The following is a 144,179-nucleotide window of genomic DNA, read 5'->3' as shown; positions in this document are numbered from 1 at the left end:
AACATTACTGGGATGGTTCTATACCAGTTACCTAATAACATTACTGGGATGGTTCTATACTAGTTACCTAATAACATTACTGGGATGGTTCTACACTAGTTACTACCTAATAACATTACTGGGATGGTTCTATACCAGTTACCTAATAACATTACTGGGATGGTTCTATACTAGTGACCTAATAACATTACTGGGATGGTTCTATACTAGTTACTACCTAATAACATTACTGGGATGGTTCTATACAGTTACCTACTAATAACATTACTGGGATGGTCTATACTCGTTACTACCTAATAACATTACTGGGATGGTTTCTATACTAGTTACTACCTAATACATTACTGGGATGGTTCTATACTAGTTACCTAATAACATTACTGGGATGGTTCTATACTAGTTACACCTAATAACATACTGGATGGTTCTATACTAGTTACTACCTAGTAACATTACTGGGATGGTTCTATACTAGTTACCTAATAACATTACTGGGATGGTTCTATACTAGTTACTACCTAGTAACATTACTGGGATGGTTCTATACTAGTTACTACCTAGTAACATTACTGGGATGGTTCTATACTAGTTACCTAATAACATTACTGGGATGGTTCTATACTAGTTACTACCTAGTAACATTACTGGGATGGTTCTATACTAGTTACTACCTAGTAACATTACTGGGATGGTTCTATACTAGTTACTACTTAATAACATTACTGGGATGGTTCTATACTAGTTACCTAATAACATTACTGGGATGGTTCTATACTAGTTACTACCTAATAACATTACTGGGAGGGTTCTATACTAGTTACCTAATAACATTACTGGGATGGTTCTATACTAGTTACTACCTAATAACATTACTGGGATGGTTCTATACTAGTTACTACCTAATAACATTACTGGGATGGTTCTATACTAGTTACTACCTAATAACATTACTGGGATGGTTCTATACTAGTTACTACCTAATAACATTACTGGGATGGTTCTATACTAGTTACCTAATAACATTACTGGGATGGTTCTATACTAGTTACCTAATAACATTACTGGGATGGTTCTATACTAGTTACTACCTAATAACATTACTGGGATGGTTCTATACTAGTTACTACCTAATAACATTACTGGGATGGTTCTATACTAGTTACTACCTAATAACAATACTGGGATGGTTCTGTACTAGTTACCTAATAACATTACTGGGATGGTTCTATACTAGTTACTACCTAATAACATTACTGGGATGGTTCTGTACTAGTTACCTAATAACATTACTGGGATGGTTCTATACTAGTTACTACCTAATAACATTACTGGGATGGTTCTATACTAGTTACTACCTAATAACATTACTGGGATGGTTCTGTACTAGTTACCTAATAACATTACTGGGATGGTTCTATACTAGTTACCTAATAACATTACTGGGATGGTTCTATACTAGTTACTACCTAATAACATTACTGGGATGGTTCTATACTAGTTACTACCTAATAACATTACTGGGATGGTTCTGTACTAGTTACCTAATAACATTACTGGGATGGTTCTATACTAGTTACCTAATAACATTACTGGGATGGTTCTATACTAGTTACCTAATAACATTACTGGGATGGTTCTATACTAGTTACTACCTAATAACATTACTGGGATGGTTCTATACTAGTTACTACCTAATAACATTACTGGGATGGTTCTATACTAGTTACTACCTAATAACATTACTGGGATGGTTCTATACTAGTTACTACCTAATAACATTACTGGGATGGTTCTATACTAGTTACCTAATAACATTACTGGGATGGTTCTATACTAGTTACCTAATAACATTACTGGGATGGTTCTATACTAGTTACCTAATAACATTACTGGGATGGTTCTATACTAGTTACCTAATAACATTACTGGGATGGTTCTGTACTAGTTACCTAATAACATTACTGGGATGGTTCTGTACTAGTTACCTAATAACATTACTGGGATGGTTCTATGCTAGTTACTACCTAATAACATTACTGGGATGGTTCTATACTAGTTACCTAATAACATTACTGGGATGGTTCTATACTAGTTACTACCTAATAACATTACTGGGATGGTTCTATACTAGTTACTACCTAATAACATTACTGGGATGGTTCTATACTAGTTACTACCTAATAACATTCCTGGGATGGTTCTATACTAGTTACTACCTAATAACATTACTGTGATGGTTCTATACTAGTTACTACCTAATAACATTACTGGGATGGTTCTATACTAGTTACCTAATAACATTACTGGGATGGTTCTATACTAGTTACCTAATAACATTACTGGGATGGTTCTATACTAGTTACTACCTAATAACATTACTGGGATGGTTCTATACTAGTTACCTAATAACATTACTGGGATGGTTCTATACTAGTTACTACCTAATAACATTACTGGGATGGTTCTATACTAGTTACCTAATAACATTACTGGGATGGTTCTATACTAGTTACCTAATAACATTACTGGGATGGTTCTATACTAGTTACTACCTAATAACATTACTGGGATGGTTCTATACTAGTTACCTAATAACATTACTGGGATGGTTCTATACTAGTTACTACCTAATAACATTACTGGGATGGTTCTATACTAGTTACCTAATACATTACTGGGATGGTTCTATACTAGTTACCTAATAACATTACTGGGATGGTTCTATACTAGTTACCTAATAACATTACTGGGATGGTTCTATACTAGTTACCTAATAACATTACTGGGATGGTTCTATACTAGTTACCTAATAACATTACTGGGATGGTTCTATACTAGTTACCTAATAACATTACTGGGATGGTTCTATACTAGTTACTACCTAATAACATTACTGGGATGGTTCTATACTAGTTACCTAATAACATTACTGGGATGGTTCTATACTAGTTACCTAATAACATTACTGGGATGGTTCTATACTAGTTACCTAATAACATTACTGGGATGGTTCTATACTAGTTACCTAATAACATTACTGGGATGGTTCTATACTAGTTACCTAATAACATTACTGGGATGGCCCATTGGTTCTATGGCTATGAAGATGGTGTGTATGGATTGTAAAGTGTTATACTCAACTCTTCTGCATGACAATCATTATTGGTTATACATAAAATACCATGTAGTGAATATTACAATACAATCCTAATAACAGCTGTGTACATTTATTTTTCTTCTGTAGGATTTCAGTTTAGAAGAGCCGCAGACCGTCCAGGGGCTCAGGCAGGGATGCAGAAAGAATTGGACAAGAAGACTTATCCAACAAAGCAGGATCAATGAGTTAGCCTCACCTTATGTATTATTTGACATTTTTAGAAGCTTTAAAAAATGGTCTAATTGACTCAATAACCAAGTTTAGATTTCCTAATGAACCAGAAATGTCATAGTTATGTCTGGTTCTTTATAAAAGTTAGATGGCTAACTTATTGATCCTGCCTTGCAGTACACCCCTCTCAATATGAATATGTACATTATGGATAATTACTGTTAGAATAAGGATTGTTATTTTTTTTTCACATGTAGAAGTGACCATATATTCCCTTAAAGCCACACTCTGTAAGAAACATATGCAACTCAAATATAAACAATAGATGATTTGTTGAATGAGGTACACTCAGTCACACACATAGAAAACCCAGAGCCAGAGTTTGAAAAGCACCATTTAATCACAGAGAGCATACACATTGAAACTGTCGTGCACTCTTAAAACTGACATACTTCATTTTTCAATTCATATCTTTAGATAAAAAGACTAACACACACATGTATTGTTGAATAGGCTTTTAAAAAGGCCCAGTGCAGTCAAAAACATGTTTTTATAAATATTTCCACACTGAGCTGGAATAATACTGTGAAAATGATGATCATGTCCTTTTAGTGTAAGAGCTGTTTCAAAAGACCGCCTGATATTTCAGCCTGTTTTGGAAGGATGACATTTTGGCGTTCTTGATATCACCATCAGGCAGTAAATTAGTTATCAAATCAATAAGAAAACCCCTCTGTCAATAAGAGCTAGTTCAGTTGTTCCCTCTCCATTCAGTCCCATCAAAACTCTTGCTTGAGAAATTGGTCTTTGCTAAGAAGTTCTTTTTGTTTTGACCATTTTAATTGAAAACAATCACTGTAAGGTACCTAATTATTATCCAGAAATGATTTGATATTGAGATTTTTTTTAAATGGCTGCATTGGACCTTTAAAGCTAGTATGACAGTTGAACTAAGCTCATGAGGCATTTATATTATATTCTATTAATCAAGAATCAATGAGTATGTATCATTAATTTAGAAAAAAAAAGTATGCAGCAACTAAGGATTCCAGCATCGAACTAAGTTGATTTTATGTGACATGAACAAAAACACAAATTGTCAGTCAAAAACATAAGTCAGAACATAGATTCTTCATTCTCTCATGTGCTTTCAGGCACCATAACCGGGTAAACCTCTTTCCACACCGGGAACAGTGGTATGGCTTCTCTCCAGTGTGTGTCCTCTCGTGCTCTTTTAGGCTCCCTAACTGGGTAAAACTCTTTCCACAATGAGTGCACAATGGTTTTAAGCCTGTGTGTATTTTTTCATGCGCTTTCAAATGACAACGCTGGATAAATCTCTTTCCACACTGAGAGCATTTGAAAGGCCTCTCTACAGAGTGTGTTCTCTCATGTTTTTTCAGGTCCCATGGTGATAAAAACACATTTTCACACTGGGAGCATTGATACGGCTTCTCTACAGTGTGTGATCTTTTATGCCTTTTTAAGTTCCCTAAATGGGTAAAACTCTTTCCACACAGGGAGCAATAGTAAGGCTTCACTCCTGTGTGTGTCCTCTCATGCTCTTTCAGTTGCCCTGGCCAGCTAAAACTCTTTCCACAATGGGAACAGAGGTATGGCTTCTCCCCTGTGTGTGTTCTCTTATGTGATTTCAGGGCTCCTGATGAAACATATCTATTTTCACACTGGGAGCAGTGGTAGGGCTTCTCCCCTGTATGTGTCATTTCATGCATTTTCAGTTTCCTTAACTGGATAAAACCTTTTCCACACTGGGAGCAGTAATAACACTTCTCCCCTGTGTGCGTTCTCTTGTGTTCTTTCAGGTGGCTTAACCGGATAAAACTCTTTCCACACTGGGAGCAGTGATGAGGCTTTTCCCCTGTGTGTGTCCTTGCATGTTCTTTTAGGTTCCATAACCTTGTAAAACACTTTTCACACTGGGAACATTGGTAGGGCTTTTCTCCTGTGTGTGTAATCTCATGCTTTTTAAGTCTCCCTAACTTGGTAAAACTCTTTCCACATTGGGAAGAGTGGCGTCGTCTTGCTGGTTTAGATGTCTCTGGTTCTTCTGAAAGACACTTTTCGCTGTCAGAGTGAGAGTCTTGTCTCTCTCCTGCCAAAGACAAAGAGTATTTAGTTAAATACTAAACTGAAGACCTGAAACAAACTTGAATGATACCTAGGGTTAAATCCAGACTAGTTCTCTCAAAATCCTGAGTTCAGTTTGTAGAACATTTTAGAACATCCTGGTTGGGTTCTGGAATACGTGGCTATATTTGAAATTAACGGACTTCTTTTCAAATAATTGTCAACACTTAGCCCAATGTTAAGGTGTGAGAGGTTCACTGTAGCTGCGTAATCTGTCCGTTCACAATTCACCTGTGGGAAGGAACATAGCTGCTCTCAACACCAGACAACAGAAAGAGTTGGCCACTACTATCCAAGAGACTGTGCGTGAGGAAATTACCTCTGCCCTCGACTTGCAACTAAAACCGATAAATGAAATCTCTTGCAGTGCTCACTTCTAAAGTGGATACCTACTCAAAGTCTCGCAATGAACTCAAAATGGCATTGGTACTCAAGGGCACTGGATAACACGAATAAAGGCAAATCAGCTGGATGGGACGGTACTCCTCCTGAGGTCTATTTAAAAATGTTGGTATCAATTAGGTCCACTATTACCCAAAATGATTAATACAGCCTTTCACAATGGTTCATTTGGGAGAGATGTGAATAAAGCACAAATTTTCACTTTTATAATCCTAAAACAAAAATATAAATGGAACAATTTCATTTTTTTTTTACTAAGTTACAGTTCATATGAGGAAATCAATCAATTGAAATATCATTCATTAGGCCCTCATCTATAGATTTCATGACTTGGAATACAGATATGCGTCTGTTGGTCACAGATACCTAAAAAAATGGGCCTCACAATGGGATCTCGTCACGGTATTTCTGTGCATTCAAATTGCAATAGATAAAATGCAATTGTGTTCCTTGTCCATAGCTTATGCCTGCCCATACCATAACCCCACTGCCATCATGGGGCACTCTGTTCACAACTTTGACATCAGCAAACCGCTCGCCCACACTTCGCCATACACGTGGTCTGCGGTTGTGAGGCCAGTTGGACATATTGCCAAATTCTCTAAAACGACATATGGTAGAGAAATGAATATTAAATTCTCTGACATCAGCTCTGGTGGACATTCCTGCAGTCAGCATGCCAATTGCACACTCCCTCAAAACTTGAGACATCTATAGCATTGTGATGTGTGACAAAACTGCACATTTTAGAGGGGCCTTTTATTGTCCCCAGCACAAGGTGCACCGGTGTAAATATCATGCCGTTTAATCAGCTTCTTAAAATGCCACACCTGTCAGGTGGATGGATTATCTTGGCAAAGGAGAAATGCTCACTAACAGGGATGAAAATACATTTGTGCACAAAAGTTAAGAGAAATAAGCTTTTTGTGCGTATGGAACATTTCTGGGATCTTTTATTTCAGCTCATTAAACCAACACTTTACATGTTGTAAAGGTAAGGATGCTGCCCAGTGTTCTCTTTATCTTTGATAAAAACAGATATTAAACTGTTTTCCAAAATGTTGTCGTCCCATCTCGAGACTTACCCAAATTGGTCCATACCAACCAAAGTGGGTTTGTTTAAAAAGCGTTTATCCTCTGTTATTATTATTCCATATCTTAGATGCTTCATCAGAAACAACAGCTCCTCGGGCTGTATTATTTCTCCATGCATAAAAAAGCTTTTGATAGCCTAGAGATAAGTCCATTCTAGTCTGTCATGGAACATATGGGAATTGGTTAAAATGTAATTAATATGATTAAAATACTACATGACAATCCCTCGGCCATAGTTATAACAGAAAATGTCTGCTCTGTTCATTTCAGAATCACTTGAAGCAGCAGACAAGGTGATTATTATCCATGGAACCCTCTGGCCCACACAATTCGTAAATCGAAGGAAATAACACCAATTTCCCTCAAATCTACTGATCACTTCATCGCATATTATATGCAGACAATATTTTACTACAATGAGGGAAGAAAGTATTTGATCCCCTGCTGATTTTGTACGTTTGCCCACTGACAAAGAAATGATCAGCCTATAATTTTAATGGTAGGTTTATTTGAACAGTGAGAGACAGAATAACAACAAAAAAATCCAGAAAAACTTATGTCAAAAATGTTATAAATTGATTTGCATTTTACTGAGGGAAATAAGTATTTGACCCCTCTGCAAAACATGACTTAGTACTTGGTGGCAAAACCCTTGTTGGCAATCACAGAGGTCAGACGTTTCTTGTAGTTGGCAACCAGGTTTGCACACATCTCAGGAGGGATTTTTTTCCCACTCCTCTTTGCAGATCTTCTCCAAGTCATTAAGGTTTCGAGGCTGACGTTTGGCAACTCGAACCTTCAGCTCCCTCCACAGATTTTCTATGGGATTAAGGTGTGGAGACTGGCTAGGCCACTGCAGGACCTTAATGTGCTTCTACTTGAGCCACTCCTTTGTTGCCTCGGCCGTGTGTTCTGGGTCATTGTCATGCTGGAATACCCATCCACGACCCATTTTCAATGCCCTGGCTGAGGGAAGGAGGTTCTCACCCAAGATTTGACGGTACATGGCCCCGTCCATCGTCCCTTTGATGCGGTGAAGTTGTCCTGTCCCCTTAGCAGAAAAACACCCCCAAAGCATAATGTTTCCACCTCCATGTTTGACGGTGGGGATGGTGTTCTTGGGGTCATAGGCAGCATTCCTCCTCCTCCAAACACGGCGAGTTGAGTTGATGCCAAAGAGCTCCATTTTGGTCTCATCTGACCACAACACTTTCACCAGTTGTCCTCTGAATCATTCAGATGTTCATTGCCAAAACTTCAGACGGGCATGTATATGTGCTTTCTTGAGCAGGGGGACCTTGCGGGTGCTGCAGGATTTCAGTCCTTCACGGCGTAGTGTGTTACCAATTGTTTTCTTGGTGACTATGGTCCCAGCTGCCTTGAGATCATTGACAAGATCCTCCCGTGTAGTTCTGGGCTGATTCCTCACCGTTCTCATGATCATTGCAACTCCACGAGGTGAGATCTTGCATGGAGCCCCAGGCCGAGGGATTGACAGTTTGTGTTTCTTCCATTTGCGAATAATCGCACCAACTTTTGTCACCTTCTCACCAAGCTGCTTGGCGATGGTCTTGTAGCCCATTCCAGCCTTGTGTAGGTCTACAATCTTGTCTCTGACATCCTTGGAGAGCTCTTTGGTCTTGGCCATGGTGGAGAGTTTGGAATCTGATTGATTGATTGCTTCTGTGGACAGGTGTCTTTTATACAGGTAACAAGCTGAGATAAGGAGCACTCCCTTTAAGAGTGTGCTCCTAATCTCAGCTCGTTACCTGTATAAAAGACATCTGGGAGCCAGAAATCTTTCTGATTGAGAGGGGGTCAAATACTTATTTCCCTCATTAAAATGCTAATCAATTTATAACATTTTTGACATGCGTTTTTCTGGATTTTTTTGTTGTTATTCTGTCTCTCACTGTTCAAATAAACCTACCATTTAAAATTATAGACTGATCATTTCATTGTCAGTGGGCAAACGTACAAAATCAGCAGGGGATCAAATACTTTTTTCCTCACTGTATATCTAGACAATGTATCTCAAATCGCTCCCAAACGCATTGAAGATCATAGATAAATTCAGCTTCATCTCAAGTTATAAAATGAATCTAATCATATCAGCCCTATAGCCTCAAGAGACCCTGATGAAAGACTCTATTTATGGAATCCCCATCATTTCCCATTTTAAAGTATTTGGGAGTAGATTTATTTCCTTCCTTAGATAAAACCATTAACAGAACGTTCAAATCAATTCAACCCAACCTCTTCTAGGCACTAGCATTTCATCCCATCCTAAATTGGTTTTAGACATGATTATTATGCCCCTTGGTGATTGAAACATGGTGTCTCCTATTGCCCTGGAAGAGGTGGTCTCCACTGTTATATCCCTTAAACAATGTAATATGGTGTCTCCTATTGCCCTGGAAGAGGTGGTCTCCACTGTTATATCCCTTAAACAATGTAATATGGTGTCTCCTATTGCCCTGGAAGAGGTGGTCTCCACTGATATATCCCTTAAACAATGTAATATGGTGTCTCCCATTGCCCTGGAAGAGGTGGTCTCCACTGATATATCCCTTAAACAATGTAATATGGTGTCTCCTATTGCCCTGGAAGAGGTGGTCTCCACTGATATATCCCTTAAACAATGTAATATGGTGTCTCCTATTGCTCTGGAAGAGGTGGTCTCCACTGATATATCCCTTAAACAATGTAATATGGTGTCTCCTATTGCTCTGGAAGAGGTGGTCTCCACTGATATATCCCTTAAACAATGTAATATGGTGTCTCCTATTGCCCTGGAAGAGGTGGTCTCCACTGTTATATCCCTTAAACAATGTAATATGGTGTCTCCTATTGCCCTGGAAGAGGTGGTCTCTACTGTTATATCCCTTAAACAATGTAATATGGTGTCTCCTATTGCCCTGGAAGAGGTGGTCTCCACTGATATATCCCTGAAACAATGTAATATGGTGTCTCCTATTGCCCTGGAAGAGGTGGTCTCTACTGTTATATCCCTTAAACAATGTAAACTACTCTTTGGTCCTATTATTGCTCACACAATTTCTATTTGGCGCAAAATCCAAATGTGGAAACTGTACCCTTACCGATATCATGGACAGTAATGGTTTGAGAACATTCCAAGATTTGAAAGATACACATTACCAAGCAACTCTTTTTTTCTATATTTACAATTTAGGGCAGCATATGGAGTCCTTTGGGAAACCCAACTACCGAACTATCCAATGATGGGATTTATTAATAAGTCATTTCGGGAGCCCAGATAATTTATCTCTATAATACATAAACAACTTTTGGAAAGCTCAAATTCTGAGCTTGCCATTAAAAAAGTATTGTCCACAGATCTAATTTAATCCAAACAACCCTGGAACAGAATATGGAAAAATAGGACCTTGGCATCCCGTAATCCAAACCATTAATTTATACATTTTACATTTGTTCAGAATATATATAACACCAAGGAAACGTTTTACGTTGAAATCGTTCACTGTGCCCCCTATATCAGGTAAGCACATTCCTTCATATGATGTGGAAGTGCCCTGCAGTTAAATGCTTCTCAGGCAAAGTTACAAATGTATTTCAAAGTGCATGAATATAAATATTCAATGCTTTGCATCTATTATGTTACTTAACGATGATAGCTCCTTGAATCTCTCAATCAATCAGAGACGATTACTGCTGGCAGGCAGCACTGCTGCAAATTTTTTTTAGGTCTCTTAAGATGGCGAACACCTCACTCTCTCCCGATTTAACCAGTGGATACAGTTCCTGTTTCAAGTTATACAATTAGAAATATCTACAGCGAGAATGAATGGTGCTCCTCAAGGAACAGCTGAGGCCTGGACAAATATACTTGACTCTGTAAAGAACAATCTCAGGTAAAGCCCCACACATACAATCCAGTTATTTAGACTTTGGTACTTTCTTTGCTTTCAGGCCCATGGGGAGGGGGGTCTCTGGTAGTTTTGGGGGGATGTAAAGGGACTGATAAGCTGGGGGGGGCCTAGGCGGGGAGGGAAACATGGTTTCTGGCTGTGGAGGGAGGATGCGGGAAGGTGGGGACTGAGGGGGGTAATGGGTTGGTTATCTTTTTATGCAACTCTTTGATTGTTTTTGTATCTGTAACCCCGTCAGATTTTCTGTTTGTTTGTAACAAAATAAATGTTTGGTCACAAAAAAAAAGAAACAGTCATAATAATATTAATAATGTGGAGTTTCAACTCTAATCTTGTTCTCATGGAATGTCATGTTTACAGGCTGAGCAGAGCTCTATAATAATAGATTATGTCATGGTTACAGGCTGAGCAGAGCTCTATGATAATAGATAATGTCATGTTTACAGGCTGAGCAGAGCTCTATAATAATTGATAATGTCATGTTTACAGGCTGAGCAGAGCTCTATAATAATAGATAATGTCATGTTACAGGCTGAACAGAGCTCTATAATAATATATATTGATGACTACAGTATTTCAATCAATGTCATTGGATGCATTCGATCCATTGTTTACATTTTGGTAGTGGCCCACTGTTTAAGGATGTACACATCTTATATTGTAGCTTTAATAATTCCCACGGTAGAGTACATATTGAAGTATAGACTTCAGTAGAATGCCCCTTTATAACCACACATTGATTTGTGCCCCTGTTTTTAAGGTAGTACTCACTGGTGTTAATCAGATCTCCATTCTCACTGGTGTTAATCAGATCTCCATTCTCACTGGTGTTAATCAGATCTCCATTCTCACGGGTGTTAATCAGATCTCCATTCTTCTCTTCTTCCTCCTCCTTCACTGTGACAGTAATTTCATCCTCCTCCTCTTTCACTTTTTCAATTGCAGCCTCTTCTTTCACAGTAACATCCTCCTCTTTCACTCTGAACACGTCTTCCTCTTCTTCCACAGTAACATCCACCTCCTCTTTCACTGAAACGTCTTCCTCTTTCACTGTAACAGCCTCATCCTCTACTTCCCTTTTAACTGTGACATCCTCTTCTTCCTTCTCTTTCACGGGAGCTTCTTTCTCCGTCCAGCAGACCTTCTCTTCTTTAGCAGGTGGGGAGTAGGATAGTGAACTCATGGTCGGGAACGTTAGACTAGCCTAGTGCAAGGCTAACTAAAACAGCTAGCTAGCTAGCTGACAACGTAAATATTAAAGTAAATAGAGTGACAAGTAAATTCGCAGACAGTGTGTTTAAAACACTGAGGTTAATATATACACAAATTGTCTAAATATTAGCGGTTTTATGTTCGCTAGCAAACAACCGAGGTGGTTTAATCAGTAGCCTATTGTCGTTGTTGAAGAAGTGTCCCGTCCACTAGATTATACGTCACGCAAGGAGCCATCACCTGAAAGACTTTACATCGCCATCTGTTGACTGGAGTGGGTACCGCAGTTAAGGAAAATATTCACTACATTGTTTATATTGGCTAAAATATAAAATGAACTGATATGTTCTCTCTTACAGGTAATACTTTCCTACACACATATATAGAAGCTGAATATAAATAAATATAAAATATAAACAACGTGTAAAGTCTTGGTTCCGTGTTTCATGAGCTGAAATAAAAGATCAGAAATGTTCCATATACACAAAAACCTGATTTCTTGCAAATTAGTTTACATCCCTGTTAGTGAGCATTTCTCCTTTGTCAACAAAACGAAGGAGCTGATTGTGGACTTCAGGAGACAGCAGAGAGAGGGAGCACACCCCCATCCACATCAATGGGACCACAGTGGAGAAGGTGGAAAGCTTCAAGTTCCTCGGCTTACACATCACTGACAATCTGAAATGGTCCACCCACACAGACAGCGTGGCTGAAAAAGTTTGGCTTGGCTCTCAAGACCATCACAAACTTTTACATATGCACCATTGAGAGCATCCCGTTGCGTGGTATCACTGCCTGGTACGGCAACAGCACCGTTCGCAACCACAGGGCTCTCCAGAGGTCTGCCCAACGCATCACCGGGGGCAAACTACCTGCCCTCCAGGACACCTACACCACCCGATGTCACAGGAAGGCCAAAAAGACCAAGGCCATCAACCACCCGAACCACGGCCTGTTCACCCCGCTATCATCCAGAAGGCGAGGTCAGTACAGGTGCATCAAAGCTGGGACTGAGAGACTGAAAAACAGCTTCTATCTCAAGGCCATCAGACTGTTAAATAGCCATCACTAGCCGGCCTCCACCCAGTACCCTGTCCTGAACTTAGTCACTGTCACTAGCCGGCTACCACCCGGTTACTCATCCCTGCACCTTAGAGGCTGGTGCCCTATATACATAGAATCACTGGTCACTTTAATAATGTTTACATAATGCTTTACTCATTTCATATGTATATACTGTATATACTGTATTCTACTCAATGCCACTCTGACGTTGCTTGTCCTAATATTTATATATTTCTTAATTACATTATTTTACTTAAAAACGTGTGTGTATTGTTGTGAATTGTTAGATACTACTGTGCTGTTGGAGCTAGGAACACAAGCATTTCGCTACACCCGCAATAACATCTGCTAAATATGTGTATCTGACCAATCAAATTTGATTTAATTTGAAGATAACCAATCCAAAGAGTTACTGCTTTATATATATATATATATATATATATATATACAGTTGAAGTCGGAAGTTTACATACACTTAGGTTGGAGTCATTAAACTTGTTTTTCAACCACTTTACACATTTCTTGTTAAACTATAGTTTTGGCAAGTCGGTTAGGACATCTACTTTGTGCATGACACAAGTAACTTTTCCAACAATTGTTTACAGACAGATTATTTCACTTATAATTCACTGTATCACAATTACAGTGGGTCAGAAGTTTACATACACTAAGTTGACTGTGCCTTTAAACAGCTTGGAAAATTCCAGAAAATGATGTCATGGTTTTAGAAGCTTCTGATAGGCTAATTGACAACATTTGAGTCAATTGGAGGTGTACCTGTGGATGTATTTCATGGCCTACCTTTAACTCTGTGGCTCTTTGCATGGGAAAATCAAAAGAAATCAGCCAAGACCTCCGAAAACAAATTGTAGACCTCCACAAGTCTGGTTCATCCTTGGGAGCAATTTCCAAACGTCTGAAGGTACCACGTTCATCTGTACAAACAATATTACGCAAGTATAAACACCATGGGAACACGCAGCCGTCATACCGCTCAGGAAGGAGACGCGTTCTGTCTCCTAGAGATGAATGTACTTTGGTGCGAAAAGTGCAAATCAATCCCAGAACAACAGCAAAGGTCTTGTGAAGTTGCTGGAGGAAACAGGTACAAAAGTATCTATATCCACAGTAAAACGAGTCCTATATCGACATAACCTGAAAGGCCACTCAGCAAGGAAGAAGCCACTGCTCCAAAACCGCCATAAAAAAGCTAGACTACGGTTAGCAACTGCACATGGGGACAAAGATCGTACTTTATGGAGAAATGTCCTCTGGTCTGATGAAACAAAAATTTAACTGTTTGGCCATAATGACCCCCTTTGATGCCATGGAAACCATCAGCATTACCATACATTATATATCTGAGCTGTTCTCATACAGAATTTAAAACCCTCTGGTTTCTGGGAAGTTGGCATTTTACACAGAAAGGGGTGGTCTTAATGTAACTCCTGAAAGGTAATTTAATAATAATGATCTGGGGAAAGGGGAGGTTGATCTGAATGGAACTCCTGAAGGGTAATTTAATAATAATAATCTGGAGAAAGGGGAGGTTGATCTGAATGGCAATCTGGATCACCAATAAAGGAGGAGACAGTGGCGAGATCCTTCAGGTCATTTAACTTGACCTCTGTGGTCATATGACCATCTGGTGGGGAGGAGATACTGCTGTTTCACACAATCTCCTCACCAAGGCCGTCAGGCATGAGAACAGACCACAATCTCCTCACCAAGGCTGTCAGGCATGAGAACGGACCACAATCTCCTCACCAAGGCCGTCAGGCACGAGAACGGACCACAATCTCCTCACCAAGGCCGTCAGGCACGAGAACGGACCCCAATCTCCTCACCAAGGCCGTCAGGCATGAGAACGGACCACAATCTCCTCACCAAGGCCGTCAGGCACGAGAACGGACCACAATCTCCTCACCAAGGCCGTCAGGCACGAGAACAGACCACAATCTCCTCACCAAGGCCGTCAGGCACGAGAACAGACCACAATCTCCTCACCAAGGCCGTCAGGCATGGAAACAGAGCTATACAGTACTTCATCATAGTGGCATCCAACAGATGCAGATCAGGGACTGCAGCTGGTGGTGACGCGGAGGTCCTCATGGGACGGGCCATCACTGCATTATTATGGGAACGAGCACCTGCAACAGATGTAAATAGAGGAATCATTGCCATATTTGGTCCAGATAATGCTGAACTTTGGAATTGTGTTATCAATTCAACACAATAATGAGTTAATTTGAAGAAAAAAAAAGACAAGTCAGTTGAAATCGCACTGTGAATATATTCAACTTTTAGAATTGCATTGTGGGCATTCTTATATTTCACTGCACAGCCTTGACTATGGAATTGTGGATCAGTGAAATGGGGTATCTGCCTACGCAGTGACACCCACAGAACACAACTGTGAAGAGTGTACACAAATATTACCATTGTAGCTCATATTGCAGGACTTTCTGACTGTAGGAAATCACCTCCCCAGTCAGTCTAGTGTGCGTATTGGACATTCATATTGCCATGTTGATAAGAGAATTATCTAATAAAGGTAAATTAATCAATAAACCATGATGAATTATTACTCATACAGCATGGTTAATGAATAATCAATGTAATGATCAATGTAGGGATCGATTAGTCTGATTAGTTCCGGAAAGTCCAGGAACCACTGGAGAGGGAAAGAAATGTGTGTATGCAATTAGTATAGAGAGATAGAGAGACAGATGGTCAAGGGAGTAAAAGCTTCAAATAATTCCTAACCTTGAGGGAAAAGAACAGGCTGAGCTCTGGATAGTGATAAACAAGTGTGTGAAGTCTATGGGGGTTGCAGGTCACCAACAGTTTGTGTGTAAATGCATGTGCGTAAGAAAGCAAGAACTATATAATGACTGTTTTGTTATCCTGACCTCAGAACGTTCTCTGAATAAAGCTACAGAAACCTTTTGCAGAAAGCTGAGTCCTTGCCTAATTATTTTAACCCATTGTCTTACAAACCTTGGGCATTAGTCAAGGCGAATTGATTATTGATTATTATCATCAAAGATATCAAATTCCTTTAACACATGTGCAGCCTTACCTATGGAATTGTGAAGTGATTTCCCACAGTCAAAGTCCTGCAATAAGAGCTACGACGCTAATATTTGTGTAAACTCTTCACATTTCATGGACCTAAGATCCATAGATATCAGCCGACACTGAGATTAGGAGCACTCCCTTTAAGAGTGTGCTCCTAATCTCAGCTCGTTACCTGTATAAACGACACCTGGGAGCCAGAAATCTTTCTGATTGAGAGGGGGTCAAATAATTATTTCCCTCATTAAAATGCAAATCATTTTATAACATTTCTGACATGCGTTTTTCTGGATTTGTTTGTTGTTATTCTGTCTCTCACTGTTCAAATAAACCTAACGTTAAAATTATAGATTGATCATTTCTTTGTCAGTGGACAAATGTACAAAATCAGCAGGGGATCAAATACTTTTTTCCCCTCACTGTAAACAGTTAACTAGCATGAATAAATGTGAATAGCTAAACAGTTAACCAGATAGATAACTAGCCAGGCTACAATATATGTTTTGAATGAATTGGCTACCTAGTTAGTCTGTTCTCTCCTATTCCTGCTGCTGCAACGTGCTACTGTCTCTCTCCCCTTGAGGCCCACTCCACAGTGCACGTGCAGGTGATGCAGTCACACAGCATTAAAGCATTCTGATCCTGGTTGATATGGTGATTTGTATGTGATTAATAAAATATTTACAAACTATGCCTAAATAAATGGCTAACAGAAGTTATTAAATGAATTTCCATTGACTTTTTGAAAACTTTTTGAAAACTTTTCCAAAACTTTCCCTGGAAAACAACAACAACAACACACAAATCCATCCCCCCAAAAAAGCGTGGGAGCACTGTGGGTGTCATCAGATGTGAAAAATCTCTTTCCACACTTGCAGCAGTGGTAAGGCATCTGTTCCCTCGTGGTCTTTCAGGTTCCCTAACTAGGCAAATACCCTTCCACACTGGGAGGAAGATATATTTATCTTGTGTCTTGTCTGTATTGAGTTTATTCCATCGAGGAAGACGTTGGAAACAAGTGATTTTCACTAACGCGTTATCCCCTGGGTTGTACTCCTACTCAGTGCATCCTTTTTCCCCATTAAATCCATCAATAGTTGTTAATGGATGCATTTTCAGGTGTACTAACCGTTTTTTTCCCACTGGGAGCATTGGAAATGCTTATCTCCTGTGTGTATTCTTATGTGTTTTTAGTGTGCTTAACCTGGTAAAACCCTTTCCACACTGAGAGCATTGGAATGGTTTTTCTCCTGTGTGTGTTGTCGTGTGATCTTTCAGATGTGATGACTGGATGAATCTCTTTCCACACTGAGAGCATTGGAAAGGCCTCTGCCTCTCTCCTAAGTGGGTTCTTTCATGTGATTTCAGGTCCCTTAATGCGGAAAAAGTATTTTGACACTGGGAGCAGTGATATGGCTTCTCTCCATTGTGTGTCCTCTCATGTGTTTTCATGGACCCTAACTGGGTAAAAGTCTTTCCACACAGGGAGCAGTGGAAATGCTTCTCTCTTGTATGTGTCCTCTCGTGTTTTTTCAGGGCGCCTAACTGGGTAAAACTCTTTCTACACAGGGAGCAGTGGAAATTCTTTTCTCCAGTGTGTGTTCTCTCATGTGTTTTCAGGGCCCCTAACTGGGTAAAACTCTTTCCACACAGGGAGCAGTGGAAAGGCTTCTCTCCTGTGTGTATTCGCTCATGCGTTTTCAGGGACCCTATCCGGGTAAAACTCTTTCCACACAGGTTGCAGTGGAAATGCTTCTCTCCTGTGTGCGTCCTGTCATGTGTTTTCAGAGCAGCTAACTGGGTAAAACTCTTTCCACATAGGGAGCAGTGGAAAGGCTTCTCTCCTGTGTGTATTCTCTCATGCATTTTCAGGTTCCCTAACTGAGTAAAACTCTTTCCACACTGTGAGCAGTTGTAAGGCTTTTCTCCTGTGTGTACTCTTTCATGAACTTTTAGGCTCCTTAAATTAATAAAACTCTTTCCACAATGGGAGCAGTGGTGTGGTCTCGCTGGTTTGGCCATTTTTGGGTCTGGTTGCCCTGAAGTACTCTTTCCGCTGTCCGAGTGAGAGTCTGGTCTCGCTCCTGCCAAAGAGAAAAACAGTTTAATACTAAGCATGAATGTTTTTTGACTATACAGTGTTTGTTTACAATTACAAGCTTATATTTGGGGTTCTGAGGGGTATACTACGACACTAGAGAGATCTTGTCAGGGTTTTCTAAAGCTAGCCAGCTTCAGTTAGCTTCACATTCCAGCTCAGGCTTCATCCTATATTACAAAGGTGAATATTGATCCTGCAGCTGCCATGCACAAAGACCATAACACAAACAACTTTTAATGAATTATCTGAAAGCTGGTTAACATTTCCAATTGTTGTTAATTAGTCAACTTGTCTTTCTAAAGCCTGTCTAAAGACCGTTTCTAATCTCCCACTCTACTCTTGTATTAGAAAGGTACAGGTGGTGAAACCCCCCAAAAAACAGAATCACCTGGAGGCCGTAAGGACAACAATATGACAATGCCCCAGCCCTAACTGCATGAGTAGTCGGCCAGTAGTCATCTTCTTGTCCTTCGTTTGTTTGCCCACCACTTGTAGATCTTCTATCCCCCCGATATCCTTCAACCCTGATCTTCTTCTTCTCTCTCTGCATCAACAACTACCTGTCTACTCTAAACGTGTTGCAGAGAGTACAGAGGTTTCTAGTTGTTCTTAATGATTTCATCTTGGTAAAGGCCACTATGAATAATAACTGTAGTTTGAGTACTTTAATCAACTTAAATCTGAAGAAAAATAATAATTTATGCTCAGGTTGATTGAATATTAGGTGATAAAACACTCCATGTGTTTCAATGCAAACTGGGCTTAATAGGAGCATACTGGGCTTAATTGGAACAGCAATGATTTATGGTATAAAAAAATACAGAATAGCAAAATGTACTTAAAATATTTGGAAACCATTGGTCTGGGGTATAAATATACACTACATATTACAACGTTATGCTAAGTTAGTATTGATCATATTGAACAATATTTATTTATTTTGATTTCCATTTTGTATAGAGGGTGCTTTTGTGCTACTGTACCCTTTAAGCCCACCTGAGATACATGTCAAATTTACACACAATACCCCACAATGACAAAGCAAAAACAGGTTTTTAGAAATGATTGTACATTAATTTAAAAAATACAAAAAAATACAGAAATATCGTATTTACATAAGTATTCAGACCCTTTGCTATGAGACTTGATATTGAGCTCAGCTGCATCTTGTTTCCAAGGATCATCCTTGAGATGTTTCTATAACTTGATTGGAGTGCACCTGTGGTAAATTCAATTGATTGGACGTGATTTGGAAAGACACACACCTGTCTATATAAGGTCTCACAGTTGACATTGCATGTCAGAGCAAAAGCTGATGCATGAGGTCGAAGGAATTGTCCGTAGCACTCAGAGACAAGATTGTGTCAAAGCACAGATCTATGGAAGGGTAGCAAAACATTTCTTCATTCTGAAATGGAAGAGGTTAATAACCACTAAGACTCTTCCTAGAGCTGGCCACACTAAGCAATCGGGGGAGAAGGGCCTTGATCAGGGAGGTGACCAAGAACCCGATGGTCATTCTGACATGGGATGGGAGAACCTTCCAGAAGGACAACCATCTCTGCAGCACTACACCGATTAGGCCTTTATGGTAGAGTGGCCAGACGGAAGCCGCTCCTCAGTAAAAGGCACATGACAGCCCACTTGGAGTTTGCCAAAAGGCACCTAAAGACTCTTAGATGAGAAACAAGATTCTCTGGTCTGATGAAACTAAGATTGAACTCTTTGGCCTGAATGCCAAGCTTCACATCTGGAGGAAACCTGGCACTATCCGCACGGTGAAGCATGGTGGTGGAAGCATCATGCTGTGGGGATGTTTTTCAGCAGAAGGGACTGGGAGATTGAGGGAAAGATGAACGGAGCAAAGTTCAGAGAGACCCTTGACAAAAACCTGCTCCAGAGTGCTCAGGACCTCAGACTGGGGCGAAGGTTCACCTTCCAACAGGACAACGACCCTAAGCACACAGCCAAGACCACGCAGGAGTGGCTTTGGGACAATTCTCTGAATGTCCTTGAGTGGCCCAACCAGAGCCTGGACTTGAACCCGATCGAACATCTCTGAAGAGACCTGAAAATAGCTGTGCAGCAATGCTCCCCATCCAACCTGACAGAGCTTGAGAGGATCTGCAGAGAAGAATGGGAGAAACTCCCCAAATACAGGTGTGCCAAGCTTGTAGTGTCATACCCAAGAAGACTCGATGCTGTAATCGCTGCCAAAGGTGCTTCAACAAAGTACTGAGTAAAGGGTCTGAATACTTATGTAAATGTCATTTCCAGTTTCTTTTTTTAATACATTTACTAAAATAAAAATAACCGTTTTTGTTTTGTCATTATTGGGTATTGTGTGTAGATTGATGAAGGAAACAAATAATTTTATAAATTTTATAACAAGGCTGTAATAGTTAGTTGATCTAAGCTCATTGGGCATTTATCAGTTATATTCTCCAATAATCAATAGCTAGGCCTATATATTATTAATTAAAAAGTCCAAAAATGAATATACCAATGGCAGATTGCCCTTGAACAATATCTACAGTACTGAATAACCTATTCAAGTATAGCACTTCAGTAGAATGCCTCTTTAAAACGACATATTACTTCACAAAGCGCAGAGTTCGTGCCCGTTTAAGACAATACTCACTGGTGCTAATCCGATCTTCAGTCTCCTCTTCCTCTCCTTCCACTTCCTCCTCTTTTACTGAGATAGCCTCCTCTTTCACTCTAAAAGGTTCTTCCTCTTCTTTCATTATAATATCCTCTTCCTCCTTTTTCATTATCAAAGCTTCTACCTCCTCCTCTTCCACTGTGACAGCCTCTATCATTTCTTCCTCCTTCACTCCAATGGGTTCTTTCTCTTCTTTCACTGTATCATCCTCCTCTTTTAATATGATAGCCTCCTCTTCCACTCCAAAATGTTCTTTCTCTTCTTTCACTGTCACATCTTCCTTTTTCAATGTGATGCTGATAGACTCCTCTTCCTCCTGTTTTATTCTGAAAGCTTCTTCCTCTCCTTTCACTGAGATATTCTCTTTTTCTTTTACGACAATGTTCAGTTTGAGAGATTCTTTCTCCGTCCAACATATCGCCTCTTCTTTAGCTGGGGGCGAGTAGCTTAGAGAGCTCATGGTTGTGGATGCTAGTTAGCATTAGCGACTAGCCTAGTGCTAGGCTCAGTATCAATCTGAACAAGTTTGCAAATGTAACAAGTACATTACGTTAAAGTTAACCAGTAGATACCTCAACAGAATTGTTTTTAAACAATGAGATTAATATTCACAAAAATGGTCTAAAGAGCTTCAGTGTTTCGGTTGTATGTTGGCTAGCAAACTACCGAGGTGTTTTAAACAGTAGCCGTGTTGTGGTTCTTGAGCGTCCTGTCCACTAGATTATACGTCACGAAAGAAGCATCACCTGAAAGACTCACATCGCCATCTGCTGCCTGGAGTTTAATTAAGCAATTTGGCAGCGATTATGGCTTTGAGTCTTTCTGGGAAAATCTCTAAGAGCTCATTGTCCATTGTTTTTTTTATTTATTATTCAAGCTCTGTCAAATTGGTTGTTGATCATTGCTAATGAACCATTTCCATGTCTTGCCATAGATTTTCAAGTAGATTTATGTCAAAACTGTAATCGGCCAATCAGGAACACTCACTGTCTTCTTAGTAAGCAACCCTAGTGTAGATTTGGCCTTGTGTTTTAGGTTGTTGTCCTGTTGAAATGTGAATTCATCTCCCAGTATCAGGTGGAAAGCAGACTGAACCAGGTTATCCTCTAGGATTTTGCCTGTGTTTAGCTCCATTCTGTTAACTTTTTTATTCTGAAAACTCCCTAGTCCTTAACGCTTACAAGCATACCCATAACATGATGCAGCCACCACTATGATTGAAAATATGGAGAGTGGTACTCAGATTTGCCTCGAACATAACCCTTTGTATTCAGGACAAAAAGTGAATTGCTTTGCCACATGTTTTGCAGTATTGCTTTAGTGGCTTGTTGCAAATAGGCTGCGGATTTTGGAATATTTATAAATATTTGTATTCTGTACAGACTTCCTTCTTTTCACTCTACCAATTAGGTGAGTATTGTAGAGCAACTACAATGTTGTTGATCCATCCTCAGTTCTCCTATCACAGCTATAAAACAGTTACAGAGTTTAAAAGTCACCATTGGCCTCATGATGAAATCCCTGAGCAGTTTCCTTCCACTCTGGCAACGGAATTAGGAAGGACGCCTGTATTCTAGTGACTGGGTGTATTGATACACCATCCAAAGTGTAATTAATAACTTCACTATGCTCAAAGGGATATTCAATCTCAGATGTTAGATTTTTTTTCCTACCAATAGGTGTCCTTCTTTGTGAGGCATTGGTTGAATCTGTGTTTGAAATTCACCGCTTGACTGAGGGACCTTACAGATAATTGTATGTGTGGGGTACAGAGATGAGGTAGTCATTCACAACTCATGTTAAACACTATTATTGCACACAGAGTGAGTCCATGTAACTAATGTGACTTGTTAAGCACATTTAGACTCCTGAACTTATTTAGGCGTTTCTATAGGAAAGGGGTTGAATACTTATTGACTCAAGACATTTCAGATTTTACATTATTTTTAATTTTTGTTCGATTTTTTTTTAAATTACTGAATATCCGAAACATACAATATACTTGCAGTGAAGCCGCTCAACAACTACATCACACCAGTCATCCAACAGATTCCCATTCAGAGCGACACACAGATGCATCCAGGGTCAATGCCCTGCTCTAGGGCACGTTGACAGATCTACCACCAGGCCAAAAAACGTGAACCCAAACCCTCCAAGATCCCCCCACAGTTCCCCAATAGCTGTCCCCCCTCAACCATTCAAGACCCCTCCCACAGTCCCCCCCAAGAAGAAAAATACATGTAAAAAATACAATTAATTCTATTCCCCCCCCCCCCATGCACCAACAACCATAACAGCAATGCCAACTGTATGTGTTTGTGTGCATGTCTGGCACTATTACATGTATGTGTGTGTTCTTGTATGTGTTTGTTTGAATGAGAGTGTGTGTATATGCATGTGTATCAACACCTGCACGGCATCAGCCTCAGGCAAACTGGCATTAGCTGTAAAAACACTGCCCCTGTTTTATTTTGACTTTATTTTTGACTTTTTTCTTTGACCATCGTTCGACCTCCCGCACAACAACTCCCTCAGCTTCCCTTAGCCCATCCCAACCATCTCTGCTGGCCACCCTCTTCGGATTTCTACGCAACATATATCTTTCAACTATGCTGTGATGTTTAACGTACAATTTCAATCTATCTAATCGAATAGAATCCACAGATTGCGAGTTGAAGATAAATACTTTTACTAAGAGTATTAGTATGTTAGTAATTGACTGACCCGGTCTCTCCAGATCTCCTAACAGTACTATTTCTAGGGTCAATTTTAGATCAATGCTATGCATTTTCAGCCATTCCTGAACCTGAGACCAGAAACAGCCTACCAGAGGGCAATACCAAAATAAATGGTCTATTGATTCTGTATCCTCACAACAACATCTGCAGAGCTTCGATGATTTTATGCCACAAATATTCAACATTTTGTTGTTGGCAAGAATTCTATATAATAATTTTAGCTGAAAAGCATGAAGTCTTGAATCTTGCGTTGTTTTATATATCAGCCCATGGAATCGATACATCAAAAATCTCTTCCCAACTATTTTACAATCTGTATGGAACAGTTGTCAACATCCTGGTCCTTAAATGAAACTGGTATACTTTCCTATTTATGCTATTTTTATTCCTCCACCAGTTTTGAGCCTTTATATTGGGCAGACATACCAGTTCCCTACCTCCTCCAGCTGCCACCTGCCTCCTCCATTTTGAGGGTAATGCTGTAATCAATTGGTTGTACTCTTGGACTGAAAAGACCTTCCCGTACAATTCTGATAACTCCATGAAGGACATAACTGTACCATTCCAATTTACAATATAATTTAAGAACAAAATACCCTTTTCAAACATCTTTCTAATCTTCATTCTGTGGGAGAGGATGGGATGGTAAAGAGAACATCTGCCTAAAATAAGTAGCTGTGTTATAGTCTGTTAGCTGTGATATAGTCTCCTACCATAATGATATGATCATTTGTTGCGTGTAAATTCAATAAATTGGTATAAATGTTTTCGAAGAAGTATGGATCATCCTGATTTGGACCATAGATTAATGAGCCAAATCTCTTTTTCGTCCACTTTCATATTAAAAAAGATCCACCTTCCTTGCGAATCATTCCTGACTATTTGCATATTCAGATTGACATTTTTGTTCATTAATATCACACCTTTTGAATTTCTTTGTCCATGACAGAAAATTATTTCCCCACCCCATTCCTTTTTCCACACAACTTCATCTCAGGATGTAGAGTGAGTTTCCTGTAAACAGTATATGTTATATTCCTTTTCCTTTAGCCATGTAAAGCTTCTCATTCTTAATTCATTCATTGGATGTAACCCGCTGTGGGCGGTACTTGAAATGTTACATAATGTAAACAGCTTGAACCTGACATGACTGTCTCCCTTGTGCTTTCATGTCATTGTGTCAGAAGTCAAAAGTCAAAACGGCAGAAAAAGGGAGAAATAATTTAAAAGAAAGTGAATACTGAGCTTCGTTAGGTGGGGAAAATACTGACGAGAGTTAACGATGACAAAGTTCCCCCCACCAGAGGGGTTTCTATTCTAAAAGTCGAGTGAATGGTCTGAGTGGAAACAGCGTTTCATGCCATCATTAGCAACTAAGCTAACACGAGAGGACAGTGACGTGCAGATCAGCTCGTTGATATACGTCATGGGCAAAGAGGCAAAAAAAAATATCGGATTTCGGGGCGAGGATGATGAACCAACAATACGGGGAGTCCATTGAAGCTTTTATAAGGGGACTCTACGAACTGTCTAAGCACATATTTTGAGGGAACTAAGGAAGAATACATCCGTGACAAAATTGTCATAGCACAGAGATAAATCAGTAAGAAAATAGGGAATCTAACACTGACCAGAGCAAATTGAAATGGCAGGTAACCACCAGCTAATTTAGAGTCTGAACACAGAGCAGTCATGTGACAAGCAAGTGAAAGAGGTGAAGTTTTCTCACAGGGAAAAAGGCAAGAGGTTTTAAGAAAGGGACATTCAAACAAAAACAGGCACGGGGGCAATGATGATTAGAAGAGATGTAGTGAAGAGCACAGTCAGAAGAAATCCTGTCTAGCTAAAAATGATGAATTTCGGAAAATACAAAAGAAATGGGGCATTTTGCTTCTGTTTGCATACAAAAGTGAAGCAAGAAGTGACAGCTGTCCAGACAGCTAAGAACATTTTAAAGCAACAAGATTCCTTTGTGTGGTGTGCTCCAAATGGTGCCGCTTGTCAATAAAAATGGCTACATCCGCATCGGTGTGGGCCTACATCAGCTAAATGAGGAAATACGTACTGCTAACGTTGGATGACATCATTCAAGAGCTGACAGGTGCCAAAGTGTTTTCTGGCTGGGTTCTGTGGGTTCTGGCTTCCCCCTGGATGAAACTAGCAAGAAGCTAAAAACCTTCATAAAACTATTTTAAGGAGATACTGCTTTCACATGCTTCTCTTTTGGAATAAATCGGTGCACCTGCAATATTCCAAAAGAAGATAACGGGAGCTGTTGGGTGGCCTGGACGGAGTGAAATGCTACATGGACGACATTTTAGTTTACGGACGCTCAAAAGGAGGAGCACAACCCATAGGCTAGTAGAAGCCTTCAGAGTGATAAAAGCTTCAGGACTGAAGTTGAACAAGGAGAAATGCCGTCTAAAACCAAAGTGAGCTCACCATTGTCGGGCACCGGATCAGCAAGGTTTGTTTGTCAGCCCTGACCCAGAGACAGTAAGGGCAATGCAAGAACTGGTAAAACCCCAGAACGTTACAGAGGTGAAAACGGATACTAGGCAGGGTTAACTACCCATGCAGATACTTACCAAAAACAGTTCCACTGAGCTGCAGCCACTCAACAAACTTCTGAAGCAAGACGTCGTCTTGTCCTGGGGAAGAAGCCAAGACCATTTGAACAGTAAAAGGACATGTTAGTGTCAGCACTAGGGCTGCAAAATTCCAGGACCTTCCCCCAAAATTCCCTGGTTTTCCAGAAATCCTGGTTGGAGAATTCCAGATTTCCTGCTTATTCTGGGAAATCTCCAACCGGGACTTTGGGAAAACCAGGGAATTTATTGTAATTTTGCAACCTTAGTCATCACCAATACTAGGATGCTAAGATGTTTCGAGACCCACAGTAGTGAGCGCTGATGCCGGAAGTTATGACATTGGAAGAGTACTGTTACAAGAGCATGAAAGGAAAATTCTGCCTGTGGCCTTTTGCTCACGTACCCTCTCTTCTGCTGAGAGAAGGTTTGCCTAGATAGAGAAGGTGTGCTTGGCATCTGTTTGGGCTTGTGATAAGTTCTCACGTTACCTGTGCGGCCTGGAGACTTTAAAACTGCTAACGGACCACAAACCGTTTGGTGCCATTGTTTAACTACAAAAACCTGGATGGGGTCCCTGTGCGCTGCCAGTGATTGCTTATCAGAATGATGAGGTTCAGCCCCAAAGCTGAATATACCCCAGGCAAAACACTGCTCATTGCCAACACACTCTCAAGACAACCGTCGGTCCACCTAAAGAGCTCAGACCTGGAAGAAGTCGCAGCCTTCGTTGACGCAGTGAACCAGCACAGACCAGTTTCATCACATACGCTTCACCAGATTGCACACGCAAGTGGTGAAGATAAGGAAATACAGACAGCACTGAAGAAGTACACAAGGCACGGATGGCCAAAACACATCAAAACAATGCCCGAGACAGTCAAGACCTACTTTAGTGAGTAAGGGCTCCTAAGTGAATCACATGGACTACTGCTCACGGAGAGAGAATTGTGATTCCAGCGAGCTTCTCAGCAAGATCCACGAGGGTTAACAAGGGACCTCAAAGTGCAAAGAAGGTGCTCAATGCTCAGTGTGGTGGCCGGGACTCAGCACATAGAGGACAAAGTGAGTCAGTGCAAGCAGTGTCAGACTACCAAGCCAACACAACGCAAACAACCGTTGATGACCACCAAGTTGCCAGACAGAGATCTTGGTCAACGCGTCGCCTATGTGAGGTTGACAGACAGCAGTACCTGGTTGTCGTCGGTTACTTCTCAAGATTCATAAAAGTGGTACGCATGCCAGATGAAGCAGGTTGACGATGGTGTGGCCGGGAGAGCAGGCACGTGTCCTTCTTCTGCAGCTGGGGAAACCGGCAGCTCCTAGAGGGAGTGATTGGAACATGAAGAGCATGCTTTTCACATTTCGGAAATAGCTGAGGTCTCGGTGTCCGATAACACAAGGGCAGTTCACATCTTCCGAATTACAGTCCTTCAAGGAAGAGTTTTAACCACATGACCTCCAGCCCTCACTTCCCCCAAGCTAACGGAGAAGCTGAGAGACGTCCAGACGGCGAAGAACATTTTAAAGCAAGAAGATTCCTTTCTCGTTCTTCTCACCTACTGTTATAAGAATTTTATATCTTGATGATAATAATCAATAATCAATTCGCCTTGACTAATGCCCAAGGTTTGTAAGACAATGGGTTAAAATAATTAGGCAAGGACTCAGCTTTCTGCAAAAGGTTTCTGTAGCTTTTATTCAGAGAACGTTCTGAGGTCAGGATAACAAAACAGTCATTATATAGTCCTTGCTTAACTACGCACATGCATTTACACACAAACTGTTGGTGACATGCAACCCCCATAGACTTCACACACTTGTTTATCACTATCCAGAGCTCAGCCTGTTCTTTTCCCTCAAGGTTAGGAACTCTTTGAAGCTTTTACTCCCTTGACCATCTGTCTCCTGCTGTCCCTCCTAATGGCATACACACATTTCTTTCCCTCTCCAGTGGTTCCTGGACTTTCCGGAACTAATCAGACTAATCGATCCCTACATTGATCATTACATTGATTATTCATTAACCATGCTGTATGAATAATAATTCATCATGGTTTATTGATTCATTTACTTTTATTAGATAATTCTCTTATCACCTACAGAGCGACACCGATTGTAGCCCAGCACAGCTACTCATGGGGCATCAGTTACAGACAAAGCTTCCAACCTTTGCGAAAAACCTAGAACCTAGGTGGCCAGACTTGGAAGAAGATTGCCAAGCAAGACTCTGAGGCAAAAGCATCCTATAGGACCTACTACCACAGGTGTCACGGAGCCAGACCACTTGCCACCATTACAGCCAGGTGACTCCGTGCACGTGAAGCTCGACCAAGACAAAGGCTGCACAACTATGGCAACAGTGAAAGGTCAAGCTGAACAGCCCAGATCATACATTGTAGATACTGAGCGTGGCGAGTTCAGGATAAACCCGGAGACACCTCCAAGCTACTCCTGAGGACCGACACAATGGAAACCCTCCAAGGAGAATCTGATGTTCTAGTGGGCCGTCTGCAGAGACAGAGTTTTGAAGCGAACCACACTGGTTATCCTCCAACCAAACCAAAACAAAACTAGATCTACAGAGTCACCAAAAGTTACCACCTGGTATGGATGACCTGTGAAGAGACCCATCGGATAGCAGTAAAAATAAATAAAAGGAACACTGACAATTAAATGGACAATTGAAGAAAAGTTGAATGTTGGGACTTTAATTTGAGTTTGAAATGAATGCGCAGAAGTTAATGTTGTTGTTATTGAAACTATGAAGAGACTCACAGTTTTAGTTCAGCATCCTGACAAGTTAATAAGTTTCATTTGATGTTAAGAATGTCATTCATTGCCAAGAATGTGCAAAGCTGTCATCAAGGCAAAAGGGTGGCTACTTTGAAGAATCTAAAATATATTTTGATTTGTTTACCACGTTTTTGGTTATTACATGACTCCATATGTGTTATTTCATAGTTTTGATGTCTTCACTATTATTCTACAATGTAGAAGACAGTAAAAATAAAAAACCCTTGAATGAGTAGGTGTCCAAACTTTTGACTGGTACTGTATATAATGAACAGACTAGGTCTATACTGCTCCTACATGGTGTAACAATACATCATGTAGATGTATATAATGAACAGACTAGGTCTATACTGCTCCTACATGGTGTAACAATACATAGATGTAGGTGTATAAAATGAACATCCACACAGTTAAAAAAATATCCCATTTACTTTTATTCAGATAAATGTTGAAATAGTCAAATCATTTTTACAAATCAGCACCTGTGTTTTATCTGATGGAACAGTACTGATGGACACTGAGGTAGTAAATGTTTTTTCATGTCAACAATTATCAGAACAATGTCATTTAATTATCACCTTTAGCTTGATAACTACTACACAAATGAACTCGATGAAAACACAATGACTAAATTCAAGAGGTTAAAGGTCAGAATCAAGAAAAGCACATTAATGATTAATTACATTTTTAAATAACAATATCCAAATCATATAATGAACACTAAGGGTACAATCAATCAAAATTCATAATCAAAATCAAATACATGCAAAATATATTCTAATTTTAGATGTGAACATGTTTAGAGAAAAAAATTAACTAACAACAAAAGTAAGGCTATTTTTTTCTTACATACAATTTTATTTAATGTGGCATAAACCAAAGCACAAAAAGTTTGTCAAAACTATAAGTCAGAACACAGCCTCTATTCTCTTATGTGATTTCATGTCCTCTGACCGAGAAAATGTCTTTCCACACTGAAAACATTGGAAAGGATTCTATCCTGTGTGTGTTGCGTCATGCCTTTTCAGGTTCACTAACTGGGTAAAACTCTTTCCACATTGGGAGCATTGGAAAGGCTTCTCTCCTGTGTGTGTCATCTCATGCTTTTTCAGTGTCCCTAAAAAGGTAAAACTCTTTCCACACAAGGAGCAGTGGAAAGGCTTCTCTCCAGTGTGTATTCTCTCATGCATTTTCAAGTTCCCTAACCAGGCAAAACTTTTTCCACACTGAGAGCATTGGAAAGGCTTATCTCCTGTGTGTGTCCGCTCATGTGATTTCAGGTCCCCTAGCTGGATAAATCTCTTTCCACAGTCTGAGCAGTGGTATGGCTTCTCCCCTGTGTGTGTTCTCAAATGCATATTCAGATTCCCTAACCGGGTAAAACTCTTTCCACACTGAGAGCATTGGAAAGGCCTCTCTACAGTGTGTGTTCTCTCATGTGATTTCAGGTCCCCTGATGAGAAAAATTTACTTTCACATTGGGAGCATTGATATGGCTTCTCTCCAGTGTGTGTTCTTTCATGCACTTTTAGATGCCCTGAGTGTCCAAAACCCTTTCCACACTGGGAACAGTGAAAAGGCTTATTTCCTGTGTGTGTCATCTCATGCATTTTCAGGTTCCCTAAATGGGTAAAACGTTTTCCACAGAAGGAGCAGTGGAAAGGCTTCTCTCCTGTGTGTGTCATCTCATGCGTTTTCAAGTTTCCTAAACGGGTAAAACTTTTTCCACAATGAGAGCATTGGAATGGCTGTTCGCCTGTGTGTATTCTCTTGTGTTTTTTCAGATGTGATGACTGCATAAATCTTTTTCCACACTGAGAGCATTGGAAAGGCCTCTCTACTAAATGTGTTCTCTCATGTTTTTTCAGGTCCCCTGGTGAGAAAAAACCCTTTTGACACTGGGAGCATTGATACGGCTTCTCTCCAGTGTGTGTTCTTTCATGCACTTTTAAATGCCCTGAGTATCTAAAACCCTTTCCACACTGAGAGCATTGGAAAGGCTTCTCTCCTGTGTGTATTCTTTCATGCTCTTTCAGATGCGATGACTGGATAAATCTCTTTCCACACTGAGAGCATTGGAAAGGCCTCTCTAAAGACTGTGTGTGTGTTCTCTCATGTGACTTCAGGTCCCCTGGTGAGAAACATTTCTTTTCACACTGGGAGCATTGATATGGCTTCTCTCCAGTGTGTCTTCTTTCATGCACTTTTAGATGCCCTGACTGTCCAAAACCCTTTCCACACTGGGAGCAGTGATAAGGCTTCTCCCCTGTATGTGTTTTCATATGTTCGTTCAGGTGCCCTAACCGGATAAATCTCTTTCCACACTGGGAGCAGTGGTGTGCTCTTGCTGGTTTGGATGTCTCTGGGTCTGGTTCTTCGGAAGGACTCGTCCCGCTTTCAGAATGAGAGTCTGGTCTCTCTCCTGTCAAAGACAGAGTATTTGGTTAAACAGAGACACCTGAATGAAACCACATGATAAAACTGTCTTCCTATGAGGTTTAATCTAGACCAGATCTCAATAAAAGGGCATCACAGAGTGGCTGTAGCACTTTGAGGCTAATATAAACACTATTAAACATATTGTTGTAATGCATTTATTAGATCTACTGGATAAATAGACTAGTCAGTATAGGATACATGTATTAGACCTAATGGATAAATAGACTAGTCAGTATAGGATACATGTATTAGACCTAATGGATAAATAGACTAGTCAGTATAGGATACATGTATTAGACCTAATGGATAAATAGACGAGTCAGTAAAGGATACATTATTGTTATTTGGCAGGCTACTAGATCTAAAGGGGCAATCTGCACTTCAAACAACATCCTTCCACAAAGTGGGCACCCTGCCACAGTTTTGGTATAAAGCTGAGGGATGGGGGTTAGAGAAATGTAACCACTCAAATTCATTGACAGCGCTATGGATGCAAAATTATAGTTGTAACCATGTTGAGTGAATAAGTCTTTGTTTACAATTAGGCTTACATTGTTTACAAATAATGGAGTAAAACAAGCTTAGGGTAAGTGTACCTATTAAGCCCACTTCCAACTTTGGATTCAAATAAATAAATACTAATTATTAACATTTTCTGCTATTTCATGTTTCAACCAGTTAATGTGGTTGCTGTATCCATACCAGTTGTTTTATTCTAAGCCAATCAGATGTTTTATTATTAAGTTATTGACAGTTGTGTAAGGTTCTACTCGTTGACAATTTCAAAGCTGAACAAAAAAAATTGCCTGTGTTGAAGTGACACTCAAGATAAACACATTTTCCAGATATTTTTAGTACCTTGTCAGAAGAGTGATAATACTTAATGTAAAATGAAGAGATTAATGTGTTATATGCACATGATGGCATACTACTTCCTTTCACTTGGGAAATGACTATTTCCTGCTAATTGAACAGATGGGTTTTTCATGCTAGCAGTCGTACCACATGTCAGTCAATACAGTAGCAACTTGGTGAACCACAACAAGATAATAGATCTACTTCCTTCCCCTTCCATTTTTTTTTGTGGTAATGCTGAGAAAGCTTTTGCCTTGCTTGGACCAATTCGTTTCAACATTTACAATAATTATCATGATAGATTTTCGCTCTTCTCACTAACAGCTAAATGATTGCATCTTGTTATTATATTGATCTATTATGGCTCTAGCCATTAGTTTGGCGTTTCTGATTTATTCTACAATTCAAACATGGCGATTATCCCAAACTCCCGTTCCACCTACACCGGAAGACGTGGATGGAAATCTTCCCTTTCATATTGTGAACTTCGGCTATGAACAACTTTACCTGATACCACCTTTCCTACGGGAACAGCTGAGCCGCTCGGGGGAATGTACACAGGAAACGCTGCAGCGATGCTGAGACCAGGTGTCAACTCCAACAAGCTGCTTGTTACCTTCAGCCTGCTACTCTGTGGCGATGTACACCCCCCCCTGTCCTGGCCCAAACACCACAAAGCAAGCTAAACAACTATGCCCAAACTGTGGTAAGACAATAAGGAAGAATTCAAAAGCGGTGGCTTGTGACATTTGTTTACATAAAGTGTGGAGATATCAACCCCTTGTCATGTGATGAAGCTGTAAAGTCTCATAGTAACATTTTGCTTGTTTGCAATGTATGCTGGGTAAATGCGGTGCCAAACATCGGGATGCCGGACACAAGCAGGGATGATGAGTGTAATCAAGATGAGATAGTCGATGTATCAGTAGTGGGCACAGAAAATGACGTGTTTGACTGTTTCAATTGGAGAGGACTTCATTTTATCCATGTGAACGCACGGAGCCTGCTGCCGAAATTAGAGAAATTAAAACTCCTTGCTTCTTACACCCGGGCTGCAGTAGTTGCTGTGACTGAGACAGGGCTCGATGGGTCAATTGAGGACGATGAGGTTGAGCTACCGGGTTATATCTTTCATAAAATTGACCCGAAACCAAAACAGTGGCGGCGTGTGTTTTTTTTAAAACTAGGAATGATGTGCATTTTAACCCTCGTTCAGATCTGAAAATGGATGGTCTCGAGGTTGCATGGGTAGATATACTTCTTCCTAAATGTCGTCCTATACTTGTTGGTGTTTCTGCTATCGGCCTTCTAAGCAGAATCACTTCTATGATTTACTTGAATCGAATTGCTGTGATCACAATGTATTGGCTGATAGGGAATGTATACTGCTTGTCGATTTCAATACAAATGTGCAGTTACCACCTAGGAAAAGTACACTAGTAAATGCCCTGTATAACTTTAAATCAGTTATTTGGACTAAAACAACTGTTTGTTGAGCCAACCCGGGTGTGTACTGACAGTAAATCAACTGGATTTGATTATTGTATCAGATCAAGAGAACATCTGTCAGTCAGGAGTCTTAAATATTGGTTTTAGTGATCATATGGTAACCTACTGTACCTGTAAGACATCCAAAATGCTACTAGAGACAGGTAATAAATACATGACGGTACGGTCTATGAAACAATACTCAAAATAACGTTTTCTAGAGGTCCGTGGAATTTTGGATTGGTCTCATGTACTAAACTGTGACGATGTTGATTAAGCTTGGTATCTTTTTAAAGATCTGTTTCTGTCTGCACTCGACTCTCTGGCTCCGATTAAACAAATTCGAATCAAACAGTGGTCAGGGAAATGGATCACTTCCCGAGATCTTAGACCTCATAAGGAAAAGGGATCGCTACCTGGCCAGATTCAGAAGGACAAAATCTACAACAAGATTATGACAGTTATATTAACTGTAGAAACCAGGCAAGATAGAAAATGGATAAGGCCAAATCAAAAACACTATATAGATGCCGTTAATGACAACTTACATCAGCCTTGTAAACTGTGGAACTTTTTAAAGGACATTGGCTCAAAAACTCCCCATAAGGTAAAATCCTGTAGTATTGGCCTGGATATTGATGATGTTTTATGTTATGACCAGGCAAAGGTTGCAAATTATTTTTTTTACCACTATAGCCTCATCTCTGGTTAAGAAGTTACCCATCTGCTCTGAACACTATGGCCAGTCTTTCATTAACAACTTTTACCATAGCAAAGGTATCACAAATAATTTATTTGAGCTGTGCATGATAACAGAGGACAAAGTTAACAATCTACTACGCTTAATAAATCCTCTTAGCGCACGGATCCCGATTACGGGATGAAAATCGACAACATCCGGTGAAAGTTGGAGCGCACCAAATTGAAATTACAAAATCGTAATCTTTAATCAACTTGAGGGATACCTTCTTGAGCACCAAACTTCTTTATGTACTCCAATCTGGCTTTAGAACACCTCATTTGACTGATACTTGCCTTATTCACCTTTTTGACCTCATTAAGCAGGAAAGTGAGAAGGGGGATATACAGGTATGGTCATGTTAGACTTTCAGAAAGCTTTTGACACTTTGGACATTGATATTCTCCTGATGAAAATGAAAAGCATGGGTCTAAGTGATGTAGCAGTGAATTGGTTTAGATCTTATCTGACCAACAGAACACAAGTATGTAATGTTGGTGATGTTCTGTCAGAGGCCAAATAAACATCCTGTGGAGTACCGCAGGGATCCATTTTAGGGCCTCTCCTATTTCTTATATATGTTAATGATATGCCAGATACAGTAAAGGGCAAACTCCTGCTTTATGCTGATGATTCAGCCATACTGGTATCAGGGAAGGATACAGATTACATAGAGGAGACCCTGAGTAAGGAATTGCATTTTGTTAGAGATTGGTTGTCTGACAAATTGTCACTACATTTGGGAAAAACTGAATCGATATTGTTTGGAACAAAATGTAGATTGCTTAGGGCTGACAAGATAACAGTAAACTGTGCAGGCAAGGTGTTTGAATCTAAAACAAGTGTATCTTATCTTGGTGTGTCCCTAGATCAATCCCTTTCTGGAGACCTGATTGCTGCTAAAATTATTTCTAAAATGGCAAACAAATTGAAATGTTTATATTGTAACACTAAAGTTAAGAAACTGCTTGTCTCAACCTTGTCATTTTGATAATGCCTGCTCTGCTTGGTATAGTGGGCTATCAAAAAAGTAGAAAAAGAGAATGCAGGTCGTGCAAAATAATGTTATCAGGTACAGTTGAAGTCGGAAGTTTACATACACATTAGCCAAATACATTTAAACTCAGTTTTTCACAATTCCTGACATTTAATCCTAGTAAAAAAATCCTGGTCTTAGGTCAGTTAGGATCACCACTTTATTTTAAGAATGTGAAATGTCAGAATAATAGTAGAGAGAATGATTTATTTAAGCTTTTATTTGTTTCATCACATTCCCAGTGGGTCAGAAGTTTACATGCACTCAATTAGTATTTGGTAGCATTGCCTTTAAATTGTTTAACTTGGGTCAAATGTTTTGGGTAGCCTTCCACAAGCTCCCCACAATAAGTTGGGTGAATTTTGGTCCATTCCTCCTGACAGAGCTGGTGTAACTGAGTAAGGTTTGTAGGCCTCCTTGCTCGCACACGCTTTTTCAGTTCTGCCCACAAATTTTCTAAGGGATTGAGGTCAGGGCTTTGTGATGGCCACTCCAATACCTTGACTTTGTTGTCCTTAAGCCATTTTGCCACAACTTCGGAAGTATGCTTGTGGTGATTGTCCATTTGGAAGACCCATTTGCGACCAAGCTTTAACTTCCTGACCGAAGTCTTGAGATGTTGCTTCAATATATCCACATCATTTTCTTTCCTCATGATGCTATCTATTTTGTGAAGTGCATCAGTCCCTCCTGCAGCAAAGCACCCCCACAACATGATGCTGCCACCCCCGTGCTTCACGGTTGGGATGGTGTTCTTCGGCTTGCAAGCCTCCCCCTTTTTCCTCCAAACATAACGATGGTAATTATGACCAAACAGTTCTATTTTTGTTTCATCAGACCAGAGGACATTTCTCCAAAAAGTACAATATTTGTCCCCATGTGCAGTTGCAAACTGTAGTCTGGCTTTTTTATGGCGGTTTTGGAGCAGTGGCTTCTTCCTTGATGAAAGGCCTTTCGGGTTATGTCGATATAGGACTCGTTTTACTGTGGATATACATACTTTTGTACCCGTTTCCTCCAGCATCTTCACAATGTCCTTTGCTGTTGTTCTGGGATTGATTTGCACTTTTCGCACCAAAGTACGTTCATCTCTAGGACACAGAACGTGTCTCCTCCTTGAGCGGTATGACGGCTGCGTGGTCCCATGGTGTTTATACTTGCGTACTATTGTTTGTACAGATGAATGTGGTACCTTCAGGCGTTTGGAAATTGCTCCCAAGGATGAACCAGACTTGTGGAAGTCTTGGCTGATTTCTTTCGATTTTCCCATGATGTCAAGCAAAGAGGCACTGAGTTTGAAGGTAGGCCTTGAAATACATCTACAGGTGCACTTCCAATTGACTCAAATGTCAATTAGCCTATCAGAAGCTTCTAAAGCCATGACATAATTTTCTGAAAATGTCCAAACTGTTTGAAGGCAGAGTCAACTTAGTGTAAGTAAACTTCTGACCCACTGGAATTGTGATACAGTGAATTATAAGTGAAATAATCTGTCTGTAAACAATTGTTGGAACAATTACTTGTGTCATGCACAAAGTGGATGTCCTAACTGACTTAACAAAACTATAGTTTGTTAACAAGAAATTTGTGGAGTGGTTGAAAAACGAGTTTTATTGACTCCAACCTAAGTGTATGTAAACTTCCGACTTCAACTGTATATGCTGAATGTCCCCCCTAGGACCACATAATGTTATCAGGTATATGCTGAATGTCCCCCCTAGGACCCACATAATGTTATCAGGTATATGCTGAATGTCCCCCCTAGGACCACATAATGTTATCAGGTATATGCTGAATGTCCCCCCTAGGACCACATAATGTTATCAGGTATATGCTGAATGTCCCCCCTAGGACCCACATAATGTTATCAGGTATATGCTGAATGTCCCCCCTAGGACCCACATAATGTTATCAGGTATATGCTGAATGTCCCCCCTAGGACCACATAATGTTATCAGGTATATGCTGAATGTCCCCCCTAGGACCCACATAATGTTATCAGGTATATGCTGAATGTCCCCCCTAGGACCACATAATGTTATCAGGTATATGCTGAATGTCCCCCCTAGGACCACATAATGTTATCAGGTATATGCTGAATGTCCCCCCCAGGACCACATAATGTTATCAGGTATATGCTGAATGTCCCCCCCAGGACCACATAATGTTATCAGGTATATGCTGAATGTCCCCCCTAGGACCCACATAATGTTATCAGGTATATGCTGAATGTCCCCCCTAGGACCCACATAATGTTATCTGGTATATGCTGAATGTCCCCCCTAGGACCCACATAATGTTATCAGGTATATGCTGAATGTCCCCCCTAGGACCCACATAATGTTATCAGGTATATGCTGAATGTCCCCCCTAGGACCCACATAATGTTATCAGGTATATGCTGAATGTCCCCCCTAGGACCCACATAATGTTATCTGGTATATGCTGAATGTCCCCCCTAGGACCCACATAATGTTATCAGGTATATGCTGAATGTCCCCCCTAGGACCCACATAATGTTATCTGGTATATGCTGAATGTCCCCCCTAGGACCCACATAGGGGTACAGGAGTTCCGGGAGGTGGGCTTGTTGCCTTTGGAGTCTAGAGAGGACCAACTTACACTTAATCATATGTTTGACATCTTAAATGATCGTGCCCCAGATTACATGGAAAATAACATTGATATGGTCTATAACCAACACAGTCACAATACCAGAGCTAGTGTTATGTCTTGTAAAATCCCAAGAGTAAACAGTACTGCGAGGAGCACGTTTTTCCATACAGGCATTTGTCTATGGAATAGCCTTCCCTTGGAGATCAAGCAAATAAAAAGTTAAAATAGCAGGCAAAGTTTTTCACTTGGACAAGGTTGTCTAAGTAAGAGAAACCACTCCACTGCCCCTTGTGCCCCTACTGCTGGTCAGGTGTATTATTTGAAGGATCGGTATGATGTGCAATTAATAGATTGTTTTAATGTGAAATGAAGATGGTTGATTTTTAAGGTTAGGAAGAAGTAAAGTGAATAGTGCCACTTTTTAGGATGTCAATATAAATTAAATGTATTTATGGTTGTTTGTAATTTTGTCTTGTTTTTTAATTATTATATGTTATTGTTTTTACCATTTAGGACCACTTTGGAAATAGGCATTTTAATTAATACTTTCAAGTGCTATCCTCCGGGTCCACATTGTGCATTTTGTTGTATATGTCTATTGCCCAAAATAATTTCAATTCAATTACTATTTCTTGCCAATTGAACAGATGGGTTTTTCATGCTAGCAGTCGTACCACGTCAGTCCAATTTTTTTAATTTTTTTTATTTCACCTTTATTTAACTAGGCAAGAACAAATTCTTATTTACAATGACGGTCTACACAGGCCAAAACCGGACAACGCTGGGCCAATTGTACGCCGCCCTATGGGACTCCCAATCACAGCCGGTTGTGATACAGTCTGGATATAGATATACAGTAGCAACATAACTTGCTATTATACGTAAACCACAACAAGATAATAGATCTCAGGCTTTCACAGCTTAAATGGTTCTATGCATTTTGGCTTATTTTACTGTTAAATATACATAGATGCCTTTTTTGTAAATTTGACAATTATCTCAGGTGGGCTTAAAGGGTACAGTAGCACTCTCTATACAGAATGTAAATGAAAATAAATAAATCATTGCCATTCCTATTAAGCCCAGTTTGCACTGAAACACATGGAGAACAACAAACAGGATGACATTAGGAATGGTAGCTCGGAACGGCTGAAACAGGATGACATTAGGAATGGTAGCTCAGAACGGCTGAAACAGGATGACATTAGGAATGGTAGCTCGGAACGGCTGAAACAGGATGACATTAGGAATGGTAGCTCAGAACAAACAGGATGACATTAGGAATGGTAGCTCGGAACGGCTGAAACAGGATGACATTAGGAATGGTAGCTCGGTACGGCTGAAACAGGATGACATTAGGAATGGTAGCTCGGAACGGCTGAAACAGGATGACATTAGGAATGGTAGCTCGGAACAACAAACAGGATGACATTAGGAATGGTAGCTCGGAACGGCTGAAACAGGATGACATTAGGAATGGTAGCTCGGAACGGCTGAAACAGGATGACATTAGGAATGGTAGCTCGGAACGCCTGAAACAGGATGAGATTAGGAATGGTAGCTCGGAACGGCTGAAACAGGATAAGATTAGGAATGGTAGCTCGGAACGGCTGAAACAGGATGAGATTAGGAATGGTAGCTCGGAACAACAAAATGGATGACATTAGGAATGGTAGCTCGGAACAGCTGAAACAGGATGACATTAGGAATGGTAGCTCGGAACGGCTGAAACAGGATGACATTAGGAATGGTAGCTCGGAACAACAAACAGGATGACATTAGGAATGGTAGCTCGGAACGGCTGAAACAGGATGACATTAGGAATGGTAGCTCGGAACGGCTGAAACAGGATGACATTAGGAATGGTAGCTCGGAACGCCTGAAACAGGATGAGATTAGGAATGGTAGCTCGGAACGGCTGAAACAGGATAAGATTAGGAATGGTAGCTCGGAACGGCTGAAACAGGATGAGATTAGGAATGGTAGCTCGGAACAACAAAATGGATGACATTAGGAATGGTAGCTCGGAACAGCTGAAACAGGATGACATTAGGAATGGTAGCTCGGAACAACTGAAACAGGATGACATTAGGAATGGTAGCTCGGGAACGGCTGAAACAGGATGACATTAGGAATGGTAGCTCAGAACAACAAAATGGATGACATTAGGAATGGTAGCTGGGGTTAAAGCTCCCTCTAATGTTCCATGTACATAAACACAGCATGTTACCTGCCATTGCAATTTGACCAACCAATATGCAGACTGAATCCTACTGTAAACATAGGGTGGTATCTTTCCCCATGTGTTGAACTCTCCTCATTCTCACCGAGCCTAAACAAACTATATGAACCCTGAACCGGAACTATACTACACCAGAAAAATAAACATGTAAGGTTCCAAAAGGGGATTTCCCACTAGCTAACAAGCAGGCGATTTCAACTCTCCAAAGTAGACTCTTAAGTCTGCATAACCACTCTATAGCCTCGTCGTTTATACATATGAAAATCAATGGGGCGGCAGGCAGCCTAGTGGTTAGAGCGATGGACTAGTAACAGGAAGGTTGCAAGATTGAATCCCCGAGCTGACAAGATAAAAATCTGTCATTCTGCCCCTGAACAAGGCATTTAACCCACCGTTCCTAGGCCGTCATTGAAAATAAGAATTTGTTCTTAACTGACTTCCCTAGTTAAATAAAAAGGTAAAAAAAATAATAATAAAAAAAATAAAAAGAAGATTGGGGCTCCTCCACCAAGCCTGGGCACCAATATAGATTGACACAGATCTCAGTCTGAGCTATGGTGGCAGTTACTGTAGCAAGAAAAATAATACAAATGTTCCTGAACAAGAGCACCTGAGAACTCACATCACTGCTTCATGACCCACATCACTGCTTCATGACCCACATCAATGCTTCATGACCCACTTGAGAACTCGCATCACAGCTTCATGACTCACATCACTGCTTCATGACTCACTCGAGAACCCGCATCACTGCTTCATGACCCACTTGAGAACTCGCATCACTGCCTCATGACCCACTTGAGAACTCGCATCACTGCCTCATGACCCACTTGAACTTGCATCACTGCTTCATGACCCACTTGAACTTGCATCACTGCCTCATGACCCACTTGAACTCGCATCACTGCCTCATGACCCACTTGAACTCGCATCACTGCTTCATGACCAGGTTTGAATAAAAAAAGTTATCCAATGCTGCAAAGGAGCAGAGTAAAGTTATTTACCCGAGAGAGTCAATAAACGCAGCAGCCTCTTCAGGTGTGCAAAGCTTCTTAGGCGTTGACCATAATCTTCAATGTGGCCGGGTACAGCAGTGCGTAGTCCATCTTCATTCTCTTGAGTTGAGCCTTTACCTCATCAAATGCCTTGCGTCTTTGTACAACCGCTGCGGAGTAATCATTGAAGAATGAGACCCTTGGACCTTGGCGTTGAATATCGTCAGAACTGATGCATCTGGCTGCGTCCATGATGCGCTGCTTGTCGGTGAAGTTGTGGAACTTTCTAACCACTGGTCGTGGAAGTCATCAATGTTCGCAGGCCATTTTGCGCACCTGTTTCTCAATTGCCTTTATCTTAGTGTCCATTGATGTAGTTGAAGTTTCCACAGTAGCAATTCTTCCGCCTCATCAACATGCTTGACAACTTTCTGTAGTTCGGCTGAATGGCCAGCTACTGCTTCCAAGACCGTTCCTATCTTGATATCGATTACTTTAGTAATGTTATCAGTCATCTTTTGAATCACCAGGTCCATTGTGCTTGGATCCGCAATGGTATTAGCTTCGCTAACGTTAGTTAGCTCCTCCTACACGGGGTATTGGTTTTGGTCGAGTTCTTAGTAGTTCTGCTGGGCATGTTGTCGGAAACTTTTGAGAAATAGCCATCAAGACACATTGTAGGGTAACTTATTTCGGATTAGGGTTTTCTACCACTTTTTCAAGCTAAAAGATGAATATAAAGAAAGAAAATTAACAAATGCCAAGGGAGCTCTCTGAAACACAGTGTTTTCTTTACGGCACCATTTTGTCCTCCCCGTCCCAGGTGTAACTTTTGCAGGCAACTTTGACACCTTTTGGAAGCAGAAGAGGCTCTATAAGGAGGGTGGGATCCACCATAATCATTTGGATGCCTGGATCTTGTCCAAAATAAAGTGGTGATCCTAACTGACCTAAGACAGGGAATATTTACTAGGACTAAATGTCAGGAATTGTGAAAAACTGAGTTTAAATGTATTTGACTAAGGCGTATGTAAACTTCTGACTCCAACTGTATGTCATATTGAGGTGTCTAGCTATAAGTTAAACCTGATCAATCAACTGGATTGGGGGGGTGAGAAAGAACGAATGAAAGTGAGAGAGGTGGGAAGAGAGTGGAAGACAGAGAGATGGAGAGAGAGAGAGAGAGAGAGAAAGACAGCAGTGCAAATATACTTAGACTTGAGTATTTCAACAACTCTTCTCTTCCAACTTGTTAGGCAATCATATCTACCTACCTGGGAAAGGATGGCCAGCCACACAGGAGGGTGATTTTTACTACGGAGGAGAAGGAGGCCGTGCTGACCGAGATGCATGCTGGTAATTTCGGAGTGAAGCGCATGAATGCCAAAATCAACCTACGCTTCCTTCTGACAGGGAATTAACAAGGAGGTGGACAGCTGGGCAAGTGAAATAACCTTTTTGTTTATCAATCACATTCTATTATATCTGAAATTATTATGATTTCAATTCATGTCATATTAGAGAGCACACAATGTTTCAATTTGTCACTTTTTTTGCTTAAAGGTCAGTACACCCTGTCTAGCCTGCCAGACGTTTGAGAGGACGAAGACTGTGGTGCCGGAGTTGAAGCCCATCAAACTTGTTTCACCATGGCACATGATCGGTAAGTGTCCCAATTCAAATTGTACCCTGATAAGTTGTTTTCTAATGGTTTATTTTTATTTGACTACAGCAGAGCTCAATACTATAGAATGTGTGTGTGTGTGTCAGTATCCTTACAAATATGAACATCTGCATACTGTGTGACACAGATTCGGGTCAGAATAAAGTAATCTTCTCTCTAACAGTTTAAATGTTAGGGGTGGACCTCATCGGACCCTTCACTAAATCCAGGAATGGCAACCGCTGGTGTCTGACGGCGACCAATCACTTTACCAAGTGGGTGGAGGCAATACCCATTAAGGTCAGTACAGGAAGAGTATGTGCTGAACTCTAAATTCCCTTCTGTAACCCATTAAAAAGGGTGCTTGGAACCAAAAATAGATTTTTTTGTTTTGTATGATACCCATCATGGATGAGACTGGCGAGGCCACCTCCAAGGCGATGGTGGACATTTTCAACACCCACGGTTCTCCTGAGGTCATCTTGAGTGACAGAGGTCATGAACGTGGATGTTACAGGTTATATTCTGTCACCAATGGTTTGTTTTATTCATTTTTTTACAATTTGTTTTTTCATGGTACATAATCAGACATATTTCAATATCTTACATTGTCAATAGATATCCCTTTCCTACCCCCTCTTCCAGGTTTGGTGAATGGACCAACCAGACCCTGAAGACTGCCATGGGCAAGTCCCTTGATTGGTACCAGGAAGGTGGGAGAACAACCTGAAGGTCATTCTCTTTGAACACAACAGCAGCATCCAGGCCGAGTACGGACGAGAGCTGCAGCTGTTGACTGAGGTAAACAATGCAATTGTACATACACTTATTACATATACTGTAGTCTTTCAAATGTGTGACTGACTTAGTGTTGTTGTTGTTAGTCTTTTGCTATTTTTGTATAACGTACTTTCAGATCACTGAAACCCCACCGGATGTGGTGGAAGTTGTGGAACCAGAACACCTTCGAGTACTTTCTTCAGGCACGGACTGAGAAGAACATGGAGGATTTTCACCAGGTAAAAATGATTGCCCACTGTTAATTTATTTTATAACACTGCACTAATCCATCAAATTTTCTCACCAGTAAAGTGTAACCTGTGTGTTTGCTTGTTTACGTCTGTCTCCTACCCTGTTCCTTTTAACTCTGCTCCTGTTCTCCAGGACCTAGGGGTTCTGCCCAACACTCAGACATGGATCCACCTGATGTCCTCCATTACCAAACCACCCTCCAACTTTTCATTACATCATCTACAGCTACTGTTATTGTCATGTTGTCATTATCTGCTAAAAAAGTTTTCTTGCTGTCATACTGGGCACATACTATGTGAGATACACAGATGAACTAAAAACACTAGCACTGCAAACACTCAGAGCAAACAGAGCAGCAATGCCTGGACTTTGCTGTCTCCCTCTTCAAGTCCCCCTTCTGAGAACAAGTGACAGGCAGAATTCCACACTCCAGAATTGTAGTCTATGATTACCATATGAGTGCACCCAAAAATAATCTGTGAAAATAAATTAATGACACAACAATACCAAAAACTATCAAAGTTTATGTATTAAAATCTTAAATATTGCCAGGTTGGTTTTCACAGCTGTTTCACAAGGTGTTCATTAATGTAAGTTGTAAGGTATCCTTATTTGTTCCATATTATTCATTGTTGTATCCAGGGACCTACAATAGATGAGCTATGCGAGATCTATTTTTTTCTATCATAATAGAGGACTAGTGAAATTGTTATTTCAGTGTAGATGAGGGAAGTTCAGGTTAAAATGAAAACATGACCGCCAGACAAGCCAGTGTGTGAATTAAATGGATTTCCATATGAATGGAGTGGAAATTAGCTCACTTCCTGGTCTGTAGGGTAAGTAACTTTAATGTGTCAAGCAGATTACACGTTTCCTTTGCCATTTATGAAACGTAGCAACGTTTAAGACGTGGATTTCATGTTGAAATGTTAACAAGGTACCAATTTTTTTGAATGAATGAATGTTTTCATTTTATTAGCTAAACAAAACTTGTTTAAACAGCAAAATTGTAGCGGAAATCAGCCTTGTTTGCATAACGATGATGAAAAGAATGTCATTTAGGCTGTAATGATCTCCAAAATTCTAATCATTAGGTCATCACACCATTGATATAGCAACGGACGCTAATAGTTTATCGAATCCCATTGTGACGTAGAGGGGGACACTATTTGGCATGACAGGCCCTTAGGTTTATTACTGGTGATGGTTCTAGAACTCACCATTGGGCCCTTAGGTTTATTACTGATGATGGTTCTAGAACTCACCATTGGGCCCTTAGGTTTATTACTGGTGATGGTTCTAGAACTCACCATTGGGCCTTTAGGTTTATTACTGGTGATGGTTCTAGAACTCACCATTGGGCCTTTAGGTTAATTACTGGTGATGGTTCTAGAACTCACCATTGGGCCTTTAGGTTTATTACTGGTGATGGTTCTAGAACTCACCATTGGGCCCTTAGGTTTATTACTGGTGATGGTTCTAGAACTCACCATTGGGCCCTTAGGTTTATTACTGGTGATGGTTCTAGAACTCACCATTGGGCCTTTAGGTTTATTACTGGTGATGGTTCTAGAACTCACCATTGGGCCTTTAGGTTTATTACTGGTGATGGTTCTAGAACTCACCATTGGGCCTTTAGGTTTATTACTGGTGATGGTTCTAGAACTCACCATTGGGCCTTTAGGTTTATTACTGGTGATGGTTCTAGAACTCACCATTGGGCCTTTAGGTTTATTACTGGTGATGGTTCTAGAACTCACCATTGTGTTTCGTATCAAAAATTGGGTTGGGCCTCTTTGTATGTAAGGAGAGCATTTTCTTGTGTTTATCTACAAAGCACTCATGTAGAAACTTCCTATGTATCTATCATCATTAACTCAATTTAGACTAACAAATGACCAAACCTGGACTCAGGCTTAGATAACCCTGGAGGCTCCTTCGGTCTCAACAGAGTTGGGTAACACTGATTTTAGTTTTTTAGCACCCTTCATGTGGAACAACTTCCAGAGCTCTCTGAAATTAGATGTTCTTATCCACAGAGGGCCGGTGCGGTGGTTCTTATCCACAGAGGGCCGGTGCGGTGGTTCTTATCCACAGAGGGCCGGTGCGGTGGTTCTTATCCACAGAGGGCCGGTGCGGTGGTTCTTATCCACAGAGGGCCGGTGCGGTGGTTCTTATCCACAGAGGGCCGGTGCGGTGGTTCTTATCCACAGAGGGCCGGTGCGGTTGCAGATTTTTGTTCTAACCAATCAGTAACAACTAATCAAGTCTTGATTGGTTTATAATTTGAATCAGGTATGTACTGGTTGGCAAGAACAAAAGCCTGGTTTATAAGTTGAATCAGGTATGTACTGGTTGGCAAGAACAAAAGCCTGGTTTATAATTTGAATCAGGTATGTACTGGTTGGCAAGAACAAAAGCCTGGTTTATAATTTGAATCAGGTATGTACTGGTTGGCAAGAACAAAAGCCTGGTTTATAAGTTGAATCAGGTATGTACTGGTTGGCAAGAACAAAAGCCTGGTTTATAAGTTGAATCAGGTATGTACTGGTTGGCAAGAACAAAAGCCTGGTTTATAAGTTGAATCAGGTATGTACTGGTTGGCAAGAACAAAAGCCTGGTTTATAATTTGAATCAGGTATGTACTGGTTGGCAAGAACAAAAGCCTGGTTTATAAGTTGAATCAGGTATGTACTGGTTGGCAAGAACAAAAGCCTGGTTTATAAGTTGAATCAGGTATGTACTGGTTGGCAAGAACAAAAGCCTGGTTTATAAGTTGAATCAGGTATGTACTGGTTGGCAAGAACAAAAGCCTGGTTTATAAGTTGAATCAGGTATGTACTGGTTGGCAAGAACAAAAGCCTGGTTTATAAGTTGAATCAGGTATGTACTGGTTGGCAAGAACAAAAGCCTGGTTTATAAGTTGAATCAGGTATGTACTGGTTGGCAAGAACAAAAGCCTGGTTTATAATTTGAATCAGGTATGTACTGGTTGGCAAGAACAAAAGCCTGGTTTATAAGTTGAATCAGGTATGTACTGGTTGGCAAGAACAAAAGCCTGGTTTTTAAGTTGAATCAGGTATGTACTGGTTGGCAAGAACAAAAGCCTGGTTTATAATTTGAATCAGGTATGTACTGGTTGGCAAGAACAAAAGCCTGGTTTATAAGTTGAATCAGGTATGTACTGGTTGGCAAGAACAAAAGCCTGGTTTATAATTTGAATCAGGTATGTACTGGTTGGCAAGAACAAAAGCCTGGTTTATAATTTGAATCAGGTATGTACTGGTTGGCAAGAACAAAAGCCTGGTTTATAATTTGAATCAGGTATGTACTGGTTGGCAAGAACAAAAGCCTGGTCTCAAATTGATCTCTGCGGATATGATTGGACAGCCCTTGCTATGAGTGCTACTTCCATGATGAATAGTAATAAATAAATGATTTCAATAACTTCAGTGGTGGTGATTATCATTCAAGATAACATAACAAAATGTCTGTTTTTAACAGTTGGAAATGATTTCAAATGTATAATTTAATGGGTACATTCTGTACCTATTAATCCCAGTCCGGTCATTTCACATATTTTATTTATCAAACTAAACATGAACGATTCATCTTTAATTTTAGCTCCACTTTCTTTTAGGAACATTAGGGCTGTATACGTTAGAAATGTCTACATTTCGATTTGTGTGGGCTTAATGTACACTTAACCTATATTTTGGGTTCTGATGGGAACTATGACAGTTGAACTAAGCTCATAGGGCGTTTATAAATGAGGATATATTTAAACATTAAGGCCCGAGGGGGTGTGGTGTATGGCCAATATACCACGGCTATGGGCTGTTCTTAAGCAAGACGCAACGCGGAGTGCCTGGATACAGCCCTTATCCGTGGTATATTGGCCATGTACCACAAACCCCCGAGGTGCCTTATTGCCATTATGAACGGGTTACCAACTTAATTAGAGCAGTAAAATGTATGTTTTGTCATACCCATGGTATACCACAGCTTTCAGCAAATCAGCAATCAGGGCTCCAACCACCCTGTTTATAATCTCCAAGAAAGAATCGCTAGGCCTATATATCACTCATTTAAAAGTTTTAAAAATGCAAGGACCAATCACAGAATCCTTCAGTAAAGAACAACATTCATGTGTAGAACGTCAGTAGAATGCCCCTTAAAAACAACACAGTTCAACAACTGCAGAGTTCGTGCCCCTGTTTTTAAGACAGTACTCACTGGTGGTAATCTGATCTTCTGTCTCTTCCTCCTCCTCTCCTTCTTCCTCCTCATCATCCTCTTTCACTCCCAAAACGTCTTCCTCCTCCTCTTTTATTGAGATAGCCTCCTCTTCCTCTTTCACTCTAAAAGGTTCTTTCTCTTCTTTCACTGTAACATCCTCCTCATCTTCTTCTTTCAATGAGATAGCCTCCTCTTCCTCCTTTTTGATTCTGAAAGCTTCTACCTCCTCCTCTTCCACTGTGACAGCCTCTATCCCCTCTTCCTCTTTCATTCCAAAAGGTTCTTTCTCTTCTTTCACTGTAACATCCTCCTCCTCTTCTTCTTTCAATGTGATATCTTCCTCTTTTTTGATTCTGAAAGCTTCTACCTCCTCCTCTTCCACTATGACAGCCTCTATCCCCTCTTCTGGCCCAAAATTTTCTCTCTCTTCTTTCACTGTAATATCCTCTTCTTCCTCCTTTTTAATTCTGAAAGCGTCTTTCTCTCCCTTCACTGTAACATCCTCCTCTTCTTCTTTCACGACAATGTTCAGCCCCAGAGCTTCGGTCTCAGTGCAACATACCTCCTCTTCTTTAGCAGGGGTAGAGTAATTTAATGAGCTCATGGTCGGGGATATTAGCTAGCTAGTTAGCATTAGCGACTATCCTAGTGCTAGGCTCAGTATCAATCTTAACAGGTTTGCAAATGTATTAAGCAAATTGGGTTAAACTTATCCAGTACATACGTAAACAGACGTGTGTTTAAAACACTAAGATTAGCTAATGTTCACAAAAATGACCGTCAATGTTTCGGTTTAACGTTGGCTAGCAAGCTACTGAGGTGGTTGAAAGAATAGCTTTGTTGACCGCTGTGAGGCAGGCCAGAAGTCTGAGTACATCCGGGTTACAGATTTTTGGAATCCTTTAGGATAAGAGTCCCATCCTGTTTACTTTGAAAATGAATAATTAGGGCGAAAATGATGGAAAATGTGCACAATTATGGATATATTTTGTACTAGTTGTCATTAAAAGACTAATCAGTGTTGAGTTCGAGACTACCTAAAGCGAGACCGATTCAAGACCGGAGGGGGGTGGGTGGGGGGTAGGGGGGGGGGGAGAGTGGTCCGAGACCGAGACCAGAAAAATGTGAGTCCAATTCAGGACCATGATTGTAATTTTGTCAAATCGCCACCATAATAAGAATTCAAAATGTCCAGTGTTTCTGTGTTCATATTTCAGAAGAACGTTCATTCATTAGACGTTCAGAATGTTGAAAAAAATGCATTCTGAAGGCGAATAGAGCCGCTCTACAAATTATTACTAACCCAAACACAGTGGCGAACAATGAGGGCCTTTTCCGCTTTCAGGGAAAGGCTAAGGATTTATAAAATACAATTCAAAATAATTATTATATTATTATTTTCAATGATGTTCTGATTCTTCAGTTTTTTGTTAGAAAGGAAAGGGTTATCGCTGAAGAGAAAAAATATCCAATCAGGATTTTCTTTAGTGGTCTCTGGGGAGATAAATGTAGCTAGCTAAGTCAGCCATTGGCTAGGCCTGTGGTTCCCAAACTCCCTTCAAACATTCAACCTCCATCTGCGTACCCCCTCTAGCACCAGGGTCAGCGCACTATCAAATGTTGTTTTTTTGCCATCTTGTAAGCCTGCCACACACACACTATATGATACATTTATTAAACATAAGAATGAGTGTGAGTTTTTGTTTCAACCCGGCTCGTGGGAAGTGACAAAGAGCAGGACCAGAACACAAATAATAATAATCAATAATTTTGCTCTTTATTTAACCATCTTACATATAAAACCTTACTTGTTCATCGAAAATTGTGAATAACTCACCACAGGTTAATGAGAAGGGTGTGCTTGAAAGGATGCACATAACTCTGCAATGTTGGGTTGTATTGGAGTCTCAGTCTTAAATCATTTAAAATAAAATAAAATGTTATTAGTCACATGCGCCAAATACAACAGGTGTAGACCTTACAGTAAAATTGTTACTTAAGAGCCCCTAACCAACAATTCAGTTAAAAAATATATAATATTGATAAGAATAAGAGATAAAAGTAACAAGTAATTAAAAAGCAGCAGTAAAATAACAGTAGTGAGACCATATACAGGGGGTCCCGGTACAGAGTCAGTGTGCGGTGGCACCGGTTAGTTGAGGTAGTATGTACAGTGGGGGGAAAAAGTATTTGATCCCCTGCTGATTTTGTACGTTTGCCCACTTACAAAGAAATGATCAGTCTATAATTTTAATAGTAGGTTTATTTGAACAGTGAGAGACAGAATAACAACAACAAAAAATCCAGAAAAACGCATGTCAAAAATGTTATAAAATGATTTGCATTTTAATGAGGGAAATAAGTATTTGACCCCTCTGAAAAACATGACTTAGTACTTGGTGGCAAAACCCTTGTTGGCAATCACAGAGGTCAGACATTTCTTGTAGTTGGTCACCAGGTTTGCACACATCTCAGGAGGGATTTTGTCCCACTCCTCTTTGCAGATCTTCTCCAAGTCATTAATGTTTCGAGGCTGACGTTTGGCAACTCGAACCTTCAGCTCCCTCCACAGATTTTCTATGGGATTAAGGTCTGGAGACTGGCTAGGCCACTCCAGGACCTTAATGTGCTTCTTCTTGAGCCACTCCTTTGTTACCTTGGCCGTGTGTTTTGGGTCATTGTCATGCTGGAATACCCATCCACGATCCATTTTCAATGCCCTGGCTGAGGGAAGGAGGTTTTCACCCAAGATTTGACGGTACATGGCCCCGTCCATCGTCCTTTTGATGCGGTGAAGTTGTCCTGTCCCCTTAGCAGAAAAACACCCCCAAAGCATAATGTTTCCACCTCCATGTTTGACGGTGGAGATGGTGTTCTTGGGGTCATAGGCAGCATTCCTCCTCCTCCAAACACCGGGAGTTGAGTTGATGCCAAAGAGCTCCATTTTGGTCTCATCTGACCACAACACTTTCACCAGTTGTCCTCTGAATCATTCAGATGTTCATTGGCAAACTTCAGACGGGCATGTGTATGTATTCTTGAGCAGGGGGACCTTGTGGGCGCTGCAGGATTTCAGTCCTTTATGGCGTAGTGTGTTACCAATTGTTTTCTTGGTGACTATGGTCCCAGCTGCCTTGAGATCATTGACAAGGTCCTCTCGTGTAGTTCTGGGCTGATTCCTCACCGTTCTCATGATCATTGCAACTCCACAAGGTGAGATCTTGCATGGAGCCCCAGGCCGAGGGAGATTGACAGTTCTTTTGTGTTTCTTCCATTTGGAAATAATCACACCAAATGTTGTCACCTTCTCACCAAGCTGCTTGGCGATGGTCTTGTAGCCCATTCCAGCCTTGTGTAGGTCTACAATCTTGTCCCTGACATCCTTGGAGAGCTCTTTGGTCTTGGCCATGGTGGAGAGTTTGGAATCTGATTGATTGATTGCTTCTGTGGACAGGTGTCTTTTATACAGGTAACAAGCTGCGGTTAGGAGCACTCCCTTTAAGAGTGTGCTCCTATTCTCATCTTGTTACCTGTATAAAAGACACCTGGGAGCCAGAAATCTTTCTAATTGAGAGGGGGTCAAATTCTTATTTCCCTCATTAAAATGCAAATCAATTTATAACATTTTTGACATGCGTTTTTCTGGATATTTTTGTTGTTATTCTGTCTCTCACTGTTCTAATAAACCTACCATTTAAAATTATAGACTGATCATTTCTTTGTCAGTGGGCAAACGTAGAAAATCAGCAGGGGATCAAATACTTTTTTCCCCCACTGTATGTACCAGGAGCTGTGCCAGGCCCGCCACGTCTGTTGACTCATCCAGCTGTAATGCATAGATTTCACTGGCTTGTAATTGTTTCAGAACATCTCCTGCCATGTCACTGATGCGTCGTGAAACAGTGTTGTTTGATGAAGTCATTGTCTGTAGAGTTTTTTGGGGCCTTTTCCTCCAGCATTGACCCAGCCATATCTGCGGCAGCAGGAATAATTTTGTCCTCCACAACAGTATGGGTCTTGCCTGTCCTAGCCACTCTGTAGCTCACCATATAAAACGCTTCTAGCCCCTTCTTATTAATGGTATCTGTTGCTTCTTATTAATGTTATCTGTTGCATGTCTTACTACTCGAAAGTCATCTTAATTTTCACTCAAAAATCTCCTGTGGCTTATTTTTCAAACTGGGATGTTTTGTTTCTAAATGTCTACACAAAAGTGGTTTCATCCAAGTTGTGAGATAGTACTTTTGCTCATATAACAAACTGTGGCTGAGGAAAGACACTACTCCCAATATAAGTGAACCCCAAATCAATGTAGTACTCATCATATTTGTGCCTCTTTGATGGTCCAACGTCCCTGTCTGTTCGGTGCTTTCCCGGGTAAGTGAAAGTAGCTCTTCGGCTGCATCAGATTCACAACTGTCAGTGTCCATGCTAGCTAGGCTAACAACAAATGTAGAATTACTGATGCTAACATTGGATGTGCTCGTGGAAGCAGAACAACTTGTGTGGTCGACAGGTGCAGGTGTAGTACTGCTGGTAGTAGCAGTTTGGGAATACCTGGGCTAGGCCATCAGATGCTTGATAGAAGGCATCTGCCATTCAATAGTATTTGGGGAACATTTGGGAGGGACAGTGGAATCAACCAATCACATTGACTTGTAATGGGAGGGACAGTGGAATCATCCGATCACATTGACTTGTAATGGACGGGACAGTGGAATCAACCGATCACATTGACTTGTAATGGGAGGGACAGTGGAATCAACCAATCACATTAACTTGTGATGGGAGGGACAGTGGAATCAACCGATCATATTGACTTGTAATGGACGGGACAGTGGAATCAACCGATCACATTGACTTGTAATGGGAGGGACAGTGGAATCAACCAATCACATTGACTTGTAATGGGAGGGACAGTGGAATCAACCAATCACATTAACTTGTGATGGGAGGGACAGTGGAATCAACCAATCACATTAACTTGTAATGGGAGGGACAGTGGAATCAACCAATCACATTAACTTGTGATGGGAGGGACAGTGGAATCAACCGATCATATTGACTTGTAATGGACGGGACAGTGGAATCAACCGATCACATTGACTTGTAATGGGAGGGACAGTGGAATCAACCGATCACATTGACTTGTAATGGGCGGGACAGTGGAATCAACCAATCACATTAACTTGTGATGGGAGGGACAGTGGAATCAACCGATCACATTAACTTGTAATGGGCGGGACAGTGGAATCAACCAATCACATTAACTTGTAATGGGCGGGACAGTGGAATCAACCAATCACATTAACTTGTAATGGGCGGGACAGTGGAATCAACCAATCACATTGACTTGTAATGGGCGGGACAGTGGAATCAACCAATCACATTGACTTGTAATGGGTGGGACCGTTTTTACTAAGAACATATGGAAACTGCCTTCTCGAGACTACTAGGCAATAGAGAGCAGTAGTTTTTCCACAGGTCTAGCTAGCTAGCTTTTGTTGTAGGCTAGTTTGCAGCAGGTGTTATCTAAGAGGATGCTGTTGCTAATTTTGTTAGCTTGTCCCTTTTCAAGAATAACTTTCAACATGAAGTTAAGTTTCACATGAGCATCATCTGATGAGTGGAACTGTGTTTTTTATGGCAGCGTGCTCGCTGTTGTCAGACATCTCTTTTGAAAATAACTTCAGTGTGTGAAACATTGTTGCATTTAAACTTTAGGTCACTGGTTATTTTTGTGTGCTAAGCGTGAAGTGTTTTTTTTTTTGCAATGGGAAGTAATAGTTTTATTGTACATTTCTATTGGGAAATGCTTAGGCTAATTGTTGTTTCTGTATTCGTATGATTGGGACCTACTGGCTTATTATGTCAGAGTGAATGGACTGCTTATCCTTTAATAACATCATGCTGTGTGTGACTGCTGTCTTCCCATCGGCCCTATGCAGTGGTGTAGTGGCGCTTTAACATCATGCTGTGTGTGACTGCTGTCTTCCCATTGGCCCTATGCAGTGGTGTAGTGGTGCTTTAACATCACGCTGTGTGTGACTGCTGTCTTCCCATTGGCCCTATGCAGTGGTGTAGTGGTGCTTTAACATCACGCTGTGTGTGACTGCTGTCTTCCCATTGGCCCTATGCAGTGGTGTAGTGGTGCTTTAACATCATGCTGTGTGTGACTGCTGTCTTCCCATCGGCCCTATGCAGTGGTGTAGTGGCGCTTTAACATCATGCTGTGTGTGACTGCTGTCTTCCCATCGGCCCTATGCAGTGGTGTAGTGGCGCTTTAACATCATGCTGTGTGTGACTGCTGTCTTCCCATCGGCCCTATGCAGTGGTGTAGTGGCGCTTTAACATCATGCTGTGTGTGACTGCTGTCTTCCCATCGGCCCTATGCAGTGGTGTAGTGGCGCTTTAACATCATGCTGTGTGTGACTGCTATCTTCCCATCGGCCCTATGCAGTGGTGTAGTGGTGCTTTAACATCATGCTGTGTGTGACTGCTATCTTCCCATCGGCCCTATGCAGTGGTGTAGTGGCGCTTTAACATCATGCTGTGTGTGACTGCTGTCTTCCCATCGGCCCTATGCAGTGGTGTAGTGGTGCTTTAACATCATGCTGTGTGTGACTGCTGTCTTCCCATCGGCCCTATGCAGTGGTGTAGTGGCGCTTTAACATCACGCTGTGTGTGACTGCTGTCTTCCCATTGGCCCTATGCAGTGGTGTAGTGGCGCTTTAACATCATGCTGTGTGTGACTGCTGTCTTCCCATTGGCCCTATGCAGTGGTGTAGTGGTGCTTTAACATCACGCTGTGTGTGACTGCTGTCTTCCCATCGGCCCTATGCAGTGGTGTAGTGGCGCTTTAACATCACGCTGTGTGTGACTGCTGTCTTCCCATTGGCCCTATGCAGTGGTGTAGTGGTGCTTTAACATCATGCTGTGTGTGACTGCTGTCTTCCCATCGGCCCTATGCAGTGGTGTAGTGGTGCTTTAACATCATGCTGTGTGTGACTGCTGTCTTCCCATCGGCCCTATGCAGTGGTGTAGTGGTGCTTTAACATCACGCTGTGTGTGACTGCTGTCTTCCCATTGGCCCTATGCAGTGGTGTAGTGGCGCTTTAACATCATGCTGTGTGTGACTGCTGTCTTCCCATTGGCCCTATGCAGTGGTGTAGTGGTGCTTTAACATCATGCTGTGTGTGACTGCTGTCTTCCCATCGGCCCTATGCAGTGGTGTAGTGGCGCTTTAACATCATGCTGTGTGTGACTGCTGTCTTCCCATTGGCCCTATGCAGTGGTGTAGTGGTGCTTTAACATCATGCTGTGTGTGACTGCTGTCTTCCCATTGGCCCTATGCAGTGGTGTAGTGGTGCTTTAACATCACGCTGTGTGTGACTGCTGTCTTCCCATCGGCCCTATGCAGTGGGGTAGTGGCGCTTTAACATCACGCTGTGTGTGACTGCTGTCTTCCCATCGGCCCTATGCAGTGGTGTAGTGGCGCTTTAACATCATGCTGTGTGTGACTGCTGTCTTCCCATCGGCCCTATGCAGTGGTGTAGTGGTGCTTTAACATCACGCTGTGTGTGACTGCTGTCTTCCCATTGGCCCTATGCAGTGGTGTAGTGGTGCTTTAACATCATGCTGTGTGTGACTGCTGTCTTCCCATTGGCCCTATGCAGTGGTGTAGTGGAGCTTTAACATCACGCTGTGTGTGACTGCTGTCTTCCCATCGGCCCTATGCAGTGGTGTAGTGGCGCTTTAACATCACGCTGTGTGTGACTGCTGTCTTCCCATTGGCCCTATGCAGTGGTGTAGTGGTGCTTTAACATCATGCTGTGTGTGACTGCTGTCTTCCCATCGGCCCTATGCAGTGGTGTAGTGGTGCTTTAACATCATGCTGTGTGTGACTGCTGTCTTCCCATCGGCCCTATGCAGTGGTGTAGTGGTGCTTTAACATCACGCTGTGTGTGACTGCTGTCTTCCCATTGGCCCTATGCAGTGGTGTAGTGGCGCTTTAACATCACGCTGTGTGTGACTGCTGTCTTCCCATTGGCCCTATGCAGTGGTGTAGTGGTGCTTTAACATCATGCTGTGTGTGACTGCTGTCTTCCCATCGGCCCTATGCAGTGGTGTAGTGGCGCTTTAACATCATGCTGTGTGTGACTGCTGTCTTCCCATTGGCCCTATGCAGTGGTGTAGTGGCGCTTTAACATCATGCTGTGTGTGACTGCTGTCTTCCCATTGGCCCTATGCAGTGGTGTAGTGGTGCTTTAACATCATGCTGTGTGTGACTGCTGTCTTCCCATTGGCCCTATGCAGTGGTGTAGTGGCGCTTTAACATCATGCTGTGTGTGACTGCTGTCTTCCCATCGGCCCTATGCAGTGGTGTAGTGGCGCTTTAACATCATGCTGTGTGTGACTGCTGTCTTCCCATCGGCCCTATGCAGTGGTGTAGTGGCGCTTTAACATCATGCTGTGTGTGACTGCTGTCTTCCCATCGGCCCTATGCAGTGGTGTAGTGGCGCTTTAACATCATGCTGTGTGTGACTGCTATCTTCCCATCGGCCCTATGCAGTGGTGTAGTGGTGCTTTAACATCATGCTGTGTGTGACTGCTATCTTCCCATCGGCCCTATGCAGTGGTGTAGTGGCGCTTTAACATCATGCTGTGTGTGACTGCTGTCTTCCCATCGGCCCTATGCAGTGGTGTAGTGGTGCTTTAACATCATGCTGTGTGTGACTGCTGTCTTCCCATCGGCCCTATGCAGTGGTGTAGTGGCGCTTTAACATCACGCTGTGTGTGACTGCTGTCTTCCCATTGGCCCTATGCAGTGGTGTAGTGGCGCTTTAACATCATGCTGTGTGTGACTGCTGTCTTCCCATTGGCCCTATGCAGTGGTGTAGTGGTGCTTTAACATCACGCTGTGTGTGACTGCTGTCTTCCCATCGGCCCTATGCAGTGGTGTAGTGGCGCTTTAACATCACGCTGTGTGTGACTGCTGTCTTCCCATTGGCCCTATGCAGTGGTGTAGTGGTGCTTTAACATCATGCTGTGTGTGACTGCTGTCTTCCCATCGGCCCTATGCAGTGGTGTAGTGGTGCTTTAACATCATGCTGTGTGTGACTGCTGTCTTCCCATCGGCCCTATGCAGTGGTGTAGTGGTGCTTTAACATCACGCTGTGTGTGACTGCTGTCTTCCCATTGGCCCTATGCAGTGGTGTAGTGGCGCTTTAACATCATGCTGTGTGTGACTGCTGTCTTCCCATTGGCCCTATGCAGTGGTGTAGTGGTGCTTTAACATCATGCTGTGTGTGACTGCTGTCTTCCCATCGGCCCTATGCAGTGGTGTAGTGGCGCTTTAACATCATGCTGTGTGTGACTGCTGTCTTCCCATTGGCCCTATGCAGTGGTGTAGTGGTGCTTTAACATCATGCTGTGTGTGACTGCTGTCTTCCCATTGGCCCTATGCAGTGGTGTAGTGGTGCTTTAACATCACGCTGTGTGTGACTGCTGTCTTCCCATTGGCCCTATGCAGTGGTGTAGTGGTGCTTTAACATCACGCTGTGTGTGACTGCTGTCTTCCCATCGGCCCTATGCAGTGGGGTAGTGGTGCTTTAACATCACGCTGTGTGTGACTGCTGTCTTCCCATCGGCCCTATGCAGTGGTGTAGTGGCGCTTTAACATCATGCTGTGTGTGACTGCTGTCTTCCCATCGGCCCTATGCAGTGGTGTAGTGGTGCTTTAACATCACGCTGTGTGTGACTGCTGTCTTCCCATTGGCCCTATGCAGTGGTGTAGTGGTGCTTTAACATCATGCTGTGTGTGACTGCTGTCTTCCCATTGGCCCTATGCAGTGGTGTAGTGGTGCTTTAACATCACGCTGTGTGTGACTGCTGTCTTCCCATCGGCCCTATGCAGTGGTGTAGTGGCGCTTTAACATCACGCTGTGTGTGACTGCTGTCTTCCCATTGGCCCTATGCAGTGGTGTAGTGGTGCTTTAACATCATGCTGTGTGTGACTGCTGTCTTCCCATCGGCCCTATGCAGTGGTGTAGTGGTGCTTTAACATCATGCTGTGTGTGACTGCTGTCTTCCCATCGGCCCTATGCAGTGGTGTAGTGGTGCTTTAACATCACGCTGTGTGTGACTGCTGTCTTCCCATTGGCCCTATGCAGTGGTGTAGTGGCGCTTTAACATCATGCTGTGTGTGACTGCTGTCTTCCCATTGGCCCTATGCAGTGGTGTAGTGGTGCTTTAACATCATGCTGTGTGTGACTGCTGTCTTCCCATCGGCCCTATGCAGTGGTGTAGTGGCGCTTTAACATCATGCTGTGTGTGACTGCTGTCTTCCCATTGGCCCTATGCAGTGGTGTAGTGGTGCTTTAACATCATGCTGTGTGTGACTGCTGTCTTCCCATTGGCCCTATGCAGTGGTGTAGTGGTGCTTTAACATCATGCTGTGTGTGACTGCTGTCTTCCCATTGGCCCTATGCAGTGGTGTAGTGGTGCTTTAACATCACGCTGTGTGTGACTGCTGTCTTCCCATTGGCCCTATGCAGTGGTGTAGTGGTGCTTTAACATCACGCTGTGTGTGACTGCTGTCTTCCCATCGGCCCTATGCAGTGGGGTAGTGGCGCTTTAACATCACGCTGTGTGTGACTGCTGTCTTCCCATCGGCCCTATGCAGTGGTGTAGTGGCGCTTTAACATCATGCTGTGTGTGACTGCTGTCTTCCCATCGGCCCTATGCAGTGGTGTAGTGGTGCTTTAACATCACGCTGTGTGTGACTGCTGTCTTCCCATTGGCCCTATGCAGTGGTGTAGTGGTGCTTTAACATCACGCTGTGTGTGACTGCTGTCTTCCCATTGGCCCTATGCAGTGGGGTAGTGGTGCTTGAAGAAGTGTCTGTGTGAAGGAAAGGGGCCCTGTGGGAAAATGTTGTTTTCCTACAGATTTACTATACAATTTTCCCCCAAAAAAATAAATTGAAATTGACCAAAGTATTTGGTCTCCACAGAACCTTTGTTTTTGATTCAGAACTTAATATATCCATTTAAATCAGAAAATAAACAGACATTTTGACAAAATTATTGATACCCTAGATGTAATATTTGGTAGCACAGCCTAACTGCAATCAAGCACTTCCTATAACCATCGATGAGCTTCCTGCTCCTCGGTCCTGGCAGTTTGGCCCACTCCTCTTGTGCAAACTGCTCCAGTTGTCCCAGATTTTAAGTGCGCCTTCTACCAACTGCTGTATTCAGATCTCTCCAGCAGTTTTCAATGTGATTTAGATCTGGACTCACTGCTGGACACTTCAGAACAGTCCATTGTTTTGTCTTCAACCGTTCCTGGGTGCTTTTTGAAGTGTGTTTGGGGTCATTGTCCTGCTGGAAGACCCATGACCTTTGACGGAGACCCAGCTTTCTGACACTGGTTTCTCCTGATTCCATGATACCATGCACACGTTCAAGCCACCCAGTGTCAGAGGCAGTAAAGAAACCCCCAAACATCACTGAACCTCCTCCATGTTTGACCGTATTTTCTGTAAACACAGAGATGGTATGCTTTACCAAAAAGCTCTAACTTGCTCTCATCTGTCCACAGGACATTCTCACAGGTATATAAAATCGAGCACACAGCTATGCAATCTCCATAGACAAACATTGGCAGTAGAATGGCCTTCCTGAAGAGCTCAGTGAGTTTCTACGTGACACCGTCATACGATGCCACCTTTCCAACAAGTCAGTTTGTCAAATTTCTGCCCTGCTAGAGCTGTCAACTGTAAGTGCTGTTATTGTGTAGTGGAAAAGTCTAGGAGCAAAAACGGCTCAGCAACGAAGTGGTAGGACAGACAAGCTCACAGAACGGGACCACCGAGTGCTGAATCTTGTAGTTCATAAAAATCCTCTGTTCCCGGTTGCAACACTCACTACCGAGTTCCAAACTGCCTCTGGAAGCAACATCAGCACAATAACTATTCGTCGGGAGCTTCATGCAATGGATTTTCATGGCCCGAGCAGTGTCGTGGAAATTCTAATCAAGTTACAGAGCATGTGTAATTTCTTCAAACAATCCATCTTTATTTGATATTGATTAACTATTTCAATAATGGAGCTGGTCAACGACCCACCCTGAGACAAAGTTTATCACTACGACAAAGACAAACTGTGAAACCCAAGTCTAGTTTAATGTACATAATAAAACTATTATATCACAGCTGAAGAGGAGCTCTGGCAACATATCAAGGAGCTGTGTCTCTGTTCCACTCCATCCACAGCGACTGATGGACAAGACTCTGTCCAGGACTCTATATTTAATGTTCCACTCCATCCACAGTGACTGATGGACAAGTCTCTGTCCAGGACTCTATATTTAATGTTCCATCTACATCTACTGATGTAGCAGACTCTGTCCAGGACTCTATATTTAATGTTCCACTCCATCCACAGAGAACGTATACATAAAAACTGAGGTACTCTGTATTCAATTCAAGTATTGAGATTGTAAAAAAACAACACACAAAGATATTTTTATTAGGTTTTATTGAAGTTGTCATTAACAAAAACACATTCTCAGTCAAGAACATAAAGAACATAGCTTCTTCTTTATCTCATGTTTTTTCAGGCCCCCTGATTGGGTAAAACTCTTTCCACAATGGGAGCATTGGAAAGGCTTCTCTCCAGTGTGCATTCTTTTATGTCTTTTCAGTTTTGCTGATTGGGAAAAACTCTTTCCACAATGGGAGCATTGATAGGGCATTTCTCCTGTGTGCATTCTCTCATGTCTTTTCAGGCTCACTAGATGGGTAAAACTCTTTCCACAATGGGAGCATTGGAAAGGCTTTTCTCCTGTGTGTGTCCTCTCATGCTCCTTCATGTTTGCAGACGACCTAAAACTCCTTCCACAATGGGAACAGTGATAAGGCTTCTCTCCAGAGTGTACTCTCTCATGTCTTTTCAGGGACCTTAACTGGGTAAAACTCTTACCACATTGAGAACATTGGTAAGGCTTTTCTCCTGTGTGTATTCTCTCATGTCTTTTCAGGTTAACTAACACGGTAAAACTCTTTTCACAATGGGAACATTGGTAAGGCTTTTCTCCGGTGTGTATTCTCTCATGCCTTTTCAGGTTAGTTAACACGGTAAAACTCTTTCCACACTGAGAACATTGGAAAGGCTTTTCTCCTGTGTGTGTCCTCTCATGCTCTTTTAGATTCCGTAACTTAGTAAAACTCTTTCCACACTGGGAGCAGTGGTGTCGTCTCACTGGTTTGGATGTCTCTGGGTCTGGTTCCCCTGAAGGACTCTTCCTGCTGTCAGAGTGAGTGTCTGGTCTTTCTCCTGCTAAAGACAAAAAATAGTATTTCATTAACTACTAATCAGAGACCAGAATGAAACCAGAACATGATAAAACTGTCTTCCTGTGAGGTTTAATCAAGAAATGTATCCTCATTTAAAGAAAAACTTGGTGGCTGCTATAATAATAATAATAATAATAATAATGATGTAGAGCTTCAAATCTAATCTGCTTTCATGGAATGTCATGTTTATAGGCTGAGCAGAGCTCTATAATAATAGATAATGTCATGTTTTATGGCTGAGCAGAGCTCTATAATAATAGATCATGTCATGTTTATAGGCTGATCAGAGCTCTATAATAATAGATAATGTCATGTTCATAGGCTGAGCAGAGCTCTATAATAATAGATAATGTCATGTTCATAGGCTGAGCAGAGCTCTATAATAATAGATAATGTCATGTTCATAGGCTGATCAGAGCTCTATAATAATAGATAATGTCATGTCTTTAGGCTGAGCAGAGCACTATAATAATAGATAATGAGGACTACAGTATTTTGATCAATGTCATTGGATGGATTGACCAATTGTTAACGGCCCTCTGTTTGATGATGTACACTATCTGACAGTGTAGCTTTAACCATTTCTACAGTACAGAACAACATATTAAAGTATATAACTTCAGTAAAACCACACAATAGTTTAACAACTGCATAGTTTTTACTTGTGTTTTTGAGACGGTACTCACTGGTGTTAATTATATCTCCAATCTCTTCGTCCTCCTCCCATGTGACCGTAATCTCCTCCTTCACTCCAAAGACGGCATCCTCCTCTTTCACTCTGAAAAGGTCTTCTTCTTTCACTGTGACAGTCAATTCCTCCTCTTTCACTCCCAAAGCGGCACCGTCTTGTTTCTCTTCCTCCACAGTAACATCCACCTCCTCTTTTACTCTGAAAGCTTCTTCCTCTTCTTTCACTCCAACAGCTTCACCCGCTACTTCTTGTTTAACTGTAACAGCCTCATCCTCTACTTCTTGTTTAACTGTGACAGCCTCCTCTTCCTCTTTCACGGGAGCTTCTTTCTCCGTCCAGCAGACCTCCGCTTCTTTAGCAGGTGGGGAGTAGCTTAGTGAACTCATGGTCGGGGATGTTAGCGAGGTAACGTTAGCTAGCAATCATTCATTAGCTTCTAGGCTACTGCTAATTGAACCATCCATCTAGATGACTAACAAAAAACATAAATATAGAAATTAAGGGTAACTAGATACGACATAAATGTGTTTTAAACTAACTGAAACGTCTAAAGCGCTTTAATGTATCGGTTTTATGCAGGCTACCGAGGTGGTTGAATCAGTAGCCATGTTGTTGAAGAAGCGTCCCGTCCGGTCCCGTCCACTAGATTATACGTCACATTTACAACATCTCATTAAAGGCGGATATCGTCATCTGCTAACTGGAGTTGGTAACGCAGTTGATGAACATTTTTATTTTCATTTTATTCATTAAATAACATTTTATATAAAGACATACAAAGGAAACCGTGTTGAATGATTAGTTCAGAATTTTCACGAGTGATAATTTAAAACATACTTTAAGGCAATTTCTTATAGATTCATTTTATTTTTACTCAGATAAAAATATAAAAGTCATCATATTTTCATGCACCTTTAGCTTGATGACTACTACACAAATTAAGCAATTGAAACAACTTAAATTCAAGAGTTCTCAAGGTATATATATATATATATATATATATCAAATCCAATACATTTGGAAAAATCAAAATCATATACCATATCAAATTAATTTTCCAAATCAAATCAAATTCAAGTGGTTTGAACGTTAGAAACCCGAGAGCAAACAGGCAAATCAAAGCCAGCCGAGCTAGGCAAATATCACAGTTCATCTCAAGCCTTTTCTAGCCATTGTTTCCGGTCACAACTTGCAGACTTGTTTACGCTGCTGTGCGTTTTTGTTGCCGTTTTTACTTTGCTACCTGACGGTTTTTACTTTTTCATTACCGTATATTTTTACTTTTTCCCTCACTCCACTTTTTTTAAATTTATTTATTTATTTATTTATTTTATTTTATTTTTTTTATTTTTTTTTCCTCCTTCAACTTTCCTACCCCGGAGGTTTTATCTGGACATGGTTCGTCAGGACTTCAAACAGCCGAAGCTAAGTAACATTAACATGATGCCTTCTAATTGCAGTCGTTGTACTCATAATATACAGGAGAACGATCGCCTTACGGCGAGGATAGCTGTGCTGCAAGCCCAGCTTCAGACGCAATCGTTAGGCAAGGGTCATTTCAGTGTAGGAAAGGATGAAACAGCGTCTGTGCCACCAGCAAGTACAGATAGTAACGTTAGTATAAACCCCCTCGCACGGTCCCCGCAGCCGGACATCTTTCTCATGGCTTCTGGAGGGAAACGCTGTAGGAATTCTCAACCGGTGTCGCTTATTCAGCCGACAGAAACTTTCAACCGGTTCTCCCCATTAAGCGAGTCGGAGTCGGAGGCCGAGACTTCTCTGGTCTCTGCTCCTCCCGTTGTGGGGTCTGAGACGCCGACGGCTCCCACCATTAGCTCTGACAAATTGAAAACCCTAGTCATTGGCGACTCCATTACCCGCAGTATTAGACTTAAAACTAATCATCCAGCGATCATACACTGTTTACCAGGGGGCAGGGCTACCGACGTTAAGGCTAATCTAAAGACGGTGCTGGCTAAAGCTAAAACTGGCGAGTGTAGAGAGTATAGAGATATTGTTATCCACGTCGGCACCAACGATGTTAGGATGAAACAGTCAGAGGTCACCAAGCGCAACATAGCTTCAGCATGTAAATCAGCTAGAAAGATGTGTCGGCATCGATTAATTGTCTCTGGCCCCCTCCCAGTTAGGGGGAGTGATGAGCTCTACAGCAGAGTCTCACAACTCAATCGCTGGATGAAAACTGTTTTCTGCCCCTCCCAAAAGATAGAATTTGTAGATAACTGGCCCACTTTCTGGGATTCACCCACAAACAGGACCAAGCCTGGCCTGCTGAGGAGTGACGGACTCCATCCTAGCTGGAGGGGTGCTCTCATCTTATCTACGAACATAGACAGGGCTCTAACTCCTCTAGCTCCACAATGAAATAGGGTGCAGGCCAGGCAACAGGCTGTTAGCCAGCCTGCCAGCTTAGTGGAGTCTGCCACTAGCACAGTTAGCGTAGTCAGCTCAGCTTTCCCCATTGAGACCGTGTCTGTGCCTCGATCTTGGTTGGGCAAAATGAAAAATGGCGGTGTTCGCTTCAGTAATCTTACTAGTATAAAGACCTCCTCCATTCCTGCCATTATTGAAAGAGATTGTGATACTTCACATCTCAAAATTGGGTTACTTAATGTTAGATCCCTCACTTCCAAGGCAGTTATAGTCAATGAACTAATCACTGATCATAATCTTGATGTGATTGGCCTGACTGAAACATGGCTTAAGCCTGATGAATTTACTGTGTTAAATGAGGCCTCACCCCCTGGTTACACTAGTGACCAAACCCCCCGTGCATCCGGCAAAGGCGGAGGTGTTGCTAACATTTCCGATAGCAAATTTCAATTTACAAAAAAAAAAACAATGACGTTTTTGTCTTTTGAGCTTCTAGTCATGAAATCTATGCAGCCTACTCAATCACTTTTTATAGCTACTGTTTACAGGCCTCCTGGGCCATATGCAGTGTTCCTTACTGAGTTCCCTGAATTCCTATCGGATCTTGTAGTCATAGCAGATAATATTCTAATTTTTGGTGACTTTAACATTCACATGGAAAAGTCCACAGACCCACTCCAAAAGGCTTTCGGAGCCATCATCGACTCAGTGGGTTTTGTCCAACATGTCTCTGGACCTACTCACTGCCACAGTCATACTCTGGACCTAGTTTTGTCCCATGGAATAAATGTTGTGGATCTTAATGTTTTTCCTCATAATCCTGGATTATCGGACCACCATTTTATTGCGTTTACAATTGCAACAAATAATCTGCTCAGACCCCAACCAAGGAAGATTAAAAGTCGTGCTATAAATTCTCAGACAACCCAAAGATTCATTGATGCCCTTCCAGACTCCCTCTGCCTACCCAAGGACGTCAGAGGACAAGAATCAGTTAACCACCTAACCGAGGAACTCAATTCAACCTTGCGCAATACCCTAGATGCAGTTGCACCCCTAAAAATTAAAAACATCTGTCATAAGAAACTAGCTCCCTGGTATACAGAAAATACACGAGCTCTGAAGCAAGCTTCCAGAAAATTGGAACGGAAATGGCGCCACACTAAACTGGAAGTCTTCCGACTAGCTTGGAAAGACAGTACCGCGCAGTATCGAAGAGCCCTCACTGCTGCACGATCATCCTATTTTTCCAACTTAATTGAGGAAAATAAGAACAATCCTAAATTTATTTTTGACACTGTCGCAAAGCTAACTAAAAAGCAGCATTCGCAAATGGAGGATGGCTTTCACTTCAGCAGTAATAAATTTATGAACTTCTTTGAGGAAAAGATCATGATCATTAGAAAGCAAATTACGGACTCCTCTTTAAATCTGGGTATTCCTCCAGGGCTCCATTGTCCAGAGTCTGCACAACTCTGCCAGGACCTAGGATCAAGGGAGATACTAAAGTGTTTTAGTACTATATCTCTTGACATAATGATGAAAATAATCATGGCCTCCAAACCCTCAAGCTGCATACTGGACCCTATTCCAACTAAACTACTGAAAGAGCTGCTTCCTGTGCTTGGCCCTCCTATGTTGAACATAATAAACGGCTCTCTATCCACCGGATGTGTACCAAGCTCACTAAAAGTGGCAGTAATAAAGCCTCTCTTGAAAAAGCCGAATCTTGACCCAGAAATTATAAAAAACTATCGGCCTATATCGAATCTTCCATTCCTCTCAAAAATTTTAGAAAAAGTTGTTGCGCAGCAACTCACTGCCTTCCTGAAGACAAACAATGTATACGAAACGCTTCAGTCTGTTTTTAGACCCCATCATAGCACTGAGACTGCACTTGTGAAGGTGGTAAATGACCTTTTAATGACGTCAGACCGAGGCTCTGCATCTGTCCTCATGCTCCTAGATCTTAGTGCCGCTTTTGATACCATCGATCACCACATTCTTTTGGAGAGATTGGAAACCCAAATTGGTCTACATGGACAAGTTCTGGCCTGGTTTAGATCTTATCTGTCGGAAAGATATCAGTTTGTCTCTGTGAATGGTTCGTCCTCTGACAAATCAATTGTAAATTTCGGTGTTCCTCAAGGTTCCGTTCTAGGACCACTATTGTTTTCACTATATATTTTACCTCTTGGGGATGTCATTCGAAAACATAATGTTAAATTCCACTGCTATGCGGACGACACACAGCTGTACATTTCAATGAAACATGGTGAAGCCCCAAAATTGCCCTCGCTAGAAGCCTGTGTTTCAGACATAAGGAAGTGGATGGCTGCAAATTTTCTACTTTTAAACTCGGACAAAACAGAGATGCTTGTCCTAGGTCCCAAGAAACAAAGAGATCTTCTGTTGAATCTGACAATTAATCTGGATGGTTGTACAGTCGTCTCAAATAAAACTGTGAAGGACCTCGGCGTTACTCTGGACCTTGATCTCTCTTTTGAAGAACATATCAAGACTGCTTCAAGGACAGCTTTTTTCCATTTACGTAACATTGCAAAAATCAGAAACTTTCTGTCCAAAAATGACGCAGAAAAATTAATCCATGCTTTTGTTACTTCTAGGCTCGACTACTGCAATGCTCTACTTTCCGGCTACCCGGATAAAGCACTAAACAAACTTCAGTTAGTGCTAAATACGGCTGCTAGAATCCTGACTAGAACCAAAAAATGTGATCATATTACTCCAGTGCTAGCCTCCCTACACTGGCTTCCTGTTAAGGCAAGGGCTGATTTCAAGGTTTTACTACTAACCTACAAAGCATTACATGGGCTTGCTCCTACCTATCTTTCTGATTTGGTCCTGCCGTACATACCTACACGTACGCTACGGTCACAAGACGCAGGCCTCCTAATTGTCCCTAGAATTTCTAAGCAAACGGCTGGAGGTAGGGCTTTCTCCTATAGAGCTCCATTTTTATGGAATGGTCTGCCTACCCATGTGAGAGACGCAGACTCAGTCTCAACCTTTAAGTCTTTACTGAAGACTTATCTCTTCAGTAGGTCCTATGATTAAGTATAGTCTGGCCCAGGAGTGTGAAGGTGAACGGAAAGGCTGGAGCAACGAACCGCCCTTGCTGTCTCTGCCTTGTCGGTTCCCCTCTTCCCACTGGGATTCTCTGCCTCTAACCCTTTTACAGGGGCTGAGTCACTGACTTACTGGTGTTCTTCCATGCCGTCCATGGGAGGGGTGCGTCACTTGAGTAGGTTGAGCCACTGACGTGGTCTTCCTGCCTGGGTTGGCGCCCCCCTTGGGTTGTGCCGTGGCGGACATCTTTGTGGGCTATACTCGGCCTTGTCTTCGGACGGTAAGTTGGTGGTTGTAGATATCCCTCTAGTGGTGTGGGGGCTGTGCTTTGGCAAAGTGGGTGGGGTTATATCCTGCCTGTTTGGCCCTGTCCGGGGGTATCATCGGATGGGGCCACAGTGTCTTCTGATCCCTCCTGTCTCAGCCTCCAGTATTTATGCTGCAGTAGTTTATGTGTCGGGGGGCTAGGGTCAGTCTGTTACATCTGGAGTATTCTCTTGTCTTATCCGGTGTCCTGTGTGAATGTAAATATGCTCTCTCTAATTCTCTCTTTCTCTCTTTCTTTCTTTCTCTCGGAGGACCTGAGCCCTAGGACCATGCCTCAGGACTACCTGGCATGATGACTCCTTGCTGTCCCCAGTCCACCTGGCCATGCTGCTGCTCCAGTTTCAACTGTTCTGCCTGCGGCTACGGAACCCTGACCTGTTCACCGGACGTGCTTGTTGCACCCTCGACAATTACTATGATTATTATTATTTGACCATGCTGGTCATTTACGAACATTTTAACATCTTGACCATGTTCTGTTATAATATCCACCCGGCACAGCCAGAAGAGGACTGGCCACCCCTCATAGCCTGGTTCCTCTCTAGGTTTCTTCCTAGGTTTTTGGCCTTTCTCAGGAGTTTTTCCTAGGGAGTTTTTCCCAGCCACCGTGCTTCTTTCACATGCATTGCTTGCTGTTTGGGGTTTTAGGCTGGGTTTCTGTACAGCACTTTGAGATTTCAGCTGATGTACGAAGGGCTATATAAATAAATTTTGATTTGATTTTGATTTGATTTAGACTCAACAAAATGCAAATTCTATTTTTTCATTTTAGATTTTGAAAATATTCAAATCATATTTTGGACAACATTGAAGGGTTTATACTCAAAGTATTGGCTAAAGGTTGCTTCCTAAACTCGAAGACACTCCATGGACGCCAAATACAGGTTTAGTTCCATACACTTTTCTATCGATAAGATCAGAGGTTGTTGTTGCTCCAATTCCCTGTCCTAATTAGTGTCGTGGCGTCAATCTTACCCACAACCCTCAATGCTATTCTCATAGAGATGGATAGAGGACTCTAGTGGCCAAAACTCTGTTTTAGCATGGGCTATTCTCATTGAGATAGAGGACTCTAGTGGCCAAAACTCTGTTTTAGCGTGGGCTATTCTCATTGCGATAGATAGTCTGTGTTAGCATGAGCAGCGCTAAGGACTTTCACCATTTTGAAGTAGTCAACTGGATGGGACTTCCTATGGGTTAAGGAAGGATCACATGATTCCATCCAGGTCATCAAGAGGGATCAGCCAATTAATTATACTTACTTACTGCCAGTGTACCTGCTCAAACCCTCTAGGGGGCAGGATGTACCCTTTCAGTTTGTTTACCAATTCATAGAAGTAGTGGAAGACCAACTCATTCAAAACGGAGATGGCCTCAATGGCTCTGCCCATGCTCTCATAGATGCCATAATGAGAAAGATACAATGATGCCCTGTCTAGCTATACTGAACAAAAATATAAATGCAACATGCAACAACTATTTTACTTTGTTACAGTTCAGATAAGGAACTCAGTCAGTTGAAATACATTTATTAGGGCCTAATCTATGGGCAGGGGTGCAACCATGGGTGGGCCACCCACTGGGGAGCCAGGCCCAGCCAATCAGAATGAGTTTTTCCACACAAAAGGGCTTTATTACAGACAGAAATACTCCTCAGTTTCATCAGCTGTCCAGGTGGCTGGTCTCAGATGATCCCGCAGGTGACGAAGCCAGATTTGGAGGTCCTGGGCTGGCACATGATCTGCGGTTGTTTGGCCAGTTGGACGTACTGACAAATTCTCTAAAACAACATTGGAGGCGGCTTATGGTAGAGAAGTTAACATTAAATTCTCTGGCAACAGCCCTGGTGGACATTCCTGCAGTCCGCATGCTAATTGCACGCTCCCTCAAAACTTGAGAAATCTGTGGCATTGTGTTGTGTGACAAAACTGCACATTTTAGAGTGGCCTTGTATTGTCCCCAGCACAAGGTGCACCTGTTTAATCAGCTTCTTGATATGACACACCTGTCGGGTGGATGGATTTTCTTGGCATTGGAAAAATGCTCACTAACAGGGATGTAAACAAATTTGTGCACAAAATGTGAGAGAAATAAGCTTTTTGTGCATATGGAACATTTTGGTATCATTTATTTCAGGTCATGAAACAACACTTTACATGTTCAGTTCAAGTCTACAGCTATTATAAAGGTAAACCACAGAAGCCCATTAGGTATCACCATAACCATTAAAGCATTTCCATACAGTTTCCATACGCATCTCTAAATAATTCAATGTTTCTTTCTCTCTAATCATAAATCAACCAAACATCTTTTATATACATTTCCAATACATCTTGTTTGCTATATGGTGCACAAGGGGAATGTGTGAAACTCTGAAGGCTGAAGTGTCCCCACTAGTGCGGAAGAATTGATAGCTTTACGGTGGTAAGACGTTTCAGGAGAGCGATCATGTGATCCTCAGATCATGTGTTCTGTTATTAAAAGGTGAGAGTTTATACTTGTATCCAATCAAAGTTCATCATCAAAACAAAATACACATTTTAAATGTTAATCTTAAACTTTTGCACAACAAAGAGATGTTGCAGAGCGTAGGCCCTGGATTACCCAAATCAAACCGTATTAGTCACATGCGCCGAATACAACAGGTGTAGACCTTACAGTGAAATGCTTACTGACAAGCCCAAGGGACCACCAGACTGCTAATTAACCAATAATCTGACAAATCATATTTTACCAAAGGACACACAGAGTGACAGACATTCGGATATCGAATGTAACAAATTAATGATTGTGTAGTTATGCCTTTCACTATGTTCTGTGTAATGAATTTCAGATACTTCCCAGCAATGATAAATATGTGGTTATTACCATGTCAAATGTGGTACCTATGGAACCCCAAGGAAATTTCATGAACATTGAAATAGGTTTTATGACTGCACAAAGAAGGTACAGAAAGTTATGGATATAATTATTTATGAACAGAATCTTACTCAAGGGCTGTGGTTACACAGAATTCCAAATTAAAAAAAATCCACTAATTTTGATTCTTTTGACCACTCAGATCAGCTCTGAAAAAAAGATCTGATGTGATTGGTCATAAGACCAATTAGTGGAAAATAGATCAGGGCCTTTGTAAAATGCAACCAACCACACCTTCTTTCACACTTGGACTGAAGTGGGAATGACTGACCTGAAGCTCGACGAATCAGAGGTCAAGTACACTGACAGTTACTGCCCCCTCTGGAAGAACTATAAAATACTTTTGACTGACATTATTCATTTGTCTTCAGAAACTGTCTACGTCCCAACGGGTCAAGATCCACAAACGCTCTTTTATTATCAGTCAGCAACCGACAAATGTGATGAACAGCGTCTAGCATGAACAAAGACACAAATTCTCAGTCAAAAACATAAGTCGGAACACAGCCTCGCTATTCTCTCATGTGATTTCAGGTCCTCTGACTGGGAAAATGTCTTTCCACAATGAGAGCAGTGGTATGTCTTCTCCTGAGTCTTTGTGTGTTTTAATTCATGCTCTTTCAGGGTACCTAACTGGGTAAATCTCTTTTCACATTGGGAGCATTGGTAGGGCTTTTCTCCTGTATGTATTCTCTCATGCGTTTTTAGGGCCCCTAACTGGTTAAAACTCTTTCCGCACTGGGAGCATTGGTAGGGCTTCTCACCAGTGTGTGTTCTCTTATGTTCTTTCAGGTGCCCTAGCTGGGTAAATCTCTTTCCACAGTCTGAGCAGTGGTAAGGCTTCACTCCAGAGTGTATTCTCTCATGTATTTTCCTGTCCCATAACCGGGTAAAACTCTTTCCACAATGGGAGCAGTGGTGTTGTCTTGCTGGTTTGGGCGTCTCTGGGTCTGGTTCCCCCGAAGGTCTCTTCCTGCCGTCAGAGTGAGTGTCTGGTCTCTCTTCTGCCAAAGACAAACAGAGTATTTGGTTAAACAGAGACATGAATAAAACCTCCACTTGATCAAACTGTCTTCCGATGAGGTTTAATCCCAACTAGACTTTGGCGGTATACCATATACAGTGCCTTCTTATTTTGTTGCATTACAACCTGTAATTTAAATAGATTTTTGTTTGGATTTCATGTAATGGACATACACAAAATAGTCCAAATTGTTGAAGTGAAATGAAAAACAAATAACTTGTTTCAAAAAATTATTCAAATTATATTTAAAAAAGAAAAAACTGAAAAGTGGTGCGTGCATATGTATTCATGCTATGAAGCCCCTAAATAAGATATGGTGTAATAAATTACATTCAGAAGTCACATAATTAGTTAAATAAAGTCCACCTGTGTGCAATCTAAGTGTCAAATGATCATAGTATATATATATATATATATATATATATATATATATATATATATATATACACACCTGTTCTGATAGGCCCCAGAGTATACAACACCATTAACCATTAAATCCATTATTAAAAAATGGAAAGAATATGGCACCACAACAAACTTGCCAAGAGTGGGCCGCCCACCAAAACTCACCGACCAGGCAAGGAGGGCATTAATCAGAGAGGCAACAAAGAGACCAAAGAAAACCTTGAAGGAGCTGCAAAGCTCCACAGCGGAGATTGGAATAGCTGTCCATAGGACCACTTTAAGCCGTATACTCCACAGAGCTGGGCTTTACGGGAGAGTGGGCAGAAAAAAAGCCATTGCTTAAAGAAAAAAATAAGCAAGCATATTTGGTGTTTGCCAAAAGGCATGTGGGAGACTCCCCAAACATATGGAAGAAAGTACTCTGTGCCAAGCTTATAGAGACATACCCCAAGAGACTTGCAGCTGTAATTGCTGAGAAAGGTGGCTCTATAAAGTATAGACTTTTTTGGGGGGGGTGAATAGTTATGCACGCTCAAGTTTTCAGCTTTTCTGTCTTGTTTCTTGTTTGTTTCACAATAAAAAAGGTTGTAGGCAACAAAATAAGAAAAATGCCAAGGGGGGTGAATACTTTCACAAACCACTGTACCAAGAGAGAGGCAGACAGAGAGAAAGGGAGAGAGAGAGAGACAGGTTGTCTAGACAGACTGTTTTAACAGAGAGAAAGGGAGAGAGGGAGAGGTTGTCTAGACTGTTTTAACAGAGAGAAAGGGAGAGAGAGAGAGAGAGGCAGAGGTTGTCTAAACTCAGACTGTTTTAACAATCTTGTTTTGACCACCAGACAACAGAAAGACTAAGAAAACAGCTATGAGCTGAACATAACAGTATGTCAGTGGAAGAGAGGACAGTAACAGGAGACACTATGAGCTGAACATAACAGTATGTCAGTGGAAGAGAGGACAGTAACAGGAGACACTATGAGCTGAACATAACAGTATGTCAGTGGAAGAGAGGACAGTAACAGGAGACACTATGAGCTGAACATAACAGTATGTCAGTGGAAGAGAGGACAGTAACAGGAGACACTATGAGCTGAACATAACAGTATGTCAGTGGAAGAGAGGACAGTAACAGGAGACACTATGAGCTGAACATAACAGTATGTCAGTGGAAGAGAGGACAGTAGCAGGAGACAATATGAGCTGAACATAACAGAAAAATATATCCTAAATGCCAGCATTTCGCTACACCCGCAAAAAGAAAATCTGCTAAACACAAATCTGATCCATTGTTTACGTTCCATTCCATTACACATAAGAGTCATATGATCATGACTCAGTTCCATTCCATTACACATAAGAGTCATTGGACTCTTACTGTCGGCTGCAGTGTACAGCAAGTGGAGGCTGCTGATGGGAGGACGGCTCATAGTAATGGCTGGAATGGAGTCAAATGGAACGGCATCAAACACATCAAAGACGTGGTTTCCATGTGGTTGATACCACTCTCCATTGACTCCATTCCAGCCACTGCAATGAGTCGTCCTCCCATCAGCAGCCTCCACTGGTGTACAGTCATTTTGAATTTGTGAAATAATTTTTGATGTGATATGACAAAAGAGAGATTTAGGTTTCTAGAACCGTACCGCAATTGGAATCGATTTACAATTGGAATCAAAATAAATACGGGAGTATTTGGCTGTTTTGGCTTCCAAAGCCAATTCCCCCTTCAAACAGAACATGTTAGGTCCTTGGTCTAAGGAGTGACGTTAGACTCCTGTAGTCCAATATCGGGCTAGGAGGGAAGCATTTGATCCATCGTTAACCGTTTTTTGGTGCACCCTCCAGTCTTTATAGCTTTAACAATTCCTACTGTACAGAATAAAATTATTTGAGTGTAGAACTTCAGTAGAATAGCCCTCTAAAACCAAACTTTGGATCAACAACTGCATAGTTTATGCCCCTGTTTTTAAGACAGTACTCACTAGTGTTAATCAGATCTCCAGTCTCCCCCTTCTCTTCATCATCATCCTCCCCCTCATCTTTCACTCTCAAAGCTTCCTCCTCCTCTTTCACTCCAAAAATGTCCTCTTCTTCCTTCACTAAAACATCATCTTCCACCCTGAAACCTTCTTCCTCCTCTTTCACTGTGATAGTCATGTCCTTCTCCTCTTCCACCCTGAAACCTTCTTCCTCCTCTTTCACTGTGACAGTCATGTCCTTCTCCTCTTCTTCCTCCTCTTTCACTGTGACAGTCATGTCCTTCTCCTCCTCTTCCACCCTGAAACCTTCTTCCTCTCCTTTCACTGTGATAGTCATGTCCTTCTCCTCTTCTTCCTCCTCTTTCACTGTGACAGTCATGTCCTTCTCCTCCTCTTTCACCCTGAAACCTTCTTCCTCCTCTTTCACTGTGATAGTCATGTCCTTCTCCTCCTCTTCCACCCTGAAACCTTCTTCCTCTCCTTTCATTGTGACAGTAATCTCCTCCTTCAATCTAAAAACGGCGTCCTCTTCTTTCACTGTAACATACATCGCCTCATTTACTCCAAAACCTTCTTCTTCTTTCACTGTGAACGCTTCTTATTCCTCCTCTTCCTCTATCACGACAATGTTCAGGCCATGAGCTTCTTCTTTAGCAGGGTGGGAGTAATTTAATGAGCTCAAGTCCTGAGATGTTAGCGAATTCGCATTATCGACTAGCCTAGTGCTAGGCTATTTTAACCAGCTAGCTGACTAACAGCGTCAGTATGAAATGGAGTAACTTAATACGCAGACAACGTGTTTAAAACACTTATGTCTATACACACATAATGGTCCAAAGAGCTCCAATGTTTTGGTTTTATGTTGCTAGCGAGCTTCGGATGTGGTTGAATCAGTAACCGTGTTGTTGTTATCCGGTCCCGTCCACTGGATGATACGTCACGCCTGAAGCTTCACATGAAAGACGCACATCGCCATCTGCTGACTGGAGTGTGTAACGCAGTTTAGGAAAAGTATTCACGACATTGTTTAATCTGGCCAATAATGTCACAAGTCATTTCAAAACAACTAGATGACATGTGTTCTCTGCTTACAGAGCTGTAAGAAGTAAGTGAAGAGAACACATGTCATCTAGTAGAGAGAACACATGTCATCTAGTAGAGAGAACACATGTCATCTAGTAGAGAGAACACATGTCATCTAGTAGAGAGAACACATGTCATCTAGTAGAGAGAACACATGTCATCTAGTAGAGAGAACTAATGTCATCTAGTAGAGAGAACACATGTCATCTAGTAGAGAGAACACATGTCATCTAGTAGAGAGAACACATGTCATCTAGTAGAGAGAACACATGTCATCTAGTAGAGAGAACACATGTCATCTAGTAGAGAGAACACATGTCATCTAGTAGAGAGAACACATGTCATCTAGTAGAGAGAACACACGTCATCTAGTAGAGAGAACACATGTCATCTAGTAGAGAGAACACATGTCATCTAGTAGAGAGAACACATGTCATCTAGTAGAGAGAACACACGTCATCTAGTAGAGAGAACACATGTCATCTAGTAGAGAGAACACACGTCATCTAGTAGAGAGAACACACGTCATCTAGTAGAGAGAACACACGTCATCTAGTAGAGAGAACACATGTCATCTAGTAGAGAGAACACACGTCATCTAGTAGAGAGAACACATGTCATCTAGTAGAGAGAACACACGTCATCTAGTAGAGAGAACACACGTCATCTAGAACAAAGTCAATATTCAGGAGTATGAGATAATAATGAGGCTATATAAAAAGAGTACCAGAACTGAGTCAATGTGCAGGGGTAAGAGGTAATAATGAGGCTATATACAAGGAGTACCAGAACTGAGTCAATGTGCAGGGGCACAAGGTAATAATGAGACTATATACAAGGAGTACCAGAACTGAGTCAATGTGCAGGGGTACGAGGTGATATTCTGTGGGTAGAGTCTAGTCAGTCTGTGGGTAGAGTCTAGTCAGTGTGTGGGTAGAGTCTAGTGAGTGTGTGGGTAGAGTCTAGTCAGTGTGTGGGTAGAGTCCAGTCAGTGTGTGGGTAGAGTCTAGTCTAGTCAGTGTGTGGGTAGAGTCTTGTCTAGTCAGTGTGTGGGTAGAGTCTAGTCAGTGTGTGGTAGAGTCTAGTCCATGTGTGGGTAGAGTATAGTCAGTGTGTGGGTAGAGTCTAGTCAGTGTGTGGGTAGAGTCTAGTCAGTGTGTGGGTAGAGTCTAGTCAGTGTGTGGGTAGAAGCTAGTGAGTGTGTGGGTAGAAGCTAGTGAGTGTTTGGGTAGAGTCTAGCAAGTGAGTGTGTGGGTAGAAGCTAGTGAGTGTGTGGGTAGAAGCTAGTGAGTGTGTGGGTAGAAGCTAGTGAGTGTGTGGGTAGAAGCTAGTGAGTGTTTGGGTAGAGTCTAGCTAGTGAGTGTGTGGGTAGAAGCTAGTGAGTGTTTGGGTAGAGTCTAGCTAGTGAGTGTGTGGGTAGAAGCTAGTGAGTGTGTGGGTAGAAGCTAGTGAGTGTTTGGGTAGAGTCTAGCTAGTGAGTGTGTGGGTAGAAGCTAGTGAGTGTGTGGGTAGAAGCTAGTGAGTGTGTGGGTAGAGTCTAGTGAGTATGTGGCTATAGTCTAGTCTTGTGAGTGTGTGTTTAGAGTCTAGTGAGTGTTTGGGTAGACTCTAGCGAGTGAGTGTGTGGGTAGAAGCTAGTGAGTGTGTGGGTAGAGTCTAGCAAGTGAGTGTGTGGGTAGAAGCTAGTGAGTGTGTGGGTAGAAGCTAGTGAGTGTGTGGGTAGAGTCTAGCGAGTGAGTGTGTGGGTAGAAGCTAGTGAGTGTTTGGGTAGAGTCTAGCAAGTGAGTGTGTGGGTAGAAGCTAGTGAGTGTGTGGGTAGAAGCTAGTGAGTGTGTGGGTAGAGTCTAGTCAGTGTGTGGGTAGAGTCTAGTCAGTGTGTGGGTAGAGTCTAGTCAGTGTGTGGGTAGAGTATAGTCAGTGTGTGGGTAGAGTCTAGTCAGTGTGTGGGTAGAGTCTAGTCAGTGTGTGGGTAGAGTCTAGTCTAGTCAGTGTGTGGGTAGAGTCTAGTCTAGTCAGTGTGTGGGTAGAGTCTAGTCAGTGTGGGGGTAGAGTCTAGTCAGTGTGTGGGTAGAGTCTAGTCAGTGTGGGGGTAGAGTATAGTCTAGTCAGTGTGTTGGTAGAGTCTAGTCAGTGTGTGGGTAGAGTCTAGTCTAGTCAGTGTGTGGGTAGAGTCTAGTCTAGTCTAGTCAGTGTGTGGGTAGAGTCTAGTCAGTGTGGGGGTAGAGTATAGTCTAGTCAGTGTGTGGGTAGAGTCTAGTCAGTGTGTGGGTAGAGTCTAGTCAGTGTGTGGGTAGAGTCTAGTCTAGTCAGTGTGTGGGTAGAGTCTAGTCAGTGTGTTGGTAGAGTCTAGTCAGTATGTGGGTAGAGTCTAGTCTAGTCAGTGTGTGGGTAGAGTCTAGTCAGTGTGTGGGTAGAGTCTAGTCAGTGTGTGGGTAGAGTCTAGTCAGTGTGTGGGTAGAGTCTAGTCAGTGTGTGGGTAGAGTCTAGTCTAGTCTAGTCAGTGTGTGGGTAGAGTCTAGTCAGTGTGTGGGTAGAGTCTAGTCAGTGTGTGGGTAGAGTCCAGTCAGTGTGTGGGTAGAGTCCAGTCAGTGTGTAGGTAGAGTCTAGTCTAGTCAGTGCGTGGGTAGAGTCTAGTCAGTGTGTGTGTAGAGTCTAGTCAGTGTGTGGGTAGAGTCTAGTGAGTGTGTGGGTAGAGTCCAGTCTAGTAAGTGTGTGGGTAGAGTCTAGTCTAGTAAGTGTGTGGGTAGAGTCTAGTGAGTGTGTCGTTAGTGTCCAGTGAGTGTGTGGGTAGAGTCCAGTGAGTGTGTGGCTATAGTCTAGTCTTGTGAGTGTGTGGGTAGAGTCTAGTGAGTGTGTCGTTAGTGTCCAGTGAGTGTGTGGGTAGAGTCCAGTGAGTGTGTGGCTATAGTCTAGTCTTGTGAGTGTGTGTTTAGAGTCTAGTGAGTGTTTGGGTAGAGTCTAGCGAGTGAGTGTGTGGGTAGAAGCTAGTGAGTGTGTGGGTAGAGTCTAGCGAGTGAGTGTGTGGGTAGAAGCTAGTGAGTGTTTGGGTAGAGTCTAGCAAGTGAGTGTGTGGGTAGAAGCTAGTGAGTGTGTGGGTAGAAGCTAGTGAGTGTGTGGGTAGAAGCTAGTGAGTGTGTGGGTAGAAGCTAGTGAGTGTGTGGGTAGAAGCTAGTGAGTGTTTGGGTAGAGTCTAGCTAGTGAGTGTGTGGGTAGAAGCTAGTGAGTGTGTGGGTAGAAGCTAGTGAGTGTGTGGGTAGAAGCTAGTGAGTGTTTGGGTAGAGTCTAGCAAGTGAGTGTGTGGGTAGAAGCTAGTGAGTGTGTGGGTAGAGTCTAGCAAGTGAGTGTGTGGGTAGAAGCTAGTGAGTGTGTGGGTAGAGTCTAGCAAGTGAGTGTGTGGGTAGAAGCTAGTGAGTGTGTGGGTAGAAGCTATTGAGTGTGTGGGTAGAAGCTAGTGAGTGTGTGGTAGAAGCTAGTGAGTGTGTGGGTAGAAGCTAGTGAGTGTGTGGGTAGAAGCTAGTGAGTGTGTGGGTAGAAGCTAGTGAGTGTTTGGGTAGAGTCTAGCTAGTGAGTGTGTGGGTAGAAGCTAGTGAGTGTTTGGGTAGAGTCTAGCTAGTGAGTGTGTGGGTAGAAGCTAGTGAGTGTGTGGCTAGAGTCTAGTGAGTATGTGGCTATAGTCTAGTCTTGTGAGTGTGTGTTTAGAGTCTAGTGAGTGTTTGGGTAGAGTCTAGCGAGTGAGTGTGTGGGTAGAAGCTAGTGAGTGTGTGGGTAGAGTCACTGCAAGAGAATCAACGCAATAAAATAAGGTAAAACATGTAGAAAAAAGGGGGTCAATGTAGATAGTCCGGGTGGCCATTTGATTAACCGTTCAGCAGTCTTATGGGTTGGGGGGGTAGAAGCTGTTCAGAAGCATTTTGGTCCCAGACTTGGTGCTCCAGTACCGCTTGCCGTACGGTAACAGAGAGAACGGTCTATGACTTGGCGTAGCTGGAGTCTTCGACAATTTTGAGGGCCTTTCTTGGACACCGCCTGGAGGTCCTGGATGGGAGTTCAGCCCCAGTGATTCATTCTCTGTAGCAATTTTGTGGTTGGATGCTGAGCAGTTGCCGTACCAGGCGGTGATGCAGCCAGTCAAGATGCTCTCAATGGTGCAGATGTAGAACTTTTTGAGGATCTGATGGACCCATGCCTTTTCAGCCTCCTGGGGGGAATAGGTGTTGTCGTGCCATCTTCATGACTGTGTTGGTGTGTTTGGACCATGATGTGGGTAGAGTCCAGTGAGTGTGTGGGTAGAGTCCAGTGAGTGTGTGGACACCGAGGAACTTGAAGCTCTCGACCCTCTCCACTACAGCCCTGGGGGCGTGTTCGACTCTCCGTTTCCTGTAGTCCATGATCAACTCCTTTGTCTTGCCCACATTGAGGGAGAGGCTGTTGTCCTTGCACCACACTGCCAGGTCTCTGAGAGGTTGAAAATGTCTGAGTATGCCTCTGGTAATCCGGTTCTGCGGCATTGTGAATGTTAACCTGTTTAAAGGTTTTACTCCAGGGTTTCCCAAACTCAGTCCTTGGGTCCCCAAGGGGTGCACGTTTTGTTTTTGCCCTAGCACTCCAAAGTTGATTCAAATAATCAACTAATCATCAAGCTTTAATAATTTGAATCAGCTGTGTAGTGTTAAGGGCAAGAACCAAAACGTGCACCCCTTGTGATCCAGAGGACCAAGTTTTGGAAATGCTGTCTTACTCACATCGGCTACGGAGAGTGTGATCATACAGTCGTCCGGAACAGCTGGTGCTCTAACGTATGGTTTAGTGTTGCTTGCCTCGAAGCAAGCATAGAAGGCATTTATCTCGTCTGGTAGGCAATCGTCTCTGGGCAGCTCTCGTCTGGGTTTCCTTTTGTAATGCCTGATACATTCAACAGCAAGAGTTAGTTAGCTAACTTGCCAAAAAATATATATTCACTATTTACCAAAGGTATGTGGACACCTGCTCGTCGAACAACTCATTCCAAAATCATGTGCATTAATATGGAGTTGATCCCCCCTTTGCTGCTATAACAGCCTCCACTGGAAAGGCTTTCCACTAGATGTTAGAGCATTGCTGCAGGGACTTGCTTCCATTCAGCCAAAAGAGCATTAGGGAGGTCTGGCACGGATGTTGGGAGATTAGGCCTGGCTCGCAGTCGTCGTTCCAATTCATCCCAAAGGTGTTTGATGGGGTTGAGGTCAGGGCTCTGTGAAGGTCAGTCAAGTTCTTCCACACCGATCTCAAAAAAACAATTTCTGTATGGACCTCGCTTTGTGCACGGGGGAATTGTCATGCTGAAAAGGAAAGGGCCTTCCCCAAACTGTTGCCACGAAGTTGGAAAAACAACCCATGAAAATGATTCCTCCTCCACCAAACTTTACAGTTGGCACTATGTATTTGGGCAGGTAGTGGTCTCCTGGCATCCGCCAAACCCAGATTCGTCCGTCGGAATGCCAGATGGTGAAGTGCGATTCATCACTCCAGAGTCCAATGGCTACACGCTTTACCTCACTGCAGCTGACGCTTGGCATTGCACATCATTGCACCCTACCCCTAAACCAGGTTCATATCCTGTATCCAACCCTAAACCAGGTTGATATCCTGTATCCAACACTACCCCTAAACCAGGTTCATATCCTGTAACCAATCCTACCCCTAAACTAGGTTGATATCCTGTATCCAACACTACCCCTAAACCAGGTTCATATCCTGTAACCAACCCTACCCCTAAACCAGGTTCATATCCTGTATCCAACCCTACCCCTAAACCAGGTTCATATCCTGTATCCAACCCTACCCCTAAACCAGGATCATATCCTGTACCCAACCCTACCCCTAAACCAGGTTCATGTCCTGTATCCAACCCTACCCCTAAACCAGGTTCATATCCTGTATCCAATCCTACCCCTAAACCAGGTTCATATCCTGTATCCAACCCCAACCCAGGTTCATATCCTGTATCCAACCCTACCACTAAACCAGGTTCATATCCTGTTCCCAACCCTACCACTAAACCAGGTTCATATCCTGTATCAAACCCTACCCCTAAACCAGGTTCATATCCTGTATCCAACCCTACCCCTAAACCAGGTTCATATCCTGTATCCAACCCTACCCCTAAACCAGGATCATATCCTGTACCCAACCCTACCCCTAAACCAGGTTCATATCCTGTATCCAACCCTACCCCTAAACCAGGATCATATCCTGTACCCAACCCTACCCCTAAACCAGGTTCATATCCTGTATCCAACCCTACCCCTAAACCAGGTTCATATCCTGTATCCAACCCTACCACTAAACCAGGTTCATATCCTGTTCCCAACCCTACCACTAAACCAGGTTCATATCCTGTATCAAACCCTACCCCTAAACCAGGTTCATATCCTGTATCCAACCCTACCCCTAAACCAGGTTCATATCCTGTATCCAACCCTACCCCTAAACCAGGATCATATCCTGTACCCAACCCTACCCCTAAACCAGGTTCATGTCCTGTATCCAACCCTACCCCTAAACCAGGTTCATATCCTGTATCCAACCCTACCACTAAACCAGGTTCATATCCTGTATCCAACCCTACCACTAAACCAGGTTCATTTCCTGTTTCCCTCAATCCAACCCCATCTTTATTGTCTTCTTTACATCTTTTAAACCAAATAACGTTTGTTTTAATTTAGTCAAGGTCCCTTGTCCAACCCCAAACCTGATCTGGAAACAGAGAAGAGGGACAGAAGAGGGAACGAAGCCCTGAGCTGTCCCTACAAGACCTTAACCAGAAACAGAGAAGAGGGAACAAATTTCTTTGTCTCTCTCAGAAAAATGTATTATTAAAAATACATTTGAGTTATATATAAAAATAAACACACACAGTGATTTATTAAACAAAGTGACAATTTAAAAATACATTTAAAAGACAGCATGGGGTTTTAAAGACACATTTCCACATGTAAATAATAAAGCATATTCATCACAAGCAAATACTGTAGCACTTGATTAACGCACACACACACACAGAGAGAGACAGAGTAAAAAAAACTATTTAATCACAGTTTGTACACTGAATCTACATAAAAACAGACATACTCCATATTCAATTCATGTCTTGGGATTAAAAAAAACCAACCAAAAAACATAAAAATGTATTTCTGAGTAGACTTTCTCTAATCGGATTTCATATGGCAATAAGGGCATAAACAAAACCACTAAGCACCAACTTTCAGTCAAAATTTTGACAAATGTGGGAGCACTGTGTGTCAACTCATAAATTGTAAGTTTATGTGAAATATCTCTCTTCACACTTGGAGCAATGGTAAGAAATCTCCCCTGTGTGTGTTACCTCATGGTCTTTCCCAAACTGGGTAAATATCGTTCCACACTGGAAGCATTGGTAAGGTTTCTCTCCGGTGTGGCTTCTTTCATGTAATTTCATTTGCCTTAACCAGGTACATGTCATTCCACAGTGGGAGCAGTTCAAAAAGGCTTCTCCCTAGTGTGTATTCTCTCATGCTGCTTCAGCTTCCCTAACTTCTTAAAACTCCTTTCACAATGAGAACACTGGAAACGCTTCTTTACAGAGTGTGTTAGCTCATGTTTTTTCCAGTTACTTGAGTCAGTGAAATTCTTTCCACACTGGGAGCAATGGTAAGGCTTTTCTCCCGTGTGCGTCCTCTTATGCTTTGTCAGGGCCCGTGATAGGATAAAACTCTTACCACAGTGGGAGCAGTGATAAGGCTTTTCCCCTGTGTGTATTCTCTTATGTACTTTCAGGTTATATAAGCGGTTAAAGGTTTTTCCACATTGAGCACATTTGTGAGGCTTATCTCCTGTGTGCATTCTCTCATGTGCCTTCAGGTTCCATAACTGGGTAAAACTCTTTCCACACTGGGAGCAGTGGTGATAAGGCTTCTCTCCAGTGTGTGTTCTCTCATGCGCTTTCAGTTGCCTTGACCAGCTAAAACTCTCTTCACAATGGAAACAGTGGTAAGGCTTTTTCCCAGTGTGTACCCTTTCATGATCTTTCAGGTTACTTAACCGCTTAAATGTATTGCCACATTGAGAGCATTTGTGAGGCTTATCTCCTGTGTGTATTCTCTCATGTGATTTCAGGGAACTTAACTGTGAACACCTCTTTCCACACTGGGAGCATTGGTAAGGCTTCTCTCCTGTGTGTATTCTATTATGTAATTTTAGGGTCCCTAACTGGGTAAACTGCTTTCCACACTGGGAGCATTGGTAGGGCTTCTCTCCTGTGTGTATTCTATTATGTATTTTCAAGCTCCCTAACTTGGTAAAACTCTTTTCACACTGGGAGCAGTGGTGTCGTCTTGCTGGTTTGGACGTCTCTGGCTCTGGTTCCTCTGATTCTGGACTCTCTCCTGCCAAAGACAAACAAAGTACACTGCTCAAAAAAATAAAAAGGAACACTTAAACAACACAATGTAACTCCAAGTCAATCACACTTCTGTGAAATCAAACTGTCCACTTAGGAAGCAACACTGATTGACAATAAATTTCACATGCTGTTGTGCAAATGGAATAGACAACAGGTGGAAATTATAGGCAATTAGCAAGACACCCCCAATAAAGGAGTGGTTCTGCAGGTGGGGACCACAGACCACTTCTCAGTTCCTATGCTTCCTGGCTGATGTTTTGGTCAATTTTGAATGCTGGCGGTGCTTTCACTCTAGTGGTAGCATGAGACGGAGTCTACAACCCACACAAGTGGCTCAGGTAGTGCAGCTCATCCAGGATGGCACATCAATGCGAGCTGTGGCAAGAAGGTTTGCTGTGTCTGTCAGCGTAGTGTCCAGAGCATGGAGGTGCTACCAGGAGACAGGCCAGTACATCAGGAGACGTGGAGGAGGCCGTAGGAGGGCAACAACCCAGCAGCAGGACCGCTACCTCTGCCTTTGTGCAAGGAGGAGCAGGAGGAGCACTGCCAGAGCCCTGCAAAATGACCTCCAGCAGGCCACAAATGTGCATGTGTCTGCTCAAACGGTCAGAAACAGACTCCATGAGGGTGGTATGAGGGCCCGACGTCCACAGGTGGGGGTTGTGCTTACAGCCCAACACCGTGCAGGACGTTTGGCATTTTCCCGAGAACACCAAGATTGGCAAATTCGCCACTGGCGCCCTGTGCTCTTCACAGATGAAAGCAGGTTCAGACTGAGCACGTGACAGACGTGACAGAGTCTGGAGACGCCGTGGAGAACATTCTGCTGCCTGCAACATCCTCCAGCATGACCGGTTTGGCGGTGGGTCAGTCATGGTGTGGGGTGGCATTTCTTTGGGGGGCCGCACAGCCCTCCATGTGCTCGCCAGAGGTAGCCTGACTGCCATTAGGTACCGAGATGAGATCCTCAGACCCCTTGTGAGACCATATGCTGGTGCGGTTGGCCCTGGGTTCCTCCTAATGCAAGACAATGCTAGACCTCATGTGGCTGGAGTGTGTCAGCAGTTCCTGCAAGAGGAAGGCATTGATGCTATGGACTGGCCTGCCCGTTCCCCAGACCTGAATCCAATTGAGCACATCTGGGACATCATGTCTCGCTCCATCCACCAACGCCACGTTGCACCACAGACTGTCCAGGAGTTGGCGGATGCTTTAGTTCAGGTCTAGGAAGAGATCCCTCAGGAGACCATCCGCCACCTCATCAGGAGCATGCCCAGGCGTTGTAGGGAGGTCATACAGGCACGTGGAGGCCACACACACTACTGAGCCTCATTTTGACTTGTTTTAAGGACATTACATCAAAGTTGGATCAGCCTGTAGTGTGGTTTTCCACTTTAATTTTGAGTGTGACTCCAAATCCAGACTTCCATCGGTTGATAAATTGGATTTCCATTGATTATTTGTGTGATTTTGTTGTCAGCACATTCAACTATGTAAAGAAAAAAGTATTTAATAAGATTATTTATTTCATTCAGATCTAGGATGTGTTGTTTAAGTGTTCCCTTTATTTTTTTGAGCAGTATATTTCATGTAACAGAGATTGATATCTTATTCACAAGAAACGAATGAAAACAGGCGGGAAATGGGGAGGGACAACGAGCGAAACTTGTCCAATAAGAAACGCTTGTTTTTGTTTTCCGATGCAAAACATTTTGCTACGTTTTTCACTAATGAATACAACCTTAAATGAAACCTCCACATGATAAAACTGTCTTCCTGTTTAAGGGGTTTAATACAAATCAGATCCCTCAACCTGAGGTCAAGTTAATCACTATGACAAAGTCAAGCTGTGCAACAGCTGGAAACCAAGTCAGGTCTAGAAAAGTCTGAAAAGTCTACTATAATAGGATACATTTGATCCATTGTTACGTTTTGTTGGTGACAAATGATTGGTTAAAGAGTATGGATGACAGGAAGTTAGTTGGTGCAGTGTTGCTAGATTTCAAAGCTGCTTTACTTACTAAATAAATTGTGTAATTTGTTTTTTTGTTGGTCATTTTTTGGGGGGGAATCCTGGCTTTCCTTGGCATCCATGAATACACGCCACTGGCTGGGGGACTTGTTGACCCGGGATCATTGATAGCCAGCAAACCCTGGACGATAACCCCAATCATGACCATTAGGACAGTTCAGATGGGGGGACTGTTCCAATTCTCATTTGGTAGGACACTTTCATTCAACATGTGCCATCCCCGGACTGCAGGGAACGTCTAAATGTTGTCAGTCACCTTTTGCACTCCCATAATAAAAAATATGTAGTTAACTCAACTCTTGAAGAAATAATGTTCTCTAATGCAGTAATGTCTTTCTAGAGGCAGATGATCACCCTAGGAGGTTAAGACTTGGAGGAGACTTGTCTTAACAGGATGAAAGTCAGCCCTCTACATCTGCAGCAGACAGGAGGGAAGATTGTGTCACTAACCCGGGTCGGAGGTCAAAGACAAAGAGGCTGAGCGTTGCATGAGATACTGAGCCATGGAATTTCATGAGCACAAGCTAATGTATTTAAAATAAGATGTGAATCCCTCATGTTGAGTCTATGGAGGAGGACAGAAACATGAAGCAGCTGCAGTAGTAATGTTCTTCATGTTGAGTTGGCTATGAAGGAGGAGGAGAGGAACATGAAGCAGCTGCAGTACCAATGTTCTTCATGTTGAGTTGGCTATGAAGGAGGAGAGGATCATGCACATTGGTACTCCTGCTGCTTCTTCATGTTGAGTTGGCTATGAATGAGGAGGAGAGGAACATGAAGCAGCTGCAGTACCAATGTTCCGATATTGGGCAGCCATGTTGTTTGAGGTCATTGTGAAGCATTGGGAAGCCATGTTGCTTGAGGTCATTGTGAAACATTGGGAAGCCATGTTGCTTGAGGTCATTGTGAAGCATTGGAAAGCCATGTTGTTTGAGGTCATTGTGAAGCATTGGGAAGCCATGTTGCTTGAGGTCATTGTGAACTATTGGGCAGCCATGTTGCTTGAGGTCATTGTGAAGCATTGGGCAGCCATGTTGTTTGAGGTCATTGTGAAGCATTGGGCAGCCATGTTGTTTGAGGTCATTGTGAAGCACTGCTGTTGCAATTATGAAAATGCAGCATCTTCTTGGTTGAGCGTGCAATGTGTTTCTGAGACACCGGAAATTACTCTTCTATATGCCAAACGTGCACCACTACACCTTTGGTGCAGATATGAGCTTGGTTGTACCGTTGTTGCTCAGGTCCTATTGCATGACGATAAGGAGGTGAACAAGAAGATGGTCCCTGCGTACTGGAGGTCGACCGATTAATTAGTGTTGATTTCAAGTTTTCCTAACAATCGGTAATCGGATTTTTGGGCCACCGATTTGCCGATAAAAAAAAAAAATATATATATATATATATATATATTTTTTTAAAACACCTTTATTTAACAACTAGGCAAGTCAGATTAATAACACATTCTTATTTTCAATGACGGCCTAGGAACGGGGGTTAACTGCCTTGTTCAGGGGGGATTCGGGGATTAGTTTTTGCAACCTTTCGGTTACTAGTCCAATGCTCTAACCACCTGCCTTACATTGCACTCCACGAGGAGCCTGTATGGCAGGCTGACTACCTGTTACACGAGGGCAGCAAGAAGCCAAGGTAAGTTGCTAGCTAGCATTAAACTTATCTTAACATAATCAATAGTTAACTTCACATGGTTGATGATATTACTAGTTTATCTAGCGTGTCCTGCGTTGCATATAATCGATGCGGTGCCTGTTAATTTCTCATCGAATCATAGCCTACTTCGACAAAACGGGTGATGATTTTACAAGCGCATTTGCGAAAAAAAGCACTGTCGTTGCACCAATGTACCTAACCATAAACATCAATGCCTTTCTTTAAAATCAATACACAAGTATATATTTTTAAACCTGCATATTTAGTTAATATTGCCTGCTAACATGAATTTGTCACCTCTTGCGTTCCGTGCAAGCAGTCAGAGTATATACCGAAATTATAGTTTCCGGATTCGACCATATTAATGACCAAAAGCTCGTATTTCTGTGTGTTATTATGTTATAACTAAGTCTATGATTTGATATTTGATAGAGCAGTCTGACTGAGCGATGGTAGGCAGCAGCAGGCTCGTAAGCATTCATTCAAACAGCACCTTCGTGCATTTTGCCAGCAGCTCTTCGCAATTCTTCAAGCATTGCGCTGTTTATTACTTCAAGCCTATCAACCCCCGAGATTAGGCTGGTGTAACCCATGTGAAATGGCTAGCTAGTTAGCGGGTGCGCGCTAATAGCGTTTCAAACGTCACTCGCTCTGAGACTTGGAGTAGTTGTTCCCCTTGCTCTACATGGGTAACGCTGCTTCAAGGGTGGCTGTTGTCGATGTGTTCCTGGTTCGAGCCCAGGTTGGAGAGAGGAGAGGGACGGAAGCTATACTATTACACTGGCAATACTAAAGTGCCTATAAGAACATCCAATAGTCAAAGGTATATGAAATACAAATCGTATAGAGAGAAATAGTCCTATAATTCCTATAATAACTACAACCTAAAACTTCTTACCTGGGAATATTGAAGACTCATGTTAAAAGGAACCACCAGCTTTCATATGTTCTCATGTTCTGAGCAAGGAACTTAAACGTTAGCTTTTTTACATGGCACATATTGCACTTTTACTTTCTTCTCCAACACTTTGTTTTTGTAATATTTAAACCAAATTCAACATGTATCATTATTTATTTGAGGCTAAATTTATAGTATTTATGTATTAAGTTAAAATAAGTGTTAATTCAGTATTGTTGTAATTGTCATTATTACAAATAAATAAATACAATTAAAAACAAAAATCGTCCGATTAATTGGTATCGGCTTTTTTTTGGCCCGCCAATAAATCGGTATCGTCATTAAAAAATCATAATCGGTCGACCACTACTGCGTACCCACTGTCACCAAGAATGATTCCACTATGTTGTCCTCCTTCAACATGAGCAAACAAAGCAGAGTTTTGGAAAATCCTTGATTCATGATTTGTACCTTTCCAACGTGCAACAATGTTGGAGAACTGCACACTGGGAGAACACACACACACACACACACGCACTTATTGAGAACCAGAATGTAATATTTCTATACTCCACAGCATCTGCTGTACAGGGACACCTGATGGGAATATGACATACATCTATAGAGCCAATGACTCCAGGGAAGTACCCATATTCATAGAACTCCAACTTGTAGTTGGCAGAAAGCATCATATTCATAGAAATCTACCTTGTAGTTGGTTTGGGAAGGAGCATCATATTCACAGAACTCTACCTGGTAGTTGGCAGAAAGCATCATGGAACTGTCTTTCAGTTCACACATAGTATTGCAGACTTTGTGGACTATTCTGCATTGAGTCGGTTCCCTTACACCACATTAATCTCCTGTTTCACGATAGAAGGTTCTAAATGCCCAAAAAAACCTAAAGGTGATCAGTACTTGTAGGGAAGGAGGGAGGGGCCTTCCCCCTAGAGAGTCAGATGAAAGCCTTGGCTCAAGGTGATCAGTACTTGTAGGGTGGGTGGGTGGGGGGGGCTTCCCCTAAGAGAGTCAGATGAAAGCCTTGGCTCAAGTAAACAAATAAAAATCAGCTGCATATGGAAACGATCATGGAAATTGATTTCATCAAAATCATTCAGTGGGTTGTTGCGGTCTATAACCGGCCTTCTGTCTGGTCTTGGTGCTGCTCTGTGATCATCATTGTAATAGTTCAGGTAATCCATTTTCCTCCAATGCCAAGGTCAACCTGGGGGACCATTTTCCTCCAATGACAAGGTCAACCCGAGGGACCATTTTCCTCCAATGACAAGGTCAACCTGAGGGACCATTTTCCTCCAATGACAAGGTCAACCTGGGCGGCCAACATCCATTCATCTGAAGTTAAGCCCCACCTCTGGCCAGGTTTAATTTAAACCTTCACCTAGATGAACTCTAATCGTCCTTCTGGAATTCAGACTTTTTAAATCTAGACTAGGGGCAAGTCAGAGACTATTTTTAAACCATGTCTGAGAAATGCAATGAGTTAGCCGCGTTTAAAAGTGCAATTTAGCCAAGGATTAGGCTGTGTCTGCGAAACCACCCTTATATGCTGGAGTTCAGGCTTTATTTGAAAAGTTCAAGTAGGAAATTGCATGAATTTTGTCCATTACAGAGGAGGCCAAGTCTCAAAAAAGGCTTTTCAGTCAATCATATTTCATGGCTTTTTGAAATATCTCACAGAGCTTGTTTCTCCACTCACAGCTGTCCCCCAGTGTTAGTTATAACATGAATAGCCATTTGGAAGGAAAGGGTTGGCTGCCAAACACGAAAAATATCATTTTTTAAAAGATTGTAATTTCCATTCTTACCGCAGAGAGGAAAATCAAACATTATGGATGTTACATGCTTTGTTCAGACGTTGAACTCATGTAGCCCACCTTTTCTCTCACAATGAGAACGAGTTGACAATTCCTTATATAAAAAGTTGTTTATGCTCATTGCACATTTATAAAAACACAGACTAGACAGCTAGTATAACAGTCTGTGGCTAAAACGCTGCTAGCGGTACGTGGTACCGCAATGCAGCGTGACAGAAACTGTGCAGTACGCCTCAGTCACACCTACTGAGTCATTGCTGTTCGGTACACCAGAAGCACATTCATTTCCAATGGAAACGCTGCGTTTACCTTGCAGCATTGAGTTGGAGAGGCAGTTTGTTCCGTGTGGTGCGTACGATGGACTTACAGAACGTAGGCATCAAACTGTATGTGTAGACGGCTTGACAGAAACGGTAGCAGAAGATGAATGTTGAACTGTTGTTGAACTGTTGTTGAACTGTTGTTGAACTGCTGTTGAACTGCTGTTGAACTGCTGTTGAACTGCTGTTGAACTGTTGTTGAACACATATCCAGAGGACGCTGTGGACCATTTTTTTGCGCAACGACGCTAATCGGTGTGATCAAGAAGATCGTTTTTTCCAGAATCAATGTTCCTTGATACTCCCGTTTTACTAGTAGGGTAGGTTTTACTAGGGTTTTACTAGTAGGGTAGGGTTTTACTAGTAGGGTAGGTTTTACTAGGGTTTTACTAGTAGGGTAGGTTTTACTAGTAGGGTAGGTTTTACTAGGGTTTTACTAGTAGGGTAGGTTTTACTAGTAGGGTAAGTTTTACTAGGGTTTTACTAGTAGGGTAGGGTTTTACTAGTAGGGTAGGTTTTACTAGGGTTTTACTAGTAGGGTAGGTTTTACTAGGGTTTTACTAGTAGGGTAGGTTTTACTAGTAGGGTAGGTTTTACTAGGGTTTTACTAGTAGGGTAGGTTTTACTAGGGTTTTACTAGTAGGGTAGGTTTTACTAGGGTTTTACTGGTAGGGTAGGTTTTACTAGTAGGGTAGGTTTTACTAGGGTTTAACTAGTAGGGTAGGGTTTTACTAGTAGTGTAGGTTTTACTAGGGTTTTACTAGTAGGGTAGGTTTTTACTAGTAGGGTAGGTTTTACTAGTAGGGTGGGTGTTACTAGTAGGGTGGGTGTTACTAGTAGGGTGGGTGTTACTAGTAGGGTGGGTGTTACTAGGGTTGTACTAGTAGAGTAGGTTTTACTAGTAGGGTGGGTGTTACTAGTAGGTTAGGTGTTACTAGTAGGGTAGGTTTTACTAGGGTTTTACTAGTAGAGTAGGTTTTACTAGTAGGGTGGGTGTTACTAGGGTTTTACTAGTAGGGTAGGTTTTACTAGTAGGGTGGGTGTTACTAGGGTTGTACTAGTAGGGTAGGTGTTACTAGTAGGGTGGGTGTTACTAGGGTGTTACTAGTAGGGTAGGTGTTACTAGTAGGGTAGGTGTTACTAGTAGGGTGTTACGAGTAGGGTGGGTGTTACTAGTAGGGTGGGTGTTACTAGGGTTGTACTAGTAGGGTGGGTGTTACTAGTAGGGTGGGTGTTACTAGGGTTGTACTAGTAGGGTAGGTGTTACTAGTAGGGTAGGTGTTACTAGTAGGGTAGATTTTTCTAGGGTTTTACTAGTCGGGTAGGATTTACTAGTAGGGTGGGTGTTACTAGGGTTTTACTAGTAGGGTAGGTGTTTCTAGTAGGGTAGGTGTTACTAGTAGGGTAGGTGTTACTAGTAGGGTAGTGGTTACTAGGGTTTTACTAGTAGGGTGGGTGTTACTAGTAGGGTAGGTGTTACTAGTAGGGTGGGTGTTACTAGTAGGGTGGGTGTTACTAGTAGGGTGGGTGTTACTAGTAGGGTGGGTATTACTAGTAGGGTGGGTATTACTAGTGTGTTACTAGTCGGGTAGGTTTTACTAGTAGGGTGGGTGTTACTAGTAGGGTGGGTGTTACTAGTAGGGTGGGTGTTACTAGTAGGGTGGGTGTTACTAGGGTTTTACTAGTAGGGTAGGTGTTACTAGTAGGGTGGGTGTTACTAGTAGGGTGGGTGTTACTAGTGGGGTAGGTGTTACTAGTAGGGTGGGTGTTACTAGTGTTTTACTAGTAGGGTGGGTGTTACTAGAGTTTTACTAGTAGGGTAGGTGTTATTAGTAGAGTAGGTGTTACTAGTAGGGTAGGTGTTACTAGGGTTTTACTAGTAGGGTGGGTGTTACTAGTAGGGTGGGTGTTACTAGTAGGGTGGGTGTTACTAGTAGGGTGGGTGTTACTAGTAGGGTGGGTGTTACTAGTAGGGTGGGTTTTACTAGGGTGTTACTAGTAGGGTGGGTGTTACTAGTAGGGTGGGTTTTACTAGGGTGTTACTAGTTGGGATGGGTGTTACTAGTAGGGTGGGTGTTACTAGTAGGGTGGGTGTTACTAGTAGGGTAGGTATTATAGGATTTTACTAGTCGGGTAGGTTTTACTAGTAGGGCGGGTGTTACTAGTAGGGTAGTTTTTACTAGGGTGTTACTAGTAGGGTAGGTTTTACTAGGGTTTTACTAGTAGGGTAGGTTTTACTAGGGTGTTACTAGTAGGGTGGGTGTTACTAGTAGGGTGGGTGTTACTAGTAGGGTGGGTGTTACTAGGGTTTTACTAGTAGGGTGGGTGTTACTAGTAGGGTGGGTTTTACTAGTAGGGTAGGTTTTTACTAGTAGGGTAGGTTTTACTAGTAGGGTGGGTGTTACTAGTAGGGTGGGTGTTACTAGTAGGGTGGGTGTTACTAGTAGGGTGGGTGTTACTAGTAGGGTGGGTGTTACTAGGGTTGTACTAGTAGAGTAGGTTTTACTAGTAGGGTGGGTGTTACTAGGGTTTTACTAGTAGGGTAGGTGTTTCTAGTAGGGTAGGTGTTACTAGTAGGGTAGGTGTTACTAGTAGGGTAGTGGTTACTAGGGTTTTACTAGTAGGGTGGGTGTTACTAGTAGGGTAGGTGTTACTAGTAGGGTGGGTGTTACTAGTAGGGTGGGTGTTACTAGTAGGGTGGGTGTTACTAGTAGGGTGGGTATTACTAGTAGGGTGGGTGTTACTAGTGTGTTTCTAGTCGGATAGGTTTTACTAGTAGGGTGGGTGTTACTAGTAGGGTGGGTGTTACTAGTAGGGTAGGTGTTACTAGTAGGGTGGGTGTTACTAGTAGGGTGGGTGTTACTAGGGTTTTACTAGTAGGGTAGGTGTTATTAGTAGAGTAGGTGTTACTAGTAGGGTAGGTGTTACTATTGTTTTACTAGTAGGGTGGGTGTTACTTGTAGGGTGGGTGTTACTAGTCGGGTAGGTTTTACTAGTAGGGTAGGTGTTACTAGTAGGGTGGGTGTTACTAGAGTTTTACTAGTAGGGTAGGTGTTATTAGTAGAGTAGGTGTTACTAGTAGGGTAGGTGATACTAGTAGGGTAGGTGTTACTAGTAGGGTAGGTGTTACTAGGGTTTTACTAGTAGGGTAGGTTTTACTAGGGTGTTACTAGTAGGGTAGGTGTTACTAGTAGGGTGGGTGTTACTAGTAGGGTGGGTGTTACTAGTAGGGTGTTACTAGTAGGGTGGGTTTTACTAGGGTGTTACTAGTAGGGTGGGTGTTACTAGTAGGGTGGGTTTTACTAGGGTGTTACTAGTAGGGTGGGTGTAGCTAGTAGGGTGGGTGTTACTAGTAGGGTGGGTGTTACTAGTAGGGTAGGTATTATAGGATTTTACTAGTCGGGTAGGTTTTACTAGTAGGGCGGGTGTTACTAGTAGGGTAGTTTTTACTAGGGTGTTACTAGTAGGGTAGGTTTTACTAGGGTTTTACTAGTAGGGTAGGTTTTACTAGGGTTTTACTAGTAGGGTAGGTTTTTACTAGTAGGGTAGGTTTTACTAGGGTTTTACTAGTAGGGTAGATTTACTAGTAGGGTAGGTTTCACCAGTAGGGTAGGTTTTACTAGTAGGGTGGGTTTTACTAGTAGGGTAGGTTTTACTAGTAGGGTAGGTTTTACTAGGGTTTTACTAGTAGGGTAGGTGTTACTAGTAGGGTGGGTTTTACTAGGGTGTTACTAGTAGGGTGGGTGTTACTAGTAGGGTGGGTGTTACTAGTAGGGTGGGTGTTACTAGTAGGGTGGGTGTTACTAGTAGGGTGGGTGTTACTAGGGTTGTACTAGTAGGTTAGGTGTTACTTGTAGGGTAGGTTTTACTAGGGTTTTACTAGTAGGGTAGGTTTTACTAGTAGGGTGGGTGTTACTAGGGTTTTACTAGTAGGGTAGGTGTTACTAGTAGGGTGTTACTAGTAGGGTGGGTGTTACTAGTAGGGTGGGTGTTACTAGTAGGGTGGGTGTTACTAGGGTTTACTAGTAGGGTAGGTGTTACTAGTAGGGTGGGTTTTACTAGGGTTTTACTAGTAGGGTGGGTGTTACTTGTAGGGTGGGTGTTACTAGTCGGGTAGGTGTTACTAGTAGGGTAGGTGTTACTAGTAGGGTGGGTGTTACTAGAGTTTTACTAGTAGGGTAGGTGTTATTAGTAGAGTAGGTGTTACTAGTAGGGTAGGTGTTACTAGTAGGGTAGGTGTTACTAGGGTTTTACTAGTAGGGTAGGTTTTACTAGGGTGTTACTAGTAGGGTAGGTGTTACTAGTAGGGTGGGTGTTACTAGTAGGGTGGGTGTTACTAGTAGGGTGTTACTAGTAGGGTGGGTTTTACTAGGGTGTTACTAGTAGGGTGGGTGTTACTAGTAGGGTGGGTTTTACTAGGGTGTTACTAGTAGGGTGGGTGTTACTAGTAGGGTGGGTGTTACTAGTAGAGTGGGTGTTACTAGTAGGGTAGGTATTATAGGATTTTACTAGTCGGGTAGGTTTTACTAGTAGGGCGGGTGTTACTAGTAGGGTAGTTTTTACTAGGGTGTTACTAGTAGGGTAGGTTTTACTAGGGTTTTACTAGTAGGGTAGGTTTTACTAGGGTTTTACTAGTAGGGTAGGTTTTTACTAGTAGGGTAGGTTTTACAAGGGTTTTACTAGTAGGGTGGGTGTTACTAGTAGGGTGGGTGTTACTAGTAGGGTGGGTGTTACTAGTAGGGTGGGTGTTACTAGTAGGGTGGGTGTTACTAGGGTTGTACTAGTAGGTTAGGTGTTACTTGTAGGGTAGGTTTTACTAGGGTTTTACTAGTAGGGTAGGTTTTACTAGTAGGGTGGGTGTTACTAGGGTTTTACTAGTAGGGTAGGTGTTACTAGTAGGGTGTTACTAGTAGGGTGGGTGTTACTAGTAGGGTGGGTGTTACTAGTAGGGTGGGTGTTACTAGGGTTTTACTAGTAGGGTAGGTGTTACTAGTAGGGTGGGTTTTACTAGGGTTTTACTAGTAGGGTGGGTGTTACTTGTAGGGTGGGTGTTACTAGTCGGGTAGGTGTTACTAGTAGGGTAGGTGTTACTAGTAGGGTGGGTGTTACTAGAGTTTTACTAGTAGGGTAGGTGTTATTAGTAGAGTAGGTGTTACTAGTAGGGTAGGTGTTACTAGTAGGGTAGGTGTTACTAGGGTTTTACTAGTAGGGTAGGTTTTACTAGGGTGTTACTAGTAGGGTAGGTGTTACTAGTAGGGTGGGTGTTACTAGTAGGGTGGGTGTTACTAGTAGGGTGTTACTAGTAGGGTGGGTTTTACTAGGGTGTTACTAGTAGGGTGGGTGTTACTAGTAGGGTGGGTTTTACTAGGGTGTTACTAGTAGGGTGGGTGTTACTAGTAGGGTGGGTGTTACTAGTAGGGTGGGTGTTACTAGTAGGGTAGGTATTATAGGATTTTACTAGTCGGGTAGGTTTTACTAGTAGGGCGGGTGTTACTAGTAGGGTAGTTTTTACTAGGGTGTTACTAGTAGGGTAGGTTTTACTAGGGTTTTACTAGTAGGGTAGGTTTTACTAGGGTTTTACTAGTAGGGTAGGTTTTTACTAGTAGGGTAGGTTTTACTAGGGTTTTACTAGTAGGGTAGATTTACTCTTAGGGTAGGTTTCACCAGTAGGGTAGGTTTTACTAGTAGGGTGGGTTTTACTAGTAGGGTGGGTTTTACTAGTAGGGTGGGTGTTACTAGTAGGGTGTTACTAGTAGGGTGGGTTTTACTAGGGTGTTACTAGTAGGGTGGGTGTTACTAGTAGGGTGGGTTTTACTAGGGTGTTACTAGTAGGGTGGGTGTTACTAGTAGGGTGGGTGTTTCTAGTAGGGTGGGTGTTACTAGTAGGGTAGGTATTATAGGATTTTACTAGTCGGGTAGGTTTTACTAGTAGGGCGGGTGTTACTAGTAGGGTAGTTTTTACTAGGGTGTTACTAGTAGGGTAGGTTTTACTAGGGTTTTACTAGTAGGGTAGGTTTTTACTAGTAGGGTAGGTTTTACTAGGGTTTTACTAGTAGGGTAGATTTACTAGTAGGGTAGGTTTCACCAGTAGGGTAGGTTTTACTAGGGTTTTACTAGTAGGGTAGGTGTTACTAGTAGGGTGGGTTTTACTAGGGTGTTACTAGTAGGGTGGGTGTTACTAGTAGGGTGGGTGTTACTAGTAGGGTGGGTGTTACTAGGGTTGTACTAGTAGGTTAGGTGTTACTTGTAGGGTAGGTTTTACTAGGGTTTTACTAGTAGGGTAGGTTTTACTAGTAGGGTGGGTGTTACTAGGGTTTTACTAGTAGGGTAGGTGTTACTAGTAGGGTGGGTGTTACTAGTAGGGTGGGTGTTACTAGTAGGGTGGGTGTTACTAGTAGGGTGGGTGTTACTAGGGTTTTACTAGTAGGGTGGGTGTTACTAGTAGGGTGGGTGTTACTAGGGTTTTACTAGTAGGGTAGGTGTTACTAGTAGGATAGGTGTTACTAGTAGGGTGGGTGTTACTAGTAGGGTGGGTGTTACTAGTAGGGTGGGTGTTACTAGTAGGGTGGGTGTTACTAGTAGGGTGGGTGTTACTAGGGTTTTACTAGTAGGGTGGGTGTTACTAGTAGGGTGGGTGTTACTAGTAGGGTGGGTTTTACTAGGGTGTTACTAGTAGGGTGGGTGTTACTAGTAGGGTGGGTGTTACTAGTAGGGTGGGTGTTACTAGTAGGGTGGGTGTTACTAGTAGGGTGGGTGTTACTAGGGTTTTACTAGTAGGGTAGGTGTTACTAGTAGGGTGGGTGTTACTAGTAGTGTAGGTGTTACTAGTAGGGTAGGTGTTACTAGTAGGGTGGGTGTTACTAGTAGGGTGGGTGTTACTAGTAGGGTGGGTATTACTTGTAGGGTAGGTGTTACTAGTAGGGTAGGTGTTACTAGTAGGGTAGGTGTTACTAGTAGGGTGGGGTGTTACTAGTAAGGTGGGTGTTAATAGGGTGTTACTAGTAGGGTGGGTGTTACTAGTAGGGTGGGTTTTACTAGGGTTTTTACTAGTAGGGTGGGTGTTTTACTAGTAGGGTGGGTGTTACTAGTAGGGTGGGTGTTACTAGTAGGGTGGGTTTTACTAGGGTTTTACTAGTAGGGTGGGTGTTACTAGTAGGGTGGGTGTTACTAGTAGGGTGGGTGTTACTAGGGTGTTACTAGTAGGGTGGGTGTTACTAGTAGGGTGGGTGTTACTAGGGTGTTACTAGTAGGGTGGGTGTTACTAGTAGGGTGGGTGTTACTAGGGTGTTACTAGTAGGGTGGGTGTTACTAGTAGGGTGGGTGTTACTAGTAGGGTGGGTGTTACTAGGGTTTTACTAGTAGGGTGTTATAGTAGGTGGGTTACTAGGGTTTACTAGTAGGGTGGGTGTTACTAGTAGGTGGGTGTACTAGTAGGGTGGGTTTTACTAGGGTGTTACTAGTAGGGTGGGTTGTTACTAGTAGGGTGGGTGTTACTAGTAGGGTGGGTGTTACTAGTAGGGTGGGTGTTACTAGTAGGGTGGGTGTTACTAGGGTTTTACTAGTAGGGTAGGTGTTACTAGTAGGGTGGGTTTTACTAGGGTTTTACTAGTAGGGTGGGTGTTACTAGTAGGGTGGGTGTTACTAGTAGGGTGGGTGTTACTAGGGTGTTACTAGTAGGGTGGGTGTTACTAGTAGGGTGGGTGTTACTAGTAGGGTGGGTGTTACTAGGGGTGTTACTAGTAGGGGAGGGTGTTACTAGTAGGGTGGGTGTACTAGGGTGTTACTAGTAGGGTGGGTGTTACTAGTAGGGTGGGGTGTTACTAGTAGGGTGGGTGTTACTAGGGTTTTACTAGTAGGGTGGGTGTTACTAGTAGGGTGGGTGTTACTAGTAGGGTGGGTTTTACTAGGGTGTTACTAGTAGGGTGGGTGTTACTAGTAGGGTGGGTGTTACTAGTAGGGTGGGTGTTACTAGTAGGGTGGGTGTTACTAGTAGGGTGGGTGTTACTAGGGTTTTACTAGTAGGGTAGGTGTTACTAGTAGGGTGGGTGTTACTAGTAGTGTAGGTGTTACTAGTAGGGTAGGTGTTACTAGTAGGGTGGGTGTTACTAGTAGGGTGGGTGTTACTAGTAGGGTGGGTATTACTAGTAGGGTAGGTGTTACTAGTAGGGTAGGTGTTACTAGTAGGGTGGGTGTTACTAGTAAGGTGGGTGTTACTAGTAAGGTGGGTGTTAATAGGGTGTTACTAGTAGGGTGGGTGTTACTAGTAGGGTGGGTTTTACTAGGGTTTTACTAGTAGGGTGGGTGTTACTAGTAGGGTGGGTGTTACTAGTAGGGTGGGTGTTACTAGTAGGGTGGGTGTTACTAGGGTGTTACTAGTAGGGTGGGTGTTACTAGTAGGGTGGGTGTTACTAGTAGGGTGGGTGTTACTAGGGTTTTACTAGTAGGGTGGGTGTTACTAGTAGGGTGGGTGTTACTAGTAGGGTGGGTTTTACTAGGGTGTTACTAGTAGGGTGGGTGTTACTAGTAGGGTGGGTGTTACTAGTAGGGTGGGTGTTACTAGTAGGGTGGGTGTTACTAGGGTTTTACTAGTAGGGTAGGTGTTACTAGTAGGGTGGGTGTTACTAGTAGTGTAGGTGTTACTAGTAGGGTAGGTGTTACTAGTAGGGTGGGTGTTACTAGTAGGGTGGGTGTTACTAGTAGGGTGGGTATTACTAGTAGGGTAGGTGTTACTAGTAGGGTAGGTGTTACTAGTAGGGTAGGTGTTACTAGTAGGGTGGGTGTTACTAGTAAGGTGGGTGTTAATAGGGTGTTACTAGTAGGGTGGGTGTTACTAGTAGGGTGGGTTTTACTAGGGTTTTACTAGTAGGGTGGGTGTTACTAGTAGGGTGGGTGTTACTAGTAGGGTGGGTGTTACTAGTAGGGTGGGTTTTACTAGGGTTTTACTAGTAGGGTGGGTGTTACTAGTAGGGTGGGTGTTACTAGTAGGGTGGGTGTTACTAGGGTGTTACTAGTAGGGTGGGTGTTACTAGTAGGGTGGGTGTTACTAGTAGGGTGGGTGTTACTAGGGTGTTACTAGTAGGGTGGGTGTTACTAGGGTGTTACTAGTAGGGTGGGTGTTACTAGTAGGGTGGGTGTTACTAGGGTGTTACTAGTAGGGTGGGTGTTACTAGTAGGGTGGGTGTTACTAGTAGGGTGGGTGTTACTAGTAGGGTGGGTGTTACTAGTAGGATGGGTGTTACTAGTAGGGTGGGTGTTACTAGGGTGTTACTAGTAGGGTGGGTGTTACTCGTAGGGTGGGTGTTACTCGTAGGGTGGGTGTTACTAGTAAGGTGGGTGTTACTAGTAAGGTGGGTGTTACTAGTAGGGTGGGTGTTACTAGTAGGGTGGGTGTTACTAGGGTGTTACTAGGGTGTTACTAGTAGGGTGGGTGTTACTAGTAGGGTGGGTGTTACTAGTAGGGTGGGTGTTACTAGTAGGGTGGGTGTTACTAGGGTGTTACTAGTAGGGTGGGTGTTACTAGTAGGGTGGGTGTTACTAGGGTGTTACTAGTAGGGTGGGTGTTACTAGTAGGGTGGGTGTTACTAGGGTGTTACTAGTAGGGTGGGTGTTACTAGTAGGGTGGGTGTTACTAGGGTTTTACTAGTAGGGTGGGTGTTACTAGTAGGGTGGGTGTTACTAGTAGGGTGGGTGTTACTAGTAGGGTGGGTGTTACTAGGGTGTTACTAGTAGGGTGGGTGTTACTAGTAGGGTGGGTGTTACTAGGCTCTGCTCTTTGCGTAATTTGAGGAGTTGACACGTAAAAATGGTATCGTGAGAGAGGATAAAGTTCTTTATTAAGGTAAAATGTCTCTGTGTTTCAGTGTCCAAATGACCGTTTCTATTGGACCAAAACACAATTAGCGAGTTGAAACGGCTTGTCGTCAGAGGAAGTAGTGATCTTTAGTCTTTGTTGTTGTTAGTGACAGGGGGAGGGGCTTGGCAACAGGAGGAGGGGCTTGGTGGCTGTACGGTGGGAAGGTGCACAGTGAACACAGCACAGAAGAAGCGAATAAGATGAGACCAAAAAGAGAAACAATCATTAAAAAAAAGTATAATAATGGAGTCCTGCGATACTGGCATTTGGAAAATTGTGCTAAAACATACATTCAAATTAATTGAACTCATTTGATATATCACCCAGCCCAAATTACAAGTAGCCTGACAACGGCCTAATAGCAGGACAATAACCTAAAACACAAGACAAATCTACACTTGAGTTGCTTACCAAGAAGACAGTGAATGCTCCCGAGTGGCCGAGTTAAAGTTTTGGATTTAAATCTACTTGAAAATCTATGGCAAGACCTGAAAATGGTTGTCTAGCAATGATCAACAACGAATTTGACAGAGCTTGAAGAATTTTGAAAAGAATGTTGTACAATCCAGGTGTAGAAAGCTCTTAGAGAGACTCACCCAGAAAGACTCACAGCTATAAAATTGCTGCCAAAGGTGCTTTACATTTTTACATTTACTTAACTAGGCAAGTCAGTTAAGAACAAATTCTTATTTACAATGACAGCCTACCCCGGCCAAACCCGGACGATGGTGGGCCAATTGTGCGCAGCCCTATGGGACTCCCAATCACGGCCGGTTGTGATACAGCCTGGAATCGAACCGGGGTGTCTGTGGTGACGCCTTTAGCCTCCAGTGCCTTAGAACGCTGCACCACTTGGGAAAACTGTTCCTAAAAACTTTATGGATGTTACATTGCCTGTCCCAGTCAACCCCCTCTATCTTTACAAGACTCTAGAACAAACTAAACTCAAGACACTTCAATTTGGCCTGTATTGCTTCATTAACATTTTCCTTGGCCTCCTACTCTGTAATAGTCCAAATTAATGCAATTTCCTACATAAACGTTTCAAATTAAGCCTGAACTCCAAAATATAGTCCTTAAGGATAATCATGAACATTTAGTCATTTCCAAATGAAACACTTTATTTCTGCATTGCTCAGGTTGAGCTTTCCACAGAATCAACCACAGCTAATATGTTCAGTCTCCCCAAAAAGCCTGTCCATTTCATGTAACCTCCATAAAGCTTCTATTTGTTTTATTTCTCCAACATGCCAATATTTAGAATCCCGATTTCCTGGATATACACTCTGCCCAAGGTGTACTACAGACAAACACATCAAATGTTTAATTTATATTTTGTCTGCATATTCTGTGAGACATTAATGAAGCCTAGCTGGTTAATAAAGGTGAAAAAAAGGTGAAATCGGTTTAGTAAAATAGGTGAAATAATAATTATTTTTTAAGTTGTGATTTTGCGTGCAAATGTAATGTCCATAGAGCTGGATTCACCCATAACTTCAATAGAATGACCCTTTAAAAATCACATCAGTTAAACAGAAAGAGATTCAGAGACATGGATTCAACAACTACATAGTTTGTGCCCCAATTTAAGACAGTACTCACTGGTGTTATTCAGATCTCCATTATTCTCTTCTTCTTCCTCCTCCCCCTCCTCTTCCAATGTGACAGTAATCTCCCCCTCCTCCTTCACTCCAAAAACGTGTTCCATTTCTTTTACTAATACAGTCATATTCTCCTCAACAAAAACTACATTCTCTTGTTTATCTTCCTCTTCTTTCACTCCGAAAGCTTCTTCTTTCACTGTAACCGCCTCACCCTCTACTTCTTGTTTTACTGTGACATCCTCCTCTTCCTTCTCCTCTTTCACTGCAACTTCTTTCTCCGTCCAGCAGACCTCTTCTTTAGCAGGAGGGGAGTAGCTTAGTGAACTCATGGTCGGGGATGTTAACTAGCTAATTAGCATTAGCCTAGTTCTAGGCTAATTTAACCAGTCAGCTAGCTGACTAACAACGTAAACATTAAATGGAGTAACTAGTAAAGACGCAGACAGTATTTTTAAAACACTGATGTTAATACAAACCCAACGAGCTTCAATGTTTCGGTTTTATGTTAGCAAGCAAGCTACCGAGGTGGTTGAATCAGCCGTTTTGTTGTTGAAGAAGCGTCCTGTTCCGTCCACTAGTTTATACGTCACGCAAGAAGCGCCACCTGAAAGACGCATATCGCCATCTGCGGACTGGAGTGGGTAACGCAGTTTATGAAAATATTCACTACATTGTGTTTGTTCTGGCAAGCAATATCATAACAAGTCATTTCAAAATCTGTTGTTTATTTTGCCAATTGTAATACCCAAATGCTAGTTGTACTGTTCAGCATGTTGCTGCCATTTGTACAATGTTCTGTTTAAAAAAAAACAGTTAAAAACATTCCTTCTCACGTCTGTATATATATATATATATATATTTATGTGGCTGTAACTAATAATATTTTACTGTAGATATGGCAAAAACCTATATCTAAGTTTCCCAATGAGCCAGAAAATGAACAGATATCTTGAATTCTTTATTGAAGTTAGCTGGCTATCTTATTGATCCAAATAGCACGATTATCTAAATGACACATAGATATGGACGCGCGCGTACACACACACGAAACAAAGTGTGGAACTTACCTCTCTTTTTGCAAGTCACAGGCCAGATGTCCCATCCCCTTCCGAAATGTGAAAGAAGCTAACGCCTGCAACGTCGTGAATTGTCCAAATCACCGGAAGTAATGCTGCTCGTTATCTCATGCAATTTGTAAATTGCAGTGCATGGAGATTTGTGTTATTTCTATCGGAAAAAAAGAAAGTAGATGTTTTTCCACTTGGAACCTACTGGTTGCTCAACTTTATTCATGGTTTGCTCACACGTAAAGGTGGTGGAATTATGAGGGAATGAAGACAATGTCAGAATACACTTATCCGTAGACACACCCCTGCCACGCCTCCATTTCTGCGATCTCCACTCCAAACAAATATCCGTCTGGCACATGCGTCTCCTTCTACTTCAGTTCAACGTCAGAATGTGTGCGGAAACTGCGTGAAAAGGGAATGAAGTTCCATTTACGTGTGTGTTTCTCCGGTCTAAATTCCCTCCACAATTAATAAATACTCTTAGAATAATAGCTCATTGTTTTTTAAAAGTTATTTTTAACATCTAGATGTGACCATATTCCTGTCACAGGCAGGCTGCTGCCTGGACCGTATCAATGAAAGGAATCGCTGGACCACGTTGTATAATGGATATTTATAACAAACACATGGTACGGTACGGGTGGCAATGAGAAGGCCTCCTCGTGGTGACATCTTCCCTCATGGTCTCCCAGGCCCTGAATCCAGGGGCCAGTTTTTTTTTAAAGAAACGTTTAATCTGAATCAGAATGATCCAGATTCTGTATTTTGTAACATTTTTTTTCAGAAAATAAACTGACACCACAATATCAAATAATCTCTGTTTTCAGAGTTTTGGCCACTTCACCATCTACTGGACAAATTGTGGTACTACTTCTACACAGATTATTTTATTTTTTATTTAACTAGGCAAGTCAGTTAAGAACAAATTATTCTTTACAATGACAGCCTAGGAACAGTGGGTTAACTGCCTTGTTCAGGGGTAGAACGACAGACTTTTACCCGGGGATTCGATCTAGCAACCTTTCGGTTACTGGCCCAACGCTCTAACCACTAAACTGCCTACCGCCCCTTGTAAACTACATGAATAAAGATACCTTGATGAAACATAATAGAACCTATCACTTCTCAATATACCAACTGACCACATACCTTTACTGGAGTCAATTTAACACAATTAACCTTTGGTTTTCAGATGTAAGAATGTTTTCTAAACCTCCTCACCTTAGTTACATAGAAATGATTGTAGTACATTTCACCTTTCTAACACCTTTCTAAATCCAACCTTGCAGTGGGATCAAGATAATCCTGATTTTCAGCATTAAAACTATCCTAATCCCTATCTTTTTGCCAAATGAGTTTTGCAAAAACAACATTTAAATCCTGATTAAAGGGCAATGGAAACACTAGCTGTTCTTCACTTCAGTCACATGAACAGTCTCCTGGGGGAGGATCAGGTGGGAAGCAGAGTCCAGGATGGTGTAAGAGCCAAAGGAAGAACAGTCTCCTGGGGGAGGATCAGGTGGGGAGCAGAGTCCAGGATGGTGTAAGAGCCAAAGGAGGCACAATGGCCTGGCGAATCACACTGTGCGTCTCCAGATACGATTAGTGGACTGTCACCAATTGTAGCCAGAATGGCCTCTGTGTGCTGGGTCCACATGTGGCTGCGCAGTTGTTTTGAGAACTGTGGCAGCGACATTGTCACCAGGCTGAGGAGGTGACATGTTTCCACAAAAGTGAAGTGGGAGCCCGCCAGTAAGGAAGACCACTGATGGCACCAACAGATTTCCTGCAAACAACTTTCCCACTCTGGTCTGGGACTCCCACTTCCTGTTGGTAGAAAACAATTAAGGCATTTATTAGGCTACAGGTATATTCAAGAATCACTGTATATTGTCCATTTTAAATCCAAAATGGCCTCAGGGATGACAGATCGTGTGTTGAAATAAACAATAGCCTTAGAAATAACATGGATTTGCTTGTACCTCCTCTGCTTCCTCCTGCTGCAGTCTCCTCCAGGATGAAAACCTTTCCAGGTATGAAGATGTCATCCTGGAAAACAAACGTTTTGTTAAGACAACTGAACCCAAATATATAAGTTGGCGTTAACAAGCTACCTGTCTTATATACTTTGTCAACACACACACAGCAAATACAGGGACATTTTTTTCAGCAAACATTAGCTATGTCATCTTCAGTCTAGCTAAAGAAGGTGGAGCTAACAAAACATATTAAAAATAATAATAATAATCTGTCAACAAAATGTATTACAGTAACGTTACTTGACTATCTGAGGTGGAAGCTAGCTACAGAGTAACTGCCTAGTGACAGGGCTACACGGAGAGTTAGTTGCAGTCGAGTTACTTGCTAACGTTATTTGCTGGGGGGTGTTACACAAAACACTTCAGACGCAATTAGCTTGTTAACGTCAACTAGAGTTGCAACAAAGTTGTCCAGTGTCTAACGCTAGCCTAGTCAACAACAGTCCTGACTCATGACCGGTTACCGTTCAGGCTCCATTATTTCGCGTCGCCTCCCAAGTGCAGTCCGGCTTTTGCTTGACTCCGAAGTCAGCAATGTAGTTGATGGTCGGTCGGTAACCCCGACACCGTAACCCTCGAAATTGAAAATGGATGGGCAAGCAGGGGGCTTCTACGTAGGTTTATGACTCCTTTCCATTCGGAAACTCCGAATGGTTCCTGCCAGTGACGCACTGGCGTCAGTCGTTACTATGGCAATTTAAAATGACGCTGACCACAGCTCAAATAAACCTTGTCGACGATCAAAATACTAAATATAGAGATGTTTTTATGTTAAATGCACATGTTTAGTATTAGTGGATTGAATACATCTCTTTGCTTAGGATATACTTCCTAAAGTGTTTCCATTCCTCTTTAAAGGTAAGATTTGGGATCAGAATCGAATTCTTATGTTTTGAAAAACCCATTTCTAACGTTTTAATGATATCCGATAGGTGAAATCCAGAGATAACTTTTGAGAAACTGCCCCCTGAAGACTTGAAGCCCCACCCCATAGCACCCAAATGTATACACTTTTCCTCACACCATGGCACAACTCTCATTCATACACCAGATAATGACATCACATAACTCTGTCATACACCATTTAATGACATCACATAACGCTGTCATACACCAGATAATGACATCCCATAACTCCGTCATACACCAGATAATGACATCACATAACTCTCATTCATACACCAGATAATGACATCACATTATCCACTTATCCTGTCAACTGAAAGGACGAACCACCCCATTTAACAACGGTAAAAGTCAAGTCAGGACTTATCCTGTCAACTGAAGGGACGAACCACCCCATAACCATGGTAAAAGTCAAGTCAGGACTTATCCTGTCAACTGAAAGGACGAACCACCCCATTTAACCACGGTAAAAGTCAAGTCAGGATTTATCCTGTCAACTGAAAGGACGAACCACCCCATTTAACCACGGTAAAAATGCCTGCAAACATGGACGAGTATAAAACAGACCAGCTATGAGCTCCGTAAGGGACAAAACGGCTCAGACATGAGATGTATGTGGAAGAGATTATAAAGGGAAAACCACACCGATGCCTCACCTCCCCAACCAGCTGGTCTGCACATGCTCTGAGGACGCTATAAAGGTGTTTGTCTGGACACCATTGTTCCTGTACCCAAGCAAGCAAAGGTAACTGAACTAAAAACGACTCACTTCTGTCATCGAGTGGCTCCCAAGTGGCGGCAGCGAGAGCTGTCACTACATACCCTGGTTCGATTCCAGGCTGTATCACAGTGGTCTGAGACAATGCATCTCTACAGTAACTGGTTCCATTCCAGGCTTTATCACAGCGGTCGGAGACACTGCGTCTCTACAGTACCTAGTTCCATTCCAGGCAGTATCACAGCGGTCTGAGACACTGCATCTCTACAGACACCCTGGTTCAATTCCAGGCTGTATCACAGTGGTCTAAGACACTGCATCTCTACAGTACCTGGTTCCATTCCAGGTTGTATCACAGTGGTCTAAGACACTGTATCTCAGTGCTTGAGGCGTCACTACAGACACCCTGGTTCGATTCCAGACTGTATCACAACCGGCCATGATTGGGAGTCCCATTGGGCGTCGCACAATTGGCCCAGCGTCATCCGGGTTTGGCAGGTGTAGGCCGTCATTGTTCTTAACTGACTCGCCTAGTTAAATAAAAGGTTAAATACAAAAAAAATAACAAAATACACATTCACTCATCAAGTCTCCTCTTTTATTTATTTAGTCACATTGGGCTCAGGGATGGAACAACTGTTGAAGTGCCTACATAATTACACATATTATTCATCAATAGTGGGAATATGAATTAAGATATGCAACATCATTTTGTATATATAGTGTATGCAAGATTACCCCTTAAAATGAGTTGATTCAGCTATTTCATCTAGTTAGCACTGACTCACAAAACTACCTCAAACTTCCCCCATACTGGACACAGACACATAAAAATGGAATCCAGTAGTTCATCTGACTCTGGTAAGGTAGATAAAGGGCCTCATTGTCAAAATCATAAAGTATCCCTTTAATGACTTGTATACGCCCACAACATTCTGTAGTTGGGATACGCACACCATTCCAACACAGAAAAGCTACCTTTTAACATACTTAATTACCATTTTTTGGAAAACGATTTCACTCATATTGTAATTAATTATACGTCATAGAAATCTGGGAAAGCCATACACTTACTCACTCCATATTGAAGTTATATTTTAAAATTAAAATAAATCATACAAATGTATTTTTGAGTCCACTTTCTATAATTAGATTTCATGTAGCATAAACAAAAACACATTCTCAGTCAAAAATATGAGACAATTGTGGGAGGACAATGTGTGTTTTCTGATGAATTTTAAGTCCATGTGAGGTACTATATCTCTTTCCACACTGGGAGCATTGGTAAGGCTTCTCCCCTGTGTGTGTTACCTCATGGACTTTCAGGTCCCCTAACTGCATAAATATCTTTCCACATCGGAGGCACTGATAACTTTTCTCTACGATGTGGATTCTTTCATGCTCTTTAAGTTGTTGAAACCACGTAAATGTAATTCCACAGTGGGAGCAGTGGAAAGGCTTCTCCATTGTGTGTCTTTGCTCATGTTCTTTCAGGTTCCATAAATTCCTAAAACTCTTTTCACAATGAGAACAGTGGAAAGGTTTTTCCACAGAGTGTGTCCCCTCATGTCTTTTCAAGGACCCCGATGAGAAAAAATTCCTTTTACACTGTGAGCAGTGGTAAGGCTTCTCTCCTGTGTGTGTCCTCTCATGTGATTTCAGGTCCCCCCGTTGGGTAAAACTTCTTTCACACTGGGAGCAGTGGTAAGGCTTAGAGTGTATTTTTTCATGTTTTTTCATATATTCTGATGAATTAAAATTCTTTCCACACTGAATGCATTGGTAGGGTCTCTCCTTTGTGTGTGTCCTCTCATGTCGTTTCAGGTTCCCAAACAAGCTAAAACTCTTTCCACACTGAGAGCAGTGTCGTCGTCGTTCTGGTTTGGACGTCTCTGGGTCTGGTTCCCCTGAAGCACTCTTCAAGCTGTCACAGTGAGAGTGTGTGTCTGGTCTCTCCCCTGCTGAAGACAAACAGAGAGTTTAGTTAAACAGAGAGACCTGAATGAAACCTCCACATAATAACACTGTCTTCCTATGAGGTTTAATGTAGACTAGAGCTTGTCATCACAGAGTGGCTGTAGTGCTTTGTAGACCAATAAAAACACTATTAAACTTAGTGTTGTTATGCATATATTATACCTAATGGATAAATATACTAGTCAGTATAGGATACATGTATTAGACCTAATGGATAAATAGACTAGTCAGTATAGGATACATGTATTAGACCTAATGGATAATAGACTAGTCAGTATAGGATACATGTATTAGACCTAATGGATAATAGACTAGTCAGTATAGGATACATGTATTAGACCTAATGGATAATAGACTAGTCAGTATAGGATACATGTATAAGACCTAATGGATAATAGACTAGTCAGTATAGGATACATGTATTAGACCTAATGGATAAATAGACTAGTCAGTATAGGATACATATTAATGACAATTTTAAAAGCGTCTATGAAAATCTATATAAATCTGAATTAAACAACCGTTGGACTGATCCTACGGCCTTATTAGACTCAATACCCCTGAAGCAACTATCAGCAGACAAAAAATTATCACCCCCCCCCCCAAAAAAAAAAAATATTAGACACTTTTAAAACATTCACGTGGAGAAAAGCACCAGGTATGAACTGCTTTGCCATAGAATTGTATTTAACATTCTACATTCTAACATTCTAACATTCTACATTCTAACATTCTAACATTCTACATTCTAACATTCTAACTCTATTTACTCAGATTAACACACATGCATCTTAATTCAACGCAACTAACATATAAACGCAACATGTAGTGTTGGTCCCATGTTTCATGAGCTAAAAATAAAAAGAGCCCAGAAATGTTCCATACGCACAAAAAGCTTATTTCTCTCAAATGTCGCGCACAAATTTGTTTACCTCCCTGTTAGTGAGCATTTCTACTTTGCCAAAATAATCCATCCACCTCACAGGTGTGATGGGGACAATAAAAAGCTACTCTAAAATGTGCAGTTTTGTCACAACACAATACCACAAATGTCTGAAGTTTTGAGGGGGAGTGGAATTGGCATGCTTACTGCAGGAATATCCACCAGAGCTGTTACCAGAGAATTGAGTGTTCATTTCTCTACCATAAGCCACCTCCAACATAGTTGTAGAGAACTTGGCAGTACGTCCAACAGGCCTCACAACCACAGACCACGTGTTTGACGTCATTTGGGCGAGTGGTTTGCTGATGTCAACGTTGTGAACAGAGTGCCCCATGGTGGCGTTGGGGTTATGGTATGGGCAGGCATAAGCTACGGACAACGAACAAAAACGGAATTTTACCGATGGCAATTTGAATGCATGAAAATGCACAGCTCAATGTCGCAAGGATCTATACACAATTCCTGGAAGCTGAAAATGTCCCAGTTCTTCCATGGCCTGCATACTCACCCAGAACATCACCCAGTTTTACTTCACATTATTGTGCTGCTATTTTTATTGACTTGGCCAAAGCTTTTGATACGGTAGACCATTCCCTTCTTGTGGGCCGGCAAAGGAGCATTGGTATCTCTGCTAACTACCTCTCTCAAATAGTGCAGTGTATAAAGTCAGAAAATCTGCTGTCTCAGCCACTGCCTGTCACCAAGGGAGTACCCCAAGGCTCAATCCTAGGCCTCATGCTCTTCTAAATTTACATCAACAACATAGCTCAGGCAGTTGGAAGCTCTCTCATCCGTTTATATGCAGATGATACAGTCTTATACTCAGCTGGCCCCTCCCCGGATTTTGTGTTAAACGCTCTACAACAAAGCTTTCTTAGTGTCCAACAAGCTTTCTCTACCCTTAACCTTGTTCTGAACACCTCCAAAACAAAGGTCATGTGGTTTGGTAAGAAGAATGCCCCTCTTCCCACAGGTGTTATTACTACCTCTGAGGGTTTAGAGCTTGAGGTAGTCACCTCAGACAAGGACTTGGGAGTATGGCTAGACGGCCCACTGTCCTTCTCTCAGCACATATCAAAGCTGCAGGCTAAAGATAAATCTAGACTTGGTTTGCTAGATTACGGAGCCATAATTTATAGGTCGTCAGGAAGGGTGCTCTCAAGCGGCTAGATGTTCTTTACCATTCGGCCATCAGATTTGCCACCAATGCTCCTTATAGGACACATCACTGGACTCTATACGCCTCTGTAAACTGGTCATCTCTGTATACCCGTCAAAAGACCCACTGGTTGATGCTTATTTATAAAACCCTCTTAGGCCTCCCTCCCCCCTATCTGAGATATCTACTGCAGCCCTCATTCTCCACATACAACACCCGTTCTGCCAGTCACATTCTGGTAAAGGTCCCCAAAGCATACACATCCCTGGGACGCTCCTCTTTTCAGTTCGCTGCAGCTAGCGACTGGAACGAGCTGCAACAAACACTCAAACTGGACAGTTTTATCTCAATCTCTTCATTCAAAGACTCAATCATGGACACTCTTACTGACAGTTGTGGCTGCTTTGTGTGATGTATTGTTGTCTCTACCTCCTTGACCTTTGTGCTGTTGACTGTGCTCAATAATGTTTGTACCATGTTTTGTGCTGCTACCATGTTGTATTGCCATGTGTTGCTGCCTTGCTATGTTGTTGTTTTAGGTCTCTCTTTATGTAGTGTTGTCTCTCTTGTTGTGATGTGTGTTTTGTCCTATTTATATTGTATTTATTTTAATCCCAGCCCCCGTCCCCGCAGGAGGCATTTTGCCTTTTGGTAGGCCGTCATTGTCAATAAGAATTTGTTCTTAACCTGTTATGCAAGGGGGCAGGATTTTCACGTCCGGATGAAAAGCGTGCCCAGACTAAACTGCCTGCTACTCAGGCCCAGAAGCTAGGATATGCATATTATTAGTAGATTTGGATGGAAAACACTCTGAGGTTTCTAAAACTGTTTGAATGATGTCTGTGAGTATAACAGAACTCATATGGCAGGTGAAAACCTGAGAAAATCCAACCAGGAAGTGGGAAATCTGAGGTTTGTAGTTTTTCAAGTGATTGCCTATCCAATATACAGTGTAAATGGGGTCAGATTGCACTTCCTGAGGCTTCCACTAGATGTCAACAGTCTTTAGAAAGTTGTTTCAGGCTTCTATTGTGAAAGGGGAGAGAATAAGACCACTCACAGTAAGTGCCTCAGCTGAAAGCTATGAGTTGTTTATCGCACGCAGCCGTGAGCACGAGCTCCGTTCCCTTTCCTTTCTAATGACAAAGGAATTGTCCAGTTGGAATATTATTGAAGATTTATGATAAAAACATCCAAAATATTGATTATATACATCGTCTGACATGTTTCTATGAACTGTAATTTTTTTACTTTTCGTCTGGACTTAGTGCCCACGCTTTGTGCATTTGGATTAGTGAACTAAACGCGCAAACAAAAAGGAAGAATTTAGACATAAAGATGAACTTTATTGAACAAAATGAACATTTATTGTGGAACTGGGTTTCCTGGGAGTGCATTCCGATGAAGATCATCAAAGGTAAGTGAATATTTATAACGCTATTTCTGACTTTTGTTGACTCCACAATTTGACGGGTATCTGTATGGTTTGTTTTGGTGGCTGAGCGCTGTACTCAGATTATCGCATGGTGTGCTTTCGCCGTAAAGCTTTTTTGATCTAATCCTATGTATAACACTTGTATCTTTCATCAAAGTTTATGATGAGTATTTCTATAAATTGATGTGGCTCTCTGCAAATTCACCGGATGTTTTGAAGGCAAAACATTACTGAACATAACGCGCCAATGGAAACTGAGATTTTGGGATATAAATATGAACTTTATCGAAGAAAACATACATGTATTGTGTAACATGAAGTCCTATGAGTGCCATCTGATGAAGATCAAAGGTTAGTGATTCATTTTCTCTATTTCTGCTTTTTGTGACTCCTCTCTTTGGCTGGAAAATGGCTGTGTTTTTTTGTGACTAGGCACTGACCTAACATAATCGCATGGTATGCTTTCGCCGTAAAGCCTTTTTGAAATCGGACACTGTGCTTGGATTAACAAGAAGTTTATCTTTAAAATGGTGTATAATACTTGTATGTTTGAGGAATTTTAATTATGAGATTTCTGTTGTTTGAATTTGGCGCCCTGCAATTTCACTGGCTGTTGTCAAATCGATCCCGTTAACGGGATTTGAGCCAAAATAAGTTTTAACTGACTTGCCTAGTTAAATAAAGGTTACATAAATAAATAAAATAAAAATAAAGTTCATTTCTTTGCCACATTCTTTGCAGTTTTACTTTAGTTCCTTATTGCAAACAGGATGGATGTTTTGGAATATTTGTATTCTGTACAGGCTTCCTACTTTAACTCTGTCAATTAGGTTCGTTTTGTGGAGTAACTACAATGTTGTTGATCCATCCTCAGTTTTTTCCCCATCACAGACATTAAACTCTGTAACTGTTTTAAAGCGGGTTTTTTTGTTGTCAAAATGCCCGGAACATAAAATAAATGTTATTAACCTGTTTCCATGCTCTTAAAATAACAGTTCTGTTCCGGAACAGTATAGATCACTTTTGTTCTCAGTTCTTGTTCCTCTAAACATTTTGTAAAAGCCTGCACACCCAGTAGCTCTCCCGGAGGATGGTTGGCCTCTCTGAACTAACACTAGAGGTCCACCGATTAATCGGAATGGCCGATTAATTAGGGCCGATTTCAAGTATTCATAACAATTGGTAATCGGCATTTTTGGACACCGATCATGGCCGATTACATTGCACTCCACGAGGAGACTGCGTGGCAGGCTGACTATCTGTTATGCGAGTGCAGCAAGGAGCCAAGGTAAGGTGCTAGCTAGCGTTAAACAAATCTTGTAAAAAACAATCAATCTTAACATAATCACTAGTTAACTACACATGGTTGATGATATTACTAGTTTATCTAGCTTGTCCTGCGTTGCATATAATCGATGTGGTGCCTGTTAATTTATCATTGAAACAAAGCCTACTTCGCCAAACGAGTGATTTAACCTGTTATGGATAGGGGGCAGTATTTTCACGGCCGGATAAAAAACGTACCCGATTTAATCTGATTATTACTCCTGCCCAGAAACTAGAATATGCATATAATTATTATCTTTGGATAGAAAACACTCAAGTTTCTAAAACTGTTTGAATGGTGTCTGTGAGTATAACAGAACTCATATGGCAGGCAAAAACCTGAGAAGATTCCTTACAGGAAGTGCCCTCTCTGACAAGATCTTGTTCTTCTTGTCTCCGTTTATTGAAGACTGAGGATCTTTGCTGTAACGTGACACTTCCTACGGCTCCCATAGGCTCTCAGAGCCCGGGAAAAAGCTGAATGATATCGAGGCAGCCCCAGGCTTAAACACATTTGCGCTTTTGGCAAGTGGCCGATCAGCGGACAATGGGACTCATGCTCGTGCACGAGACGACTTCATGTATTTATTCTATCGTCTTTGAACGGATACAACGACTCCCGGTCGGAATATTATCGCTTTTTTACGAGAAAATGAGCATAAAAATTAGCATGTCAACCGCTGATTTTAAACAGCGGTTGACATGCTTCGAAGTACGGTAATGGAATATTTAGAATTTTTTTGTCACGAAATGCGTCGTGCTCGTAACCCTTCTTTACCATTCGGATAGTGTCTTGAACGCACGAACAAAACGCCGCTGTTTGGATATAACTATGGATTATTTGGGACCAAACCAACATTTGTTATTGAAGTAGAAGTCCTGGGAGTGCATTCTGACGAAGACAGCAAAGGTAATAAAAAAATTCTTATAGTAAATCTGACTTTGGTCAAGGCTAAACTTGGTCGGTGTCTAAATGGCTAGCCGTGATGGCTGGGCTATCTACTGAGAATATTGCAAAATGTGCTTTCACCGAAAAGCTATTTTTAAATCGGACATATCGAGTGCATAGAGGAGTTCTGTATCTATAATTCTTAAAATAATTATGTTTTTTGTGAACGTTTATCGTGAGTAATTTAGTAAATTCACCGGAAGTTTGCGGGGGGTATGCTAGTTCTGAACGTCACATGCTAATGTAAAAAAGCTGGTTTTTGATATAAATATGAACTTGATTGAACAAAACATCCATGCATTGTATAACATAATGTCCTAGGGTTGTCATCTGATGAAGATCATCAAAGGTTAGTGCTGCATTTAGCTGTGGTTTTGTTTTTTGTGACATTATATGCTAGCTTGAAAAATGGGGGTCTGATTATTTCTGGCTGGGTACTCTGCTGACATAATCTAATGTTTTGCTTTCGCTGTAAAGCCTTTTTGAAATCGGACAGTGTGGTTAGATTAACGAGAGTTTTGTCTTTAAAATGCTGTGAAATAGTCATATGTTTGAAAAATTGAAGTTTTCGGATTTTAGAGGAGTTTGTATTTCGCGCCACGCCCATCATTGGATATTGGAGAAGGTGTTCCGCTAGCGGAACGTCTAGATGTAAGAGGTTAACAAGCGCATTCTTAAAATCAATACACAAGTATATATTTTTAAACCTGCATATTTAGTTAATATTGCCTGCTAACATGAATTTCTTTTAACTAGGGAAATTGTGTCACTTCTCTTGCGTTCTGTGCAAGCAGAGTCAGGGTATATGCAGCAGTTTGGGCCGCCTGGCTCGTTGCGAACTGTGTGAAGACTATTTCTTCCTAACAAAGACAGCCAACTTCACCAAACGGGGATGATTTAACAAAAGTGCATTTGCCAAAAAAGCACAATCGTTGCACGAATGTACCTAACCATAAACATCAATGCCTTTCTTAAAATCAATACACAGAAGTATATATTTTTAAACCTGCATATTTAGTTAAAAGAAATTCATGTTAGCAGGCAATATTAAATTAGGGAAATTGTGTCACTTCTCTTGTATTCATTGCACGCAGAGTCAGGGCAAATGCAACAGTTTGGGCCGCCTGGCTCGTTGCGAACTAATTTTCCAGAATTTTACGTAATTATGACATAACATTGAAGGTTGTGCAATGTAACAGGAATATTTAGACTTAGGGATGCCAACCGTTAGATAAAATCCGGAACGGTTCCGTATTTCACTGAAAGAAAGAATAAACGTTTTGTTTTCGAAATGATAGTTTCCGGATTTGACCATATTAATGACCTAAGGCTCGTATTTCTGTGTGTTATTATATTATAATGAAGTCTATGATTTGATAGAGCAGTCTGACTGAGTGGTGGTAGGCAGCAGCAGGCTCGTAAGCATTCATTCAAACAGCACTTTACTGCGTTTGCCAGCAGCTCTTCGCAATGCTTCAAGCATTGCGCTGTTTATGACTTCAAGCAAATCAACTCCCGAGATTAGGCTGGCTATACTAAAGTACCTATTTGAACATCCAATAGTCAAAGGTATATGAAATACAAATCGTATAGAGAGAAATAGTCCTATAATTCCTATAATAACTACAACCTAAAACTTCTTACCTGGGAATATTGAAGACTCGTGTTAAAAGGAACCACCAGCTTTCAAATGTTCTCATGTTCTGAGCAAGGAACTTAAACGGTAGCTTTTTTACATGGCACATATTGCACTTTTACTTTCTTCTCCTAAACTGTGTTTTTGCATTATTTAAACCAAATTGAACATGTTTCATTATTTATTTGAGACTAAATAGATTTTATTGATGTATTATATTAAGTTAAAATAAAAGTGTCCATTGTTCATTCAGTATTGTTGTAACTGTCATTATTACAAATATATATATATAAAAATCATCCGATTAATCGGTATCGGCTTTTTTTGGTCCTCCAACATTCGGTATCGGCGTTGAAAAATCCTAATCGGTCGACCTCTAACTAACACACCTGATTGAAGTAGTTTCACCATGGTGTTGTGACCCAGTATCTCTCCTGAAGGATGGTTGACCACCCTGCAACATTACAATTACAACCAAATACTTTTGATGTCTTATAAAATAATTCCCTCACTCAATGAACCAGGGATCAAATGGCTAAGGTGGGACGTAAATGTCTGTGTTTACACAGATATTGATCTATTTGTAGGTTAAAACAGGGGCATGCTTACTGCTGGGGAGATCTTGACAGCATTTGAGTTACTTGTCATTTTTACTTAAGTAAAAATATGTTAAAGTAGTACTTTAAGTCATTTTTTGGGAGGAACTGTACTTTACAATTTATATATTTTTTTACAACTTTTACTTTAATGCATTGCTAAAGAAAATAGAGTACTTTTTATGACACCCAAAAGTACTCGTGACATTTTGAATGCTTAGAAAGACGTGAAAACACACTTTTCAAGAGAACAGCCCTGGTCATCTCATTGGCCTCTGATCTGGCGGACTCACTAAACACAAGCGCATCATTTGTAAATGATGTCTGAGTGTAGGAGTGTGCCCCTGGCTATCCGTAAATAAAAAATTTAAAACACAAATCTTCCAATCTGGTTAGCTTAATATAAATCAAATCAAATTGTATTAGTCACAAGCGCCGAATAAAACAGGTGTAGACCTTACAGTGAAATGCTTACTTACAAGTCCCTAACCAACAATGCAATTTCAAAATTACAAATAAGAATAAGAAATAAAAGTAACAAGTAGTTAAAGAGCAGCAGTAAAATAACAATAGTGAGACTTTATACAGGGGGTACCGGTACAGAGTCAATGTGGAGGCTGTATACAGGGGGTACCGGTACAGAGTCAATGTGGAGGCTATATACAGGGGGTACCAGTACAGAGTCAATGTGGAGACTATATACAGGGGGTACCGGTACAGAGTCAATGTGGAGACTATATACAGGGGGTATTGGTACAGAGTCAATGTGGAGGCTATATACAGGGGGTATTGGTACAGAGTCAATGTGGAGGCTATATACAGGGGGTACCAGTACAGAGTCAATGTGGAGGCTATATACAGGGGGCACCGGTACAGAGTCAATGTGGAGGCTATATACAGGGGGTACCAGTACAGAGTCAATGTGGAGGCTATATACAGGGGGCACCGGTACAGAGTCAATGTGGAGGCTATATACAGGGGGTACCAGTACAGAGTCAATGTGGAGGCTATATACAGGGGGTACCGGTACAGAGTCAATGTGGAGGCTATATACAGGGGGTACTGGTACAGAGTCAATGTGGAGGCTATATACAGGGGGTACCAGTACAGAGTCAATGTGTAGGCTATATACAGGAGGTACTGGTACAGAGTCAATGTGGAGACTATATACAGGGGGTACTGGTACAGAGTCAATGTGGAGGCTATATACAGGGGGTACCAGTACAGAGTCAATGTGTAGGCTATATACAGGGGGTACCGGTACAGAGTCAATGTGGAGGCTATATACAGGGGGTACCAGTATAGAGTCAATGTGGAGGCTATATACAGGGGGTACCAGTACAGAGTCAATGTGGAGACTATATACAGGGGGTACTGGTACAGAGTCAATGTGGAGGCTATATACAGGGGGTACCAGTACAGAGTCAATGTGTAGGCTATATACAGGGGGTACCAGTACAGAGTCAATGTGGAGACTATATACAGGGGGTATTGGTACAGAGTCAATGTGGAGGCTATATACAGGGGGCACCGGTACAGAGTCAATGTGGAGACTATATACAGGGGTACCAGTACAGAGTCAATGTGTGGGGCCACCGGTTAGTTGATGTAATATGTACATGTAGGTAGATTTAATATAAGGAATTTTAAATTATTTATACTTTTACCTTTGATGCTTAAGTATATTTAAAACCAAATACTTTTTGGTTTATTTCACTAGTATTTTTCATTTGAGTCATTTTCATTAAGGGAACTTTTACACAGGTATGACAATTAGGTGCTTTTTTCCTACCCCTGGTTGTCAATTAGGCTTTTCTAAGAATATTTTGGTAACTTGTCAGAATTACATGGCCTGTATTGAATAGAGAAGAAGTCAACGTTGAGTTGTTGAGAGACGGTTTTCCAACCGGAGTCGGCAGCCTTTGGTTTCAACAACTGTGCACCTGTATCGACTGCTACGTGTCGGCCAATATGCGGTTAAACACGAGTGCAGGTGGTAAAATTATTTTAGGACCGTGGGGACAAGCAGTTGACATTAATACATGTCAATGTATTGTAAGTAAGCATTGTTGGTTAGGGGCTTGTAAGTAAGCATTTCACTAAGGTCTACACCTGTTGTATTTGACGCTAATAGCTAAATAGTTAATAGCTAAATAGTTAACTAGATGATTTGAATTGGCTATCTAGTTCCTCTGTTGTCTGACTATTTAAAAAAAAAACTTGTGCCAGGCAAGCGGACAAAGCGTTAATATCGAAGGCCTGCCAATTTAAAAAAAATATATATATATATTTAACTAAGCTAGTCAGTCAATAACAAATTCTTATTTTCAATGACGGCCTAGGAACAGTGGGTTAACTGCCTTGTTCAGGGGCAGAACGACAGATTTTTATCTTGTCAGCTCGGGGATTAGATCTAGCAACCTTTCGGTTACTGGCCCAACACTCTAACCACTAGGCTACCTGCTGCCCCAAAAGCCTTCCGCATGCTTCGGTTCGGCTGGCGAACCTAACGAGTGTGCTCACATAGGCTACTCCAATTAATAGTACTTAAAACTGCAATAGTACTGTTTGTCCATCTTGAGACGCCGTAGGCAGTATAACGTTTCTTCAAAATGGTCAGAATTAATATAAGATATACTGTTTATACAAAAGTATGTGGACACCACTTCAAATTAGTGAATTTGGCTATTTCTGTGAGTCTCTCTGGATAAGAGCGTCTGCTAAATGACTCAGTACTGTAAGTCTCTCTGGATAAGAGTGTCTGCTAAATGACTCAGTACTGTAAGTCTCTCTGGTTAAGAGTGTCTGCTAAATGACTCAAAAGTAAATAGGCCTACCCCTGGGGTACGACAGTTGAACTAAGCTCATTGGGCTTTTATAATTCTCCTAGAATCAATGGCCTGGGCTACTGGCCACAGAATTTAGTTAAACAAAACACGCATGTATTAATGGCCATCTTCTCCTTTAACAAATCCTACAGTACTGAACAACATATTCAAGTGTATAACTTCAGTAGAATGCCCCTTTAAAACCACACATTAGTTTAACAACAACATAGTTTGTGTCCCGTTTTTAAGACAATACTCACTGGTGTTAATCGGATCTTCAGTCTCTTCCTCCTCTCCATCTTCCTCCTCCTCTGTCACTCCCAAAACATCTTCCTCCCCCTCTTTTATTGAGATAGCCTCCTCTTCCTCTTTCACTCTAAAAGGTTCTTTCACTGTAACATCCTCCTCATCTTCTTTCAATGTGATATCTTCCTCTTCCTCCTTTTTGATTCTGAAAGCTTCTACCTCCTCCTCTTCCACTGTGACAGCCTCTATCCCCTCTTCCTCTTTCACTCCAAAAGTGTATTTCTCTTCTTTCACTGTAACATCCTCCTCTTCTTTCAATGTAACAGCCTCCTCTTCTTTCAATGTGACAGCCTCCTCTTCCTCCTGTTTTATTCTGAAAGCTTCTTCCTCTTCTTTCACTGTAATATTCTCCTCTTCTTCTTTCACGACAATGTTCAGCCCCAGAACCTCTTTCTCCGACCAGCAGACCTCTTCACTAGCAGGAGGAGAGTAGCTTAGTGAACTCATGGTCGGGATGTTAGCTAGCTAGTTAGCTAGCATTAGCAACTAGCCTAGTGCTAAAATCAGTATGAATTTAACAAATGTGCTATTTAAGTTAACAAGCAAATTGCATGTAAGTTAAGTAATGTATACGTAAAGAGAATTGTGTTTAAAACACTGAGATTCATATAAACACAAATGGTCGAAAGAGCTTCAATGTTTAGGTTTTATGTTTGCTTGCAAGCTAGCGAGGTGGTTGAATCAGTAGCCGTGTTGTTGTTGAAGAAGCATCACGTCCCGTCCACTAGGATACACGTCACCAAGAAGCATCACCTGAAAGACACGTCGCCATCTGCTGACTGGAGTGGCTAACGCAGTTTAATGAAATGAACAATTCTGGCAAACGTCACAAAAAAATTATTGGAAAATAACCAGATATGTTTTCTCTTACTTCTAAGTACCTCTACACAGATGTAGAAGCTGAATATGAATATGTACATAATTAATAAATCCTTTTATGAAAAGATAATGTGTTAAACAATTATCTGTTGTTGTTGTTTGTTATGTTTTCACCTCCAGAGTTTTAATCTCGATGAGAGCATTTTATTACTTTACAGGGGCAATCTGCAGTTCAAACAATAACAAGCCGCTACCCCGCCACTGTTTTGGTAAAAAAAAGGGGTTATAGTTTTAACTAAGCTGTGAGAATATACAGTGTTTGATTGGAATTACATTGTTTACAAACAACGAGGTATAAACAGGCTTTTATGTTTTGATGGTGTACGGCAGTTGAACTAAGCCCATGAGGCATGTATAAGTTATGGTTGGGTTCTGATGGGGTACAACAGTTGAACTAAGCCCATGAGGCATGTATAAGTTATAGTTGGGTTCTGATGGGGTACAACAGTTGAACTAAGCCCATGAGGCATGTATAAGTTATAGTTAGGTTCTGATGGGGTACAACAGTTGAACTAAGCCCATGAGGCATGTATAAGTTATAGTTAGGTTCTGATGGGGTACAACAGTCGAACTACGCCCATGAGGCATGTATAAGTTATAGTTAGGTTCTGATGGGGTACAACAGTCGAACTAAGCCCATGAGGCATGTATAAGTTATAGTTAGGTTCTGATGGGGTACAACAGTTGAACTAAGCCCATGAGGCATGTATAAGTTATAGTTAGGTTCTGATGGGGTACGACAGTTGAACTAAGCCCATGAGGCATGTATAAGTTATAGTTGGGTTCTGATGGGGTACAACAGTTGAACTAAGCCCATGAGGCATGTAAAAGTTATGGTTGGGTTCTGATGGGGTACAACAGTTGAACTAAGCCCATGAGGCATGTATAAGTTATGGTTGGGTTCTGATGGGGTACAACAGTTGAACTAAGCCTATGAGGCATGTATAAGTTATAGTTGGGTTCTGATGGGGTACAACAGTTGAACTAAGCCCATGAGGCATGTATAAGTTATAGTTAGGTTCTGATGGGGTACAACAGTTGAACTAAGCCCATGAGGCATGTATAAGTTATAGTTGGGTTCTGATGGGGTACGGCAGTTGAACTAAGCCCAAGAGGCATGTATAAGTTATAGTTGGGTTCTGATGGGGTACGGCAGTTGAACTAAGCCCATGAGGCATGTATAAGTTATAGTTGGGTTCTGATGGGGTACGACAGTTGAACTAAGCCCATGAGGCATGTATAAGTTATAGTTGGGTTCTGATGGGGTACGACAGTTGAACTAAGCCCATGAGGCATGTATAAGTTATAGTTGGGTTCTGATGGGGTACGACAGTTGAACTAAGCCCATGAGGCATGTATAAGTTATAGTTGGGTTCTGATGGGGTACGACAGTTGAACTAAGCCCATGAGGCATGTATAAGTTACAGTTGGGTTCTGATGGGGTACAACAGTTGAACTAAGCCCATGAGGCATGTATAAGTTATAGTTAGGTTCTGATGGGGTACAACAGTTGAACTAAGCCCATGAGGCATGTATAAGTTATAGTTGGGTTCTGATGGGGTACAACAGTTGAACTAAGCCCATGAGGCATGTATAAGTTATAGTTAGGTTCTGATGGGGTACAACAGTTGAACTAAGCCCATGAGGCATGTATAAGTTATAGTTAGGTTCTGATGGGGTACAACAGTTGAACTAAGCCCATGAGGCATGTATAAGTTATAGTTGGGTTCTGATGGGGTACAACAGTTGAACTAAGCCCATGAGGCATGTATAAATTATATTCTCCAATAATCCATGAGTGTATATCATTATTTTTAAAGTTTGAAATTGGATGTAGCAATCCCAGATTGCCCCTTTAAAGCCACACTCTGTAAAATATAAACATACTATTTCCTCAAAATCACACTCTGTAAAATACAAATAATTTGAGTGATCCATCAACACAAATATAAACAATTGAGAAAATAGCAGATTGCGCTTGATTATCTGTAGTGCTCAAGGAATGACATAAGCAAACACACACACACACACCCACACAGGCAGAGTTTGAAAATGCTGATTTAGTCACAGAGTGGATACATCAAAACTGATATATTCCATATTCAGTTCATGTTGAAAAAAAAACATACATGTATTTTTGAGTCCACTTTATACAATTTGATGTCATGTGGCATAAACAGAAAGCGCAATTTCTCAGTTCAAAATATGAGACAAGTGTACAAGCAGTATGTATTTGATGTGATATATTCCTTTACACGCTGGGAGCAGTATGTGTGTTCTCTCACGAACTTTAAGTAGCCTATATTTGAAGTATTCTTCTGGGAAAAGACTGGGCGAGATCGGTTTTGGATGGCCCGGTACCCCAATGTGTGCATAGAGACAGTGAAAAATATAATATGGAAGGGTCAATGCAGATAGTTCATGTAGCCATTTTGTTAGCAGCCTTATTTTTTAAAATGTTTTTAAAAATGCTTCACCTTTATTTAACTAGGCTTGTTATGGGTTGGGGATAAAAGCTGTTCAGGTGTTGTAACACAATCTCACACTAAATTCGTGCAAATATGTACAAAAAGTATTTCAGCAGATTGTGCGTTTTTGTGCGGCTTAATTCGTGTGAAAAGACACTCATTTTGTGCGACTTCATTCATCGGAAAATACATTTTTGGGGGGGAAAACTTCGGAACAATCTTTTGAAAGTTATTCGAGCAATGCATGATGGGTAACGGGGTTCTACACTGCCTTTTTGTGTGTTTCACATTTATTTATATATAAAAACAAAACAATATTGTTAATCAACCAGGTTGTCACTGAAATAATTCTAATATAATAGTAGTCTTACGTAGATTTTTTTTTAAATGAATGCCAATACTGTTCTCTATGCCTGTTTTATGCTTAATACTTTGGGATTCTGGTACACTTGTAGTTAGAAAGGTCCCCTTTTTTCATGTAAACAACAGTAGGCAACACGATTTTCTTCATAACGCATTCCATATTTCGTAGAATCTACATTACACAATTTCCTTTATCATTTGTTCGTGTACATTACACCATTTCTTTCATAATGCATTTTATACAAGGCTATGTCAAATTTTATGAGGGTTGCCAAATAGGAGAAAGAAATACAGATTTTCGTTTGTTTTTTTGGTATCGATGAATATATTTGATTCGGGAATAGGGATACATTTCTATGATGGGTAATTATAATACACACCACAATACACACCATAATACACACACAAACACACATATACAAACACTCACTTTGTTTGTACTCATGGTTTTGGATGGCCCGGTACCCCAATGTGTGCATAGAGACAGTGAAAAATATAATATGGAAGGGTCAATGCAGATACCCCAATGTGTGCCAACTAGACTTTCGTCTGAATCATTTTTTATTAAATATTTGTATCAAGTTGTCATGTATTCATTATCTTTAACTGGTTAAATGTTTGTAGTTTGCATGTTTCAGTAATGATTAACGTGGTTAAATAGTTGTAAATCTATGCTTGATTTAGCTTTTGGTATATTTGGCATTTGTATAAATATTCTGTATTTCCACTGAAGAAAGCAATAAATAATCAAAACACTAGTGTAAATAAATGGACACTCGCTGTGTATAAAATGGAAATTGCTCTCTAAATAAGTGGTGAGAAATTCTCAGTCTGAGGACATTTGGATATGGGGTTTACAGCCCTATACAAGTTCCATCACCTTAATAATAGTTTATTTACAACCTCTGGGGTATAACATGTTGGGCAAAGTGGTATAGGAGAGTCTGACTTACAACCCCTAACTTGAGTTCAGTCTTCGCCAATGAAAACCAAGAGGGGCCCAGCTTCGTCCTTCATGGCTGGAAAAGGCCTTGATTGTAGGCCGTAGAAAATATTCCATCCATCTCATTAGATGGGAACAGGAAAGGCCTTGATTGTAGGCCGTAGTAAATATTCCATCCATCTCATTAGATGGGAACAGGAAAGGCCTTGATTCTAGGCCGTAGTAAATCCTCCATTCATCTCATTAGATGGGAACAGGATGGTCAACAGTGATTCATATTACTGGTTTGCATCTTTAAAAAGGATAGTTGTGTTTGATCTGCATAACACTCTTACATTATTTGTCTACCCATGTGATGTAGATCAATGTCAGGTTATTTGATATAAGTTTCAGTAACAACAGAACACCATGGTTGTAACAACACATTGTAAATGTGTAGAATGTGTTTTGTTTTGGGTCCACACTGGTAAGTTAACTTATGTAAATTAGACAGTCACAGAGGATTTCCTTCTGAATTACTGGTCAGGGCATTGCACTTTCCATTCAGCTTCAGGCAACTTGGATGTAAGGTTTGATCACACCTGTAGTGACTACTTCTATCCGTCACAACCCATTGTTGCTTATCCATTGATCACTAGATACATCAATGTAATTACACCCAACACAATGTTGAAAAACAGAATGCTTCCCACCACTAGATCACATAACTAGACGTGAGCTGGATGTGATCCTAACGCTGCCACCAATGTAGCGGAAGAAAGTGAAAGATGCAACAGGGACTAACCAGGGCTCATACGTGGCAAAGTGAGCGCCAATGGCCGTTGCCATGAAAGCCTAGTATTCCTCTGGGCAGAGGCAGTAGGCCTACAATGCTGTCATATGCCTTGTTACAATAGCCTAAGAATATAACATAATTCACACAACAGTAATAATCATCATGAAACAACCTAGGAAAAGCCATGAGTGTAAACCAACATAATTCAGGATTTTACATGTTTAACTGCGTTGATATGGCTTCATTGATCATCGTCCAGACTCGTTATAGATTTGGTTTAATTGATCATAGTCCAGACTCGTTATAGACATGTATTAATTTATCATAGTCCAGACTCATTATAGACATGGTTTAATTGATCATAGCCCAGACTCGTTATAGATATGTATTAATTGATCATAGTCCAGACTCATTATAGACATGGTTTAATTGATCATAGTCCAGACTCGTTATAGACATGGTTTAATTGATCATAGTCCAGACTCATTATAGACATGGTTTAATTGATCATAGTCCAGACTCATTATTGACATGGTTTAATTGATCATAGTCCAAACTCGTTATAGATATGGTTTAATTGATCATAGTCCAGACTCATTATAGACATGGTTTAATTGATCATAGTCCAGACTCATTATAGACATGGTTTAATTGATCATAGTCCAGACTCATTATAGACATGGTTTAATTGATCATAGTCCAGACTCATTTTTAGTTCTAAATACCATGCAGTTGCACCAGGAGAATTAAAAAAAACATATTTATTTTGCAGGTCTTCTATTTCTCCACATTTATTGATAAATTAATATACCATCATGAAAATGTATCTCTATTCCCCAACCAAACACTTTCATCAATACCATACAAAAAACTGACAAAAACAGTTTTTTACTCCAATCTGGCAACCCTCATGAAATCTGACAGCACCAGAATCCCAAAGTATTAAGCGAAAACAAGCATAGAGAACAGCATTGGCTTTAATAAAAAACAAAAAACAGAAGGCTACTATTAAATTATAAGTATTTCAGTGACAACCTGGTTGATTAACAATATTGGATTGTTAACACGTTTGTTTTTTTATATAAATAAATGTGGGACAAAAAAAAGGCAGTGTAGAACCCCATTACCCAAAATGCATTGCTCCAATAACTTTCAAATGTTTGTTCCGAAGTTTGCCCCACCCCCCCATGTATTTTTCTATAAATTAAGTCTCACAAAAACCTATGTATTTTCCTACGAATTGAGTTGCAAATTTTTTTTGGTATTTTCACACGAATTAAGCCACATAAAAAACGCACAAAACCTACGGAAATTCTTTTTTGTACATATTTGCACGAATTGATTGTGAGATTGTGTTGGTTCAGGAGCCTGTTGTTGTCAGACTTGATGCTCCTGTACCGCTTGCTGTGCAGAAGCAGAGAGAACAGTCTATGGCTTTTGGTTGGCTGGAGTCTTTAGAACATTGCCTATAGAATGTCTACACCCGCCTTGGATTTCTTCACATATTATTGTGTTACAAAGTGGGATTAAAATGGATTGAATTGTCATTTTTTGGCAACTATCTAGATAAAATAATCTGTAAAGTCGGTGGAATTATTATTATTTTGTAAAAATATGAATGAAAAATGTAACATTAATATACCTTGATTAGATAAGTCAAGTAAAAGTGGAAGACACCCATTAAAATACTACTTGAGTAAAAGTCTAAAAGTATTTGGTTGTAAATATGCTTAATTAATCAAAAGTAAAAGTATAAATCATTTCAAATTCCTTCTATTAAGCAAATTGTGTGGGCAAGAGGCTCCTTTCAGCCATCACCTCATGTTTCAGCCACCACCTCATGCTTCAGCATGATAATGCACAGCCCCTTGCTGCAAAGATCTGTACACAATTCCTGGAAGCCGAAAATGTCCCAGTTCTTCCATGGCCTGCATACTCATCAGTCATGTCACCCATTGAGCATGTTTGGAATGCTCTGGATCGACTTGTACGAGAGTGTGTTCCAGTTCCTGCTAATATCCAGCACTCCATGCGAAGGAATGTGTCGCACCCCATGAGGCAAATGGTGGTCACACCAGATACTGACTGGTTTTCTGATCCACACCCTACCCTTTTTTTTAAGGCAGTTGTGACCAACAGATGCATATCTGTATTCTCAGTCATGTGAAAAGAGGAGGAAGGGAAGCACTCCTAAGGTAGACCATAGTAGATTTTGGTAGACAGAAGGTACTCTTTGGTGAAAGGGGTAAATTGGTCATGAAAAAGAAAGGAGGACCAAGGCACTCTTCATCTAATTAATTAAAATGACTTTATTTGTATGGCATGTTCAATAGAAACAAAGTTTTAAAAATCAGATGCGTTTCAGCTGCATGGCCTTTGTCAGGGAGTACAAAGAAATGTTAATACATTGTTCTCTTTTGAACAGCTTTTTCCAATCAGCTCTAATTTGAAGAGGGAGTGGTTACAAAATTGGTTGGACAACACCTAGTAAGAAATACTATACACATTAAAAAGTGAAATACTGTAGATATGTTATTATAAAATTAAACTCAAAGCTAGAAGCATCAGAAGTCCTAGAAAGGTAGTTCTAACCTTAAATATGACTGGGCAAAGCCATATTAGCGCTAACCTTAAATATGACTCGGCAAAGCCATATTAGCTCTAACCTTAAATATGACTGCAAAGCCATATTAGCTCTAACCTTAAATATGACTGGGCAAAGCCATATTAGCTCTAACCTTAAATATGACTGCAAAGCCATATTAGCTCTAACCTTAAATATGACTGGGCAAAGCCATATTAGTTCTAACCTTTAATATGGCTTTGCCCAGTCATATTTAAGGGTAGAACTACCTTTCTAGGAGCTCTGATGCTTCTAGCTTTGAGTTTAATTTTATAATAACATATCTACAGTATTACGCTTTTTAATGTGTATAGTATTGCTTACTAGGTGTTGTCCAATCAATTTTGTAACCACTCCCTCTTCATGTGATGTAAAATATCAATGTCCACACTGGAAGTAGTGGTAAGGATTCTATCTTGTGTGCATTCTCTCATGTACTTTAAGATTCTGTGATGTGGTAAAACATTTTCCACACAGAGAGCATTGGTAGGGCTTCTCCCCTGTGTGTGTTCTTTCATGCACTTTTAAGTGCCCTGACAGGGTAAAACTCTTCCCACACTGGGAGCATTGGTAAGGCTTCTCCCCGGTGTGTGTTCTCGTATGTTCTTTCATGTGCCCTGACCGGGCAAAACGCTTTCCACACTGGGAGCATTGGTAGGGTTTCTCTTTTGTGTGCATTCTCATGTGTATTTTTAGGCCTCCTGATTGTGTAAAACTTGTTCTACACTGGGAGCAGTGGAAAGGCTTCTCCCCTGTGTGTTTATGTTTGTGTTCTTTCAATTGAACTAATGTGGTAAAGCTCTTTCCACACTGGGCGCATTTGTAAGGCTTCTCCCCTGTGTGTGTTCTTTCATGCACTTTTAGGTGACTTGACAGGGTAAAACGCTTCCCACACTGGGAACATTGGTAAGGATTCTCCCCTGTGTGCGTTCTCTTATGTTCTTTCAAGTGTCCTGACTGGGTAAAACTCTTTCCACACTGGGAGCATTTGTAGGGTTTCTCTCTTGTGTGTATTCTCGTATGGGTTCTCAAGTACCCTGACTGGGTAAAACTCTTCCCACAATGGGAGCATTGGTAAGGCTTTTCTCCTGTGTGTATTCGTTCATGTATTTTTAAGTTCCCTAACTGAGTAAAATGTTTTCCACAGTGGGAACAGTGGTGTGGTCTTGCTAAATGCTTCTCACCTGTGTGTGTTCTTTCATGCACTTTTAGGTGTCCTGACAGGGTAAACCGCTTCCCACATTGGGAGCATTGGTAAGGCTTCTCCCCTGTGTGTGTTCTCTTATGTTCTTTCAAGTGCCCTGACTGGGTAAAACTCTTTCCACATTGGGAGCATTGGTAGGGTTTCTCTCTTGTGTGTATTCTCATATGAGTTCTCAAGTACCCTGACTGGGTAAAACTCTTCCCGCAATGGGAGCATTGGTAAGGCTTTTCTCCTGTGTGTATTCGTTCATGTATTTTCAAGTTCCCTAACTGAGTTAAACTCTTTCCACACTGGGAGCAGCAGTGTCGTCTTGCTGGGTTGGATGTCTCTGGTTCCTCTGAAGGACTCTTCCCACTGTCAGAATGAAAGTCCGTTCTCTCTCCTGCCAAAGACAAACATATTATTTAACTCAAAAATTAGATTTACTGAAGAAATGTGTGCTTAAAGTATTTATGGTTGTGAAACAGTCCTGGTAGTGGTAGGATGGCAGTAGTCATGGTAGGGTGTTATGCGGGTAAACGAGAACATCTGCTGGCGTCGTGTTTGACTGCCGCGTATGCCTGGTACCTGTTTAGTTAACAGTGTTTACCTGTTAGCTTTGATTCATCTTCTTCTGTTTGTTTTTGTCTACTTTTCGGCCTGTTGTTTTTGTCAACTTTTAAGCCTAAGGGAGTTTTGTGACTTTTACAACCTTGGTTTAATAGTGCTAGCAAGCTTGCTAATTGGCTGTTTGCCAACGTCTGAGTCTGGACTGCGCTGCTTTGATCACTTCTACCTGTTTAGATTCTTCCTCTGATTGCTGGCCTCCTGGTTCCCAGACCCAGCTCTGGATTATTGCCTTGGGAATGTATTTATTTGGGATTTCCCTCGCCATACCTCTCTCTCTGGAATACCCATCGGATTACCCTCTGACTCTCCAGTGGCCCGGTGTACCTCCCGCCTCCCCCTGCTTATTTGCCGGCTAGCTCTACGGCCCCTCCCTTGAAGCGCTTCTCTTCCTGAATGTAGCTCTGGTAACCCAGCCCCTTGAAGCAAGGTAAGACAAAGCAACCCTATCATTTCATCAGTCCACTGCCTCAAATATTGTTCATACGAAGCGGAAGATGTTAAGCAATCTTTGCGAGAGGACAATTCCGCGCCGGGACAAACCCCCAAAATATATGTTGGGTATCTCAGATTGTTCTGGCAATTCTCACATAGAAACTTAATTGGGAGACCTATACATGCTTCCTTTAAGACCCTATGATCTGTGAACCGTTCATGATACGGACAACATCTCGGTGTCTTACGCTAGTTATAGCAGGGTTCCCCAACTGTCGGCCCGTGGACCAAATTTGGCCCACGGGTGTTTTTATTTGTCCCAACCAAGCTTTCAGAGAAAATAAATAAATAATAATAATAATAAATATAGATATAATTGTTTTATTGTTGGACATAAGACAAAAAAAACACCAGAAAAATCAGCTCCAAGTGATTGTAATTTAAGAAATCTGTTCCTAAGTATTCACACGCATAATAGAGAGACACGACGTGATGTAAGCAAGGTTTGAAATTATTATGTTCTAGTCAAACATTAGATTTGTTTGGGCTTCTTGCAGTCAACAAATTCTTTGTAATTAAGTTCCGGCACCCTGACCTTCCCCTCAAGAAAAAAAAGAAAAAATAAAATTGTCCTGCGGCTGAATCTAGTTGCCTTATAGTGAGCTTTCAAATATGAACATTCATTCATTTATTCAACATTAAAAAGATCTGAAAATTATGATTTAGCTTCTTTTTAGATTTTGTTTTTTTCAACGAAATATTTTTCAAGCAGGTCACATTTCCAGAGTGGGCACTCTCTGAAGATATCACCCATTTTATACATGGAAATGTACATTGTAGGTCATTAACCAATCACATCCCTCCTTGGTGATTTGCTGAATGTGCAATCGTCAACAGAGAGAGGTCCCTTTTCTTAATGCATTTTCACATTCACTGTGTTGGTGAAGCTCATAAAATGAAGCACAGCTTCAAAATGAACAAGAGAGCCCACTCCGGGCATGTGAAGTAGGCCTATTTGTGGAATACACTGTGACAAACAATATGCCTTCAAATGAACCAAATAAAAAAAAGAGGACTTTTGAGATAACATGAATATTTGAATGCTGAATAAATTAACATGACAATATGTATTTCGGAATCAAGACATACTCCATATGTTAGAGCACACTATAGGGAGTATAACGACACCTAGATGATGTGTGTATCATGTAGGGGTCAGAGGTCATGGGGTCTGACAGTATAATGACTAGATGTTGTCTGTATCATGTAGGGGTCAGAGGTCATGGGGTCTGACAGTATAATGACTAGATGATGTGTGTATCATGTAGGGGTCAGAGGTCATGGGGTCTGACAGTATAATGACTAGATGATGTCTGTATCATGTAGGGTTCAGAGGTCATGGGGTCTGACAGTATAATGACTAGATGATGTCTGTATCATGTAGGGTTCAGAGGTCATGGGGTCTGACAGTATAATGACTAGATGTTGTCTGTATCATGTAGGGGTCAGAGGTCATGGGGTCTGACAGTATAATGACTAGATGTTGTCTGTATCATGTAGGGTTCAGAGGTCATGGGGTCTGACAGTATAATGACTAGATGTTGTCTGTATCATGTAGGGGTCAGAGGTCATGGGGTCTGACAGTATAATGACTAGATGTTGTCTGTATCATGTAGGGGTCAGAGGTCATGGGGTCTGACAGGAGGCATGTAGAGGTCTAAAATGGCCACTTTCATCCTGATTTTCTCAACAACTGTTTGTGATACAAATGTAAAAAACATGTCATACATCCTTCCTCCCAATTACGTTTTTATCTGAGAATGACCAAAACAATCTGAGATGCCCCCAACATGTTGGGCTATCCTGGTGTGGAATCACTACTACACATGGCTTCTATCCTGGTGTGGAATCACTACTACACATGGCTTCTATCCTGGTGTGGAATCTCTACTAGACATGGCTTCTACCCTGGTGTGGAATCACTACTACACATGGCTTCTACCCTGGTGTAGAATCTCTACTACACATGGCTTCTATCCTGGTGTAGAATCTCTACTACACATGGCTTCTACCCTGGTGTGGAATCTCTACTACACATGGCTTCTATCCTGGTGTGGAATCACTACTACACATGGCTTCTATCCTGGTGTAGAATCTCTACTAGACATGGCTTCTATCCTGGTGTGGAATCACTACTACACATGGCTTCTATCCTGGTGTGGAATCACTACTACACATGGCTTCTATCCTGGTGTGGAATCACTACTACACATGGCTTCTACCCTGGTGTGGAATCTCTACTACACATGGCTTCTATCCTGGTGTGGAATCACTACTACACATGGCTTCTATCCTGGTGTGGAATCACTACTACACATGGCTTCTATCCTGGTGTGGAATCACTACTACACATGGCTTCTACCCTGGTGTGGAATCTCTACAATACATTTTTAACCCATGGCTTCTATCCTGGTGTGGAATCACTACTACACATGGCTTCTATCCTGGTGTAGAATCACTACTACACATGGCTTCTATCCTGGTGTAGAATCACTACTACACATGGCTTCTATCCTGGTGTGGAATCACTACTACACATGGCTTCTATCCTGGTGTGGAATCACTACTACACATGGCTTCTATCCTGGTGTAGAATCACTACTACACATGGCTTCTATCCTGGTGTGGAATCACTACTACACATGGCTTCTATCCTGGTGTGGAATCACTACTACACATGGCTTCTATCCTGGTGTGGAATCACTAATACACATGGCTTCTATCCTGGTGTGGAATCACTACTACACATGGCTTCTATCCTGGTGTGGAATCACTACTACACATGGCTTCTATCCTGGTGTGGAATCACTACTAGACATGGCTTCTACCCTGGTGTGGAATCTCTACTACACATGGCTTCTACCCTGGTGTGGAATCTCTACTAGACATTATTAACCCATGGCTTCTACCCTGGTGTAGAATCACTACTACACATGGCTTCTATCCTGGTGTGGAATCACTACTACACATGGCTTCTATCCTGGTGTGGAATCACTACTATACATGGCTTCTATCCTGGCGTAGAATCACTACTACACATGGCTTCTATCCTGGTGTGGAATCACTACTACACATGGCTTCTATCCTGGTGTGGAATCATGTAGGATTCATTTTAAAGTTTATTACTTAAAAGTTAGCATGTCCAAAAAGGCACCCATTTCTTGGAACTACCCAAAAACCATGTCAAACACCATTTCCTCCCAATGAAGTTTATATGTGAGAATGGCCAGAACAATCTGCGATACCCAAATATATTTCTATGCTGTCCTGGCTGAAATTGCCTGAGACGGAGGGAACTTGATTTGATTGGTCCACAACTCACAGCTCAGATGTTTGATTCAGGATAAAGTGGAGTTAGCCTGCCCCCTGATTGGTCAGATAGCCTACAGTAACCTAGGAAATATGTAAAATGATCGATTTAGAAGCTTGCTTAGTTCAAATTGACAGACTAATTCATTCAACATGAAGAGTGAGGTGATTTTTTGGTAAGAAGTGCTTCCGTTGCCCTGCTGGAATAGGCTAACTCGCAGCTCATACACTTGAGTCAGGATAAAGTGGAGTTAGCCTGCCTCCTGATTGGCCCTTAACCTGCCTGGGAGAAGATTTGAGTTGAAGGATTTGTTGCCATAGAAACTTAGCTGGCTAAGAGGTAAGCCACCTTCAACGGTTATCCTTAGTTGAATTCAGAATTGACTCTGTCCTGGACTCTATGATGTTCCACTCCATCTACATATGTAGCAGACTCTGTCCAGGACTCTATATTTAATGTTAGAATGCATTTAATCCGTTACGTTTTTTTGGTGGTCCCCAGTATTTGTAACTTTAACAATCCCCACAGTACATAACAACATATGCAACTGTACAATTTCAGTACAATTCCCCTTAAAAAAACACACATATTCAACGTTTTTAGCCGTTTTTGAGACAGTACTCACTGGTGTTAATGAGATCTCCAGTCTCCTCTTCCTCCAACGAGACAGTCATCTCCTCCTCTTTCACTCTAAAAACGTCTTCCTCTACCTTCACTGTCATCGCCGCCTCCTCTTTCACTCCAAAAACCGCATCGTCTTGTTTCTCTTCCTCCTCTTCTTTCACGGTAACATCCTTCTCGTCTTTCACTCTGAAAGCTTCTTCCTCTTTCACTGTAACTTCTTCCTCTTCTTTCACTGTAACAGCCTCACCCTCTACTTCTTGTTTTACTGTGACATCCTCCTCTTCCTTCTCCTCTTTCACGAGAGTTTCTGTCTCCATCCATCCGACCTCCTCTTCTTTAGCAGGGAGGGAGTAGTTTAGGGAACTCATAGTCGGGGATGTTATCGAGCTAACGTTAGCTAGTTACCGTTAGCGACTAGCCTAGTGGTAATTTAACCATCCAGCTAGCTGACTGACAACAACGTAAATATGCTATGAAATGGGGTAACTGGTAGATGCGACGAAAGTGAGTTGAAAACAAAATGGCTAATAATCACCGATAGTCTCTAAAGGGCTCCATGTTTCTGCTGTTTGTTAGCAAGCTACCGAGGTTGCTGAACAATGGTGGCTGACTAGCTGCTGTTATGGTTGCCAGGTCTATTTCTATCTATAATAATGGCCACTCAAAACCCGCCCAGAAGACCTGAAAACGACCCCCCTCTCTAAAAAATGAAAAGCATTTCGCAGCAACATCGGATTTGCCAGATTTAGTCAAACTCCTTTTCCATGACGTTATCGAGCGATTTAAGTAGCAATATCAATTTAACTTGTAACGATGCAAGAAGCAACATTCGGTTTTCCATTGAAACAATAATTATTGCGAGCTAAGGTGACTGAAATGAATTTAATGATGTCGCAAGAGAAATTATAATTCGCCCTCATTAAATTTGCCATATAATTTTCCATCAATGGATTTCGATTTAACTCGTTTGTCTGCTATGATTGTAAATAAATCCCGTATGGCATGTGCATAACTATATATAAATCCAACAGGAGAGTTTGAGGGATGAAAGTTGGACAGAGGATCTCAACCTCTGTGCAAGAAACACTTGGATGAATTTAAAAAAAAAAACGAATATTAGGCAATTTTCTGGCAATTGTGACGTTATTATGTCCCAGATGTTAAGACTACAAACCGTTTGTCATTTCAACAGGCATAGATTTACTGACAAAACTCTGGGTTTATGATTGTAATTAAACTTTGCCATGGGTTGGTTAGCTAGATGCAGGTAGCCTATAGTCCTTGATAGGCCTACATCTAATTTCAGATAGCCTACAGTAACCTAGGCAATATGTAAAATGATCGATTTAGCAACTTAGTTCAAATAGACAGACTCATTTATTCAACGTGAAGAGTGAGGCGATTTCGAGGTAAGAAATGCTGGAATAGGCTACTGAGGATGGGGTCGTATTAATAATATGCATATGAACTGAATAGGCATAACCTTGTCAACAACAGCCAGTTTTTTGGTGGTTGACCTGTAGCCTAATCTGACTGACTTTTACCTTCAATCGAATGCATTCTAATAACAGCATTCTAATAACAGCTGCTCAGCAATTGATAACTTCCAATGTCATTAACTAAACATGGCCATCAATAATTGTATAATAACATAATTATACAACAACAATAAACTGAAGTTATAGGCAATTTTTGTATTCGTTTGCCAGCTCCAAGTACGCTACACAAGTGGCACAAATTGATTTGTAATGACTCCAGTGATATTTCAACATATTTATTGCATCAAATGATAGGCTACAGTAGCCTATATAGGCATAAGAAATGATAGGCTACAGTAACCTATATAGGCATAAGAAATGAATAGGCTACTTGATTGTCAACAGATGCATATGTAGGCTATCATTCTCCACATTTAATGTCAGTTTCATTGTGGTATTTTTCCCCTAACAGAAGCACGCGAGGGAGTTCCATAATTTCCATTACAAAGTTCCACTGAGCATGCATAAAACCCTTCGCTTGCTTTGGTTTTCCATAACAAAAGTCGACATTAGAATGCAGTTTAAACCACCTACTAGCGAATTTATCTAAATGTGCTCTAGAGCGCCTAAAGTTGTTTTTCTGTGCTTTGTCGCCACTATTTCTTGATGCGAATCAGTTCTAGCGCAATAATGTTTAACGGAAAAGGGTTGGAAATAGGTCTCCATAATGACAACTGGTAAAAAGTTGTCACGACGTGAGCGTGCTGCTCTCTATTCTCACTCACGTGACTCAGCTCCAGAGTGGTGCAGCGATGCAGTGCTAGAGCCGTCACTGCAGCTCCGGGTTCGATCCCGGTCTGTATCACAACCGGCCGTGATCGGGAGTCCCATCGGGCGGCGCACACTTGGCCCAGCGTCATCCGGGTTAGGGGAGGATTTTCCCGGTGGGGTTTATAAGTAGGCCGTCATTGTAAATACGACTTAACTGACGTGCCTAGTTAAATAAACAGTAAAATAAAAAGCGCTCAGCCCCCCCCTTCTTGCCCGCCCCCTCCCAACACTCATTCACTCAGCAACAGACTGCCTGAGTCAGCAGCAGCAGGTCACAGTGAAGTATATAAAGTATATATCTTTAAGAAAAATGCCATGGCGGCCGCTGTGCAAATTAGAAGTGGCCCAAAACCTGCAATCCGCGACCAATACATTTTCACCCACCACATCGTTTTCAATGTAGCACAATTTGTCTAGAAAATTCCGAACATGGCAACCCTGGTTGTTGTTGGTTGACGCGTCATGTCCACTAGATTATTAGTCACGCTGACGGCATCGACTGAAAGACGCACATTGCTATCTGCTGTCTAGAGTGGGCAACGTAGTTGGTAACATTTTATATTATATTTTCAGACAAAAAGTTAATTTTTCACTTATTTCATCAAATAATTGTTATTATTTGGAAACGTACAAAGAGAACCATTTGTTAGTCAGTGCATATTTTATTAATGAATGACAATGAAAAACAGTCAGTCAGTCAAACAGACATCACAATAAGCACCTAACCCCTAATGTGCCTACATGATGTACTTCTATTTTTATACATTTTATAATGAACGTCTTATTAGGGGCATTTCATATTTTAATTCTACTCAGACAATCTAATCCTTTTTACAATCAGCACATTATTTGATCTGACATGGAATAATATTGATGGGAACATTCATGAGGTAGTGAATGTTTAATAATACTGATGGGATCATTCATGAGGTAGTGAATGTTTTAATAATACTGATGGGAACATTCATGAGGTAGTGAGTGTTTAATAATACTGATGGGAACATTCATGAGGTAGTGAGTGTTTTAATAATACTGATGGGAACATTCATGAGGTAGTGAATGTTTTAATAATACTGATGGGAACATTCATGAGCTAATGTTTTAATAATACTGATGGGAACATTCATGAGGTAGTGAATGTCTTAATATTACTGATGGGAACATTCATGAGGTAGTGAATGTTTTAATAATACTGATGGGAACATTCATGAGGTAGTGAGTCTTAATAATATTGATGGGAACATTCATGAGGTAGTGAATGTTTTAATATTACTGATGGGAACATTCATGAGGTAGTGAGTGTTTTTTTAGATCAACAACTTATCATAACGTCATCACATTTTCATACACCTTGAGCTTGATGACAAGTTACACAAATTAACTCAATGAAACACAACGACTAAATTAAAGAGGTTTCAAGGTTAGAATAAATAAAATGTAAATTATATTAATCTATTTGTTAATTTTCATTTTTAAATATCCAAATGATGAACATTAAGGGTTTATATCCAAATCATACAATGAGCATCTAAGGGTTTACATCCAAAGTTCATAATCAAAACAAAATACACATTCATTATCCAAATCATACAATGAGCATCTAAGGGTTTACATTCCAAGTTCATAATCAAAACAAAATACACATTCATTATCCAAATCTTATTTTAGATATGATCATGTCTCAACATGAAACAAAATTAGGTCTAAATTTCATATATGGAATTAGATGTCAGAGATATAATTAGATGTCAGAGATATAATCAGATGTCAGAGATATAATTAGATGTCAGATATAGAATTCGATGTCAGATACAGAATTAGATTTCATATACAGTGGGGAGAACAAGTATTTGATACACTGCCGATTTTGCAGGTTTTCCTACTTACAAAACATGTAGAGGTCTGTCATTTTTTTTATCATAGGTACATTTCAACTGTGAGAGGCGGAATCTAAAACAAAAATCCAGAAAATTACATTGTATGATTTTTAAGTAATTAATTAACATTTTATTGCATGACGTCTCTGAAGTTCAACTGGGGGAGAAAAAAAGAACAAGCGGTTTAGACTCTGCCAAGTTGAAACACCCAGAGGCCGAGCGTCAGTTCTAACGTCATCTCTAAACAATAGATTTAACCGTCCTCCACAAGGAAGTGGAGAGGACCACCTACTCTTTGAACCAGCCAATGGAAGAGGCTGGCAAGACAGTTCTGGGCATGGAAGACAATAGAACAATGGAAAGATGTCAAGAAACGCATCAGGTGTATAAAATCTGAAAGACAAAAGCCCCCTGAATAGCCCTATAGAAAACACTTTGCCACTATGGAATCCCTCCCAAAATAGTCAGCATCATTAAGACTTTCTACACCGATTTCTGCTGTCAAGTTGTCTGTAATGGGCATGTAACCAACTGTTTCAGAGTCAACACTGGTGTTAAGCAAGGATGCATCCCCCCTCCAACCCAATGACTGGTTTATGACACAGACCCTGAAAAATGGGAAGAGGGGCATCAGATGGACCAGATCACCTCAACCCTGGAAGACCTGGATTGTGCAGATGACCCTGCTCTCCAGCAAGAAAAAAGTTGACAAGCTCAAACACATCCCTCCAAATTGGTTTGAAAATCAATTAAAGAAAACCAAGCTCATGAAGAAAAAAACATAAAACAGCCACACGCGTTAACACAGTCCAGTGTGGCTCAGTTGGTAGTAGTACCACGCATGCAACGCCAGTGTTGAGGGTTCGATTCCCACAGGGGAACCAGAACGAAAATACACTGCTCAAAAAAATAAAGGGAACACTAAAATAACACATCCTAGATCTGAATGAATGAAATAATCTTATTAAATACTTTTTTCTTTACATAGTTGAATGTGCTGACAACAAAATCACACAAAAATAATCAATGGAAATCCAATTTATCAACCCATGGAGGTCTGGATTTGGAGTCACACTCAAAATTAAAGTCGAAAACCACACTACAGGCTGATCCAACTTTGATGTAATGTCCTTAAAACAAGTCAAAATGAGGCTCAGTAGTGTGTGTGGCCTCCACGTGCCTGTATGACCTCCCTACAACGCCTGGGCATGCTCCTGATGAGGTGGCGCATGGTCTCCTGAGGGATCTCCTCCCAGACCTGGACTAAAGCATCCGCCAACTCCTGGACAGTCTGTGGTGCAACGTGGCATTGGTGAATGGAGCGAGACATGATGTCCCAGATGTGCTCAATTGGATTCAGGTCTGGGGAACGGGCGGGCCAGTCCATAGCATCAATGCCTTCCTCTTGCAGGAACTGCTGACACACTCCAGCCACATGAGGTCTAGCATTGTCTTGCATTAGGAGGAACCCAGGGCCAACCGCACCAGCATATGGTCTCACAAGGGGTCCGAGGATCTCATCTCGGTACCTAATGGTACTCAGGCTACCTCTGGCGAGCACATGGAGGGCTGTGCGGCCCCCCAAAGAAATGCCACCCCACACCATGACTGACCCACCGCCAAACCGGTCATGCTGGAGGATGTTGCAGGCAGCAGAACGTTCTCCACGGCGTCTCCAGACTCTGTCACATGTTCTCAGTGTGAACCTGCTTTCATCTGTGAAGAGCACAGGGCGCCAGTGGCGAATTTGCCAATCTTGGTGTTCTCTGGCAAATGCCAAACGTTCTGCACGGTGTTGGGCTGTAAGCGGTGTGGACGTCGGGCCCTCATACCACCCTCATGGAATCTGTTTCTGACCGTTTGAGCAGACACATGCACATTTGTGGCCTGCTGGAGGTCATTTTGCAGGGCTCTGGCAGTGCTCCTCCTGCTCCTCCTTGCACAAAGGCGGAGGTAGCCGTCCTGCTGCTGGGTTGTTGCCCTCCTACGGCCTCCTCCACGTCTCCTGATGTACTGGCCTGTCTCCTGGTAGCGCCTCCATGCTCTGGACCCTACGCTGACAGACACAGCAAACCTTCTTGCCACAGCTCGCATTGATGTGCCATCCTGGATGAGCTGCACTACCTGAGCCACTTGTGTGGGTTGTAGACTCCGTCTCATGCTACCACTAGAGTGAAAGCACCGCCAGCATTCAAAAGTGACCAAAACATCAGCCAGGAAGCATAGGAACTGAGAAGTGGTCTGTGGTCCCCACCTGCAGAACCACTCCTTTATTGGGGGTGTCTTGCTAATTGCCTATAATTTCCACCTGTTGTCTATTCCATTTGCACAACAGCATGTGAAATGTATTGTCAATCAGTGTTGCTTCCTAAGTGGACAGTTTGATTTCACAGAAGTGTGATTGACTTGGAGTTACATTGTGTTGTTTAAGTGTTCCCTTTATTTTTTTGAGCAGTGTGTATGCACTCACTACTGTAAGTCACTCTGGAGAAGAGTGTCTGCTAAATGACTCATGCTGTAAGTCTCTCTGGATAAGAGTGTCTGCTAAATGACTCATGCTGTAAGTCTCTCTGGATAAGAGTGTCTGCTAAATTACTCATGCTGTAAGTCTCTCTGGATAGGAGTGCCTGCTAAATTACTCACATGAACATAAAGGGAAAAGTGGTGGAGGAAGTTAAAGAATTCCTCTACCAAGGCAGCAAGGTCACTGATGATGGTGATTCAGAAAATTAGGTAAACTACCTGCCCTCCAGGACACCTACAGCACCCGATGTCACAAGAAGGCCAAAAAAAGATCATCAAGGACAACCACCCGAGCCACTGCCTGTTCACTCCGCTACCATCCAGAAGGCGAAGTCAGTAGAGGTGCCTCAAAGCTGAGACCGAGAGACTGAAAAACAGCTTCTATCTCAAGGTCATCAGACTGTTAAACAGCCATCACTAACAGAGAGGCTGCTGCCTACATACAGACTTGAAATCATGGGTCACTTTAATAATGTTTACATATCTCGCATTACTCATTTCATACCATCTATTGCATCTTGCCTATGCCGCTAGGTCATAGCTAATCCATATATTTTATATGTATATATTCTTATCCCATCCCTTTACTTAGATTTGTGTGTATTCGGAAGTTGTGGAATTGTTCGATTAATTGTTTGATTACTTCTGAACTTGAACACAAGCATTTCACGACACTCGCAATAACATCTGCTAACCATGTGTATGTGACCAATAACATCTGCTAACCATGTGTATGTGACCAATAACATCTGCTAACCATGTGCATGTGACCAATAACATCTGCTAACCATGTGTTAGTGACCAATAAAACATTTGATTTGATTTAGAGCTGGCCGCCTGGCCAAACTGAGCAATCGGGGGAGAATGGCCTTGGTCAGGGAGGTGAACAAGAACAGAATGGTTATTGGTCCTCTGCGGAGTTCCTCTGTGGAGATGGGAGAACCTTCCAGAAGGACTACCATCTCTGCAGCACTTCACCAATCAGGCCATTATGGTAGAGTGGCCAGACGGAAGCCACTCCTCAGTAAACATGACATGAAAGCACATGACAGCCAGCTTGGAGTTTGCCAAAACACACCTAAAACTCTCAGACCATGAGAAACAAGATTCTCTGGTATGGTGAAACCAAGATTGAACTCTTTGGCCTGAATGCCAAGTGTCACGTCTGGAGGAAATCTGGCACCATCCCTACGGTGAAGCATGGTGGTGGCAGCATCATGCTGTGGGGATGTTTTTCAGCGGCAGGGACTGGGAGACAAGTCAAAATTGAGGCAAAGATGAACTGAGCAAAGTACAGAGAGATCCTTGATGAAAACCTGCTCCAGGGTGCTCAGGACCTCAGACTGGGACAAAGGTTCACCAACCAACAAAACAATGAACCTAAGCACACAGCCAAGACAACGCAGGAGTGGCATCGGGACAAGTCTCTGAATGTCCTTGAGTGGCCCAACCAGAGCCCGGACTTGAACCCGATCTAACATCTCTGAAGAGACCTGAAAATAGGTGTGCAGCAATGCTCCCCATCCAACCTGGCGGAGCTTGAGAGGATCTGCAGAGAGGAATTGGAGAAAATCCCCAAATACAGGTGTACCAAGCTTGTAGCGTCATACCCAAGAAGACTCAAGGCTGTAATTGGTGCTTCAAAAAAGTACTGAGTAAAGGGGCTGAATACTTACAATACCAGTAAAAACTATGAAATTACACATATGGAATCATGTAGTAACCAAAAAGTGTTAAACAAATCAAAATATATTTATATTTGAGATTCTTCAAAGTAGCCACCATTTGCCTTGATGACAGCTTTGCACATGCTTGGCATTCTCTCAACCAGCTTCATGAGGTAGTCACCTGGAATGCATTTCAATTAACAGGTGTGCCTTGTTAAATGTTAATTTGTGGAAATTCTTTCCTTCTTAATGCGTTGGAGCCAATCAGTTGTGTTGTGACAAGGTATGTGTGGTATACAGAAGACAGCCCTATTTGGTGAAAGACCAAGTTCATATTATGGCAAGAACAGCTCAAATAAGCAAAGAGAAACAACTGTCCATCATTATTTTAAAACATGAAGGTCAGTCAATCAGGAAAATGTCAACTTCGAACGTTTCTTCAAGTGCAGTCGCAAAAACCATCAAGTGCTATGATGAAACTGGCTCTCATGAGGACCGCCACAGGAAAGGAAAACCCAGAGTTACCTCTGCTGCAGAGGATAAGTTCATTAGAGTTACCAGCCTCAGAAATTGCAGCCCAAATACATGTTTCAGAGTTCAAGTAACAGACACATCTCAACGTCAACTGTTCAGAGGAGACTGCATGAATCAGGCCTTCGTGGTCAAATTGCTGCAAAGAAACCACTACTAAAGGACACCAATAAGACCAGACTTGCTTCGGCCAAGAAACACAAGCAATGTACATTAGACGGTGGAAATCTGTCCTTTTGTCTGATGAGTCCAAATTTGAGATTTTTGGGTCCAACCGCTGTGTCTTTGTGAGATGCAGAGTAGGTGAACAGATGATCTCCGCATGTGTAGTTCCCACTGTGACACATAGGGGAGGTGTGATTGTGCTTTGCTGGTGACACTGTCTGTGATTTATTTAGATTTCATGGCACACTTAACCAGCAAAACTACCACAGCATTCTGCAGCGATACGCCATCCCATCTGGTTTGCACTTAGTGGGACAATAATTTGTTTTTCAACAGGACAATGACCCAACACATCTCCAGGCTGTGTAAGGGCTATTTTACCAAGGAGAGTGCTGCATCAGATGACCTGGCCTCCACAATCTCCCGACCTCAACCAAATTGAGATGGTTTGGGATGAGTCGGACCGCAGAGTAAAGGAAAAGCAGCCAACAAGTTCTCAGCATATATGGGAACTCCTTCAAGACTGTTGGAAAAGCATTCCAGGTGAAGCTGGTTGAG

At 41.8% G+C, this 144,179-nt stretch overlaps 7 protein-coding genes and 3 long non-coding RNA genes across 11 annotated transcripts; 1 reads left to right on the top strand and 9 right to left on the bottom strand.

The window, feature by feature from the left end:
* Positions 1-3,709: 3,709 nt before the first annotated feature.
* Positions 3,710-15,295, bottom strand: LOC115177681 (gastrula zinc finger protein XlCGF17.1). The gene is made up of 2 exons (XM_029738629.1): positions 15,169-15,295; positions 3,710-5,441 (listed from the first exon to the last, which is right to left on the bottom strand). The coding sequence occupies exons 1-2, from the start codon at positions 15,182-15,184 to the stop codon at positions 4,432-4,434; spliced, it is 1,026 nt and encodes a 341-aa protein (XP_029594489.1). The 5' UTR covers positions 15,185-15,295; the 3' UTR covers positions 3,710-4,431.
* A 1,324-nt stretch (positions 15,296-16,619) lies between these two features.
* On the bottom strand, positions 16,620-21,710 carry LOC115177654 (zinc finger protein 501-like). Its single transcript, XM_029738595.1, has 2 exons — positions 20,982-21,710; positions 16,620-18,323 (listed from the first exon to the last, which is right to left on the bottom strand). Exons 1-2 carry the CDS (start codon positions 21,463-21,465, stop codon positions 17,401-17,403), a joined length of 1,407 nt encoding a protein of 468 aa, XP_029594455.1. The 5' UTR covers positions 21,466-21,710; the 3' UTR covers positions 16,620-17,400.
* Positions 21,711-29,537: 7,827 nt separating this feature from the next.
* On the bottom strand, positions 29,538-49,075 carry LOC115178596 (gastrula zinc finger protein XlCGF57.1). The gene is made up of 3 exons (XM_029739850.1): positions 49,034-49,075; positions 48,469-48,553; positions 29,538-31,549 (listed from the first exon to the last, which is right to left on the bottom strand). Exons 1-3 carry the CDS (start codon positions 49,073-49,075, stop codon positions 30,123-30,125), a joined length of 1,554 nt encoding a protein of 517 aa, XP_029595710.1. The 3' UTR covers positions 29,538-30,122.
* On the top strand, positions 42,557-43,928 carry LOC115177714 (uncharacterized). The gene is made up of 3 exons (XR_003872461.1): positions 42,557-43,200; positions 43,385-43,737; positions 43,846-43,928. It is a non-coding gene; the product is annotated as an uncharacterized LOC115177714 (long non-coding RNA).
* An 11,921-nt stretch (positions 49,076-60,996) lies between the features above and the next one.
* Positions 60,997-63,351, bottom strand: LOC115177668 (zinc finger protein 501). Of its 2 annotated transcripts, none has more exons than XM_029738613.1 (2): positions 62,518-63,351; positions 60,997-61,814 (listed from the first exon to the last, which is right to left on the bottom strand). In XM_029738613.1, the coding sequence occupies exons 1-2, from the start codon at positions 62,906-62,908 to the stop codon at positions 61,048-61,050; spliced, it is 1,158 nt and encodes a 385-aa protein (XP_029594473.1). In that variant the 5' UTR covers positions 62,909-63,351; the 3' UTR covers positions 60,997-61,047. The 2 variants fall into 2 exon arrangements, with proteins under 2 accessions (XP_029594473.1, XP_029594474.1); XM_029738614.1 differs by having other exon boundaries at positions 60,997-61,811.
* Positions 63,352-70,435: 7,084 nt separating this feature from the next.
* Positions 70,436-74,936, bottom strand: LOC115177696 (zinc finger protein 239-like). Its single transcript, XM_029738646.1, has 2 exons — positions 74,663-74,936; positions 70,436-72,256 (listed from the first exon to the last, which is right to left on the bottom strand). Exons 1-2 carry the CDS (start codon positions 74,934-74,936, stop codon positions 71,736-71,738), a joined length of 795 nt encoding a protein of 264 aa, XP_029594506.1. The 3' UTR covers positions 70,436-71,735.
* A 7,684-nt stretch (positions 74,937-82,620) lies between these two features.
* On the bottom strand, positions 82,621-102,576 carry LOC115177677 (zinc finger protein 239). The gene is made up of 2 exons (XM_029738625.1): positions 102,370-102,576; positions 82,621-84,144 (listed from the first exon to the last, which is right to left on the bottom strand). Exons 1-2 carry the CDS (start codon positions 102,494-102,496, stop codon positions 83,240-83,242), a joined length of 1,032 nt encoding a protein of 343 aa, XP_029594485.1. The 5' UTR covers positions 102,497-102,576; the 3' UTR covers positions 82,621-83,239.
* Positions 102,577-104,456: 1,880 nt separating this feature from the next.
* Positions 104,457-106,499, bottom strand: LOC115177712 (uncharacterized). Its single transcript, XR_003872459.1, has 3 exons — positions 105,945-106,499; positions 105,424-105,490; positions 104,457-105,268 (listed from the first exon to the last, which is right to left on the bottom strand). It is a non-coding gene; the product is annotated as an uncharacterized LOC115177712 (long non-coding RNA).
* Positions 106,500-107,680: 1,181 nt separating this feature from the next.
* LOC115177707 (uncharacterized) lies at positions 107,681-120,305 on the bottom strand. The gene is made up of 2 exons (XR_003872454.1): positions 120,214-120,305; positions 107,681-109,065 (listed from the first exon to the last, which is right to left on the bottom strand). It is a non-coding gene; the product is annotated as an uncharacterized LOC115177707 (long non-coding RNA).
* Positions 120,306-128,631: 8,326 nt separating this feature from the next.
* On the bottom strand, positions 128,632-135,210 carry LOC115177651 (zinc finger protein 2 homolog). The gene is made up of 2 exons (XM_029738589.1): positions 134,551-135,210; positions 128,632-129,896 (listed from the first exon to the last, which is right to left on the bottom strand). Exons 1-2 carry the CDS (start codon positions 134,915-134,917, stop codon positions 128,722-128,724), a joined length of 1,542 nt encoding a protein of 513 aa, XP_029594449.1. The 5' UTR covers positions 134,918-135,210; the 3' UTR covers positions 128,632-128,721.
* Between the last annotated feature and the right edge of the window lie 8,969 nt (positions 135,211-144,179).

Source organism: Salmo trutta, chromosome 38 (assembly GCF_901001165.1).
Source record: "Salmo trutta chromosome 38, fSalTru1.1, whole genome shotgun sequence".
NCBI lineage: Eukaryota > Metazoa > Chordata > Actinopteri > Salmoniformes > Salmonidae > Salmo > Salmo trutta.
This window is presented reverse-complemented; position numbering and strand designations above follow the sequence as displayed.

Coding starts and splice junctions, on each gene's coding strand:
- LOC115177654 (XM_029738595.1), bottom strand. CDS start 21,465: ATGAGCTCTCTAAGCTACTCGCCCCCAGCTAAAGAAGAGGCGATATGT. Junction 18,324..20,981: donor TGAAGATCGGATTAGCACCA/GTGAGTATTGTC, acceptor TCTCTTTGGCAG/GAGCGAGACCAGACTCTCAC.
- LOC115177651 (XM_029738589.1), bottom strand. CDS start 134,917: ATGAGTTCCCTAAACTACTCCCTCCCTGCTAAAGAAGAGGAGGTCGGA. Junction 129,897..134,550: donor TGGAGATCTCATTAACACCA/GTGAGTACTGTC, acceptor TGTCTTTGGCAG/GAGAGAGAACGGACTTTCAT.
- LOC115178596 (XM_029739850.1), bottom strand. CDS start 49,075: ATGAGCTCATTAAATTACTCTACCCCTGCTAAAGAAGAGGAG. Junction 48,554..49,033: donor CCCCTGCTAAAGAAGAGGAG/GTATGTTGCACT, acceptor ATAAAAGAGGAG/GAGGAAGACGTTTTGGGAGT. Junction 31,550..48,468: donor AGAAGATCAGATTACCACCA/GTGAGTACTGTC, acceptor TGTCTTTGACAG/GAGAGAGACCAGACTCTCAT.
- LOC115177696 (XM_029738646.1), bottom strand. CDS start 74,936: ATGACTGTCACAGTGAAAGAGGAGGAAGAAGAGGAGAAGGACATGACT. Junction 72,257..74,662: donor TGGAGATCTGATTAACACTA/GTGAGTACTGTC, acceptor TGTCTTTGGCAG/AAGAGAGACCAGACACTCAC.
- LOC115177677 (XM_029738625.1), bottom strand. CDS start 102,496: ATGACTGTATTAGTAAAAGAAATGGAACACGTTTTTGGAGTGAAGGAG. Junction 84,145..102,369: donor TGGAGATCTGAATAACACCA/GTGAGTACTGTC, acceptor TGTCTTTGGCAG/GAGAGAGTCCAGAATCAGAG.
- LOC115177668 (XM_029738613.1), bottom strand. CDS start 62,908: ATGAGTTCACTAAGCTACTCCCCACCTGCTAAAGAAGCGGAGGTCTGC. Junction 61,815..62,517: donor TGGAGATATAATTAACACCA/GTGAGTACCGTC, acceptor TTTTGTCTTTAG/CAGGAGAAAGACCAGACACT.